Raw genomic sequence first — 144,179 nt, 5'->3', positions numbered from 1 at the left:
CAAACCCCTCTGCTTTCAGCAGACACCTGCATACGACTCAACTTACTCCAGATCACCAGCAACCACGTCATACACAGCATCGATGCAGGACAAGCAGACAGCGCCACCATACCAAAGACAACAGAGGAGCTTATAGCCTCACATGAAGACGTGTTCGATGGCCTAGGATGCCTCCCTGGTAAGCTCCATCTGAAGGTGGACCCTGCCATAAAACCTATACAGCAGCTCCCTCGCAGGGTTCCAATCCCCATCAAAGACAAAGTTACAAAGGCCATAGAAGACATGGAAACAAGGGGCATCATTGCCAAAGTCACAGACCCGACTCCATGGATCAGCAATATGGTGGTGGTAGAAAAAAAGGACAAGCTCCGCATTTGCATTGACCCTACAGTACTGAACAAAGCTTTACTCCGATCACATTATCAGATGCCGACAATAGAGGAGATTCTGCCGGAAATAGCCAAGGCAAAGACATTTTCTGTCTTAGATGCAAAAGATGGCTACTGGCAAATACAGCTGGATGAAGCAAGCAGCTATCTCACTACATTCTGGACACCTCTAGGGCGCTACAGGTGGCTCAGGATGCCTTTTGGGATCAAGCCAGCAGCTGAAGAGTATCAGAGAAGACAACATGAAGTGTTGCAGGGACTCAAAGGTGTGGCAGTAATAGCGGATGACATTCTTGTTTATGGATGCGGTGACACCAATGAAGAAGCAATGAGGGATCATGATAACAATCTCACAGCACTCCTCCAACGAGCCAGGGCAGTAAACCTAAAACTAAACAAAAGAAAACTCAGACTAAAGCTCCCCAGTGTGACATACATGGGGCACCTACTCACCACTGAAGGATTATGCCCAGACCCAGACAAAGTAGCTGCTGTTGAGAGCATGCAAACGCCACATGATGTAAAGTCTCTTCAACGGCTGCTTGGATTTGTCAACTACCTATCCAAGTTTTTGCCCCACTTGTCAGAAGTCTGTGAACCCCTAAGGCGTCTGACTGACAAGGATGTCGAGTGGGCCTGGCTCTCACAGCATGAAGAAGCATTACGCTGTATCAAACAGCTAGTCACACAACACCCTGTCCTAAAATACTATGACCTTAATGAAGAAGTCACCCTGCAATGTGATGCAAGTGAAACAGGCCTGGGAGCGGCACTCCTTCAAAATGGACAGCCTGTAGCCTTTGCCTCAAGGACGCTGACGCCAACTGAACAAAGGTACGCGCAAATTGAAAAAGAATGCCTCGCCATTGTCTTTGCGTGTGACAAATTTGATCAGTACCTTCATGGCAGGGATCACATCACTGTTCACAGTGATCACAAGCCCCTCGAAGCGATTTTTAAAAAATCATTGCTCATGGCACCGAAGAGACTGCAGAGGATGTTGCTCAGATTGCAGAGGTACCAGATACACCTGCTGTACAGACCAGGAAAAGAACTCCATTTAGCTGACTTCTTGTCCAGAACCCCACAGCCTAATGTGGAACACCCACAAATGCAGACGCCATCCTCGGTGTACGCTATGGGACTGGCATCAGCAGACCTTGAACATGTTAGGCACAGCCGCAACACCAACATCACCACAAAAACGCTGGAGACCATCAAGACACACTCTGCTCAAGATCCAGTGGCCAAGTTGCTGAACAGGCACATCAGCAAGGGCTGGCCAGAGCACAGGCAAGCTGTAGACCCTTCACTTCATCCATTCTGGACATACAGAGAAGAACTTACAACAGAAGAAGGTCTGATTTTCAAAGGACAGCGGGTCTTTATCCCTAACACATTACGCAATAGCTTCCTGCAGAAGATTCACATTGGGCACTCTGGTATTGAGGCCAGTCAGAGGAAGGCCCGCGAGGCCATTTTCTGGCCAGGAATTGCTGATGACATTAAGAACTTCACAAATGCCTGTGCCATCTGTAATGCCACTCAAGGGAAACAACAAAAAGAAACACTCACTTCACACCGCATTCCGGACATCCCGTGGTCCAAAGTCGGAATAGACCTTTTCAGCATCAAGAGCTTCACGTATCTCATCATGGTGGATTACTATTCTGACTATTGGGAGATTGATGATCTTTCAGACTACACTGCGTCCACTGTCATTGAAGCGTGCAAGAAACAATTTTGCAGACATGGCACGCCTCACACTGTCTTCTCAGATAATGGCCCCCCCTTCAACAGCATGGAATTCCAACAATTTGCAGATGATTGGGACTTTCAACATGCAACCTCATCACCATATCATAGCCAAAGCAATGGCAAAGTGGAGTCAGCAGTGAAAATAGCCAAAATGTTACTGAAACGCTGCACAATGGCTGGAGAAGACCCATGGAAAGCAGTGCTAGAATGGAGAAACACTCCGACCGAAGGTCTTGACAGCTCACCGGTTCAAAGACTCATGTCAAGGCGGACCCGATCACTCCTGCCCAGAAGGAGTGTGCTTCTAAACCCTATAGTGACGAACGATGTGGTCGCAAAGAAAAAAGTCAAAGGGGCAGCGGTCAAACACAGATACGACCTTCATGCTCGTGACCTCCGACCCATCACACAAGGACAGACGGTACGAGTCCTTCTCCACCCCAACCATCCAGATGGCACCTGGGCGTTGGGCTTATGCATTGACCAACTCTGTGATCGCTCATATGTGATTCTGGTGAAAGGGAAGAAATACCGTCGAAATCGCAGAGACATTCGTCCAGTGCAGGAACAACTTACCATCACTCCACACCACATCAGCCCATTGCTCGACGACGACAGCTGGAACACTAGAGGCGGCATGGAGAGCCTGACAGACATACAAGATACAGCAGCTGAGGATGCACCCATCAGCCAACCTCCATCCCCCAACCTTCCCCCTCCCCCTCCCCTACAGCACACCAGAACCAGGAGCAACATTCAACGACCTGCAAGATTCACCACTGATTTTGTTATCTAAAAAAAAAAAAAAAAAAAAAAAAAAGAAATAGTTCACACAGGACAGTTATAGTACAGTTATAGTACCTGCAGAAACTTGTCACTTGAAATTCAAAACTAATGTATCCATGTTTTGTTGATTTTGTTTATATTAATTATGTTCTTTCAGAGCCAGTGCTTTAACACAGGAGCCGCACTGGGGTTATAGCCCAGTTATATGTAAAGGGAGATGTTACAGTGTTCTAGTGCCACTAGGTGGCACTCTAAGAAAGAATCTTAATACACAGCCTAATACTACTACAGAGGGAGAGAGCCTAAGGCAGGGCAGTAGGAGAAGCAAGCTGTAAGTGTGTGTGCTGCAAGTTGCTTGAATAAAGCCTACGGAATTCTTCTATATCTGCATCTTGACTGATATCTTTCAACACTCATCTGAGTTTAATTCTGAGTCATTTCTAGTTCTCATCATATCAACACCTGGTTTGGTAAATTCAGTCGGCAAATGTGGTAAATCAGGTGAGCTGCTGACGGAACTGAACATAATATACACATGCTGGCTCCTCAGCATCCAGGAGAAATCTGGAACTACACTTTATTCTTCAGCTTGGCTCACAGGATATAACACACTTAGTTAAAATGAGAAATTTGTGTTACTTTTTACTGTATTTATGTTTATTTGTATTTGCATCTGTTCAAATCCTATGTGGTTCTTTTTTCAGGTAAAACACTCATATTGCTGAGATAAATTAATTAGTGCAATTTGCTTTGGTGCCTAAAACTCTTGCACAGTACTGTATATAAGTAGATAAATTATGACCCAATATACTGTTTTAATGTTCTAATGAAGAAGCTGCTGAACTGAAATAGTAATTTACTGACTGTATACAACAATCAGCCATAACATTAACACTACTGTCAACTGAAGAATGTAAGATGATGAGGGGATGTTTGGTGTTGAAGCAGGAAAAATGGGAAACAAGTGTAGGAATCTAAGACACTTTAACAAGAAACAAACTGTGGTAATCTAAATAATAACTGGGTCAAACATCTCCAGAACGTTAAGCAGGTCTTGTGGGTGGGGTGTTCCTGGTATACAATGGTTTAAAGTTCTCCTGATGGTATTTGGGATTTTTAGAAAGGCTCTTCTTCATGCTTCAATCTAACTTTCGTGGACTTTAGTGTGTGATTTATCTGATGGGTTTTGTAGGATGACTTTCCCAAAAAGAAATTAAGCCTACTCCTATACAAAAAATGGAATATCCCTGAAAAGTTACTTTATTTCAGTAATTCAGCTGAAAATCCCACCCAGCGCTAGCATTGGTGCTAATGCTAAAAAGGCTCTGTGTGAACTCTATCGGTCTATCAGCGATCTGCAGAACAAACACCCAGACGGACTGTTTATTATCGCCGGAGATTTCAACCACACAAATCTCAAGTCAGTGCTCCCTAAATTCCATCAACATGTGGACTTTGCAACCAGAGGAGCGAGCGCGCTGGATCTTGTTTACACAAACATCCCCAGCGCGTCCTGGGCGGAGCCCCGCCCCCACCTCGCTTTCTCGGACCACATGTGTGTTTGGCTGACTCCAACATACACACCACTCATCAGACGCTCCAGACCAGTTCAGAAGCAGGTGAAAACCTGGCCGGCAGGCTCCATCTCTGCCCTTCAGGACTGTTTTGAGTGCACTGCATGGGACATGTTTAGGGAGGCTGCTACTGAAGGCGATTCTGTTGATTTGGAGGAGTATGCAGCATCAGTCACTGGCTACATCAGCAAGTGTATTGATGATGTCACTGTCTCCAAGACCATCACTACACGCCCAAACCAGAAGCCTTGGATGACTGCTGAGGTACGTGCGCTGCTGAGGACCCGCGACTCCGCCTTCAGAGTGGGTGACAAGGTGGCCCTGAGGAAAGCGACATCCGACCTGTCAAGAGCCATCAGAGAGGCAAAGCGCGCACACGGCCAGAGAATCCACAGCCACTTCAAGGACACGGGTTACGCGCGGCGTATGTGGCAGGGCATCCAGGCAATCATCAACTACAGGACAATGCCACCGTCCTGTGAACGTGATGCCTCCCTCCCTGATGCCCTGAACAACTTTTATGCACGGTTTGAGGCACAAAACAACACGATGGCGAGAAAGACCATGCCCAAGCCGGACGAGCAGGTGTTGTGCCTGACTGCAGTGGATGTGAGGAACACTCTGCGCAGAGTCAACCCACGAAAAGCTGCAGGACCAGACAACATCCCCAGCAGAGTGCTCAGGGAGTGCGCATACCAGCTGACAGATGTTCTCACGGACATCTTCAACATCTCCCTGTGCAGCGCCACTGTCCCAGTGTGCCTCAAGTCCACCACCATCGTTCCCGTGCCGAAGAAGTCCACAGTGTCCTGCCTCAATGACTACCGTCCCGTTGCATTTACACCCATCATCATGAAGTGCTTCGAGAGGCTAGTCATGAGGAACATCAAGACACGACTGCCCTCTTCACTGGACCCCCTGCAGTTTGCGTATCGTCCCAATCGCTCCACAGACGATGCCATCACCACCACCCTTCATCTCTCCCTCACCCACCTGGAGAAGAAGGACACTTACGTCAGAATGCTGTTTATAGACTTCAGTTCAGCATTCAACACCATCATCCCACAGCACCTCATCAGGAAGCTAAGCTCGCTCGGCCTCAACACCCCCCTCTGCAACTGGATCCTGGACTTTCTGACGGGGAGACCCCAGTCAGTCCGGTTCGGGGGCAGCACCTCCAGCACCATCACACTGAACACTGGGGCCCCCCAGGGCAGTGTCCTGAGTCCTCTGCTGTTCACCCTGCTGACTCATGGCTGTGCTGCAAAACACAGTTCTAACAGCTTTATCAAGTTCGCCGATGATACAACCGTGCTGGGTCTCATCACCAAAGGCGACGAGTCAGCATACAGAGAGGAGGTGCAGCGGCTGACAGACTGGTGTACAGTCAACAACCTTCACCTGAATGTGGACAAGACAAAGGAAATGGTTGTTGACTTCAGGAGAGCACAACACACCCACTCTCCACTCAACATCGACGGGTCCTCTGTGGAGATTGTTAAGAGCACCAAGTTCCTTGGTGTCCACTTAGCAGATAACCTCACCTGGACCCTGAACACCAGCTCTACAGCCAAGAAAGCCCAGCAGCGTCTCTACTTCCTCCGGAAGCTGAGAAAGGCCCGTCTCCCTCCACCCATCCTCACACTCTTCTATAGAGGGACCATTGAGAGCATCCTGAGAAGCTGCATCACTGCCTGGTTTGGGACCTGCACCGTCTCTGACCGCAAGACCCTCCAGCGTATTGTGAGGACAGCTGACAGGATCATCGGCGTCTCTCCCCTCCATCACGGACATTTACACCACCCGCAGCATCCGCAAAGCAACCAGCATTGTGAATGACCCCACCCATCCCTCACACAAACTGTTCTCCCTCCTGCCTTCGGGAAGAAGGTACCGCAGCATCCGGTCCAGCACGACCAGATTCTGCAACAGCTTCTACCCCCAAGCCATCAGACTCCTCAACTGCAGAGACTGAACTGATGGTTTTTCTGTACATGCACACACACTCTTACCCCACTTACCCCAGAAAATGGAAAGCACTAAAAACCCTACTACCTCACTGGACTCTATTGCACACTGTGTAATAGAGGTAATTACTACCTCACTGGTCTTTTTTGCACACTTTTTGCACACTGTCTTGTTATTTATTATTCTTTGTCTGTATTGTGTTGTATTGTCTGTCTGCACTTTTGTACTGTTGCATTTATTGTTCTGTCTACACTGTGTTTATGTGCACCATGGTCCCTGGAGGAACGTTGTTTCGTTTCACTGTGTACTCTGTATATAGCTGAAATGACAATAAAAACCACTTTGACTTTGACTTTGAATGTGAAACTCATATATTATATAGATCTATTACACACAGAGTGATCTATTTTTATCATTTATTTATTTTATTCTTGATGATTATGGATTACAGCCAATGAAACCAAAGAATCTGTGTCTCGGAAAATTTAGAGAATATTTTATAACACCTATTGGTACTTTTGGTAGTGTGGGCAGTGTGCCAAGTGCTGCTGGAAAATGAAATCTGCATCTCCAAACCATCACAGATTGGTGAAAACTTCACACTACACCTCGAGCAGTTTTGACTGTGTGTGTTTGGACTCCACTCTTCCACCAGACTCTGCTCCCTTGATTTACAAATGAAATGTAAAATTTACTGATGATCAGTGATGGTTTGTTTGGAGAGCCATGTCATATGCTGGTGTTGATCCACTGTGTTTTATTATCAAGTCTAAAGTCAGTGCACTTTTGTTTTCCCACAAAATCTTACAGCACTTCATGCTTCCCTCTGCTACTGACAACTTTTATGGAGATGCAGTTTTTTTTTCCCAGCAGGACTGCTCCAAAAGTACCAATTGTTCTTAAACAGTATTCCAATATTCCTGTACCCCTTTCATCATTATCTCAACCATTGTCCATTCTTTAGCTGCATCTCCAGATGTCTGCAGCATCTTCTTCTCTTTCTGCTGCATCTCCTCTTTCAGCAGCCGCATCTCCTTCTCTTTCTGCTGCATCTTCTCTTTCAGCAGCCGCATCTCCTTCTCTTTCTGCAGCATCTGAAGCTCCAGCTCCTTCTCTTTCTGCTGCATCTCCTTCTCTTTCTGCTGGACCTGCAGCTCCATCTCCTTCTCTTTCTGCTGCACCTGCAGCTTCATCTCCTTCTCTTTCTGCTGCACCTGCAGCTTCATCTCCTTCTCTTTCTGCTGCATCTCCTTCTCTTTCTGCTGGACCTGCAGCTCCATCTCCTTCTCTTTCTGCTGCACCTGCAGCTTCATCTCCTTCTCTTTCTGCTGCACCTGCAGCTTCATCTCCTTCTCTTTCTGTTGCATCTGCAGTTTCATCTCCTTCTCTTTCTGCTGCATCTCCTTCTCTTTCTGCTGCACCAGCAGCTCCATCTCCTTCTCTTTCTGTTGCATCTGCAGCTCCATCTCCTTCTCTTTCTGCTGGACCTGCAGCTTCATCTCCTTCTCTTTCTGCAGCATCTGAAGCTCCAGCTCCTTCTCTTTCTGCTGCATCTCCTTCTCTTTCTGCTGGACCTGCAGCTCCATCTCCTTCTCTTTCTGCTGCACCTGCAGCTTCATCTCCTTCTCTTTCTGCTGCACCTGCAGCTTCATCTCCTTCTCTTTCTGCTGCATCTCCTTCTCTTTCTGCTGGACCTGCAGCTCCATCTCCTTCTCTTTCTGCTGCACCTGCAGCTTCATCTCCTTCTCTTTCTGCTGCACCTGCAGCTTCATCTCCTTCTCTTTCTGCTGCATCTCCTTCTCTTTCTGCTGGACCTGCAGCTCCATCTCCTTCTCTTTCTGCTGCACCTGCAGTTTCATCTCCTTCTCTTTCTGCTGCATCTCCTTCTCTTTCTGCTGCACCAGCAGCTCCATCTCCTTCTCTTTCTGTTGCATCTGCAGCTCCATCTCCTTCTCTTTCTGCTGCATCTGCAGCTCCATCTCCTTCACTTTCAGCTGCAGCTCCAGCTGTTTTCGCTGCATCTCCTCCTTCCTGCGGGACTTTTTCCCCACGATAAGTTTTTTCAACCACTTGAACATCATTGCGAGATTTGTGAGCTCAGTAATGTCACGCTCCCGAATTCGCGGGTCTAAATTTTATACCTGTCGGGGCTATGACGTCATTCACTCTAGTGGTATGACGTCACGCGCCTTATTGCGCGGGCCTATTCACAGCTGCGGCGACAAGCTGTTCTCTTGACCAATCAAAAGTGCTGTCAGCGTTGCTAGGATACGGGGCTTTTTTTAAGATGAGATTTGGAGACACACAATAATAATGCAAAAAAAAAAAAAACAATCTCTGAAGGATTTTATAATTGTAATTATATTTCATGGTAACGTTTTTATTGTTAGAAAGTGAGGAACAGGTAACAAATGCAATTTGTTTCAGTGTTCTAAATATGTTTGTTAATGTTTTTATTTTATTTATTTATTACATATCTTACTTTTGCAATTACGTTAATGTACAAGACAGCATGCTAAATAATAAAATTATTAATTATTATTATTATTATTATTATTAACCCCACACACTCTCCCACTTACTGAATAAACATAATTAATGGCGTAAGTATGTGAATAAATATGTGGCATGCATCTCGTCACCAGGATATTTAAAAAGATAACCTTTTTCAGTTTTCGGGAGGGAGATAACACATAGGAATTTATATAATTAAAATGTTTGTTTTGTCTAAAATAATGTTTCTGTCTAATAGTTTACCCCCAAAAAAGATTAATAAAATATGCTGTAATTTTTCGGGAACACAAATAGAGAAGTAGCAAAAAGAGTTTTTTTTATTTAAAAGAAGGGAATTGGGAGGCCTTGGTGCCATTGATTGTTCAAGGCATAACAATTACAAGGCATTAACAGACAAGCAAAGTGGATCGGTTAATATATAATATTAATATATATTTAATATAGTGATTCTGTGAAAAAAAGATAAATATATATATATATATTATAAAATAGCAAATTAACTATGTGGTAAAAGTGTTGAATTCAACATGTTAAGTGTAAATTAAAATAAAGAATGTATTAGTAATTTATTTTATAAACATTTTCAGAAAAAAGTAAGAGATATCTCTTGGCTGACTGCAATCCGTAGCTTGCCAGTTAGAGTTATAGTTGGATCTGTTTTGTTAAAACTATAACATGCCCTATGCCTAACTGTAATAGTCACAAATCTCTAAAACATTTCGTATTAGAATGCAAACGTTCCAAAAAGGTATGGGAACTTTTAATAAATGAATTAGGATTTAAAATTGACATAAACATGAACTCTGCATTTGCATGGTATATATTTGAGTAATTTACAAAAAGAACATGATTTTTTCTGGTTCATCATTTGCACGGTAAAATCCAAACTTTGGAAATCAAGAAGCAGAATGACTGTGGACCATCCTTTTATAACGGGTGAGAACAGGTGTTTTTTAAAAGTATTACTGTTGAACTAAAAAGACAAAGGACTCTAAACCAGAGATTTAAAAACTCAAAATTATGGACCTTATTGAACTTATAACACATACATTTTGTAATTTTGTGAATATTGATTGATGAACATCTTGTGCTAAAAAAAGGGAAAAAATGTATTGATGTCTTTTTTTCTATGTAATGTAATATTTTGAAACGCTAAAAAAGTATATAAAAAAGATAACATGTAACACAGATAACGCGGCTCTATTAGCTCAATTAGGTGCTAAAGATCTTAAAATGCTTGACTGCATTTTATAAATTACACATTAAACTAATGGATAATGCACGTTAGCCGCGTTAATCCACTTTACGTGTAAATTAACTTTAACTCCAGCACGAACGAGTAATGGATTAGTAAACACACAGAGAAGCAGCGCTTTCCGTCTCTTTTTCGTCCTAACCCTCACTGAATGATACAATGAATAATAATGAACTAAGAACATAAGAACAAAATATAAAACACTTAAATAAAAAAAGTAATAAATAAATTAAAATAATGAAAAAAACTCATTTAAAACAGTCACAGGCTTTCTGTGGTGATTAGAAACTGAAAGTTTAAAATGGTTCAGTGATCCAGTGAGCTAAGCGTCAGCGTTTCCTGTAGTGAATTCCAGCTCACTGGTGCTAAAAGCTAAAAAGCATATTTTCCCAGTTCACTAAAAACTAAACACGGATGCTTTTTTTTATAACTTACATCACCATAGTGATGGTATGGTTCCTCCACGATTCTTTTTCTAGTGTTCACGTGTAAACAGGATTTATTCCCATAAAGGAATCCCAGCTTTTGTCTGCACTTAATAGCAAGTTTATTAATATGTGATTTAAGAGCCAGATGCCGAGATATTAATATTCGCTTGTTCGATGTTGGATCCTGTCAGGGCAGTAATAGTTATGGAATTTAAAACACTATTTGAAAATCTGGAAAACAGCATGATTTGTTTTATTTAGCATTTAAAACCAACTTGAATTTATATACACACACCGTAAAAAATAATAGTGAAACGTAATAAAACTGAAGTAATCGACCGCACAAAATATTTGTTGTTGGCTCAATATATAAAAAAATATTTTTTTTTCTCCGTGCAAACTATTGTTTTAGATTGTGACAAATCTAATAAAAATATAAATTGTCTTCATTTATGTAACGCAAATAGTCAATTTGGTGTAATGCAAAATCTTGACCTTAATGTGACTAATTTTAAATATTAGAGCAACTGATTATTTTAGGTTGTCTCAACAAACAAACAAACTTACAAAAAAAAAAACATTAGCTGTCACTAGTTAAATTTTTTTTTTTTTAATGCTTTACATTAACATTGACTAATGACCACTAAGTACACATAGCTTTAGAACACATAGTTTTGTTTTGCACTAAACTTCTAATAAGCTTTAACAGCAATGTTGAGAAACAAATACAGGAGCTTCTAGATATTAAATCTAAAGTATTGGCAATTATAAAAATAACAAATATACAAAACTCCAATTGTAACTGTTTACTTTTTTCCTGTTTTTTAGCAACAAAAAATCACACTGTTCTCATTTCCCATTATATATCTAACTAGAGACAGATTATATCTGTCCAGTAGAATTTATTTTACTTTAATCCTGGATATATGGAGATATTTGGAGTGCATTATTATTAGTATCATGACATTCTGGATCAGTTACTTTTGTTACAAATCTGATAATCATAATCGTATTGTATTTATCGTGTCCTAATCGTACTGTATGCAATAATAGAATTCAATGTTCATTTTGTTAAATATATATTTTTTTAATTCAGTGTTTTGTCATATTGCCAAGAGTACAGTTATCGTGAAAATACCATGAAATATAATGATATTATTTTAGGACCATATCTATGCTTATCTATTTCATATAAAACACAAAACTTTAAACCCTGGTTGAACATTACACTCTAAAAAACAGAGGTACGATATGAGTACTTTTTTGTACTCGAAGGTACATTCTTTATAATTGTACCCTCAAAGGTACAATATTGGTCTTTACAGGGTCAGATTTGTTCCCTCTGAAGTACAATGTCTTTCCTGACAGCAATAAGTACAAATTTGTACCATTTAACCAGCCAAAAGGTACATTCAGTATTCTGCATCACTGTACTAATGAACAGTATATATTTAAATTGCACATTTTTTATTTGAAAGCCAGACAATTTTGTATCATCAAGTTTTTGAGCCATTTTTAGTTGATGACAATGTTTATAATCTTTATAATCTATACTGGCACAAAAACCATGGGTACAAAAAAGTACTTTCACTGAAAGGTACTTTTTTGAACCTTAATAAAAGGTACAGCCCCAGCGACAAGCTTTGTACTCTTTTAAGTACAAATCTGTACTTATATTTCTTAGAGTGTATGGTAACTCATTTTCACTTGTCTAGAAAATCAAAATAGCATTTAAAATAGATTGTTTGTTTTTTTTAACACACTCCACTTTAGCATCTTAAAACAATAGTCTTGGAAACTTGTCAGACTTGCCAGGAAATTTAAGCATCACAGTGAACAGGCAGGCATTTTGTGTAACATGCAACAATAGTATATATTTGCGGAACCGGAGACTAGATATAAAAAACAGATTCTTTTACAATTTTGGCGCCAAGTACACCATTCGCTAACACCCGGTAACTTAGCCACCTGTACCAGTGCAGCTAAGTTAATAATAACCATTGGAAAAAATGTTTGAGATGATAGTTGCGGACACTATCGTCGACTACAAGATTGGTTCATCCCAAATGTATTGGATGGAGCTCCATCATTCCAGATCATTCTCTGGAAAGATCCATCCAGCACTTCTGGGATGAGTTGGGGTGGTGATCATTCAGTATTTATCACTATTTATCAGTTGAAATTATTACAAATGTTATGACTTAGTTGACTTTAATATTTTATTGTTTATGTATGAGGCTCATAAAAATACATTACCTTCAAACATCCAATTAAAGTTTGTTAAGAGAAAGAGTTGTTATAATCTTAAGGGGATAGAGATGTTTGTAAAGCTGAATTTTTTAAACTAGTTTGAAGGAGCGGTGTAATTTAAGGAATAAGATTATGGAATAATTTGGAAAGCGATATTAAAAATGCTGTATCAATGTGTGTGTTTAAAAAATGATAAAAGTTGGTTTGTTTCAAAAATATAAAAAAGTAGATTTGTGTAACTATATAAACTGTTGTTCAAGAAATGATTTGATGTTGATTGTTTTAAATTATTCTTGGGATAAAAGGGGCAGATAGTATACGATTTGTTTTCTTTCTGCTGCCTTTAATTATATTTTTTTCTTTTGTAAACAATTTTTTTTTGTTTATAATGAAATTAATAAATCTATTAAATTTAAATCTAAGTTTCAGGGGAAAAAAACAATGTATGAACAGGTTCCCCAATATGTTTGTCTGTAAAGTGTAACTTGTGTAAATTTGCTTTAATTAAATGTCTTGTGTTATTAAAGCGGTGTGTTTTGTAGGAGTCAGAGGTGGAAACTATTGCAACAGCTGACAATGCTGGCAGCTAGAATTGGATGAGGATGAACAAAGGAGACACAAGGAGGGCAGCACACGGGAAAAACAGCTTTTCCTAAGATCTGTAATTTGGTGCTTGTGTAATTGTGAGTAGGAGAGGGGAGATAAAATAATATATATATAGTTAGTGACACCCAGCCCCGGTTAGCTTAGCGCTCAGCGACGGGTAGTTAGTGACAGCCAGCCCCGGTTAGCGAGCGCTTAGCCTCGGGTAGTAATGACAGCCTGCGCCGTTTAGCGAGAAGTTAATTACAGCCAGTCCCGGTTAGGGAGCGCTTATCCACGGGAAGTAGAGACAGCCAGGACCCGTTAGAGAGCGTTTTACCCTCGAGTAGTTAATTACAGCCAGCCCCGGTTAGCGAGCGCTTAGCCTCGGGTAGTTAGTAACAGCCAGGCCCGTTAGCGAGCACTTTACCCTCGGGTAGATAATTCAGCCAGCCCCGGATAGCGAGCGCTTATCCACGGGTAGTAGTGACCAGTGTTGGGCACGTTACCTAACTATCGCGTTACTTTTTGAAAATCAATTATGTATTTACTACTATTATTAGAAAAATAACAAACGAAAATAAACCCAAAATGTTGACAAGAATATAATCTAACGAATTTCAAAAAAAAAAAAAAAAAAAAAATTCTCCACACAGCCAAAGAAAATTACTAAAACCGTGAAAAAAAAAACGGAAAAACGCGTCTGGGGCCACACTCAAAGTAAATATGTATATATAAACAAAACAAAAGAATGGACAAAAACAACAATCTAATGACGTCGCAGTTTAACAGCTGGATCAAACAGCTTTACCAAAAGAGAAAGCAGCAGCACCCCAAAAACCGGAGCAGCTAAAAAGAGCTTAAAGTTCTTAAATCGGAACTTGGCCTGTCCACGGCCAGTGTTGTGCGTGAACGAGTTTAAAAGCAGGCGTATATTGTATGGAATCAGATTTGTGCCAAAATTATCAAACAAAACTTTTTAAATCGTAAATCAAAAACGAGAATATATATGAGAATAAAACACAATGAAGCAAAAAAAATGTCATCTCAAAAGTAAAACTTAGTATCTGTAAGAAAGTAAACCTTACTGAAGCAAAAAAATTCATCTCAAAAGAAAAAAATTATTACTTGCAAAACAATTATTTGCTTACGGGTCTCTCGGATTGTATCTCGCTGATCAGGTTTTTGCTCTCAGATTCAGTTTTGCAGTTACGCTTCCAGCTCTCTCCTTTGCGCTGACTGACTTTTTGTTTGCGATTCTGGCACAAACGTTTCGCGTGGGCGGGGTTTTCTAGGGGCTGTCCCCATTGGCTAATTGGGTATTGAGCGGCAGCTCTGTGCTCCGGAAGTTGTTCTGTAAAACGGGCGCGCAATTTTCAGTGTGGGGGACGCTCTGACCGGCGGCGGCAGCAGCGGCGGAGGCGGACATCAGAGCACAACAGATCGATAAAAACGTGTAAGTATTGGCTTTATACTGTTCTCTGTGCTGTACTGGCATTTTTCTGTTAAGTCTGAAGTAAATAGGAGCTCGGCTACATATGTTTTTGTTTGAACTTATCTACAGCCGGATACCTGCATTGTTAACACGATTGATAAAGCTAGCTAACTTACTGACCTTACCGGGGAGTTAGTTAAGCTGCCGGGGAGAGAGCTGAGGTTAGGGGAGAGCTAGCTAACTTACTGACCTTACCGGGGAGTTAGCTAAGCTGCCGGGGAGAGAGCTGAGGTTAGGGGAGAGCTAGCTAACTTTAGCAGTGGGCTAGCTAACATGCTAACATACAATAGCGGCGAGCTAGCTACCTGGAAGGTCTAAATCAGGGGTCTCAAAGTACCGGCCCGCGACGCGGTTTCATACGGCCCCTCACGGGTTAACAAAATAAACAAATGGCCCGCAATCCAATTTAATTATTTATGCTTTATTATGTTCGTTTTCATATTTTATCTTAACTTGTATTTTGGTGTGTGTGTGTGTGTGTGGTTTTTGTTTTTTTGCTTACGCTGCGTTGCCTGCTTTAATAGTCTCCAGTAGCCTTCAACAGTCTAACCTTGCAGCCGTGGTGTGTCCACTAAACTCCGTAGTTATAAACATCCTGAGGTTAGCAGCGCGTTTATAATGTAATCCGAGCAGTGACTCCGTGACGCTGCTCTAAACTGCTGCTGTTAGCTGCTTGGGCTGAAAGATGAACTGTAGAGAGCTGTATTATCCGGTTAGTGGGGTTATTTTGTTTCATACACAGAAGAACTTAAAAATTTTAAAAACGCTCCAGACTGGCTCAGCTGAGCCCTGTAGCCCGTGGCTGGGCTGCAGCTCTGACTATGCAAAGACTGCGGGCTTGTGGTGCTGCTGCTGCAGCTCCGACTAGTGGTTGGATGAGGAACTGCTAAATCTGAGGAAATGCTAAATCTGTCACAGCTCACAATTTTTGATTTTATATTTATTAAGCCTTATTTCAGTATCAAACGTTTTGATCAAAGTTAATATAACTTGTATTTTATGTCATTTCTATTCACTTGACTAGTTTGGTTCTTGATTGATGGAGTTTTTGGATTTCATAACATGACAAATTAAAAGGATTTATGTTAATAGAGCAACAAGCAACCATTTTTCCATGCAACTGTAATATTTGATTGAATAAATAGTATATTGAGAGTTATTTAACATTAAGGAGTAATTACATTCATTTTATATTACATCTGGTTACATTTTCTTATATTTATAAGTTACATCTGGCCCTCAGAGGACAGCCAATATGCCAATGTGGCCCTTGGCAAAAATGAGTTTGAGACCCCTGGTCTAAATAAATTATATTATAATATTATATATATCATATTATAATATAATAATATTATTATATATAATATTATAATTAATAAATAATTTTAGTCTGCATTTTGCAACTGCGGTTCTGGAACGGTTCAGTTGGAGAATCTGTACACTTATAGTTTTGTTTTTGTGGGTTTTTTTTATTATCAGGCACCACTTTTAAAGATGTAAGGTTAGCCAAATCAGATAATGATGAATGGACATTGAAAATAATTTATAGAGAATATAATATTATCAATAATAATAATAATAATAATATTATTATTAATATTATTATAATTATTAGTAGTAGTATTATCAGTAGTAGTAGTAGTAGTAGTAGTAGTAGTAACAGCAGCAGTGGTGTTAGTGGTAGGATTGGTATTATAAACATCGTCACTACAATTTAATTTATCATTTCTCTTTTTTTCCATATGTCCAGGAAGCAGTAAATGAGCGTACACAAATTACATTTTATGTTTAATCTGTTCTGCATCACAATGGCACAAAAATAAATTGAAACTAAATTATTTTCTTTAATAGAAATGATGACTACATGTTGGGGTCTTAAATTATATTTATTGAGGTCTTAAAAAGCATTAAATTTGACTTTTAAAATGCTACAAGATCCCTGTGGAGGCTGAGCGAGATGTTGCTTAATGCGTTGCATTAATATCTTAACTGCTATCATCTTCTCTCTATAGAACAACTGGGAGATCTGAGTAGGACCCGAGACTACCATGCAGTCCCAGGTATGTCTGTTATAAAAAATTAACTCCGTTAACACTCATGAATTCACTGTGTAATACTTGAATGGTATTCTTTGCGGCATTGGTTTGTCCAATATACTAAATTTCAATTGCAGTTGGTTAGCTACTTAGACAATGCAAAGTTGGATAATGGTGCCAAAAAAAGTTCTTGATAAGTTTTTGTTATAGACTGTTGTCATTGCTCATTTTAACTGAAGTATAATCTGTGATCGAACTAGCGTTTTAGGACAATTTAATGAAAGGTGTTCAGTTGTGAATATACTTTAAGGTTATGGTGTTCTGACTGGCTAAATGTGTACTTGCAGGAACATGTACTTGATGAAATCTTGCAAAGGGTTCAAAGAAGATTCTCCTTGCTTCTTAGAAATGAAACGCTTGATTTGGATTACCTCAAGACTGTTGCTCAGCAGGAACTTTCCTTGGCAACAGTGGCATCACATCACCTGAACGTTCCAGCAGAACTCATAAACAGTCTACAGGAGTTGATCAACATCCTTAGTTTTCCTGTTGATGCTACTGATGAAGTATCAGTAGTAAATGAGTTAGATGTTTTTACTGCCACTGTGGGCAAGCTGGGACGGCCACGCCTAGAAATTGATAGTGGGGATCTTCAAAGCCTCCTTTCCACTGAACTTCCTTTAGAATATTTAGGCAGGATGTATGGTGTTTCACGAAGAACATTAAACAGGCGGATGAAAGAACATGGCCTCTCTGTTCGTGGATACTATTCAAAAATGTCTGATGATGAACTTGATCATGTTGTGAGATCAATAAAATCAAGAATGCCCCATGCTGGGTATAGACTGGTGAAAGGTGAGCTATTGGCTAGAGGACATCGTGTACAGTGGCATAGGGTGAAGGCTACAATGCACCGTGTGGACGGAGCAGGAGTTTTAGCCAGGATGATACAACTTGGATTTGTAGCCCGCAGAAGCTACTGTGTTCCTGCACCTTTGTCTTTGGTTCATGTAGACACCAACCATAAATTAATCAGGTGGGAATTTCTTTTTATGGTCTCTTCTTTATTTTATGTGATCTTTATGGCCTGTGTGAACAATCTTTATTTTTTTGTGGACCAGTCACGCTAAAAGTACTTTCGTCTCTTTAGATTCAATATTGTAATATTTGGTGGGATTGATGGTTTCTCAAGAAAGGTATGTCAAATATGTATAATGAGAGAATCCTAAAAGATTGTGTCACAATGGTGAGAGTGGATGATCTAGAATTCCCCCAACCCCTTTTTTTTTTTTTTTTTTTTGTTTTTTTGTTTTTTTACTTAGATCCTATATCTTGATGCTGCTGCCAACAACAAAGCCTCAACCGCATTCTCCTTCTTCTTGGATGGTGTCTGCAAACATGGATGGCCCTCAAGGTAGGATGCACTGCAAACATCCCATTATTCTTTGTTCAATTGGACAGCCTATTTCTGTATTTAAACATCTGGATCTGAAATTCTGAAATATGAAGATAATCTAAGTTATATGTATAAATGTATAGAAATTAAATTTCTTTTAAAATGCATTTTTTCTTTAAATCTTCTTCATCCAACACAGATAAATACATGACTGCTTACTTTTATTATTATTATAATTTTTTTTTTTTTTTTTTTTTTTTTTTTTTTAGAGTATGTGGTGACCAGGGGGTGGAAAATGTTGACATTGCTCGTTGCATGTTCTCTGTCAGGGGAACTGGACGTGGTAGCTTCATTGCTGGTAAAAGTGTCCACAATCAAAGGTAAAAAGCATCTTTGTCTGTTATATAGCAGACCCTGACGTGTATTTGCATTAAAATGTTGCATGCTTGGACATGTGATTGTATATACTAAATGTATTTTAATTAATGCTTATAATTAGGATTGAGAGGCTGTGGCGTGATGTGTGGTCAGCTGTCACCTGTAACTACTATGATGTGCTTCACACAATGGAAGACGAGCAATTGATTGACCTGTCTGATGAAATGCACCTTTTTTGTGTGCATTACGTGTTTCTCCCACGGTTGAAGTCTGACCTGAAGTGCTTCCTGGGTAGCTGGAACAAGCACCCTATCAGAACCGAAGGAAACTTGTCTCCAGAGCAGCTGTGGTGTATTGGTATGCTCCAAACACCAGTGGATGAGCCAGATGTAGAGGTACACTTGACTCACATTCTCTTTCCTAAATGTTTTATTTATATATTAGTCTAGATGGACAGAGGGGTTTACGAGCACATAGTGGATTTTTTTTTCGCCACCTGTTTTTTCTTAATCTTTGAAGTGTCTATTTTAAGATTCTGACAGGTAACAGGATGAAATATTGTCCCATGACATTTATTTTTAACCCTTTAATGCATCTATGCCAATTCTGAAATGGAAAAAAAAATATGAAGAAATTGGCATAGCTCCTTGAGTTAACAACATATACAGACAAATGAGCACACTTTTCCATACAATTCTGGGCCAAGGAATTTAATGGAATGGTTATTTTATGTTTTTACACATTTTGACTTAATTCTGGGACAAAAACAAAAAAATAGCAAAAAATGTTAATTTGCCTGTATGTTTTCACATTATACTAAAAGCCTGTGCGTTAAATAAAAACAACTTGGGATTTTTCTTAATCCATTAAGTGTCTACTTTAAGATTCTGACAGGTAACAGGACAAAAAAATGTCCTGTGGGGCTTATTTTTAACCCTTTACTACATCTATCCCAATTTCGAACCTGAAAAAATAATGAAGAAATTGGCATAGCTCCTTCAGTTAAAAACCTATACAGACAAATGAGCACACTTTTCCATACAATTCTGGGCCAAGGAATTCAATAGAATGGTTATTTTTTTGACACATTTTGACTGTTCTGGGACAAAAAGTTAAAATAAAATAGCAGAAAATGTTAAGGTCGCCTGTAAGTTTTCACATTATACATTATATTCACATTATGAAAAGTCCTTAGATCCTGACAGGTGCCAGGATGAAAAGTGTAATTAGCTGCAGAACTAATTGATGATGAAATCCAACAATGTACTAAATATAAAGTACTAGTGTAGTGGGGTACTAATCATTTTAATCCTCATTATCACCACTGAAGAGATCATCAAGGTCTATCTTTTCAATCTCTGTCCCTTCCTCCTGATCACCTGTCCCCTCTCCAATCAATTCTGTCTGTTCTACTCCTGCAAAAATGTCAACAAGAGAAGGAGGGAAGACTGGCAAGACCGGCTCCAACACCACTTCTTCCATTGTCTTCTCCCAACCCATGCCCTAATCGTAAGGGTTTGGCCTTTCAGATTTCGGCTGATCTGTCCTTTTTTTTTAGCAGTAGTTTAGCACCCTGTAGTTTACTCTGTCTACTTTGAAACTTGCATCCAGGGCTCTGTTAACACCCACCATCTTTTGCAGCATCTTAGTTCTCACAGCATCAATGGAGGTCAGTTGATGTATGGACATACATAACATTATCTCCTGTTGGAGCTCATTGCTGACCTGCCACAATGTACCAAGCTGGCTTAGGGCATGGGTTGGGAGAAGACAATGGAAGAGGGGTGTTGGAGCCGGTCTGGTCAGTTTGCCCCATCTTCCCTCCTTCTCTTGTTGACATTTTTGCAGGAGCAGAAGAGACAGAATTGATTGGAGAGGGGACAGATGATCAGGAGGAAGGGACAGAGATTGAAAAGATAGACCTTGATGATCTCTTCAGTGGTGATAATGAGGATTAAAATGATTAGTACCCCACTACACTAGTACTTTATATTTAGTACATTGTTGGAATTTATCATCAATTAGTTCTGCAGCTAATTACACTTCATCCTGGCACCTGTCAGGATCTAAGGACTTTTCATAATGTGAATATAATGTGAAAACTTACAGGCTACCTTAACATTTTCTGTTATTTTATTTTGATTTTTGTCCCAGAATTGAGTCAAAATGTGTCAAACTTAAAAATAACCATTCTATTGAATTCCTTGGCCCAGAATTGTATGGAAAAGTGTGCTCATTTGTCTGTATAGGTTTTTAACTGAAGGAGCTATGCCAATTTCTTCATCCTTTTATAGGTTTGGATTTGAGATAGGTGTAGTAAAGGGTTAAAAATAAGCCCCACAGGACATTTTTTTGTCCTGTTACCTGTCAGAATCTTAAAGTAGACACTTTAAGGATTAAGAAAAATCTCAAGATGTTTTTATTTAGTGCACAGGATTTTAGTATAATGTGAAAACATACAGGCAAAATTTATTTATTCTGTTATTTATTTTTTGTTGTATCAGAATTGAGACAAAATGTGTCAAACTTAAAAATAACCATTTTATGGAATTCCTTAGTCCATAATTGTATGGAAAAGTGTGCTCATTTGTCTGTATAGGTTTTTAACTGAAGGAGCTATGCCAATTTCTTCATAATTTTTTCAGGTTTGAAATTGGGATAGATGTAGTAAAGGGTTAAAAATAAGCCCCACAGGACATTTTTTGTCCTGTTACCTGTCATAATCTCAAAGTAGACACTTCTTGGGAGTTTTCTTAATCCATGATGTTTTTATTTAACGCACAGGCTTTTAGTATAATGTGAAAACATACAAGCAAATTAACATTTTTTGCTATTTTTTTATGTTTTTGTCCCAGAATTAAGTCAAAATGTGTAAAAAAAAACATAAAAATAACCATTCCATTAAATTCCTTGGCCCAGAATTGTATGGAAAAGTGTGCTCATTTGTCTGTATATGTTGTTAACTCAAGGAGCTATGCCAATTTCTTCATATTTTTTTTTCCATTTCAGAATTGGCATAGATGCATTAAAGGGTTAAAAATAAATGTCATGGGACAATATTTCATCCTGTTACCTGTCAGAATCTTAAAATAGACACTTCAAAGATTAAGAAAAAACAGGTGGCGAAAAAAAAATCCACTATGTGCTCGTAAACCCCTCTGTCCATCTAGACTATATCTATATATAGGTCTTTGTGTAACTGTCAAATACAGTTCATTGTTATATATGTGAACAAACACAAAGGAAAATATCACAATTATCAAATATTTTGTTCATGTACATGAATTGTACAAGAAATGTATTTTATTATTGTGAAGTTTTGCTGCAAGTTGTCTTCAAAAGGAACAAGGGTAGATACTGTACATTTTATTTTAACTTTTAGTTGCACATTTAATTTGTATTTAGAAAAAATGTCTAAGCTTCATGAAGTTGCAGTAGCATAATATTTAACTTAACATGAATTCATTAGCAGAGGATTTCCAATAGAAAATGGTGGGAAAAGTATCAAATTATAATGTGGGTTGATTCTGGCTCCCATCTTTGGTTTGTCTGACCAGTATTAGTTTAAGTTACCAATTCTATCTTTTAGCCAATGGAGAATCCTGTGGAGTCCTGCACCGACGCTGAAGTGGATGGTGGAGTGGTGGTGTCCGAGATCCCTTGCCCACTGTCAGACCAGAAACATGCTGTCCTTCAGGGATTAATAAATCCATTGACCTCAACCTTGTCTCATAAGGAGCTCTATATTCAGACTCATAATCTGGTACAATTACTTTTATAAGACAAAAGGAGAGCAACAAACATGACAGAGTGGTGCTTGAAAGTTTGTGTAAATGTTATTTGTATAGACATTAAAGAATCTGTTCTGCTTGACATGTTTAGCTGCAAGCGTGTGATGAAAGTTTGCAAATGATTGAAACCAATCAGCTTGAATTTTTAGTTATGCCCTTGAACTTGTACAAATGCTAAAAGAAATGGCAAAAGTAATAAATATACTTCTTTTTATTTGAGTGGAAGTAAGATGTTCATTAATAATGTATTACAAAACACTAACAGCTTGAAAAAGTTCACATTTAAGTAAACACAACACCTGTAGACACCCCTTGTTATGAATACATTTAGATAATTTAAGTGGCACCCATTGCTGACAGTGGTATAAATACATAAAAGGTTGTCTGTCCTAGAATAGAACTCTGGAATAGGACAAACTTTTTGGCATCATGGCTATAGGGGTATAAAGTCCACAAGTGTGGAATGATGGTGCTCCACCCACTACTTTTGAAATGATGTAGTGCCACACAACATCCTAAGCTTATAAGAAAGAAAAACAATGAACAAGCACATGTTTCAATCCCTTTGTCTATATTGTGTACTAAAACTAACACTGAGTAATAATGCTAAAATGGTGTAATTTAAAAAGGTGTAAGGAAAGAATTCATAACTATAAAACAGTTTGAATAATGAAAATACTCATTACAGAACTGAGATTAGATCCTATAAAACCCTGCACCACATTTGATTGCTGCGGTCATATTTTCTTTAAATTCAGAGTAATGCACACAATGTGCCGTGGGAAAAGTGATTGATTGTGCACATGCACTAACAAGTGGAAAACAAATGGTGTGGTTTGGTATCCGTTCCATACAAGTGTGGTCAAAGTGGACTTTGATCTTGAAGTTTTCTCTTTCTGAAAGTAGTAGATGCCTGTGTGACTGTCCAGTTAACCACTGCAGCACACGTGGGACAGAAAGCGCATCAGCAGCATCATCTTCAGTTGTTCCATCTATGCAAATTCAAAATGAGACACTGTCAAAATAGCTGAATACAACAGGCCACACAAAAAAAATAATTACTTTGCAAAATCCAGGCTACAAAATTAAATAAGATCTTGCTCACAGTAACTGGAAGAAATATGTATACAGTTACAAATGGAAACTATCAGCAAATCAATACACAAGTTTTGCAGTAAACAAAAAGTTTATTTTCTGTCCTATGGCCACATGTTGGCATTTTCTCAGTCAGATTTATGAGGTGGAGTCACCTGAAACGGCTTTCAGTTAACAGCTGTGCTGAACTAATCAAGAGTTAATTACTTGAATGTCTTGCCTCTTAAAGTGTTTGAGAGCATCAGTTGTAAAGAGGTAGAGTTGGTATACAGTAAATAGCTCTATTTGAGTAATGTTCTAATCCATATTACGGAAAGAACTACTCACCTAAGTAAAGAAAAACAACACTACCGTATTACTTTAAGAATTGAAGGTCAGGAATTTTAAGAACTTTGAAAGTATCCTTAAGTGCAGTCGCAAACACCATTAAAAATGTTATGATGAAACTGGCTCATCAGGACTGCTCCAGGAGGGGAAACCAAGAGTTTTCTCTGTTGTGCAGGTTAAGTTCATCAGAGTTACCAGCCTCAGAAATCGCAAGTTAACAGCTCCCCAGATAAGAACAAAAAAAAGCCCTAAAACATATTTTGCTTTGTTTAATACTTTTAAAGTTACTACTTAATTCTCTGTGTTGCTTCATAGTGTGGATCACTTCAGTATTTATTTACAAATGTACATAGTTCAAATTTTAAGGCCTGCTAAGGACCAGATGTTTATAATGTTCTGATGCATGAAATTTAATTTAAAAAGGTGTCTTTTTTCCTTATGCCTTCAAGTACTGTCTTCAACAGCCTTACCCTCAAGCTCTTGCAGGAAATCCTGAAAGTTATTTAGAATTTGTGTCTCTCTTGCATGCTTCTGTGAACCGCTTTCGCTCATAGTTGGGGCCAAATTCGACACAATGTAGTTAGAGTCCACCTGAGAAACACATCAAGAAAAAAATAGAAAATAATTGTCCAAAATAATAACAAACTAATTTTTACCCCTAATTCAAGAGATCACGGTAGATTACCTTATCATCATCACCAGCTACAAAGAAGCCACGGCAAAGCTCTCTGTTCCTTTCCATCACCCCAATAAAGCCATAGAGTTGTAGTCCTTCACGAAGTTGCCTAAGCATGGTTGTTCGTCTTACAGCCGAGTGCAGGAGAATTGCTCTTCATCAAATTAAAACAAAAATATACATCATGCACAGGGTCCCTATATAAATGGCAAGTAAACTCTAGAGCAAGTTACATATGAAAGCTAAAAAAACAACTGATTTTTTTTACCTACATTACATTTACTTTTGTAACATTAGATAGATACTTTATTTATCTCAAAGGAAATTTACATTACATTACTTTAATAATTTAATACAAGTTTCTGATCCCAAACCACAATTTAAAAGTTCATTGAATTTCATTAAAAACATTATGGCACAATAAAAACTATAAGCTACTTTTAACTGTATTCACAAAATTCATACCTTGTTATACTGTCTCTGCTGCCCTCGTTTATAGGTCCAGTGTAGCCACAGTTGAGAATTTGTTCTGTGCATGATGACAAGTCTGATGTTTCTTCAACCTGAACAAAATTATGACCATAATTAATGACCAATAATCAAAGCCCAAATCAAAGTTTAAGGGACAGAGTCACATGCAGATGTAGTAATTAATACACCATAAATTAACCGAACCACAACCAGAACAAAGCAGACATGCTATGCTGAGGCAAAACAGTGAAACACACCATCTTGATGAGTGATGAGAGCTCCAGGTCATGTATATGGTCTCTGGAAACATTTTCTAGGTTTCCAGTCAAAAGGAAATTGTAGCACCATTCTTGTAAAAACTTTGGTGCTGGGCCACCCTGTGCGAGGCTTACTGCAAATATTTCCCCAGCAACTCTGGAATGACAGCAAAAAAACAATACAATCTATGTGTGCATGTAGTACAGATTAAAATGGTAATTACCGGGGTCAAACTTTTCAGTTATCAGTGTTTTTGTGGTATTCTTATAATGTACTGAAGAGTACATACTGTTGAATTGATACTGAAACACAAACTAAATTTACTTTACACTGAATGACATGTTTGAAAATTTGTGTCTAAAACTGCATGTGTTTATGCAAAACTTTCAGGACTAAAAAGTGTAGTGTCTTGCATGGCTGTGTTCGAGAGACTACTGTTAACGGGCAATAATCAAAAACAGTTTTAATGATTACAGTAATACTACAGTCATGAATTTGACCAGGATCTGCAGCATGCATAATCATGTAACTGAAAGGCTATTAAGTGAGAAACGCACCGAAAGAGGCCATTGTCCAGGTCATTTAGAGAGTACTTGGGCATTTTTCCCTTGCCATCCTCTCCCTCAAACAGACGCATTTCTATGCCGGCAATCATCTCTAAGAAAATGATAGAATTAAAATATATCAAATAATGATATTGCTACAACGTATTTGATGACAAACACTGAGGAAACTTTTTACATTTATCTGTGAGGAATGACAAACGTAATTATCCTGACCTGTCAGAAATTCTTTCCGCAAAGCACCACTGTCAACCCCAGGTTCTCCTATGAATGTCACCTTCAAGGGGTTGACTGGCGAGCTGTACTTCTGGCGCTGCCACAGCATCAGACCACGTTCCAGTAGATTCATTCTAGACACACAGATGGCGAACTCTTTGCTGGGGTCAACCTGAGTTGCCAGCCATCGCAGGACATCCTCCTCACTGTTAAAATTATTACATTTATCATAAGTGAAATAATGAATGCATATAAAAAAAAACAGACAACAGGAAAAGCACTTCATTCCAGATAACATAGATATAAATATATGAACAAATGTACCTTAAAAATGTATTTTGTGGTTCCTTCAATTCAGTAGGACTGCCATCCAGAAAAGGCACAGGACTGGGGAGAGAAAAAAAAAAAAAAAAAAAAAACATTAACATGCACATTAAAAGACTGTCAATGACCCATTTAAAAGCAAGTGATTATATTAATGTTATTTAAAATTGTTAATTTTAAATTAAAATCTATACATAAATTACATTTATTTAAATTGTATTGATAGTCAGCAGATTTTCGCTTGATCAATTAAACAAATTAACACTGACCATGATGCCATTATAGATTTTGCCAAAAAAAGATAATAAAAATCCAAAATATAAAGCGTAAAACATAAGACTTTGTTGGCTGTGAATTTAATTTGTCTCAACAATTCATTTACCCTCCACTTATATGCATCTGCATTTATGTACAATTAACCAACACTGACAATTGATAAATAGATGGATTCTCTATAATGCTGCACATGAAGCAAAATATGTTTTAATCCACCTCCATCCCAACATATCATAACACTTAAAATGCACAATGATACCTGTCCATGTTCCTCTCCCAGTCCCCACAGACACTGGCATGTACAGGTGCTGGTCAACGAATTAGAATAATTTGAAATAGTGCAATCATGAAATTCTTTTAATGCATTTTTTGTGCAGAAAGCAAATCAGGTGTTCACCGCACCTGTCCTACTCGTTAGACTAATCACAGAACTCGTTACCTGGAAAAAAATTGGCTCAGCTGAGCTTTCCAAAAGGCCCATTTAGGCCATTTAACTGTGACACTGTTGTTTTATTGAATTAGAATAATGGAGAAACCGTTTCATTGAATTGGAATAATTTTTATTATAATTACAATCATCACTTTCTCAGTATTTTGTGGCTGCCCCCTTGGCTTGTATGACTGCCTGAAGTCTCCGCGGCATCGATTTGACCAGCTTGTCGCAAGTTTCCGCACTCAAGGCTTCCCAGGCAGTGGCGATGTTCTGCTTCAGTTGGTCCAGCGTAGTAGGCTTTCTGTCGCGAATTTTCCGCTTGACGATGGCCCAAAGGTTTTCAATGACATTGAGGTCAGGCGAGTTGGCCGGCCATGCCAAAACTTCAAGCTGTTTTTCAGTGAACCAATCTTTGGTCGACTTTGCCGCATGAGCCGGTGCAAGATCCTGTTGAAATATGAAGTCTTCTTCGCCGAACTGTTCCTCAACAGTCGGAATCAGGAACGTTTCCAGAACATCTTGATATACGGCAGCATTGACAGTCTTCTTGAGGAAGCAGAGTTTCCCTGCACCTCGAGCGGACATGCATCCCCAGTCCATAATGCTCTGGGTAAACTTGACGGATCTTTTCACGCACTCGTGGTTGTAGGTTTCACCACCACGACGCCAGACACGAGGACCTTGGTCACCGAAGGAGATGCAGAAGCGTGATTCGTCACTGAAGACCACTTTCTGCCAGTCTTCAGCAGTCCACTCGCCGTGTTCTTTGGCCCACTTCAGCCGTTTCTCCATTTGTTTCTTGTTCAGCATCGGTTTTACTGCTGGAACGCGAGATTTGAAGCCGAGTTCTCGCAGACGACGGTAAGTGGTTTATCTGGAGACGTCAGCGCCGGTCTGCTTGTTCCACAAGTCGGTGAGTTCGGAAGTGGACTTGAACCGGTTGCTGACTGCGATCTTTCTCAGCTGCTTGTTGTCGCGAGCAGAAGTTTTTCGGACGCCGGAACAGTTGGTGCGCTTGCTGCAGTTTTTCTTGCGAGCTTTGCAGACGGAAGACTGGCTGATGCCGAGCTGCTCAGCAATTTTAGTTTGGGTCAAGCCTTGGTGGCGAAGGGCTTGAATTTGAGCCACTATTCCGGTTGAGAGGTCGCGCTGCTTACCCATGATTGATTTTACAACTTAGAAATTCTACTCAACCCTGACTTTATACTGCACAGTGAACACTCTTCACAGAAAACAAAAATTCTACACCTGTAGTTCAAGATCTTCTGCTGGATAGTGTTTCTGGCATATGGGGCAGGAATTATCTGATGGCTAAAACAAAAAGACAGAATTAATTATAGAATACGGAAAACATTCTAAATAAGCTTTGTTTAGTGTTTAGACCCTATAGGAAAAGGAACTTACATTCTTTTCAGAAGTGGGCACCTCAGTTATCTAAACAAACACAAGAACATTTTTTATGTAACTTTCCATTTCCATAGAGTTATTCACATGCAACATTAACATTATTATATACACTTTTTACCTCTGGTTCAGAATCTGAAAGTGTGTCATATTCCAGTGCTTTACACTGCTTCACATGGAGTGCAAGGAGCTGCAAAGGCAAAATTTTAAGACACATTTTGCATTCAGCCTTTGGCATGCGTGAAAATTCCTGAGAATCACAGGGAAGAGGCCGTAAATCAAATTCCTCTTGTAATGGGACAATGTACAGCATGGTTTTCCCCCCTCCAGAGGCACTTTTAATTATGCTTCCTGTGTAACCCTCAGATTCAGGAGGTACTACAGATAGAGGTCGTTTTCCATTTCCACCTGTTGATAAATTGCAAGAAATACAGGAAATGTTTTAATTAGAACTATTAACCTATAATTCTATTACAATATGCAAAAAGCAAACAAACAAAAAACATTTACCAGCTGCTTTGTACAACAGCCACCCTCCAGTGATTTTTTCCATTTTTGGATATGTCATTTTAAACAAGTCAGAGACCTAAAATTAATAATAAAAAAAAAATGTAAACAATTTCCTACATTTTTGGGAGAGTTGTTTGTGAGTTGTTTGTTAAGAGGGAAAGTCTGAAAAATAAAGACAAATCACCTCTGAATGAATCATGTCTTTAGGCATGAAAAGGGTTCTTTTCCCCATCCCAGCCTGCATGTGCTCCAGGTCCTGAACTGGTGAGGGTGTTGTCTCACAGCTTTTGTGAACAAGGAAAACTGTAAAATTAAATGGCTTCCATTCTTTGGCCACCTTTGATGGTTTATTCAAGCTTACTGCACATCGCTTTGACCCCCGTCTAAAAAATCCAGGAAAACACCTAAAATAAATAAATAGTACTTATTTTACTAATAACATCAAACAAGTTGTGTATAGCGTGTTACAATAATAAACAATAATTATACATACGTTTATAATTACTTAAAGTTCAATGGTCAATGGGGTTATATGTGTTTATTACTCAAAATTTCTAAACCTGGCCATTTCCTGATCCATGCTTGGATGCTTCCCGGAATTCTGTTCCTTGTTGTTATCTGTGCTGGCCTTGCCCAGTGACTGGTTCAAAATTGAAAGTATGTTCTGTACAGATGCTGCAGCAGCCTCAGTAACAGGTGTAGAACCTTGCTGCAAAGTCAAGATGAATAAGTTTAGCAGAACATTACATTTTATGTGTATATACACTAGTGTCATCAACAACTTAGCAGTGCCACAAGTTGATGCCACCATGCTACACTGCACTCAAAGTAATTCATGATAAAGGAGGCTTGTATTTATATATAAAAACTTAAGTACATTTCTGTATTTTACATCCCAAAACATTACTTCACATGTTAAATTAAATTGAGTTTCTTGTTGTGAAAAATTACGTTATGTACAAAAATAAATTTACTCAATTCTGAACAGTGTTTGTAGCTGCACAAGTTCGCCAGTATCCTTAAAATTATATACAATCATCTAATTCTCAGCAGATATCTAGATAGTTAGTTGTTTCTTGAATGGTGCAGTAGTTTCGTAGGCTGCTGCCACATTTAAGGCAGAATGGAAGAATGAAATGATAAAACTGTTATTATAAAATATGTTTCAGAATCAGTAAACCAATTAAGAGTGTTATGGTCTTTCTGCATTTAATGCATTTGTTACATAAAAAAAAAAAAAAAAAAAAAAAAAAAAAAAAAAAAAAAAAGTAATGTACTGTGCTACTAAAACCATGGCTCAGAAACACTATTCGAGGGATAAGGAAACTTATCAAGAACTTTTTTTGGCACCATTATCCAACTTTGCATTGTCTAAGTAGCTAACCAACTGCAATTGAAATTTAGTATATTGGACAAACCAATGCCGCAAAGAACACCATTCAAGTATTACACAGTGAATTCATGAGTGTTAACGGAGTTAATTTTTTATAACAGACATACCTGGGACTGCATGGTAGTCTCGGGTCCTACTCAGATCTCCCAGTTGTTCTATAGAGAGAAGATGATAGCAGTTAAGATATTAATGCAACGCATTAAGCAACATCTCGCTCAGCCTCCACAGGGATCTTGTAGCATTTTAAAAGTCAAATTTAATGCTTTTTAAGACCTCAATAAATATAATTTAAGACCCCAACATGTAGTCATCATTTCTATTAAAGAAAATAATTTAGTTTCAATTTATTTTTGTGCCATTGTGATGCAGAACAGATTAAACATAAAATGTAATTTGTGTACGCTCATTTACTGCTTCCTGGACATATGGAAAAAAAGAGAAATGATAAATTAAATTGTAGTGACGATGTTTATAATACCAATCCTACCACTAACACCACTGCTGCTGTTACTACTACTACTACTACTACTACTGATAATACTACTACTAATAATTATAATAATATTAATATTATTATTATTATTATTATTATTATTGATAATATTATATTCTCTATAAATTATTTTCAATGTCCATTCATCATTATCTGATTTGGCTAACCTTACATCTTTAAAAGTGGTGCCTGATAATAAAAAAACCCACAAAAACAAAACTATAAGTGTACAGATTCTCCAACTGAACCGTTCCAGAACCGCAGTTGCAAAATGCAGACTAAAATTATTTATTAATTATAATATTATATATAATAATATTATTATATTATAATATGATATATATAATATTATAATATTATTTATTTAGACCAGGGGTCTCAAACTCATTTTTGCCAAGGGCCACATTGGCATATTGGCTGTCCTCTGAGGGCCAGATGTAACTTATAAATATAAGAAAATGTAACCAGATGTAATATAAAATGAATGTAATTACTCCTTAATGTTAAATAACTCTCAATATACTATTTATTCAATCAAATATTACAGTTGCATGGAAAAATGGTTGCTTGTTGCTCTATTAACATAAATCCTTTTAATTTGTCATGTTATGAAATCCAAAAACTCCATCAATCAAGAACCAAACTAGTCAAGTGAATAGAAATTACATCAAGTACAAGTTATATTAACTTTGATCAAAACGTTTGATACTGAAATAAGGCTTTATAAATATAAAATCAAAAATTGTGAGCTGTGACAGATTTAGCATTTCCTCAGATTTAGCAGTTCCTCATCCAACCACTAGTCGGAGCTGCAGCAGCAGCACCACAAGCCCGCAGTCTTTGCATAGTCAGAGCTGCAGCCCAGCCACGGGCTACAGGGCTCAGCTGAGCCAGTCTGGAGCGTTTTTAAAATTTTTAAGTTCTTCTGTGTATGAAATAAAATAACCCCACTAACCGGATAATACAGCTCTCTACAGTTCATCTTTCAGCCCAAGCAGCTAACAGCAGCAGTTTAGAGCAGCGTCACGGAGTCACTGCTCGGATTACATTATAAACGCGCTGCTAACCTCAGGATGTTTATAACTACGGAGTTTAGTGGACACACCACGGCTGCAAGGTTAGACTGTTGAAGGCTACTGGAGACTATTAAAGCAGGCAACGCAGCGTAAGCAAAAAAACAAAAACCACACACACACACACACACCAAAATACAAGTTAAGATAAAATATGAAAACGAACATAATAAAGCATAAATAATTAAATTGGATTGCGGGCCATTTGTTTATTTTGTTAACCCGTGAGGGGCCGTATGAAACCGCGTCGCGGGCCGGTACTTTGAGACCCCTGATTTAGACCTTCCAGGTAGCTAGCTCGCCGCTATTGTATGTTAGCATGTTAGCTAGCCCACTGCTAAAGTTAGCTAGCTCTCCCCTAACCTCAGCTCTCTCCCCGGCAGCTTAGCTAACTCCCCGGTAAGGTCAGTAAGTTAGCTAGCTCTCCCCTAACCTCAGCTCTCTCCCCGGCAGCTTAACTAACTCCCCGGTAAGGTCAGTAAGTTAGCTAGCTTTATCAATCGTGTTAACAATGCAGGTATCCGGCTGTAGATAAGTTCAAACAAAAACATATGTAGCCGAGCTCCTATTTACTTCAGACTTAACAGAAAAATGCCAGTACAGCACAGAGAACAGTATAAAGCCAATACTTACACGTTTTTATCGATCTGTTGTGCTCTGATGTCCGCCTCCGCCGCTGCTGCCGCCGCCGGTCAGAGCGTCCCCCACACTGAAAATTGCGCGCCCGTTTTACAGAACAACTTCCGGAGCACAGAGCTGCCGCTCAATACCCAATTAGCCAATGGGGACAGCCCCTAGAAAACCCCGCCCACGCGAAACGTTTGTGCCAGAATCGCAAACAAAAAGTCAGTCAGCGCAAAGGAGAGAGCTGGAAGCGTAACTGCAAAACTGAATCTGAGAGCAAAAACCTGATCAGCGAGATACAATCCGAGAGACCCGTAAGCAAATAATTGTTTTGCAAGTAATAATTTTTTTCTTTTGAGATGAATTTTTTTGCTTCAGTAAGGTTTACTTTCTTACAGATACTAAGTTTTACTTTTGAGATGACATTTTTTTTGCTTCATTGTGTTTTATTCTCATATATATTCTCGTTTTTGATTTACGATTTAAAAAGTTTTGTTTGATAATTTTGGCACAAATCTGATTCCATAATATTGAACACGCTCATTTTTTCGTGAAAGTTGAACTGAACGCAACACATTTTTAATAAAGAACTTGAATGTGAATTAGTTCACAGCATGTCATGAACGGCAGACATCCCTGTAAATGAACGTTGGCTAGTTAATAACATACTGGCAACGACGCGGAGAGCGCGGAGCAACGACGCGGAGAGCGAGAGAAGTGTGCGAGAAAGCGCTGCAATTAAAAAAAATGCTAGTGGAGGTGATGGCACGGAGACAGACACCGATTCTCCTTATGAACATTTTCATCACCTGGTATGAAACTCACAATTGCAGTGTCATGAGCAAATATCTACGATGAGCAGTTTCAAAGAACGTATTGTGATTTCTAGCTTGTAGTGTGAAAAAAAGTATTTATTTGAATATCTCACGAAAAAAGTAAAATGAACTGAACTTTGAACTAGTTCAGAATTAAAACTGAGAACTTTAAACGTGAGCTGTTCACTTTGAGCATGTATGAACTGAACTTGAACTAGTTCAGAAAAGCTGTGAACTGGCACAACACTGTCCACAGCAATCACTGAATTGATTAGAGCACGCAAATCGTCACAATTGTGCCTCACTTCACCACGCCAAACCACGTAAACCTACAGGCACAGCAGCCAGAAGCTCAAGTTCACCGAGGGGTTATCCAGGGCTAGAGCCGTAGAAGGAGTGAGCCCATGATGCCACTCTTCAGAGGAGATTTAAATAGGAGAACAACTTGCAATTGGCCTCCTTAAATAACTTTTCTCATGATTGGATACACCTGGCTATGAAGTTCAAAGCTCAATGAGGTTACCAACCCAACTTTGTGCTTCAGTAAGTCCGTGAAAAGTAGTTAGGAGTATTCAAATCAATAAAATGATAAGGGTGCCCATACTTTTGCACCGGTCAAATTTTGGTTTAATGCATATTGCACATTTTCTGTTAGTACAATAAACCTTCTTTGCAATCCTATAATATTACTGTGTCCATCAGTTATTAGATATATCAAACTGAAATGGCTGTTGCAAACACCCAAATATTTAGAACTAAAAATGGTTAAGATTAATAGGGGTGCCCAAACTTTTTCATATGCCTGTACCTTTTGGCTGGTTAAATGGTACAAATCTGTACTTATTGCTGTTAGGAATTACTTTGTACTTCAAAGGGAACAAATCTGACCCTGTAAAGACCAATATTGTACAATTATGAAGAGTGTACAAAAAATACTTATATCGTACCTCTGTTTTTTAGAGTGTACCTATCTGCCCTCCCCCTCTCCATCTACCTATCTACCCCTCTTTCAATCTATCTTCCTCTTTCTATTTATCTATCTGCACCCTTACTATCTACCCATCTGCTCTCCCACTTTCTATCTACCTGTCTGCCCTCCCCTCTCTATCTACCTATATGCCCTCCCCCTCTCTATCTACCTATCTACCCCTCTTTCAATCTATCCTCCCTCTTTCTATTTATCTATCCTCGCCCTTGCTATCTACCTATCTGCCCTCCCCCTCTCCATCTACCTATCTACCCCTCTTTCAATCTATCCTCCATCTTTCTATTCATCTATCCGCACCCTTACTATCTACCTATCTGCCCCCCCCTTTCTATCTACCCATCTGCCCTCCCCCTCTCTATCTACCTATCTACCCTCCCCCTTTCTATCTACCTATCTGCCCTCCCCCTCTCCATCTACCTATCTACCCCTCTTTCAATCTATCCTCCATCTTTCTATTCATCTATCCGCACCCTTACTATCTACCTATCTACCCTCCCCTTTCTATCTATCTGCCCTCCCCCTCTCTATCTACCTATCTACCCTCCCCTTACTATCTACCTATCTACCCTCCCCCTTTCCATCTACCTATCTGCCCTCCCCTTTTCTATCTACCCTCCCCCTTTCTATCTACCTATCTGCCCTCCCCCTCTCTATCTACCCATCTGCCCTCCCCCTCTATATCTACCTATCTACCCTCCCTTACTATCTACCTATCTACCCTCCCCTTTCTATCTATCTGCCCTCCCCCTCTCTATCTACCTATCTACCCTCCCCTTACTATCTACCTATCTACCCTCCCCCTTTCCATCTACCTATCTGCCCTCCCCTTTTCTATCTACCCTCCCCCTTTCTATCTACCTATCTGCCCTCCCCCTCTCTACCTACCTATCTGCCCTCCCCTTACTATCTACCTATCTACCCTCCCCCTTTCCATCTACCTATCTGCCCTCCCCTTTTCTATCTACCCTCCCCCTTTCTATCTACCTATCTGCCCTCCCCCTCTCTATCTACCCATCTGCCCTCCCCCTCTATATCTACCTATCTACCCTCCCCTTTCTATCTACCTATCTGCCATCCCCTTTTCTATTTATCTACCCCAACCTTTTAATTTATCCTCCCTCTTTCTATTTATCTATCCTCCCCCTACTTATCTGCCCTCCCCCTCTCTATCTACCCATCTGGCCTCCCCATTTCCATCTACCTATCTACCCTCCCCTCTCTACCTACCCTCCCCTATTCTATCTACCTTCCCCCTTTCTATCTACCTATCTGCCCTCCCCCTTTCTATCTATCCTCCCCCTCTCTATCTACCTATCTGCCCTCCCCCTCTCTATCTACCCTCCCCCTTTCTATTTACATATCTGTCCTCCCCCTCTCTATCTACCTATCTGCCCTCCCCCTCTCTAACTACCCTCCCCCTCTCTATCTACCTATCTGCCCTCCCCCTCTCTATCTACCCATCTGGACTCCCCATTTCAATCTACCTATCTACCCTCCCCCTCTCTATCTACCCTCCCCTATTCTATCTACCTATCTACCTTCCCCCTTTCTATCTACCTATCTGCCCTCCCCCTTTTTATCTATCCTCCCCCTCTCTATCTACCTATCTGTCCTCCCCCTCTCTATCTACCTATCTGCCCTCCCCCTCTCTATCTACCTATCTGCCCTCCCCCTCTCTATCTACCTATCTGCCCTCCCCCTTTCTATTTACATATCTGTCCTCCCCCTCTCTATCTACCTATCTGCCCTTCCCCTCTCTATCTACCCTCCCCCTCTCTATCTACCTATCTGCACTCCCCCTCTCTATCTACCCTCCCCCTTTCTATTTACATATCTGTCCTCCCCCTCTCTATCTACCTATCTGCCCTTCCCCTCTCTATCTACCCTCCCCCTCTCTATCTACCTATCTGCCCTTCCCCTCTCTATCTACCCTCCCCCTCTCTATCTACCTATCTGCCCTCCCCCTCTCTATCTACCCTCCCCCTTTCTATTTACATATCTGTCCTCCCCCTCTCTATCTACCTATCTGCCCTCCCCCTCTCTATCTACCTATCTACCCTCCCCCTTTCTATCTACCTATCTGCCCTCACCCTCTCTAATTAACCTATCTACCCTCCCCCTTTCTATCCCCCATCTACACCTCTTTCAATCTATCCTCCCTCTTTCTATTTATCTATCCTCCCCTTTCTATCTACCTATCTGCCCTCCCCTTTTCTATCTACCCATCTACTCCCCTTTTAATCTATCCTCCCTCTTTCCATTTATCTATCCTCCGCCTACCGATCTGCCCTCCCCCTCTCTATCTACCCTCCCCCTTTCTATTTACCTATCTGTCCTCCCACTTTCTATCTACCTATCTGCCCTCCCCCTCTCTATCTACCTATCTACCCTCCCCCTTTCTATCTACCTATCTGCCCTCCCCCTCTCTATGTACCTATCTGCCCTCCCCCTTACTATCTACCCTCCCCCTTTCTATCTCCCATCTACACCTCTTTCAATCTATCCTCCCTCTTTCTATTTATCTATCCGCACCATTACTATCTACCTATCTGCCCTCCCCCTTTCTATCTACCCATCTGCCCTCCCCCTCTCTATCTACCTACCTATCTACCCCTCTTTCAATCTATCCTCCTCCTTCTATTTATCTATCCGCACCCTTACTATCTACCTATCTACCCTCCCCCTTTCTATCTACCTATCTACCCTCCTCCTTTCTATCTCCCATCTACCCCTCTTTCAATCTATTCTCCCTTTTTCTATTTATCTATCCTCCCCTTTCTATCTACCTATCTGCCCTCCCCTTTTCTATCTACCCATCTACCCCCCTTTTAATCTATCTACCTATATACCCCCCTTTCAATCTATCCTCCCCTTTCTATTTATCTATCCTCCCCCTCTCTATCTACCTATCTGCCCTTCCCCTTTCTATCTACTTATCTGCCCTCCTCCTTACTATCTACCCATCTACCCCCCTTTTAATCTATCCTCCCTCTTTTTATTTAGCTATTTTCCCCCTACCGATCTGCCCTCCCACTCTCTATCTACCCATCTACCCTCCACCTTTCTATCTACCTATCTGCCCTTTCCCTTTCTATCTACCTATCTGCCCTCCCCCTCACTGTCTACCTGCCCTTCCCCTCTCTATCTACCTATCTGCCCTCTCCCATTCTACCTACCTATCTACCCCCCTTTCTATCTACCTATCTGCCCTGCCCCTTTCTATTTATCTGCCCTCCCCTTTCTATTGATTTATTGATCTGCCCTCCCCCTTTTTATTGATCTGCCCTCCCACTTTCTATTGATCTTCCCTCCCCCTTTCTATTGATTTATTTATCTTCCCTCCCCCTTTCTAATTATCTGCCCTCCCCCTTTCTATTGATTTATTGATCTGCCATCCCTCTTTCTACTGAGCTGCCCTCCCCCTTTTTATTGATCTTCCCTCCCCCTTTCTATTGATCTTTTGATCTGCCCTTCCCCTTTCTGTTGATTTATTGATCTGCCCTCCCCCTTTCTATTGATTTACTGATCTGCTCTCCCCCTTTCTATTGATCTGCCCCCCTTTCTATTGATCTGCCCTCCCCCTTACTATTGATCTGCCCATCTACCCATCTGCCCTATCTACCCATCTGGCCTCCCCATTTCCATCTACCTATCTACCCTCGCCCTCTCTATCTACCCTCCCCCTTTCTATCTACCTTCCCCCTTTCTATCTACCTATCTGCCCTCCCCCTTTCTATCTGCCCTCCCCTCTCTATCTACCCTCCCCCTTTCTATGTACATATATGTCCTCCCCCTCTCTATCTACCTATCTGCCCTCCCCCTCTCTATCTACCCTCCCCCTTTCTATTTACATATCTGTCCTCCCCCTCTCTATCTACCTATCTGCCCTCCCCCTCTCTATCTGCCCTCCCCCTCTCTATCTACCTATCTGCCCTCCCCCTCTCTATCTACCCTCCCCCTCTCTATGTACCTATCTGCCCTCCCCCTTTCTATTTACACATCTGTCCTCCCCCTCTCTATCTACCTATCTGCCCTTCCCCTCTCTATCTACCCTCCCCCTCTCTATCTACCTATCTGCAATCCCCCTCTCTATCTACCCTCCCCCTCTCTATCTACCTATCTACCCTCCCCCTCTCTATCTACCTATCTGCCCTCCCCCTTTCTATTTACACATCTGTCCTCCCCCTCTCTATCTACCTATCTGCCCTTCCCCTCTCTATCTACCCTCCCCCTCTCTATCTACCTATCTGCCCTCCCCCTCTCTATCTACCCTCCCCGTTTCTATTTACATATCTGTCCTCCCCCTCTCTATCTACCTATCTGCCCTCCCCCTCTCTATCTACCCTCCCCCTCTCTATCTACCTATCTGCCCTCCCCCTCTCTATCTAACCTCCCCCTCTCTATCTACCTATCTGTCCTCCCCCTCTCTATCTACCCTCCCCCTCTCTATCTACCTATCTGCCCTCCCCCTCTCTATCTACCCTCCCCGTTTCTATTTACATATCTGTCCTCCCCCTCTCTATCTACCTATCTGCCCTCCCCCTCTCTATCTACCCTCCCCCTCTCTATCTACCTATCTGCCCTCCCCCTCTCTATCTAACCTCCCCCTCTCTATCTACCTATCTGTCCTCCCCCTCTCTATCTACCCATCTACCCTCCCCCTCTCTGTCTACCTATCTGCCCTCCCCCTCTCTATCTACCTATCTGTCCTCCCCCTCTCTATCTACCTATCTGCCCTTCCCCTCTCTATCTACCTATCTACCCTCCCCCTCTCTATCTACCTATCTACCCTCCCCCTCTCTATCTACCTATCTGTCCTCCCCCTCTCTATCTACCTATCTGCCCTTCCCCTCTCTATCTACCCTCCTCCTCTCTATCTACCTATCTGCCCTCCCCCTCTCTATCTACCCTCCCCCTTTCTATCTACATATCTGTCCTCCCCCTCTCTATCTACCTATCTGCCCTCCCCCTCTCTATCTACCTATCTGCCCTCCCCCTCTCTATCTACCTATCTGCCCTCCCCCTCTCTATCTACCTATCTGCCCTCCCCCTCTCTATCTACCTATCTACCCTCCCCCTTTCTATCTACCTATCTGCCCTCACCCTCTCTAATTAACCTATCTGCCCTCCCCTTACTATCTACCCTCCCCCTTTCTATCCCCCATCTACACCTCTTTCAATCTATCCTCCCTCTTTCTATTTATCTATCCGCACCCTTACTATCTACCTATCTGCCCTCCCCCTTTCAATCTACCCATCTGCCCTCCCCCTCTCTATCTACCTACCTGCCCTCCCCCTTTCTATTTACACATCTGTCCTCCCCCTCTCTATCTACCTATCTGCCCTCCCCCTCTCTATCTACCCTCCCCCTTTCTATTTACATATCTGTCCTCCCCCTCTCTATCTACCTATCTGCCCTCCCCCTCTCTATCTACCTATCTGCCCTCCCCCTCTCTATCTACCTATCTACCCTCCCCCTTTCTATCTACCTATCTGCCCTCACCCTCTCTAATTAACCTATCTGCCCTCCCCTTACTATCTACCCTCCCCCTTTCTATCCCCCATCTACACCTCTTTCAATCTATCCTCCCTCTTTCTATTTATCTATCCGCACCCTTACTATCTACCTATCTGCCCTCCCCCTTTCAATCTACCCATCTGCCCTCCCCCTCTCTATCTACCTACCTATCTACCCCTCTTTCAATCTATCCTCCTCCTTCTATTTATCTAACCGCACCCTTACTATCTACCTATCTACCCTCCCCCTTTCTATCTACCTATCTGCCCTCCCCCTTTCTATCTACCTATCTACCCTCCTCCTTTCTATCTCCCATCTACCCCTCTTTCAATCTATTCTCCCTATTTCTATTTATCTATCCTCCCCTTTCTATCTACCTTCTGCCCTCCCCTTTTCTATCTACCCATCTGCCCTCCCCCTTACTATTTACCCTCCCCCTTTCTATCTCCCATCTACACCTCTTTCAATCTATCCTCCCTCTTTCTATTTATCTATCTGCCCTCCCCCTCTCCATCTACCTATCTGCCCTCCCCCTCTCCATCTACCTATCTGCCCTCCCCCTCTCTATCTACCTATCTACCCTCCCCCTTTCTATCTACCTATCTGCCCTCCCCCTTTCTATCTACCTATCTACCCTCCTCCTTTCTATCTCCCATCTACCCCTCTTTCAATCTATTCTCCCTATTTCTATTTATCTATCCTCCCCTTTCTATCTACCTTCTGCCCTCCCCTTTTCTATCTACCCATCTGCCCTCCCCCTTACTATTTACCCTCCCCCTTTCTATCTCCCATCTACACCTCTTTCAATCTATCCTCCCTCTTTCTATTTATCTATCTGCCCTCCCCCTCTCCATCTACCTATCTGCCCTCCCCCTCTCCATCTACCTATCTGCCCTCCCCCTCTCTATCTACCTATCTACCCTCCCCCTTTCTATCTACCTATCTGCCCTCACCCTCTCTAATGAACCTATCTGCCCTCCCCTTACTATCTACCCTCCCCCTTTCTATCCCCCATCTACACCTCTTTCAATCTATCCTCCCTCTTTCTATTTATCTATCCACACCCTTACTATCTACCTATCTGCCCTCCCCCTTTCTATCTACCCATCTGCCCTCCCCCTTTCTATCTACCATCTGCCCTGCCCCTTTCTATCTACCCATCTGCCCTCCCCCTCTCTATCTACCTACCTATCTACCCCTCTTTCAATCTATCCTCCTCCTTCTATTTATCTATCCGCACCCTTACTATCTACCTATCTACCCTCCCCCTTTCTATCTACCTATCTGCCCTCCCCCTTTCTATCTACCTATCTACCCTCCTCCTTTCTATCTCCCATCTACCCCTCTTTCAATCTATTCTCCCTATTTCTATTTATCTATCCTCCCCTTTCTATCTACCTATCTGCCCTCCCCTTTTCTATCTACCCATCTACCCCCCTTTTAATCTATCTACCTATATACCCCCCTTTCAATCTATCCTCCCCTTTCTATTTATCTATCCTCCCCCTATCTACCTATCTGCCCTTCCCCTTTCTATCTACTTATCTGCCCTTCCCCTCTCTATCTACCTATCTGCCCTCTCCCATTCTACCTACCTATCTACCCCCCCTTTCTATCTACCTATCTGCCCTCCCCCTTTCTATTTATCTGCCCTCCCCCTTTCTTTTGATTTATTGATCTGCCCTCCCCCTTTCTATTGATTTATTGATCTGCCCTCCCACTTTCTATTGATCTTCCCTCCCCCTTTCTAATTATCTGCCCTCCCCCTTTCTATTGATTTATTGATCTGCCACCCCTCTTTCTACTGAGCTGCCCTCCCCCTTTTTATTGATCTTCCCTCCCCCTTTCTATTGATTTATTGATCTGCCACCTCTCTTTCTACTGAGCTGCCCTCCCCCTTTTTATTGATCTTCCCTCCCCCTTTCTATTGATTTATTGATCTGCCATCCCTCTTTCTACTGAGCTGCCCTCCCCCTTTTTATTGATCTTCCCTCTTCCTTTCTATTGATCTTTTGATCTGCCCTTCCCCTTTCTGTTGATTTATTGATCTGCCCTCCCTCTTTCTATTGATTTACTGATCTGCTCTCCCCCTTTCTATTGATCTGCCCCCCCCTTTCTATTGATCTGCCCTCCCCCTTCCTATTGATTTTTTGATCTGCCCTTCCCGTTTCTATTGATCTGTCCTCCCCCTTTCTTTTGATGTCCTCCCCATTTCTATTGATCTGCCCTCCCCCTTTCTATTGATTTACTGATCTGCTCTCCCCCTTTCTATTGATCTGCCCTCCCCCTTTCTATTGATTTACTGATCTGCTCTCCCCCTTTCTATTGATCTGCCCCCCTTTCTATTGATCTGCCCTCCCCCTTCCTATTGATTTATTGATCTGCCCTTCCCCTTTCTATTGATCTGTCCTCCCCCTTTCTTTTGATGTCCTCCCCCTTTCTATTGATCTGCCCTCCCCCTTTCTATTGATTTGTTGATCTGCCCCTCCCCCCCCCTTTCTATTGATCTGCCCTCCCCCTTTCTGTTGATTTATTGATCTGTCCCCTTTTCTATTGATCTGCCCTCCTCTTTTTATTGATCTGATCTCCCCCTTTCTACTGATCTGCCCCCCCCCTATTGATCTGCCCCCCCCCCTATTGATCTGCCCTCCCCCTTTCTATTTTTTTTTTTATTTAAACCCGGCAAATCATTAAGAACAACTTTCTATTTACAATGGCAGCCTGATCTGCCCTCCTCCTTTCTATTGATCTGCCCTCCTCCTTTCTACTGATCTGTCCTCCCCCTTTCTACTGATCTGTCCCCCCCTTTATATTGATCTGTCCATCTATCTATCTATCTATCTATCTATCTATCTATCTATCTATCTATCTATCTATCTATCTATCTATCTATCTATCTATCTATCCTCTCCATTTTTTGCTATTTCTATTTACCCTGTAAGGACAGCAGGAAAGTAAGGTAGAGGCTGTGCTCCTCCAGAGTCTCAGACAGCGCTGTAGCCATCCTCTCTGCAGGGAAACATCAATACACAATAACATAAGACATGGTGTAAAACCCTCTGATATACATCCCATACACATGCAATAAAACAGTAGACATACAAGACATACAATAGAATTGCTATAATATCCTGTTAATACGCCTACAATGTAAAAAAATGTTTCTCAGACCTAAAATGATATTAAACTCATTTCTGATGGAATACAGATGGATTTCTAATGTTTTGTTGTACATACAAATATACACGTGTTTTATGGTTCTGTGCTGAACGCTTTTTTAAAGAGTGAACTCGTTTTGTTTGCTGCTTTAGGTAAAACTAAACTCTGACCTTGTTTTTGGGAGCTGTTTCTATGCTCTCCGCCATGACCTCCACGCTGCTCTCCAGATCCCCCTCAGCCTATAAGAGACAGAGTCAAAAAAATAGAGGGGTTTACCAAAGAACTGTAGACCTATAACTGTTTAAAGACAAAGTGAAATAAAAAACACCTTACTAATAATTTAACTGCAAAAATGTGTTAAAGTTTAATACTTTAAAGTGAAACAGAATAAAATGGTGTTTAAAACCTCTTCTTAAGAATTGCTGTATTGTTATATCACGAAATAAAAAGTGTTATTACTAAATGAGATACAGTAATGGGTCAAACATGGAAAATATCTAAACAAGCTGATACTGCAGGTACCTCTTCTATAGCTGACTGCAAGATTAATTCCCAACTCTTACCTTTGCAACTGGCACTGGCTCAGACTCAGGCTCGGTGCTGTTGGTGTCCAGCCTGTGAGAGGAATCCGCCTCTGCATCCAGCACCAGGACATCGATACCTGACCTGAAACGAGAGAAAATTGAGGTCTTAATGTTGGTGGCGAGGTGTTAAGAAATAATGTGCGTGTTAATGATGGGCGATAGTGCAGTGACTTACTGGCTGGATGTCTCCGAGTGGAAGGTGGTGGTAAGGGACGCTACCTCTGCTTCCTCCCACTGTCCAAAAATAGATAAAACAAGATAAGATAATTGCTTATGAATCCAACAGTGGGAAAATTGACAGTATTACAGCAGCAAGAGAACAGCAAGGCATTCCTAAGCAGAAAGACGTAACAATGTAAGACAATTACAGACTGACCTGTGTTATAGGAGATTGCTCCAGGAACTCCTCCTCTCCACTGTCGTCCTCCAAGTCAGCCACAGCCTAGAAGAAGGGGAAGAGGTGAAAAACTGAATGGGTTTCCTAAAACCTTTAGATATTCAATCGTTTGAAGATAGTAAAGAGAGGATATAGAACTAATTGCACACTCTTACCTGTGCAGCTGGACCTGGGATAATCCTAGGCACTGGTCAAGTGGTGTCGAGCCTGTAAGAGGGATCCGCCTCTGCCACCAGCATCGGGCCATCTGACCTGAAATGAGAAAAAACAGAGGTCCTACTGTTGGTGGTGAGGTGTTTAAGAGACTATTTGAGTGTTGATGGTGAGTGAAAGTGCAGTCAGTGTCTTACTGGCTGAATGTCTCCGGGGGGTAGGTGGTGGTGAGGGACGGGATCCAGGCTTCCTCACACTGTCCAAAAACAGTGGGGAAGTTAACAGTATTACAGCAGTAAAGGGATAGCAAGACACACAGAAGCAGAAAGCTGGATACTTAAGTGTATAGTGTGTATGTGTGTGTAAGGGTATACTGTATGTGTGTCCTAAAACCTAAATCTCCAATTGTTGGAAGATGGTAGAGAGGATACAGAATAAACCAGAAACTCTTACCTGTGCAACTGTACCAGTAGTGTCCAGCCTGTTCCAGGGTTCTGCCTCCGCAATCGCCACCAGAGTCTTGCAGCCATACCTGAAAGAGGGAATGGGAGGTGTCAGGGGGGTAAATCAGAATCAGAAAGAGTAAATGGGAGGTGTCAGGGTGGTACAGGGGCAGGTAAGGAGGCTGTGATACCTTGCAGGTGTGGTTGAAAGCATAGGCGACTCTGGGTGGGAGGTGGGCAGGAGTCCCTCCACTGTTAACAATAAAATTTCATGTTAATAGAAATTCAGTGAAAGCAGAGCTGTACGTATTAGTGATGCTGCTAAAACAGAGATGTATGACAATGATACTTGATTACACTTTAATTGTTTATTGTGCTTTTCTCACCATCTCAATGTGGGCCCTCCGCTTCATCTCGAGGGACCCGGGCTGACACGGCGGGGGCTCCTCCCAGAGCGGCTGGCTCTTCACCTTGCCACTGCAGACCAACGTATGTCAGTCAGCTTATCACTGCCCCTTTTTTTATTATTATTACCAAATTTCATATTGTATGTATAATATTTACCTAAAACTATAACCACATTTGTTATGAATCTCTCCTTGTGATCAAATAAAGGGTCATCAAAAACATATGCACATATTTTTAAGAGTAAATTCCTTCCCTTCAAATCTAAATCCAAAAAGAACAGGAAAATACACAATACAAATAAGTGTTAAATAATTTCACTAGCTCCTTTACAATATATGCTGGCTATCTAACCATATCTTAGCTAAACTAGGTTAGTAAATTCCACAGAGTGCACAGTGGATACTCAGAGAACCCTCTTCAGAAATGAGCGTTGACTCAAAAACCCCAGTCTAAAGCTGGTTTAATTAAATGTTGTGTATAACGTTATATCAGTAAATCTGAGGTTTTATAATAAGCGCTCTGAGCGGGTCTGAAAGTTAGTAGCTGCAGGTGTAACAGTTAGTGATAGAGACTCACCGGAGACACAGGACGAGTCCTGAAAGAAAAGTCTCCTGACTGCGCCTGAAAAACAAAACAAAGCCCTGATTTAAACTCCTGTCCTAATCCAGCTCTGGGTTTTTCTGAGTGTTACTGTGGGTGAATTTTGTGTAAAATGTGAGAAGTTTCCAGTTTACTCACCACTGTTGGAAGAGGTCTGCTCCTCCACTGGGGATCACCGCGGTCACGCCATCTGCACTTAGAAAACGCTCGGTCGCGCTATCCACACCGAAAACTGGAGTGCGCGTCTAAACCGTGTTTTACTGTAGCAGCGTGCACAGCGCACCCGGAGGAGCGGAGACTGGCGCTTCTCGTGCAGAGACTTAAAATGGAACAGAAACGAGTTTTACACCTAAATAAACATGATTTAACGAGGTCTAATCCACAAATATACACCAGAAAGACCACTTCTTATCTGTAGAACAGTGTAACGTTTGGAAAAGGTTTGGAGTGTTATTAAATAAGCAAATCAAATTGTTCTAAAATCACAGCCCTAAATTCTTAAAGATCTTATTCTCATGTATCCCAGATATATGTTTGAAGTGATATTACTGTATCATTTTTGAGTAATTGAATACCAAAACTATCTATTCGGTTTTGTATAAAAGGGATTTTGGAGTGCTATAAAACCAAAAAAATCTAATTCTTCTTAAATCAGAACATGAAATCCTTAAATAATACCTTCCATACTATTAATGTCATGCATGTATACTGATTGTACAGTATCATTTTGGAGTAAATGAATACCAAACTTAGGAAAAATGTATATTCGGTTGTGCATAAACCAGATTTCGGTGTCCTATAAAACCTTCAAATCAAATTGTTATCCAATGAAACCAAGAAAGTCTTGAAGAAAACAGTCCATTCTATTAATGACATGAGTAACAAGTGATATTACTGTATCATTTTGGATTAATTGGATACCAAACTTGGAAAAATGTCTATTCGGTTGTGCATAAACCACATTTCAGAGTCCTATAAAACCAGCAAATCAAATTGTTATCCAATGGCACTAACAAAGTCTTGAAGAACACATTCCATACCATTAGTGACATGAGTAACAAGTGATATAACTGTTTAATTTTGGAATAATTGAATACCGAACATAGGAAAAATGTCTATTCGTTTGTGCATAAACCAAATCCTATAAAACCAGCAAATCAAATTGTTGTCTAATAAAACCAAAACAGTCTTGAAGAAAATATTCCAATCTACCAAGAACATTAGTCGCAAGTGATATTACTATATTTGAGTAATTGGATAGCAAATTTAGAAAAAAAATGCCTGTTCAGTTGTGCATAAACCAGATTTTGGAGTCCTATAAACCATCAAATCAAATTGTTATCCAATGGAACCAAGTCCTTCTTGATAAACACATTCCATACTAGTTATATAGGACCCCGAAATCTGGTTTATTCACAACCGAATAGACATTTGGTATCCAATTAATCCAAAATTGTACAGTAATATCACTTGTTACTCATGTCAATAATAGTATGGAATGTGTTCTGCAAGACTGTCTCAGTGGAATTGGATAAAAATTTGATTTGCTGGTTTTATGGGACCTTAAAATCTGGTTTATGCACAACCGAATAGACATTTATTCTAAGTTTGGTATCCAATTAATCCAAAATGATACAGTAATATCACTTGATACTCATGTCAATAATAGTATAGAATGTGTTCTTCAAGACTGTCTCAACGGCATTGAATAACAATTTGATTTGCTGGTTTTATGGGACTCCCAAATCTGGTTTATGCACAACCAAATAGAATTTTTTTCTATGTTTGGTATCCAATTACTCCAAAATGATACAGTAATGTTCTTTGATACTCATGCCATTAATAACATGGAATGTGTTCTTTAAGGCTGTCTTGGTGGTATTGGATAACATTTGGATTTGCTGGTTTTATAGGACTCTGAAATCTGGTTTATGCACAACCGAATATACATTTTTCCTATGTTTGGTATCCAATTACTCCAAAATGATACAGTAAAATCACTTGATACTCATGGTATGCATAGTATGGAATGTCTCCTTTAAGGCTGTCTCAGTGGCATTGAATAACAATTTGACTTGCTGGTTTTATAGGACTCCGAAATCTGGTTTATGAACAACCAAATATACATTTTTCCTATGTTTGGTATCCAATTACTCCAAAATGATACAGTAATATTCTTTGTTACTCATGTCATTAATAACATGGAATGTGTTATTTAAGGCTGTATTGGTGGCATTGGATAACAATTTGATTTGCTGGTTTTATAGGACTCCGAAATCTGGTTTATGAACAACCAAATATACATTTTTCCTAGGTTTGGTATCCAATTACTCCAAAATGATACAGTAATATCCTTTGTTCCTGACGTCACTAATAGTATGAAATGTCTTCTTTAAGGCTATCTCAGTGGCATTGGATAACAATTTGATTTGCTGGTTTTATAGGACTCCCAAATCTAGTTTATGCACAACCAAATAGAATTTTTTCCTAAGTTTGGTATCCAATTACTCCAAAATGATACAGTAATATCCTTTGTTACTCACGTCACTAATAGTATGTAATGTGTTCTTCCAGAGTGTCTCAGTCACATTGGATAACAATTTGATTTACTGGTTTTATAGGACTCCGAAATCTGGATTATGAACAACCGAATATACATTTTTCCTAGGTTTGGTATCCAATTACTCTAAAATGATACAGTAATATTCTTTGTTACTCATGTCATGCATAGTATGAAATGTCTTCTTTAAGGCTGTCTCAGTGGCATTGGATAACAATTTGATTTGCTGGTTTTATAGGACTCCCAAATCTAGTTTATGCACAACCAAATAGATTTTTTTCCTAAGTTTGGTATCCAATTACTCCAAAATGATACAGTAACATCCTTTGTTACTCACGTCACTAATAGTATATAATGTGTTCTTCAAGAGTGTCTTAGTCGCATTGGATAACAATTTGATTTGCTGGTTTTATAGGACTCCGAAATCTGGATTATGAACAACCGAATATACATTTTTCCTAGGTTTGGTATCCAATTACTCTAAAATGATACAGTAATATTCTTTGTTACTCATGTCATGCATAGTATGAAATGTCTTCTTTAAGGCTGTCTCAGTGGCATTGGATAACAATTTGATTTGCTGGTTTTATAGGACTCTGAAATGTGGTTTATGCACAACCTAATAGACATTTTTTCCAAGTTTGGTATCCAATTACTCCAAAATGATACAGTAAAATCACTTGATACTCATGTCATGCATAGTATGGAATGTCTTCTTTAAGGCTGTCTCAGTGGCATTGGATAACAATTTGACTTGCTGGTTTTATAGGACTCTGAAATCTGGTTTATGCAAAAGTGAATTAACATTTTTCGTATGTTTGATATTTAATTACTCCAAAATGGTACAGTAAAATCACTTGATACATATGTTATTAATAGTATAGAATGTGTTTTCCAAGCCTTTGTTAGTGCCATTGGATAACAATTTGATTTGCTGGTTTTCTAGGACTCAGAAATCTGGTTTATGCACAATCGAATAAACATTTTTTCTAAGTTTGGTATTCAATTACTCCAAAATGATAAAGTAATATCACTTGATACTCATGTCAATAATAGTATAGAATGTGGTTTTCAAGACGTTATTAGTTGCATTGGATAACAATTTGATTTGCTGGTTTTATAGGACTCCAAAATGTGGTTTATCACAACTGAATAGACATTTTTCCTAAGTTTGGTATTCTATTACTCCAAAATAATACAGAAATATGACTTTTCACTCATGTCATTAATAGTATGACATGTGTTCTTCAAGACAGTCTCGGTGGCATTGGATAACAATTTGATTTGCTGGTTTTGTAGGACTCCGAAATCAGGTTTTTGCACAACCGAATAGACATTTATTCCTAAATTTGGTATCCAATTAATCCAAAATGATACAGTTATATCCTTTGTTACTCATGTCATTAATAGTAAGGAATGTGTTTCTTAAGGTAGTCTTGGTAGCATTGGATAACAATTTGATTTGCAGGTTTTATAGGACCTTAAAATCTGGTTTATGCAAAAGAAAATAGACATTTTTCCTAAGCTTGGTATTCAATTACTCCAGAATGATACAGTAATATCATTTGTTACTCATGTCAATGATAGTATGGAATGTGATTTTCAAGAATGTCTTGGTGGCATTGGATAACAATTTAATTTGCTGGTTTTATGGAACCTTAAAATCTGGTTTATGCACAACCGAATAGACATTTTTCGCATGTAAAATATTTTTTTAATATTTAACAAGTGATATTACTGTATAATTTTGGATTAATTGGAAACCAAATGTCTATTCGGTTGTGAATAAACCAGATTTCGGGGTCCTATAAAACTAGTATGGAATGTGTTTATCAAGAAGGACTTGGTTCCATTGGATAACAATTTGATTTGATGGTTTATAGGACTCCAAAATCTGGTTTATGCACAACTGAACAGGCATTTTTTTTCTAAATTTGCTATCCAATTACTCAAAAATGACACAGTAATATCACTTGTGACTAATGTTCTTGGTAGATTGGAATATTTTCTTCAAGACTGTTTTGGTTGTATTAGACAACAATTTGATTTGCTGGTTTTATAGGATTTGGTTTATGCACAAACGAATAGACATTTTTCCTATGTTTGGTATTCAATTATTCCAAACATTAATAGTATAGAATGTGTTTTTCAAGACCTTATTAGTGGCATTGGATAACAATTTGATTTACTGGTTCTATAGGACTCTGAAATCTGGTTTATGCACAACCGAATAGACATTTTTCCTCAGTTCGGTATTCAATTATTCCTAAATTATACAATAATATCATTTGTTACTCATGTCATTAATAGTATGCAATGTGATTGTCAAGACTTTCTTGGTTTCATTGGATAACAATTTGATTTGCTGGTTTTATAGGACTCTGAAATGTGGTTTATGCACAACCGAATAGACATTTTTCCAAGTTTGGTATCCAATTAATCCAAAATGATACAGTAATATCACTTGTTACTCATGTCATTAATAGAATGGACTGTTTTCTTCAAGACTTTCTTGGTTTCATTGGATAACAATTTGATTTGAAGGTTTTATAGGACACCGAAATCTGGTTTATGCACAACCGAATATACATTTTTCCTAAGTTTGGTATTCATTTACTCCAAAATGATACTGTACAATCAGTATACATGCATGACATTAATAGTATGGAAGGTATTATTTAAGGATTTCATGTTCTGATTTAAGAAGAATTAGATTTTTTTGGTTTTATAGCACTCCAAAATCCCTTTTATACAAAACCGAATAGATAGTTTTGGTATTCAATTACTCAAAAATGATACAGTAATATCACTTCAAACATATATCTGGGATACATGAGAATAAGATCTTTAAGAATTTAGGGCTGTGATTTTAGAACAATTTGATTTGCTTATTTAATAACACTCCAAACCTTTTCAAAACGTTACACTGTTCTACAGATAAGAAGTGGTCTTTCTGGTGTATATTTGTGGATTAGACCTCGTTAAATCATGTTTATTTAGGTGTAAAACTCGTTTCTGTTCCATTTTAAGTCTCTGCACGAGAAGCGCCAGTCTCCGCTCCTCCGGGTGCGCTGTGCACGCTGCTACAGTAAAACACGGTTTAGACGCGCACTCCAGTTTTCGGTGTGGATAGCGCGACCGAGCGTTTTCTAAGTGCAGATGGCGTGACCGCGGTCTGGGGATCGGTATGGGGGTGAGCTCCCTCAGCGGTTACAGTAACCTGAAAAACAAAATACAATTAATTAGTAAAAAGTGAAAAACAGTAAAGATAATACAATTATACAGTAATTAAAAGATAATACAGATATTAAAACAGTGAATATAAAACAGTAAACTGGTGTTTAAGAGTTGTAGGGGGTCCTTCCGTCGAAGAGTCGCCGCTGCTGCTGCCGCTGCCACTCACGAGCTCCGAAGAGTTCGAATAAAAACACAAATGGAATCTTCGTGCTGAAGGACGCCAGGCGCTTTTATTCTTCCTGCTTTTTTATTTAAACCTTTATTTTAATTTAGCACAACAAATTAATCTACCTTTGAAAAATGAATGGAAGTTCTGAAAAAGTCGATTTTAACTATTTTTAATTTGTTTGTTTTTTTAAGTCTAGCTCTATTCACCCCATTCATTTTGGACTGACTTGCGGGCTCCCTCTAGCGGTTATCAGTGTTTTTCTGATATAAAGTGAAGACAGAAATTGGGTAAGGAAAAGTTTTTTTAATATAAAAATATAATATAATATTACTATAATATAAATTATTATTATTTTTAAATATTTTATTTCCTGCTGTCCTGAAAATCTGCCCATGGAGCTCCATTTTTTGAGAATGTGAAAACAAAGCAAACATATGTACACACACACACACATAATATATAAAATACACAATACAATATACAATACAAATACACAATACACATATAAAAATATATAATATAAATATATTTTTTTCTGTGAAAGTTCAGTAGAACCACAGCTGGTATAGATAGAGCTAGACGGCTAAAAAAAATTCCATTTAATTTTCGAAAGTAGATTAATTTGTTGTGCTAAAAATAAAATAAAAGTTAAAAAAAAATCTAAAAATAAAATAATAAAATTAAAAGCAGGAAAAAAACACTTCCTTGCGTTATTTGCCCCGTAAAAAAATGAACAAAAGAAAATAAATGATGTTATTACTTTTATTATTAGAAAAATAACAAACGAAAACAAACCCAAAATGTTGACAAAAATATAATGTAACGAATTTAAAAAAAAAAGAAACAAAACACTCCACACGACCAAAGAAAATTACTAAGACTTGTAATACAAAAAAAATGGAAAAAATTGCATCTGGGGATAAAAATTAAACAAACCAAACCATACTCAAAGGAAGAATATTATATATGCAAAAGAATGGACAAAAACAACAACTCATTTAAAACAATCACAGGCTTTCTGCGCATAATAATAAAAGTTTTGGTTAGTTTCAGTTTCAAATCATGAAAACAGCTCACCAAAAGCTCAACCTATCTTTTATATTTGACAATATTTGATTAACTTACAGGTCCTTACTTATTTTTATTTAACTGAACTGAGTTTTATAATATTTATAGCCTCCCTGCAGCTCAGCACTGCGAAAGAGAGAGAGAGAGAGAGAGAGAGAGAGGCGCAGCGCATTTTGCCTGATTTCTCTTGATTAATTATCAGTACATTTGTTGGCTTTAGTGAATTTAATAACATGAATTTAACTACACTTGTCCGACCTTATTTATTAAAACGTTCTTTTTAGAAGAGAGATGTTATTCTGCGCCAAGCACCACTTTGCCTGCCTGCAACATTTAAGAGCGCTGGATGAGATTTTAATTAATGAATTAATATATTTAATATTTTAATAAATTTGCCCTGGTGATAAGAAACGAATTCTAACGTTTAGCTTTATATTTCTGTGTATTTCAAATGTTTTAAGCTTTATATAATTGATGGGCAGCACTAGACTCCGACAATGTGCTTTATTTTTCAGATATAAAAGTGAAATTCAGTTAAATAATAGCAAAGTTAAAAAAAAATATGTTTAGTCAAAGTTCTTTTCTCTTTTAATTTTCCATTTCAAAAACTCCAGCTTTTGAGTGAGAATAAACATCTGTTGAAATTCTTAAACAGCAAAATGCCTGTCTGCTATATTTTAAGTTACAGTTATTTAGTCTGTGTACTAAACATAAATATAAATCCTTATAACTAATAATAATTTATAGTTACTGTGCAGATTTTTAAGTACATTTATAGTTTATTATAGTTTTTATAGTTGATTGCTGAAGGCTCTGGGTGAGCTTTATTTTTCTGTGGTAAAGAAGGGGGATCAATCGCGCAAAGCTTTAAAATAGACTGTTGACGGGTGGCAACGTGCCACGCTACACGCCTTGCGGGGTGTACGATAGGGCCCTTTGTCTGTATGTGCGAAGTAAAAAAAAAAGTTAATTCAGCTGCTAAAGTAACGTGCAGTAACAGGGTGTCGGAAATAGTAACGGCGTTATAGTTACAGTCAGAGTAATTAGTTAGATTATTTGTTACTGAAAAAAGTAACGGCGTTACTACCATCACTGTCCATGTTAGAATAATAAGGATTTTCAGTAATGTCTCTTATCAAACATGAAACCTAGTCATCTAATACTTATACAGAAATCCTCAAGATGTAGGTATGTAATATCAGGCCTTATAGACAAAATGGTCTGGGTTAAAGGGGTTAAAATCAGATTAAATATCTGATGTGAAAATGTGAAGGAACAGCACACTTGATCAAATGATCAAATCTGTTTTTAAGTTTGGTTTCCAAAATGATACAGTAATATCAGTTAAATATATGTCTTAAATATTTGAGAAAGAGAACTTTTAGAATTTATATGATATGATAACCTATTTTTCTCTTAAAACAAACTCTTATTATTTTTCAGTATTATTACTGGAAACAGCCATAACGAATACAATTAATGTTCTTCGAGACTTTTGTGGTATCATTTGAAAACCGTTTGATTTGCTAATGTTATAGGATTCATTTTTAATTTATCTCATACTCCTATAAAATTTTTCTTTTTTCTTTCTAAAATGTTACACTGTTCTATAGATAGGTAGTTGTGTTTCTGGTGTGTATTTGTTTGTTACATTTGGTTAAATTATGTTTATTTAGCTGTAAAACTTTATTTTAAAAAATAATATGGAATATTACAATTTAATTTTGTTTTATATTCCTGTTAGGGTTGCCACCCCTTGAAATACACCCCCCCCCCCCCCCCCCAACGACAATGTAAATATTATATATGGCAATTTAAAGAACAAATCTAAATAAAGTATATATTATTATTTAATAGTTTTTCTAACATATATAAGGATTTAATATATACTTATTTATTTTGATTTGTTGATCCACAATGTCTCTGGGAGATCACTGGACTCGATATTCCTCACAAAAATATAAACATTTTAACACAAAATACATCTGTAAAAAAAATTATCTAGGATTCTTTTTCTCAGATTAAAACTATTTTCTGTGTATTTTGTATTAAAATGTTTATATTTTTGAGGAATACAGTGGTCCACTGATCATTACATGAAATATTATAATAAGTGGGGTTTATCTGTTTGGATAACCTGACTTCCTTTCAACTCATAAGAAAGGCACCAGCAAATACTGTTCAATTTAAGTAAAAATGACCCCATGGTTTAAAGAGTGTCCCAATAGTTAAACACATAAAAAGTTATGTTCTCAATTTATTTAGTTTATATTTTAAACGTTAGTAGTTGCACACAAACATTTAAATTAAGATTTAGATAACTCCAATTTATAAGAGAAAGTGTTCAATGCTAATAAAGCATTTCAAGCTTTAAGTTTGATTAATTAATTTTTTTGATTAACCCTTCAATACAAACACCAGCACAAATTAAAATATACCACTGCTGCGAGCGCCCCGTCCCACAGGTGTTGGGCCTGGGGTGGACATGGTCCAAAGGAGCGGTGGCTGGCGTCCCTTATTTTAAATTCTAAAAGGTGGCAACCTTAGCTGTGTTTGTATTTCAACATTAACAAAAAAAACAGAACACCCATTCCACACCAGGATGAAAAGCACATTACGAGTAAAATATGTTAGAACAAATAAAATAATTTAATTCAATGCTGTGGCTGATTTGACGTTTGCAAAGAAATGTAAACACATATGTTTCCTGCAATTTAGGGGGATTTCGGCAACTCAGGCAACCCCAGCTGGAGGAAGCACGTGGTCGCAGAGCAGGAAGAGGAGAGGAGCGCAGGACGAATGGGAAAGGTAGGAAAATAAAGATAAATCAGAAAATCTGACTTATTATTATTATTATTAATAATATTCCGCGCAGAGAGAGAGAGAGAGAGAGAGAGAGAGAGAGAGAAAGCTCTAATTAATATACAATAAACCCGCTTTTCTGAGAGAGAGATCCAGATCTTTGTGTAAATAAATAAACAGCTGACAGATACAGAAAAACTGATTATTATACATTCTTACTACAATTACATTTATAATTTCTCATTATATCACCAATTTACTAATTCATATCTCATATATAATAATAATTAGCCTACTCTGCACTGTATTATATAATGAGAGCAGTGATAGCAGGGAATTATAATAATTATAATATAAATACTTATAGCTTCTCATACTAACACTAAAAACATAATTATAAATTCCAGTTTAGATTAGCACAATCAACTTTAACGTCACTGCTGCAAACACATACATTCATCAGCATAAAAACATTACAGTAGAGTTTGATCATAATTAATACTTATATACAGCTCGGAAAAAATAAGAGACCACTTAAAAATGAGTTTCTTTGATTTTACCAAATTGAAAACCTCTGGAATATAATCAAAAGAGTGGCATAAAGTTATCCAAAAGCAGTGTGTAAGACTGGTGGAGGAGAACATGCCAAGATGCATGAAATCCGTGATTAAAAGCCAGGGTTATTCCACCACATATTGATTTCTGAACTATTAAAACTTTATGAATATTAACTTGTTTTGTTTGCTTTATTTGTGGTCTGAAAGCTCTGCATCTTTTTTGTTATTTCAGCCATTTCTCATTTTCTGCAAATAAATGATCTAAATGACAATATTTTTATTTGGAATTTGGGAGAAATATCAAACATATACCTGTAAATAGCAAAATCAGAGAAACTGATTCAGAAACTGAAGTGGTCTCTTTATGTTTTCCAGAGCTGTATGTGGACGTGGACAGAGTTATGGGTAAACCCTTTGTTAATGATAGAAAAACACAATTGTCACAAAAATAACTTGAATCTGTATTAAAAAAATTAAAATGTAAGGCAGACACTAAGCTTCAACAGAATTATTTTAAAATATAAACTCATGAAATAGGCCTGGACTGAAATGATGCTACCCTTAACTTAAAATTTTGTTGCACAACCTTTTGAGGCAATCACTGCAATCAAATGACTCCTGTAACTGTCAATGAGACTTCTGCATCTTTTAGCAGATATTTTGGCCCTCCTCATGAGCAAACTGCTCCAGTTATCTCATGCTTGGTGCCTTTTCATAGACGGAAAGCCACTTCAGAATAGTCCAATGATTTCCTCTTAGCCATTCTTGAGTGTTTTTAGCTGTGTTTTGGGTCATTATTCTGTTACAAGACCCATGACCCAAGACTGAGACCGAGCTTTCTGACACTGGGTAGCACATTTTTCTCTAGAATCCCTTGATAGTCTTGAGATTTTATTGTACCCTGCACAGATTCAAGACACCCTGTGCCAGATACAGCAAAAAGCAGCCCCAGAACCTAACAGAGCCTCCTTCATATTTCACATTAGGGACAGTGTTCTGTTCTTGATATGCTTCATTTTTTCATTTGTAATTGTAGAGCTGATGAGCCTTGGCAAAAAGTTCCATTTTTGTCTTGTCTGTCGATAGGACATTCTCCCAGTAGCCTTATGGCTTGTAGTCAACATGTAGTTTGACAAACTCCATTCTGGCTTATTTATGTTTTGGGTACCACTTTAAAATAAGGCTCCACTCATGTTGAGTGTGGTACACACCATGTCACCAGCACAGTGACAACCTGTAGGTCTATGTATACCTTGATTTAAAATGTCCCTTTGGTCACATTTTGTTCAGGGGTACCATCATTTTTGTCCAGGCCTGTTTAATTAGTTTACTTTTTAAAATAAGTCTGTTTAACCACAGTTTCAAATCATTGTCAGATTTTCACTTGTTTATTTTTTTTCATCATTTTATATAAAATAATTGGCATACAAAAATATTGAGCATTATTATTTTACTTTCTGTTGTTGTACAAAAAAAGTGTTTTCCTTATGTATTTGTAATTATTACAATGTGGGATGTGGGAATTTTGGCCAATATCCGATATTTGACTGGTACTGTATATATATACAGTACCAGTCAAAAGTATGAACTAGGGGTGGATGATCTATCCCTAAAATAATATCACAATATTTCTGGGTATTTTTGCGACAACAATATTGTTGGTGATATGACAGAACATTGAATTTACACATTTACACAATCAGTGATGGTTTGGAGAGACATGTCATGCTCTAGAGCACTTGCACTGTAATAAGTAATGAGTAAACAGCTAACACATAATTAAGAAATAGGAGAAATAGTAAAGAGACGTGTCCAAACTTTTGACTGGTATTGCATCTGCTGCTGCAGATGTAGATGCAAATATACACATGTATAATGTACATAGAGACTAGACACCATGGTTTAACCTTATTACTTATAACTAACGTAAATAACATATAATAAATACATCAAGTATCAGTTTGAAATATTTGGCTGACGTTTCTTTAAAAAAGTTGTTCTATGTTATCAATTAACTCAAAGACAACAACAATAAGGGACATACTACTACTAATAAATACAGTAGAATATAGTAATAAATACAATATAAAAGACAAGCAATTTGGGAAAATCTGTGAATAAGAATAATATTAGTTACTTACTGCATATTGGAGTTCTGGCCTCAATGTGGGCATCTTTGGATGTTTTCCCATATTGGAAATAACATCACTGTAATATATAGTATAAATCATAATATATAGTTTATAATACAGCTCAGACAGTTCAAACTAGTACAGAAAGACCAACTAATTCATCACTTATGGTAAATAATTCAGTATGTATGACAGCAGTATTGACACAATGGTTTTCAGTTGTTTTTTTTTTTTTGTTTTTTTGACAAATGCATATCAATCTGTTTTTGAACTGTTAAAGTGTTCCATCATTTATCCCACATACAGATCCTGTACCTTGAGAGAAGTCCAAATTGAAGATGACTCAAATGGACTTACTAGTCACTAACGTGGCTGAACTTCTGGCCACTGCAGTACATGAAGTTCTGCGTCTGATGGGCCAGGCCGTGTCCGAGTACCAGGAAGAGTCGGCCAAAATGCGGCAGGAGAACCAGAAACTACAGCAGAAACTGGAGGAACTGCGGAATAGGCTGGATATCTCAGGTGACAGCATTTAGTTGCGTTCCAGTGATATAACTTTTATATATAACTATAAACAATGAACCTATCAAATTGAAATATTTTTGTTAACTTCATCTTTCTCTCGAGCATGCAGAGTGAAGCAGCAGCAGCCATAACACCTTTAAATGTTTCCTGTATTACAGTCTTACTGTCAGTCAGAATGATCATAGGCATCAATATACAGTGTTATAGAGCACCTATATGTTTTTTGTATTGTATTAAAGTCTGTCAGTAACTGTGTCGCTCATATGAGCATTATAGAGCATTATAGATTGCCCCCACTCTTTAAGTGTTGTATTACAGTCCGTCAAATTGATCGTGTGGTGCATATGAACATTATAGATCATTATACCACAGTTCGTTATGACCCTGCAATGTGATTGTCTGAGAGGCGTTTTATAAGTGACATTATCAGCTGGTAATGCACTGTAACCGAAGCTCTCTATGTATTACTCCAACACATACAGGTAACCTAGCAATAATGCAGCACTTACAATCCAAATACAAACCAAATGTGATGTCATTATACACCACTGCGAGCCGCTGTATCCCATAGGTACAGTGCAGAAATGCCATGTCTCCAGTAGGCGGCGCAGGCAAAGATGCGGTCCCACAAATAAATAAGCTCAGCGATTTGAAAATACACATTATTACACACATTATCAGCCAACAATATCAGGTTAAGAGTTGTTATTATTAAAATAAAATAAAAAAATCAGTTAATATAGGATATTTTAAGCTGAATGTAAGGTGGCCGAAAATAGGGGACCCTTGTAATTCCACAGGTCTTGTCGCTGGGGGGCGCTGAAGTAAACAAAACTTTAATTCTTAAAAAAACATTTTCTTTTAAAGTCAAATGAGCACTGTATTTTAGTCTACACATATTTCTGTCCTGAAAACCGTTTATTTGGCTGAGTAAATCTCTAGATTTCCACAAATTTGGACTGAAATGGCTGAAAATAGAGGCCACCACTAACGCTAACCTAGCAACAATGCAGCGTTTACAGCGCAGCTACAAACAGAGCAGCAATGAAACTATTTTAACTCGCAGTGTTTTTATAACCAAACAGATCATATTTTTTTGTCCTCTTTAACTCGAAATCTTTTAATAAACAGCGAAAATTGAATTGTGGTATAATCACAATAATACACTCAAGGTTCGTGCTATAACTCGGCCTGGAGCCTCGTGCTACAACCGCAGCACAGCAGCGCCAATATTACACAATATAGCACTCCTTCTCATGTATTATTGCTTAATTATGGACCACCCCCTATGGTTTATGTTGTGTAATACAGTCTGTCAGAATGAGTGTGTGGATTATGTGAACAGTATAGAGCATTATACAGCTCCCCCTATGCTTCCTGTAGTGTATTACAGTCTGTCAGAATGAGTGTGTGGATCATGTGAATAGTAATAGATCATTATACAGCTCCCCCTATGCTTCCTGTAGTGTATTACAGTCTGTCAGAATGAGTGTGTGGATTATGTGAACAGTATAGAGCATTATACAGCTCCCCCTATGCTTCCTGTAGTGTATTACAATCAATCAGAATGAGTGTGTGGATTATGTGAACAGTATAGAGCATTATACAGCTCCCCCTATGCTTCCTGTAGTGTATTACAATCAATCAGAATGAGTGTGTGGATTATGTGAACAGTATAGAGCATTATACAGCTCCCCCTATGCTTCCTGTAGTGTATTACAATCTGTCAGAACAAGTGTGTGGATTATGTGAACAGTTTTAGAGCATTATACAGCTCCCCCTATGCTTCCTGTAGTGTATTACAATCTGTCAGAACGAGTGTGTGGATTATGTGAACAGTATAGAGCATTATACAGCTCCCCCTATGCTTCCTGTAGTGTATTACAGTCTGTCAGAATGAGTGTGTGGATTATGTGAACAGTATAGAGCATTATACAGCGCCCCCTAGGCTTCCTGTAGTCTATTACAGTCTATCAGAATGAGTGTGTGGATTATGTGAACAGTTTTAGAGCATTATACAGCTCCCCCTATGCTTCCTGTAGTGTATTACAATCTGTCAGAATGAGTGTGTGGATTATGTGAACAGTATAGAGCATTATACAGCTCCCCCTATGCTTCCTGTAGTGTATTACAGTCTGTCAGAATGAGTGTGTGGATTATGTGAACAGTATAGAGCATTATACAGCTCCCCCTATGCTTCCTGTAGTGTATTATAATCTGTCAGAACGAGTGTGTGGATTATGTGAACAGTATAGGGCATTATACAGCTCCCCCTATGCTTCCTGTAGTGTATTACAGTCTGTCAGAACGAGTGTGTGGATTATGTGAACAGTATAGAGCATTATACAGCTCCCCCTATGCTTCCTGTAGTGTATTACAGTCTGTCAGAATGAGTGTGTGGATTATGTGAACAGTATAGAGCATTATACAGCTCCCCCTATGCTTCCTGTAGTGTATTACAGTCTGTCAGAACGAGTGTGTGGATTATGCGAACAGTATTAGAGCATTATACAGCTCCCCCTATGGTTTATGTTGTGTAATACAGTCTATCAGAATGAGTGTGTGGATCATGTGAACAGTAATAGATCATTATACAGCTCCCCCTATGCTTCTTGTAGTGTATTACAATCTGTCAGAACAAGTGTGTGGATCAAATTAACTTTACTGTTCATATGCAAACGTTACTTTCTATAAAATAAATGACCAATGACTTTTATCTTTACAGATGCAGTGCAGCAGGTCTCATCCTCTGGAGCTGCTGAAGAGTCGAGCTTTGAGGTGCGTCATGAGCAGGTATTGGACTATAGACTGGAACAAGGGCCATTGGTGTCAGAAGAGGAGGAAGAGGGAAGTGGACCTCAAAACCTGTCATTCAAAGAGGAAAAACCCACCCAAATCCAGCTGGAACCAGAAGATCCACATAGGAACAGTCCGTTGCATTCTAAATCCAATTCTCCAACCTGTAACAAACCTCTGAAGAGAAGGAGGCCCTTCTCGAGGTTCAGGAAATCCTCCCCAACTTCACCAAACAATCATGCAGCACCAGAAAACAATGAGTTTGAAACAGCACACTGTGTGAATTTAAATAACATTAAATTAGAATCCGGTTCAGAGCCTCCTGAATGTGCCAGATCCAGCCAGTCTGACGATGTTGCTGAAATCAACAATGTTTTTAACACTTCGGACGACAACATGCCCCTAGAATATGGACAGAATCACCAGCTCTATAGCCCTGATCACAATGAGCCTGTCTATATCACACAAGACCAGTACGAACACATGCTCAGCTCTAGAGTGGAGAACATCCTGGACTTTCCCAACCAGTCCCACCTCAGCCTGAGGAGAGAGGGCTCACACGCCTGCCACATTTGCGGCAAAACCTTTGCAACATCTTCCAGCCTCGGAGCGCACTTCGTGTGCCACTCAAATGAGCGGCCGTTTGCGTGCAAATGCTGTAACTTCAGGTTCAGTCGTTTAGCAGATCTGAAGAAGCACGAGCGCATTCACACTGGAGAGCGGCCGTATAACTGCACTCTCTGTGGAAGGAGGTTTAATCGCACGGAGAACCTTCGGCGCCATCTGAGGAAGGTCCACCATGGAGCAATGATTTAGAAATGCTGTAGGATGTAGACGATTTCTTGATTTCTGATCTCAAATGGTTTTGTAGCAACAATTGTGAGGTTGGACTTCAACCCTAATGAGATATCACAATCACTATATGTTTCAAAACCTATATGTATGCCCAATTCCATTTTTTTAAACTCCTACCCCATGTTTTCAAATGTAACCCTTCCCCTTGGAACAGAGTTACAAAAAATGCAGTGAACTCCTTCAAGAACCTGTAGGCGACCCTGCCGGGCTGATGTGATAAAAGCAGAGGAGTGCTAAAGTTCAGTAACCTAGCTGTTGTAGTTAACTTGAGAGCATCGTATATCTTTAGAAAGGGGGCAGGTGGTCCAGCAATAAATTATTATTGTCCATTCCTTATTTCCTCTCTGATGGGAAGTTTTTATTAGCTTTTATTTTATTTTAAATTCCCGTTCCACCTCAAATGCTGCACCCTCTGTCTTCTGTTGTATGCATACCTGCCAAGTCTCCCGTTTTGGCCAGGAAACTACCGTATTTTACTCCTCTTTCCCGCCGTCCTCCCGTATTAGTATTTTCCCGTAAATTTCCCGTATTATATTAAGATTAAAAATATATATATTATTGAGGAGACAGGGCACTGACCGCTCTGTGTCTCTTAACCAATCGTGGAGCCGGTTCAAGGAGAAAGTCCCGCCTTTCAGGAGAAACAGCCAATCAGCTTGCAAGGAGGGTCAGTGTGGGGAAGCCCCGCCCTCCTCGCTGTGAGTTCAGGCAGCTAGTTGGAGCTGCTGATGTTAAAACATACATGCAGCGATTTTTCTAAAAGAAAGGTAACGGTAGTCTAATCATGGAAACTGTGATGAGATTTTTCTGATAGCTGCTTAAAAATACTCCGAAATAAAACACACAGATTAAACCTTTTAAAATAAAAAAAATTACAGCTTGTGACTCAGTTTAACTAGAAATGTGGAGAGGACCGACATTAACTGAACTGATCAGGGGTGGAGTGATCAAAAGAAAGAAGTATTAATTAAAAATTATTGTGTAGGCCCCTTAGGACTAATTTTTACTGATGGAATATATCTGGTCCATGTCCTTTTAGTAAAAGCTCATAATACTATTTTTAGGTCACCAACAGTCATTTTGCAGAATTTGTGCACTCTTTGTTCAATTTTAAACCCATTAAATAAATAAAAAATATATCATATAAAAGAGTGCATTTATTACAAAAAAGACATGAAATCTTAAATAAAAAAAGATATAGAAAAGGGTTTTTAATTTGGCTGTATTAAAAGAATGACATATGTAGGAATGTCCACAACATGTTCAGATTCTGATAATCTAATTGTAGTGTGTAAGTGGTTCACATGTGGTTATTTTAGATTTTTTGTAAACCTGTTTTAAAATGTAAGGGATACTGAACCTTCGTTGGGCTGGCTTTAAGCGGACAGAGGAAAATATCCCTTATTCTTAAATCTAAAACTTGACAGGTATGGTTGTATGGCGGATTGTAAGAGTTAGTTATCTAGCTAACTAGCTACTGAGACACACTACTAGGGATTTTTATGCTTTTTATGAAGAAAATGGCCATAAAACATCAAAACTACACATTAAGCTATGGTAATATAGTGGTTATAATATTTTTTACCATATTTTTGGGTTTCTTCGGTCAAGTGATTATGAGCCCTCTGTTTAAAGAAAAAAAAAAATCCCTGTTTGAAGAGTCATGTAGCCCAAACACTACTCCTACCCCTAGACATGCACACACAAAACAGAGGGATAGGGCTCAGTGGTAGTGTCAAGGGGTGAAATGGGATTTGACCTTAGATGGTTATTAATATTTAACCTAATGAAAGACTGTATATCACAACACCCACATTTTATTAGTAGAGTATTATTAATATCTACCCAATTGAGAGATTCTGTATGTCATAATACTCCCATTTAGAGTGTAATATTAATTAAACCATATCTACTAAATGTAGTTAAAATAATATACACTGAGGCAGCACCACAGTCTCTCATCAGAAAGTAGATTAATAACACTGTACCGTATTTTTCTCATTATAATTCGCACTTAAAATCCTCCAATTGTTCAAAAATCAATGTATAAATTTTAACAGTTCGGAGCAGTATAGCCCCTCCATTGAAGTCCAGTGTTAAAAAGGAGTTGCATTGAAGTTTCTCCAGCGCAGAGGCTGGAGCAGTATTAGCATTAGTCGCTAACTCAGAGCTAGCTCTTTCGCAGTTCAGAGGTGAGTATATAGGACTGTAGTCTGCGTGTTTACAGGTAAAACAAGCTACGTGGGACTAACTGCTAGCTGAAAGCGCCCTGGCTTACTGGAACACTCAGGGTTACTCAGTGTAGTGGCGTCAGGCAGAATGTTCTTGCGCTAAGCACTGCTGCTAACCACGGCTAGCGCTGCTGCTAACCAGACTAAAAAGCTTACTGTAAGTAAACTGAAGCGCTTTACTCACCCAAAAGTTTTCAGAAGAGAAATCTGAGTAAATTAACATCCTGTGCTCTTTTGCCCTCAGTTGCGAAACCTGCTGAATTAGAAGGGAAACATGACGACACCCCTGTTTCTTACTATTGTTGCTTAAAATGTACTTTATAATTATAGATATATATTTATATTCTGTGCACCTTATGTATGAAAATAAACCAGAAAATAGGCGTTCATTGATAGTGCACCTTACTGTAATCTATGGTAGGTATTGTGATATAGACTCTCATTTGGGGTGAATAAGATCTTTACCAGCTTGTTCAACCTTACACTTGTGGCTATAAAAGAATGCTTTTGTGGATGAAGCCTGGATTGGATATATCGATCAGAATGCAGTCAGTAATGCCCACAGGAAAAGATTTACCGTGTTTTTAAATGTGTGTAATGATGGTGTGAAGTTTCATTGTGTTTGTGTGAGAATAGAGAGACACATTTCTAAGACTTTTTTTTTTTCTTGTATTTAATAAAAACACAAAGCTGTTGTGCCGTTTTCTGTTTCTGGGTCATCCACTGCTGAAACACATGAAAGGATGGAATGTCCAGTTCCACGTTAGCGTGCCATCTCTGTTTCACTCTGCCTTTAGCTGCTCTTCTTCCTCCATTCCACTCTCCATTCATCCCAGTCCAGCAGCGTCCGGTCTGTTTGCCACTTTGCTTGTTCTAGACCTGAAAAGGTCAAAGCAGATTATAATCTAAACTACACACAGTAGTAGTGTGACTAGACACAAGGTTCATGAGAACAAGAGAAGACATCATCAATATATATATATATATATATATATATATATATATATATATATATATATATATATATATATATATATATATATATATATATATAACAAAAAATGTTTTTATTTGACTAAAACTTACAAAATTGCAGGTGATGTTTTAAATATATTTTGTTAGTAATCATCTTGTGATGGTCAGTCAGTTTTTACTCTGATTATGAACTATGTATGATCAATCATATGCAGTAAAATCTGAACATATGCAAGTCCTGCAGCTGCTTTTACCATAAACCATACAACCTTATCTCTTGTATGATTTATGATAACCACGCAATGATTTCCATACATAACGAACAGAAGGAAAACAACTAATCTATTAGTTTGATTTTAAATAATTATTACAACAACCATAATAGTAATGCATATATCAATCAATCCCTTCAACAGTGTATAGGCCTAAATCCACCTCAACTACGAGATTTCTGATCTGGCTGCAATCAATGCTTTAATCTTGATCAGTGCATTCAACATTGAGAAGAAAACAAAGAAATGTAATTTTAAAACAAACTTCATGAGTATAACAGACGCACGACTGGCGGTCATAGAAAAAAGGAACAGTTTCAAATTAATAGCCATTGCAATCAACCCTCAAGATAATACTGATACATGTCAAAGCCGGAGGGTGCGGCATGGGTTTGAACTGTGGTAAGAAATGGGACAGTTCTATCCAGCACTATATTGCTGTTTTACTAAATGCGGGCAGGAGCAGAAGAAATGTGTATGTGGCAGGTGGGCGCAGATTTTAAACAAGCGATTTCTGGTGGTAATGGGATTAAAACAAGCGAGATCAGGTTTAAAAAAGCAGTCCCACACAGACTTCTAGTTCATGTCATGCGTTTTTTTGCCACGGTAGCTTCAAGACGCGGTCAAAGCCAGAAAAAAAAAAAAAAAGTTAACCTTTGTCCGTGGTAAGTGCTTGCATGGCAGAGGCATGGTTAATGGTGAAAAAATGCAGCGCTTAGCGCTCTACAGCAGTGGCAAACTGCTCTGGCATTGAGAAAAGAATTCAACCTAATGGGGCTCAGCCTACAGCAGTGTGGTTACCAGTAACAATGTGAAAATGCTTTATAATGCGAAGGCGTAAGAATGAAGGTGTGTGGGCGGAAATAAAAGGCTCGATGATCCATATAATTAACTGAATAATGTGTTTAAAGTCAGCAGAAACAGAGACTCAGGTGTGTGTATGTGTACATAGCGTCTCACTCAAGCAGATCAGTGCTGCTGCTTGCTGTGTCTATTTCATTCCCAATATGGATTTTTTTTATTTTTTATAATTTTATTTCAAATTTTTCCCATTTTCTCACCAATTTACACGGCCAATTACCCAACCCACTCATTAGGACTCCCCCTATCAACTAGTGAGGCCCCAACACCAGGAGGGTGAAGACACATGCCTCCTCTGATACATGTAAAGCCAGCCACCACTTCTTTTTGAGCTGCGGCTGATGCAGTATTGCCGAGCAGCCAGAACGCTCCAAAGAAAGTGCTCACAGACGCCCTGTGCTGTGGACATCACCGTAGGAGTGATGTGGCATTTACCCATCTACCCACCCAGAGGGAGTAGGGCCAATTTTTGCTGCATGAGTGGGGGGTTCGAACCTGTGACCTCCCGCTCATAGTGGCAGCGCTTTTGACCGCTGGACCACTCGGCACCCCTCAATATGGAATTTTGATGAAGGTGCATCAGAACGTCCCCCAGAACTGCTAATAGCTGCAGTCATATTTGTGTAAACTCCTGTAATATTATTCTACCACCTCAGTCCACATGCTTCTTTTACTCCAGGTGCTGTTTCTGTAATGCAGATGTACAACTCTCCATGAGGGGGCGCTCAAAGAGTGATTTATATTTACTGCAGTGGTGTAAAAGTGAATTACACTCCTCTATCCCAGGAGCTAAAAATGATAATTCTTACTTCATGCACCTTTAAATTCAGTAAATTAATAGAATCTTGATCTAGAATATGCAGAATAAGAATAAGATTCTTGTAGAGGATTTGTGCACAAATTTACACTCACTGCACATTAACAACACATAACGTGTGTTTTGTAATTTTAGCATTTAACCAGTGTGGGACAGCACCAACAGATAAACAATTTCCTACCTGTAAGGAATGGCTGGAAAATCTGATCAATCAGCTTCTGACTTTCTGACACCAATTCCTGCGAGTCTGAAAACATCAAAACAATATTAACTATGTATGTTTCCCTGTTAAGAAAGACTTTTCTACATTACCTAATTTAATCAGACAAACTTATTCAGTTTTTTTACATAGTATTTACATCTTAAACATGTTCACTGTGAAGATGCACAGATATCAGGGACAGTAGAAGTTATGTTCTAGAGAATCTTACTCAGTCAGAATTCTTTACAGGTGTGGTGAATGGGACCAGATATTTAAAGCGCTAATAGCGTTGTTGCACATCTCAGCAAAGGATATGGACCTGTGCATTTACGCTGTGAAGGTACACCAGCAGCTCATTTAAATGAACAGCAATGTAATTTTATGCTTATTCTGGTTATTGTTGATGTAAAACCTGGATTTGCAGGCTGCAGTGCGTTTATTTTTGTGTGTGTAACGAGCTGGAGTGTACATATGCTGAGCACGCGCAATGCAACGGCGCTCCTACAAAATAGTAAGGTCAGCTAACTGTTGACTGTTGTCAGGGTTTTAAACAGTCAGTGGTGCATTTGTGTTTTCAGCTGCCAAGATAGAAACACGGCAGAAATTTGTCTGAACACACCTCACTTCCAGACCACCACACCAATAAGTGTAGATATATTCCTAAACTCTGATACTTTTTTAAGGGCGGGGATGCAAGGCATGAAAATAGATTGCTGATAGGGGCAAGATAGCAATGAGCATCTTGACGCGCCTAGGCTGGGGTTAAAATAGGATTTGTATTTTTAAACTCCAACTCAATTTTAACGGTAGGGGTGAAAGGCGTGGAAATAGACTGCTGACACCTGATTCTATTCACCACCACTTTAAAGAAATTTCAGCAACTTAATAAGTATTTAATCAGAATTACGCAGAGATTAGATTGCTACAATTCCCTGTCCAACAGTTTTGGGGGGAAAAGTGTCAGATCATTGATGAGGTATAAACTACTCTCTGTACTCAGGAAACACTTTGATGAAAATAATGGTGGAGTGTTAAAGACACTGAATACTGTTATCATCACTAAACCTGATCATGATGATGATAAACCCTGCTTACCTCTGGTCTTACACAGCTGTTTCAGTACACCGTCCTGTCGGGGTGTGTGTAACACTGCACTGATACACACAGCCTGACAGGCTGCCATGATCTCGTCACGAACCGATGCATCTGCTCCCAGACAGACACACACTCTTCCTGCAGAGGAAATTATTTGTTAATTAACACTCTGCAAACCCTTGCTTTCATTATAATCAGAGTCTAAATGAACGACTCAGATGTTTATACACTATATGGACAAAAGTATCAGGACATCTGCTCTTTCTTTGAAATCAAGGATAATAAAAAGGCTTTCTACAAGATTAGAGTAAATTAATGAGCTCGGATTTGACTGGCTGGTTTAGAGCACCGTATCAGCTCGCAGTTGTTATTTGTAATTACAACACTGGCTGTCGCTTTAAATAAATTGTTTTGTTTATTTGTTTATATAGACTATATTACTATATTAAAATATGTATGATGCTATATACAGAACCAGTCAAACGTTTGGACACACCTTCACATTCTATGTCTTTTTTTACATTATAAATGAATAATGAAGTCATCCAGACTATGGAGGAACACATACGTTCCTCATGTAGTAACTTAAGAGTGTTACACAAACCAAAATACTCTGTGAAGCTTTTATGTGCTCTTATCTTCTTTGTTAACTCGCGGTTTCTGAGGCTGATAACTCAGAATGATGAACTAATCCTGTGTGAAAGAGGTCATTCTTGCTCTTCCTTTCCTGGGGTGGTCCTGATGAGAGCCAGTTTCATCATAAAGTTTTTGAAGGTCTTTGCCACTACACTTGAGGATACTTTGACTTTTTTTTTTTTTCGGATTTACTGACATTCATTTCTTAAAGTATATTTTTTCTTTGCTTAGTTGAGTAGTTCTTGCCAAAAAATGGATTGAAACATTACTTTAATAGAGCTATTAACTGTATACAAACTCAACTTCCCTTCACAACTTTACAACCAATGCTCTCAAAATGTAAAAATAATCTAAAATATAAAACATTCATAGTTTGTATGACTTTAATATTAATCTACAATGCAGAACATTTTTAATAATGAAGAAACACAAAATTAAGACTGGTATATTTGTATATTTTAAAACTATATTTTTTATATATAAGTTCCCTAGGTTATATTATAATTTAGTAATATTATAATTAAACAGATATTTATAAAATATTTATAAAAGTGGCCCTGGTGTGTTATCTTAGGTTACGTTCACATTACCAGGCTGAAGTGACTAAAATCTGATTTAATTCTCAATGTGGCTCAGATATGATTTTTTATGGCTGTGTATACATGCCAAATATGATTTTTTTTTTATCAGATTTGAGACACTTTCATATGTGATCCTAAATTGAATACATATCCAATCCATTAACATGCTACATGAATGCTACGTAAATGGTTAAATCATAATGAATGCGTCTTTTTGCTTTAACGCATCAGCATTAGCACTTCTCTCTCGTACCTACAAACACATGTCTTGGTGCAGTTGTGCAGGTATAGCTGCAAAAACAGCAAAAGCAAACCGCCTGGCCTTTTTTCACCTCCTCGACCAGAGCATGTTCTTCAGACCAGCTGTTTACTCTCCACTCCAGCAAAAGATGATCCACAAATGAGCTGCTAACTCATCCATTTCCCTTTATAAAGCTACGAGTCGTCTCTCAAATATTTTTTTTTGTTGTTGGTGAAGACGGTGGCGTTTATACACGTATCAATGGGCAGCATGTGAGGCGTTTTAGGGACAGATTCGTTTATATCACACACAGATACAGGTTACTCACATTTGTGAATGTAAACTGTCAAGATCTCAGCAAAAAAAATCAAATTTGAGCAATGTGGATTGTAATGTGAACGTAGCCTTAGAAAATCAGTCTAAATAATTGCGAGGAGATTTGTGTCCGTACTGTTCTGAACGCCGATGAGGTAAGATTTGGTGTTGTTCTTCAAAGCCAGCTGCAGCTCCGCAGGACTACAAAACAAAAGAGAGAGAAAGACAGGCCACATTAATGAGAGGGGTTCAGCCACAAGAATGTGTTTGTGTTTATAAAGAGGAATATAAACACAAGTGGTCTTACTCTTTAATAAAGTCTCCCAGACGAGCTCCCAGCTTGATTGGTACTTTCCTTTTAAACTCTGAAAAGAAGCAGCACAGGGTGAAATGTATCAAGCAAAGGTACTACTTTACTCTTTTATATGTTTATAAACAGTATTATAAATACTATACATGGTTTTAAACTATACACTATCCATTCATCCATCCATCCATCCATTGTCAATACCCGCTTTATCGGTCACCTGCTTATTCATTGTTTTTTCTTAAATCAAGAGCATTAAAAGAGTTTATTCTGCTTTTGTTGGAGTAACTGTCTCTACTGCCTAGAGCTTTTTTACTAGATTTTGGAGCAGTGGTTTTAATTTTTTAATCTGTGTGCCACAGAGGGACTGAAGGGGGCCATATGCATTTTTTTCTATTTTGCAAAGTAAAAATTCTTTACTATATAGTATACATAGTACAGCAAATATAATGTGATTTTTCCCATTTTTCTCCCAATTTAACTGGCCCATTGTCCCACACCTTGACTGCTAGTTAGTCGTATATCCCCATCACCAGTAGGGCTGCCACTCAAGGAGTGTGCGGACAAGCACATGCCTCCTCCGACACATGAAATCAAGGGGTCTGTGCGCTCGGAGGAAAGCATAGCGACTCGGTTTCACAGACGCTTTGTGCCGACTGGCACCACCACCAAGCGTGATGAGGAGAGAGCACCATCTACCAACCCGTAGAGAGCAAGGCAAATTGTTCTCTCTCAGGGCTCCGGCAGCTGACGGCAAAGCTGCATGAATGGGACAGCAGAAATGTTTATTTATTTGCTAACAACACATGCCAAGGTCAAGCATATTGTGTATTATGTATAAATGGTTAAAAACCGGGTTTTTGACAACAAAATACCCTGAAGCTGCACCATCTATTAAAGAAGCTGTAACTATATGTCTGACCAAGAGAACAAGGAAAAAATAGTATAAATCAAAACAAAAAAAATACAGCACTAGACTTAATGTGCACAGGAATATAAAACGATGAAGTTGATGGTTGTGCTGTTTTTTGGTTTTAAACAGCAAATAAAATATTCCAGGGGGCCGTGGAAAGTTTTGTTATGTGTTAAGTGAGCCGTGAGTTGCAAAAAGTTGGGAACATTTAAAAACATTTTATATAAAAACATTTTAGTTCCGTTTTCAAGCGTCTGAAAGCCTGGAAGAGAAGTTTCAGGCTTCCCTGTTCTTTGTTAAATCCCTGCTGATTTGCAGGGTCTCTGTCAGCGAGGAGAAAGGCTGCAGAGATTGTTGGGTCTCTGGTGGGTTTTTAAAATATTAATATGTAATTTAATTGGAAAAGTTTGCTTTTGTTTGCTTATATTCTGCTCGCTAGACAGTGTAAAGAAGCTCAATCAAACATTTATATTTATAAATACACATTCCTATTTATTAATTTATAGGAAACAATAATAGCTTGTATAAAAGCATTTCCAATTTATTAAAACGATTTAATTGGACGACGCAGGGAACGCCTTTGTAACGCCCACATGCGACCAGTTGTAGGGGGGCAGTGCGATCATGTGCATTGACGCGACGGAGCAGTGTAAATGCACCATTAGTGATATTTATCTACAGGGACAAGACAACTGCGTCTGCAATTTGTGCAGCTCAAAGTAGATGAATGTATTTTTTAGACTGGGTGATGACAACAGTGTACAGTGTACACAAACAGTTCTGATGTGTAGAACTGTAACTAAATAAAAAAAACTGGATCATCATTATAGAGAAACTGAACATGTATTAGTACAGGATTCCCACTAAATACTGTTTCTGTTCCTCACATATATTTTTTATTGAAAAATCCTACTTTATGTTTTCACTTCATGGCCAGCTTATTCAAAACACTTTGTTACACTTTATTAGAGTTTGAGAGTAGAGCCGACACCCAAAATATCCAACCAGGGCAGCTCTGATCAGAAGCTGACCACCGAGGAAAGTCAAACTGTGCATAAATAGATGATCTACAGTCTATATACAATCTGATAACTGAACACCAGCAAGATGGAGCTACCAAAGAGGGATTTCTGATCATTTGTACAATATCTAGTACAGACATACCCACCCAGAAACACAGGCTCTCTCTGATTGGCTTCTGAAGGACTCAGAATCTGCCCGTCAAGTAGGTACTGCTGAAGAACGATTGACAGACGGGCTTCATTCAGCGTCTCCATTATAACAGACCTCACAGCCTTGTAGTTGGCAAACAGGTGGAGAGCAGTGAAGAGGAAGAAGAGGATGAAGGTCAACCTGAGATGGAAGGAGGAAGATGCATCATATTAATACTGCAGCTCATACCCAACCTGAAAAATACAAAACAAACATGAAGTGAGAGTCAGTTTAATAGCTTACATGGGGTTGTCAGTGACCAGTTGAATGAGCAGCAGGCTGACCAGCAGTCCGGCCAGATTCACCAGAGTCTCCTGATGGATACAAAGCAGATGATGACAAATTACTCCTAAAATCAAACTAATTGTTGCATTCAAAAGAAGCGTTGGATTGCTAGCAATTCTGAAGGAAGATAAAGGTTACCAGGAACAATACACTAAAAAACTGTGACCAGCCCAGTGAAATTACTCCAAAAGTGCATAGACAACTAATCCAGGAGGTCACACAAGAACTCAGAACAACATCTAAAGAACTGCAGGCCACACCCACCTCAGGTAAGGTCAATGTTAATGATTCAGTAATAGGAAAGAGACTGGGTGAAAACAGTCTCCATGGGAGAGTTCCAATGCAAAAACCACTGCTGACCAAAAAGAACACAAAGGTTCATCTCACATTTACTGATTAAGTGACTTCTAAAGGCAGTTGATTGCACTGGATTTTATTTAGGGGTTTTAAAGTAAAGGGGGCTGAGAACTTTTGCATGTCACACTTTTCAGATTTTTATTCGATAAAAATTTTGAAAACCACGTATCATTTTCGTTCCACTTTACACTTACTGTTTACTTTACAACACTTTCTGTTGGTCTATCACTTAAAATATCAATTAAATACATTTAAGATTGTGGTTGTAAGGTTTAGGGGCAAATACTTTTTCCACACAGGTCCAAGTTGGTTTGGACAGTTTTTTGTTTCCCTTAATAAATGTAATAATCATTTAAAAAGCTACTTTTACCTTTGTCTTATATTAAAATGTGTTTGTTAATCAGAAAAATGTGAGTACGATTTAAAAAAAACGAAAACAGAAATCTGTTAGGGGCAATTACTTTTTCACAGCACTGTATTTATTGAGCTACACCACGTTTGGATTTGCACAATTATTCTCTATCCACTAAAGTACCCACCTGACTCCCATCCTTGGCAGAAATGTCAGCCATGTTGTTTCTACGAGCTTGATGAACAGTTAAAGCAGCCCTCGTAGCTCCTCCAGCCACTCCTACAATAGACTAGAGAGAGATAAAAACAGGCTTTATTATATATAGTATTATTTCAAAATGAATGTTGCTTTTCTGCTACACAATACTGTATAAACTTTCGATTAAAAATATAAGTTTAGTTTCACCTTGAATATTCCAGCAATGCACACAATAAGTGTAAAGAAGGGAGGAAAATGAGGCGCCGCAATCTCCATAAACATCGCCAAGTCATTCAGAATGTCAGCAAAAAGCCTGAAACAGACAAAAAACCCTGATTCATGAAGTTCCTGTTTCTCCTAAAATGATTGAACTTCTAATACAGGGGTGTCCAAACTACTCCGCAAGGTATTTAAGAAATAGAATGAAAGTTGGCCCGCTCTTAAGCAGGTTTTTATAATGTGAGATACAAAGTTTTCCAGCGCAGAATAACAGGGCACAGAGTCTAAAAGCGGAGAGGGTGCACATTTCTAGCGCAAAAAAACGGGCTAAAGAGTCTAAAAGCGGAGAGGGTGCGCATTTCTAGCTCAAACAAACGGGGCCAAAGAGTTTAAAAGCGGAGAGGGTGCGCATTTCTAGCGCAGAAAAACGGGGCAAAAGAGTCTAAAAGCGGAGAGAGTGCGCATTTCTAGCGCAGAAAAACAGGCCAAAGAGTCTAAAAGTTTTCGTAATTGAGGAGTTTAATATTAAGAGACATCATGAAATTAAACATCAATTTGAAAAATCTTAGTTTACACTACACTGTCAAAGATAAAGATAGTTAGTCAAGTAAAATGGTGTGTAAATGAAAGTAATCAGGAAAAAAGTATTATTTAAAGTGGTATATTTCATTATTTGTTTTATTACAGTGTGTGGCCCGTCACTTCAAATATATTTCTCCTTCTGACCCCCAACAAAAAAAGTTTGGACACCCCTGTTCTAATCAATGAGAAACCTTGTAGGGATGAGCAAAATGAAAAAAAAAAAAAAACATTTCAAGATCAATTTTAGTATCAAGACACATAATATGATTTTGGATATCCTGTGCAGCATATTGTGGATATCTTCAATGCGTAAAGACCAACAGTATCACAGAGACTTGGCTTAGTCCTGCTAATTAATCCGGTTTAACTGGATATAGTGCAGTTCATTTTGATTATAAAACTACATTATTAATTATGGAATTGCATTCATTTGTGTTTTAGTGTGCCTATAACATATCCATATAAATATTGTGTGTTATAGGAAATGTCTTAAAATATTGAGATATAATAATATTTTTAGTCTTACCTCCACTTTTTGGCTTCAGAATCCAACTTGCTCCTGAGAAATACAGTAGATGCACAATAGATGTCGACATTAACAAACTACAGAAACAATATCAAAAATCACATCAGATCGTTGTAATATCAAAATCGCATCTCACCCTTTAAGCCAGGCAAAAAGAATTCGACCCAACATCCCAGTGCCATCTGAGAAATGAAATAAAACAACAGATTCACAAGGAATTCATATAAAAAAGTATAGTGACATTGACAGATGACTGCTTTAAAATGTTTAGGTGCTTGAGCAGCACCAGGGAAGGGCTTGGGGTTGGTGGTGCTGGTGCTGGTGCTAAAATATCTGCACCTTAATTATTATTTCTGTAAAGCTGATTGAGAAGGTTTCAGTCCCACTATTTTACTGTTCTGAAATGTTTAATGCCAGCCATAGACACAGACATATCCCAATTATCAGTCCACCATTCCCACAAGTGTGTAAATGCTAAAAATGTATGTATTTACACAGAACATCACCAACAAAAATCACACTGAACACACCTCTGAGTAACCAGGTGATTGTAGCTGCAGCAACCGTTGCTTCTTGATTTCCGACTCCAACACCCCTCAGTGAGGCCTGAGTAGCCAGAGTGCCAGAGAGGGAGCTGGAGAACGCCTTAACAAAATTAAATTGGAAACTGATTAAAAATGAATAAATCTGGCATATTATTGTTTTAGCAGGTAATACTCTCCCGATGCACACCAACCTGTAGTGTATCCCAAAACTGATACTGTAGGTAATCCTCACTCACACTCTCAGGATAACCCTGAGGCAGGAAAACACTCTACAGGGAAGAATGGGTGCTCATGTTAATGTGCATCACACTATACAGTGCACTAATAGTGACTAAATGCATTAATTAAATGTACAGTGGCTTGTAAAAATATTCATACTGCTTTTTTTTTTTTTACATTTTGTCATCGTACATCCACAAACTTAAATGTATTTCAATGAGATGAATTGATAGACCAATTAAAAAATGTAAAGTTTCACATAATTGTGAAGTGGAAAAATAAAAATCTGAAATGTGTGCTGTGCAAAAGTATTCAGCCTACACTTAAAGCCCCACTAGGTAGGATTGAGATTTTGTGCTCGTAGGCTCCCCCTACAGTTGTAGAGTGTAATAAATGTTTCAGGCGGATTAGTTTCTCTTTCTCGTTTTCGTGCTTTCACAGACATATTCAGTCTCTTTCCAGCTTCTGCCAAAGTCTCTGTATGTTACTTTGTAAAGAATGAACCAGTAGTCCTTGTAGAACTGTTAGAACTAAAGGCCGGAAAGCAGGTCGCAGTTCTTGCGAGCGTTGATCGCGGCCGCCTCGGAAAACTTACAGAGTCTGGTTTGAGCTCAGAGGAGCTCCGGCACAAACACGAGAGCACCGCTATTCCTCCTATTACACCTCAATGCAGCGCTGCAGTGAGTCTAACACTGTAATTTTACTTTTTTAAAAAGATAAAAAATCAAGGAAATCCCACCTAGTGGAGTCTTAATAGAGCACAGGCTTTTGCAGCCTTTAACTGTTTTTTTTTTTCTGAAATACCCTAAATTAAGCTGTGTCCATCTTCCAATTAACTCTGACCAGCTTACCTGATCCTGCTGAAGAAAAAAAATCGCCAAAGCATGATGCTGCCACCACCATGTTTCACAGTGTGGGTGGTGAGTTCAGTGCGATGGGCAGTTCCTCCCCCTTGTTTGCTGCGTCCCCTATATGGCTTATGATAAACTGAAAATGGCACTTCGTATGTCTTATATCAACAGTGGCTTTCTTCTGGCCCCTTAGGACAGTTAAAGTTCAGGATATGTTTTTTTTAACCTAACCCTGCTTTAAACTTCTCCACTACTTTATCTCTGAGCTGTCTGGTGAGTTCCCTGGTCTTCATGATGCTGTTTGTTACGGTGGCCGAGAAAGCCCAACGCAGTGCAAATTGAAAAGCGCTGCAAAAGCACAAAACACATCCATCAAAATTACAACACAGGCGCAGCATATAGAAAAACGCGCTGCAAATAGAACCACAACACAACGGAAGTGAGTCACAACACAACGGAATTTTCCAGGGGGACCTTAAAAGATACTGTACCAGCTAAGCTGCGTCTTCAGTAACGTCTCGGACTTCACTATGTGTACAAAGGACAATAAGTGGCAAACAAGGCGTTTTGTGAAGCAGAACTTTTAATAATATGCACACAACCGTGGTAATCACAGGTAATAAACATAACTTACTTTTCAGAAGCTTGTTTGCCACTTACTGTCCTTTGAATACAGCTGGTACAGCATCTTTTAAGGTCCCCCGGGAAAATTCCGTTGTGTTGGTGACTCACTTCCGTTGTGTTGTGGTTCTATTTGCAGCGCGTTTTTCTATTTGCAGCGCGTTTTTCTATTTGCTGCGCCTGTGTTGTAATTTTGATGGATGTGTTTTGTGCTTTTGCAGCGCTTTTCAATTTGCACTGCGCTGGGCTTTCTCGGCCACCGTAGTTTGTTCACTGGTGTTCTCTAATAAACCACTGAGGCCTTCACAGAACAGGTGTATTTATACTGAGACTAAATTACACACAGCTGGACTCTAATTAAGTGAATTCTGAAGGCAGTTCATTGTACTGAATTTAATTGAGGGGTTTCAGAGTAAAGGGGCTGAATACTTTTGGACATCACACTTTTTATACTGAGATTTTTATTCAAATTTGTATACCTTTTTGGAAACCATGAATCATTTTCGTTCCACTTCACAATCATGTGCTACTTTTTGTTGTGCAATAACGTAAAATCTCAATAAAATATATTTTGTGGTTGTAAGATGAAATGTGAAATGTAAATATGAAGAAGTTCAAGGGGTATGAATATCACTGTGTCTCTGCAGTAAATTACTGACTTTGAAAGCTGTTTTGATAGAACGTCCTGGACTCTCTCCATCCTTCCCCACTCGCTCTCTCTTCATCTCTCCATTCTTTACTCTGTACTGCCATGTCTCCTGAGAGTCAAGGTGGGCAAAACAAAAATCCGCACAATATTTATAGACATTTTTAGAATACACAATATATCATGTCCATATAAAAATTATTCACTATAACGTATTATGCTAAAAGTGCTTACTGTATACATCAACTATTCAATAATGAGCAGTGTGATGTAATCTATCATGATCACATATTGCCATGATACCCACTCCTACCTGTGAGCCAAACTTCTCTGTTAAAATCAGCCCTTCACTGCCCTCCATCTCCATCCACCTGCAGTAAAGATGTTAAAACAAATTGGCAAAAAATACTGTTAATCTGTATTAACGTAAAATCAGGATGTAAATGAGGTCATTTAGAGTGGGTTTTGTGAGAAACAATTAATTACAGAGAAATTTACAATGTGAGAATAGTTGTGGTAGTGTTGCTTAAGAGGTTTTAGAACCTCTAAAAGTTCCCTGGCAGAAAGTTATTACATTAAATGGTTGTAAATACACTGTCTGATGTCTGAGACACAGTTTTACCAGAGTTTTAATAAGATTTTAGGTCTAAAACTTTTACAGTATATCATGTGTGGAGGGATATGTGCTGCAATGTGTTTTACAAAACAACTAAAGAAAATGCTTAAAATATTTATAGATATGAAATGTTAGACTTTTCTTTTTTACCACCGTTAAACTCAGAAGACACATAGGTTCACTGGTTGGTTTAGACAGTAAATAAAATGGCCATATTTGTGCTGTAGTCACTGGTTTCGTTCACCATCACAGTGAAGATATCCAAGTTGGTAAGCTTCTCTATAATGAAGCACAATTCTAAATGTGTTCATCTCAAATGCCAAATTATGTAGTGATGTTTAATTGCTTTTAAATGAAACACTTTTCTGCACAGAGATTTACACAATGAATTTACACAGATTTACATAACTGCATGTTGCCAATGGCAAAACAATTAGGGCTATAGACAATAGACTTCAGTTTTAATTTGTATGTACAAAAAAACACTAATTGCATTTTTTGTCAGTGTAATGTTTATCAGTTCAATTATGAGTTTCTTTAATTTTACCAAATTGAAAACTTATATAGTATAGTATAATCAAGAGGAAGATGGATGTTCACAATCCATCAAACCAAAGTGAACTGCTTGAATTTTTGCACCAGAAGTGGCATAAAGCTATCCAAAGTCCAAAATCCAGTGTGTAAGACTGGTGGAGGAGAACATGCCAAGATGCATGAAAACTGTGTTTAAAAACCATGGTTATTCCACCAAATATTGCTTTCTGAACTCATAAACTTTATAGATATGAACTTGTTATCTTTGCATCATCTGAGGTCTGAAAGCTCTGCATCTTTTTTTGTTATTTCAGCCATTTCTCATTTTCTGCAAATAAATGCTCTAAATTACAATATTTTTGTTTGGAATTTGGAAGAAATGTTTCCCGTAGTTTATAAAATAAAACAACAATGTTCATTTTACACAACTATATACCTATAAATAGCAAAATCTGAAGAAACTGAAGGGGTCTCTTATTTTTTCCAGAGCTGTATGTAGGTTGGATTATATCTGATTGGGGAGAAATTAAGTAAAGATTCCTTTTGTATTTAGCTGGAATTCTGATTGTGAGAGGGAGAAATGTGAAAAGAACAAATCAAATGAAATATGAAAAAAAATAAATAAATAAAAAAATGAAAAAAAAAGTGTGAAAAAATAAATCAATTATGAAGTTAGACAGCTAATTTTCTATTTTAATTTAGCTACAAAGTCACCGTTACACCGATGCGATAGGTCCTTTATGTCCTAAAATAATGCTTTATGTTGTTAAGCCAGAGAGTGGTACACTAAATAATGAGCTAAATTTACCTTTACAAGCATTAATACACCAAAATGTGGTTAAAATCTAATAACTGTTTGGAAGTTCTCGTTTTTTGCTAACTGCTCAATCGAGCACTTTAAACACATGGCTGCTCTCATTCACCCCCGTTTAACCACAAAATTCCCATTAAACTCACTCAGTCACCGTAATTACCTCTGCAGAAATGTACTCAGCTTTTACATCTGCCGTATTTAAATGAGAAAAGCTGTACTTTATTATTTTATCTGCAGTTAAATCACTACAGACCCTTACTCACTCTCCTCCTCCTGGTACTGCTGCTGCTTCCTCCTCCAGTGTTTACCTCCACGTCATCAACACGTAGCGCTCTGATTGGTCTTTCTGGAGGGCTGGGTTTAGAGGATGAGGAGCCAATCACAGAGCAGGACAGTCCATCCACTGACAGGCTGTGTGTGAAGCAGTGAGTGCTGAGAAATAAAGACCTCTGTAAACCCAAGACGCAGCAATATGACCTGTCGGTGACCAGATATCGACAGATCACTTTTAGATATGAGCCTTTATCCACGACAGTGTTTTTTAAATCTTTCTGTTATGCCCCTTTAGATGAGGACATTTAAAATTCCCACTGTCCACAAAAACATTATATTTAGATTCTTCTGGGCTCCGAGTGGTCCAGCGGGCTAAGTGCTGCTACTTTGATCATGAGCTCGCTGGTTCGAATCCTGTTCATGTAGCATGCCGTCAGCTACCGGAGCCCTGAGAGAGCACAATTGGCCTTGCTCTCTTTGGGTAGGCAGATGGAGCTCTCTCCCCACATCACTCCAAAAGTTGATGTCCGCAGCGGCAGGTCTCTGTGAGCTGTTGAGTCGCTGCGCTTTCCTCCGAGTGCACTGTGATATTAAGGACCAAAACTGACAAAATTAAAAATAAATATAAATAAAAACGTAAGTAAATCACTCAGTAAAAGTAATATGGTGATTAAAATAGTTAAGAATAATTATAATTCATATAAAAACAAATATGCATAAAAAGAAATAACTTAACAATTATTTATGGATTTCTTTATTAAAATTATTTAATTTTTCTTTTGATTCATTTGTTAATTTATTTACATAACTATTTATTTCTGCATTCATTTATTTCCCAATGTATTTATTTCTGCATTCATTTATTTCCCAATGTATTTATTTCTGCATTCATTTATTTTTCAATTTACTTATTTCTGCATTCATTTATTTCCCAATTTATTTATTTCTGTTTTTCCTTGTCCTTATATTATAATGAAGGGGCTGTCCAACAATGATGTCACAGGGTTTTAGCATTCCTATTGGTTGATCGATGTCAGATACCCTAGATCGATTGTGCATGTCTTACTCCTTTGGCGGTGACTTTAGTAACGTGGAAGATTATTTAATAAAGATCACTTAGATCATAAAACACACTCTGATTTATTTCTTTAAGCAGGATAAGCAGCTGCCTCTCTGAGCAGATCCGATACCGAACTTCTCCCCGACATTTCAGCTTCTGGACTTTTCTACTCATATCAGCTCCTCTCTCTCTGGGCTTGATTGCTAAGCCTGTACGTAAAAATGAACACGCCCCTTCATTATCATATAGGGACAAGGAAAAACAGAAATAAATAAATTGGGAAATAAATAAATGCTGAAATAAATAAATCGGGGAAAAAAAATACAGAAATAAATACATCGGAAAATAAAGGAATGCAGAAATAAATAAATGATGGCAGTTTTGGTCATCCATACTGTGATGCTACTCAGCAATGCTGCATCATCAGCAGTTTGAAAAGAGGAAGTGCTTGAATTAACATGTATCGGAGGAGGCAAGTGCTAGTCTTTACCCTCCTGGTGTTAGAGAATTACTAGTAATAGGGGGAGTCATAATGAGTGGGTTGGGTAATTGGCTGTGTAAATGGGTGAGAAATTGGGAAAAGAATTAGAAATTAGAAATAAAAATTCTAACATTCAACTATACATTTCTATTCTTTGCTTACTACACCATCTGGATTCAACTAATGCAGATCTAATGTTTTTTTTAGATGACTTAGGTAAAGTGTATGTCTATAAAATGCAACTTAACACAAAGCTTTTTATATTCCTCTAACCCAAGTCTGCCTTTGGAGTCCATGTTTATCTGCTCCAAAGAGTCATTTTCTATTGCTTGTAAAAAATAGATATATTATAATGTGTATATACGCCTATACTTTATTATAATAAACCTTCAGAACTGATTATGCTATAGTAGAAAAGATTAAACTATATTGTTGTTATCCACAGGTGCACAGAGTACAAGTACAGAGCCAATACAATGCATTTAGCATGTAACCAGATGTGCATTATTCACATAATGTGCAGAAAATGACAGTGACAGGTGAATCTATAATTTACAATAAAGATGTGGTAAAAAAAAATATAGCTGTTATGAATATAATAGATATACAGACCATCCATCAAGAGGTGCATAGCCCAAATGTTGCCTCTGAGAGTCTTTTTATATGGGAGCGGGGGAGTCACTTTTACCCTTGCTTGTCCCAGAGTCTTACTATACCACACTTGTAATCATTTACATATCTGCCTGAGACTGATAACTATATATACTGTATGGTATAAGATACTACACAATCTAGACTACACTATACAGTACAGGCCAAAAGTTTGGACACACCTTCTCTTTTTCAGTACTTTTTGTTTATTCTTATGACTATTTACATTGTAGATCCTCACTGAAGGCATCAAAACTATGAATGAACACATGTGGAGTTGTGTACTTTACTTCTTCAAAATAGCCACCCTTTGCTCTGATTACTGCTTTTCACACTCTTGGCATCATTCTCTCAATGAGCTTCAAGAGGTGGTCACCAAAAATGGTTTTCCAACAGTCTTGAAGGAGTTCCCAGAGGTTTAGCACTTGTTGCTCCTTTGCCTTCACTCTGCGGTCCAGCTCACCCCAAACCATCTGGATTGGGTTCAATCCGGTGACTGTGGAGGCCAGGTCATTTTTTGTTATGCACAAAAAACTCCACATGTGTTCATTCATAGTTTTGATGCCTTCAGTGAGAATCTACAATGTAAATAGTCATGAAAATAAAGAAAATGCACTGAAAAAGAGGTGTGTCCAAACTTTTGGCCTGTACTGTACATACTGTAAGATGTGTGTCAGATGGAGTTGAAGGTGAATTAGGAAATAGGCCTGACGGGCAGGCTCATCATAATTACCCCTGCTGTCTGAGACACACCCTGTAATAACATATGAGTTATGAGTGTGTGTGCATCTATGTGTGTGTAGTATTATTATTGTTATTACTAGGTGATGTGTATGTGGGTGTGTGTGTGTGTGTGTGTGTGTGTTTTAGGAATCAGTGCTTCCTTACTCAGCCGTCAGGAATGTAGACAGTACAGAGAATAGATGAAGGTGTGGGAGGGGTAAAGGAGTGGGCTGGGAGAGAGAGAAAGAGACATATAGAGAAAGGGTGAGAGATAGAGAGAGAGAGAGATAGATAGAGAGAGAGAGAGAGAGAGAGAGAGAGAGAGAGAGAGAGAGAGAGAAAGAAAGAGAATAAGAGGTGTGTGTGTGTTTCACTCTGTCATAACTGTAGCTCCAGGTTCAGAGGTGTGTTTTCTTACACACACTCTCAGGTTGAACATTAGCAACGCCAACCCTGAGAGCAGGAAAGGAAGTGAAACAACCTCGAGCAGCAGATTCACACTGAAACAAGAAGAAAAGGGAACCGGAATCAAGCTTTGGACTTATTTCATTATTTATTTAATGCTTTATTTCACTTTAAACAACAGAAACCTCTTTCTTAAACAAGAGAAAACTGCCTATAGATTTGAATGAAAAGCATAACAGAACAACACTAATCTTGATCTGATCTGGATCTGGTTGCTGTATCCTCTCTGGCTGGAGGCAACTTAGAGCTGAGGAATTTGGGGCAGCTTTGCTTCACTCAAGCCTGGGCGAGTCCAGTAAGTACTGATATTATCTGATATTCTTTCTGTTACAGTGCCCGGATTTATCACACAGTTATACTTTAAACTAGACAACTATTATTATTGTAAAGTTACTAATCATGAAGCTTATCGTTTATTATCCAGTATGAATGATTCAGTATCTATTATGAATGAATCAGTGTGCAATATGCATTGTTCTACTAAAAATTGTTTAGTATCCATTATGATGATTTGATCAGTGTATACTTCGAATTGCTTATTATATACTATTAATTGTTTAGTGTTTCATTGTTTTGTATCCACTAAAAATGTTTAAATATCTACTATAAATTATTTATAACCTACTAAGATTTATTCAGTATCCACCAACTATGAATGGCTCAGCATCCACAATGAGTTATTCATTATCAGCTATGGATTACACAATATCCACTACGAATGAATTATTGTCCACTATGATGAACTTACAATGAATCGTTTGGTATCTATTGGAATTGTTCAGTATCTGGTTGTATTTCTCAGTATCTACTACAGTTTTCTTAGTTTCCAGCATGTATTGTTTATTTTCTAGTATAAATTATTATTTTTCCATTACGAATTGTTGAGTATCCACTTTGATTTATTCTGTAACTACTCAAACATCTTCCTTTCCATTAAATACACTGTAAAAACAGTGTAAAAAAAAACTCCATAAATAGCTTACAGGAACATAGAAAACATAGCAACCACATAGCATACATAAAGTACATAAAGCTGTATAATTCTATATACCTTACACTGTACAGGCTTTCAGTTAAGCAACATCACTGTATTGTAAATGACTTTTATGTATGCTATGTGTACTACACGAAAAAAGGTAGTACTGAATGATGTATTATTTGTTTACATTTACATTTAAGGTGTTTAGCAGAGCAACTTACAACAGTGCTTTGTTGTTACTTCAAAATATCCATAGCTAGCTATCCATAGTTTACTGTTTAGTGCCTAATTTGCGAATATTTGGTTTTGAATGGCCTCCACGTCTAAAATTAGTATAGACTACACTTTCAAACCAGTTTTAGGGTTTGGTGCTTACATATAAACTGCAAACAAAACAAATTACGACTGCAAAACAGCTAGATTCAGTGTCCTGAAGGCCCAAATACGGCCTTTGTCTAGTTAGAACTTATGTGAAGAAGGTCAAGGCTATTCTTGTAGAAACTCCTTCAAAAACTGATAAGATCTTTGTGACAAATACAGCTTATCAGAAGCATTGTGCATATGTGCAGGTACTCAGAGGTCCAGTCGGTGCTGTATAGCCAGTTTTTTGTGTAACAGTGTTAAACTTGGTCCTAAAACATAATCAGAGTGTGTTATCTGATTCTGGTTCTGCTACAGCTAAGCTTAGACTCAGACTGTGTCTCTAAACTGTCTATATGATTGGGATTGGTGAGCACAAGTGAATCTAGGTGTTAATAAAACACACTCCAAATGTAGGTGTAAATGTATTGTGATATACAGTGAGGCACAGCTACTATAGGTTTGAATAGGTCTGTTACTGGGGCTCTGTAAAGTTTGTCCAACCTCACAACTGTAACTGTAAAAAAAATATAAAAAATATATTTCTGGGCAGAGCTGACATACCAAAGACATACCATGAACAATAATGTCTCTGTATGGATGGTAAATTAAGTATTAAATGAGGGGAATTCTTATTGAATCAAAACGCACTTAACATACTGCAGCACTTGTCATTTGGCAGCCCTTTAAAGCAGAAAATAGGCCAGGTCTTACCAGCCTGTTGGAGCTTGTTCCCTCAGGCATGTGTTCTAGGGCATGAGTTTTTTGGCCTGCACAGATCCTATAGTTCCTCTGTTCAAGCAGTCAAATCATATTTAACACCTAGCTTATATTACCTATCTACCGTATCTATACATATCTAATAACTATACATACAGCACATTGTGAGCACTTACCCTTGTCTTTATATTTATTTGGGTTTATTCTAATGTTATATAAAGTTTTACAAGTAGTGACAACTTTGTACAGAACTGCTTTAATATAATTGAAAGAGAGAGAGACTGAAAGGAAGAGAAAGAGAAAGAGAGTGAAGAGTAAAAAAGGTCTGTGTGCTGCTGGTAACTGCAATCAGATGCTTTTGTATCATGGTGCCATTCCTTTGATCCCTCACACTCCATCGAACCATGACACTCTTCGGCCATTCCAGTCCATCTGGCTTTGCCTGAACACACAAATAGAGATAGAGAGAGAATAAGAGCTGCTCTTCTCTGGAAAACCCCTGGCATGTGGTAAAAAGAAAATCCACAGTATCATCACTCTGTACAACAAAGACAAGGAACAAGAACCAGCTTCTCATAACTACCAAAACTCAGCCGCCCACTGATAATTTTCCCAGTGATTTGTTCACCATCAGCCAGTTAAAATCTGAGATTTTGTTAAGACTTTGAAAGGTTGCATTACACTAGTATATATTTTAAACTTTTACAAATATATTTTTTTAATATTTTACATACACTTTCAATCTGTTAAATGGATAAAATCCAGGTTCTACACATTAAAGGTTCTCTGCTTTTATTTATAAATGTTTTATTTAAACAGAGGGGAGTCCAAATCCCAAGGTGGTTTGGTTGAGTTTGCTGGTCCCAAACATTACCTTTCTTAAGCTGCTACTTCCTTTTTAATTTAAAGCAACCATACATTAAAACAAGCTAGTGTGACGGGTGATTAGTGAAGCTGAGTGAATGGTTAACAGATCAGCTGAAGAGCAGTGTAGAGTATGGGTGGGTTTGTAATGAAGGAGGTCTGGCATGTTGGAGATCAGAACAGTAGTGATGTGGTTGTGACGAGTACGGGTGAGACGGCAAACAAGGGTTTTTGATCATCTGAAGCTTATGAAGAGAGGAAGAGCTGATGAGTGGATGAGCTCATAATAGTCCAAGTGACTAAAAACAAAAGTCTGAACAAGAGTTTCGAAATTTTAGCTAAACTGCAGGGGTAAAGTTTGTCTAATGGAGCTAACAAGAACATTAAATTAGGAGTCAGAGGGAAACATTATATTCAATAATTCATCTGTTTTAAATCTTTCAGTTCAATAATTAATCACAGGCTAACATGCTAACACCCAAACCAGGAGCTAACACATACTAACCACTCACACTTACCACAAACTAACACATAAACCACTCACCCTAACCATGAGCTAACACAGTAAGTGCAAGCTTGCACACTAATTGTGAGCTAAGACATTAACCAACACTAACCACTCACACTACCAACAAGCTAACACACTAATCACAAGCTTAACACACTAACCACTCACACTAACATTAAGCTAAAACACTAACCACAAGCTTAACACACTAACCTCTCACACTAACATTAAGCTAAAACACTAACCACAAGCTAACATAATAACACACACAAAATGAGCTAACATACAAATCACTAGCCAAATATGCTAACCACTCACACAACTAACATACTAAACAATCACACAAAATGAGCTGACATACTAATCACTAGCTTAACACACTAACCACTCACACTAACATTAAGGTAAAACACTAACCACAAGCTAACATAATAACCACTCAAACAAAACAAGCTAACATACTAATCACTAGCTAAATATGCTAACTGCTCACACAACTAACCTACTAAACACACACAAAATGAGCTAACATACAAATCACTAGCCAAATAAGCTAACCACTCACACAACTAACATACTAAACACTCACACAAAATGAGCTAACATACTAATCAATAGCTAAATATGCTAACCGCTCACACAACTAACATACTAAACACTCACACAAAATGAGCTAACATACTAATCACTAGCTAAATATGCTAACCGCTCACACAACTAACATACTAAACAATCACACAAAATGAGCTAACATACTAATCACTAGCTAAATATGCTAACCGCTCACACAACTAACATACTAAACACACACAAAATTATCTAACATACTAATCACTAGCCAAATATGCTAACCACTCACACAACTAACATACTAAACACACACACAAAATGAGCTAACATAATAATCATTAACTAAATATGCTTACCACTCACACAACTAACATATTTAACACACACACAAAATGAGCTAACATACTATTCATTAGCTAAATATGCTAACCGCTCACACAACTAACAACTAAACACTCACACAAAATGAGCTAACATACAAATCACTAGCTTACATACTAACCACACACTTAAAACACTACTCACACAAAACAAGCTAACATCCTAACCACAAGCTAATACACAAATCACTAGCTAACACACTAACCACTCACACAAAACAGGCTAACATACTAACCACTAGCTAACACACTAACCACTCACACAAAACAAGCTAACATACTAACCACTAGCTAACACACTAACCACTCACACAAAACAAGCTAACATACTAACCACAAGCTAACACACTAACCACTAGCTAACAAACTAACCACACACATAACACACTAACCATGAGCTAACACACACTAACCACTCACACAAAACAAGCTAACATACTAACCACAAGCCTAACACTCAAACCACTAGCTATTGCATTAATTACTTACACTTACCACAAGCTAACACACTTACTACTAACAATATCAAGGAGCAAACATACTTACCATACACTAAATAATAACACTCCTTCATCTCACTCCATTCAAACTGTACACATTCTGTATTTACACATGGAATTATGAATGTTGTGAATTGTTGCAACCATTATAAAAGCTTTGAGGGAAGTTGCTCAATACTCGGTTCACATGAGTACACTACACTGTGTTCTGACAGTGGAGGTGATATATGATGCTGATCACACCTCCACACAGTCTGAGCTGTCATTGTGTCATTGTGATGTGTTTTCTCTGTCTCTGCAGAAATGTCTGATTCACAGTCTGAGAAAACCTCTGATATCCTGCTCAAGCCGACTGAGGTGAAAAACGCACATGATGTTGAAAGTGGAAGTCATCCTTCAACTGCTGCTCAAAACTGCAAGAACCGAGACTACAGAGTTTTGGCCATCAGCAGCATCATCTGCGGCCTTTCCTGCATCGGAATTATGTCCATGATCTTCTCTGTGAAGGTAATTTAAACATTTGTACATGGAAACCAAGCTACAACTTGTATAATAACCACTGGCCACTTTATCAGAAACCCCTTGAGGAAACACAACGCTGGGGTTTCTAATAAAGTAAACAGTGAATGGCAGCAAAATGTTGGGTTTTCTAATAGTGGCCAGGATGGGAGCTAATAAAGTGGTCTAAGAGTAGAAATGCAAAGTTGGTGATAATAATAGCCAAAAATGTAGGTGTGTACAAGGTTCGTGTTACTAATAACTAATCATGTTCTCATTTGTCTTTTTTCCTGTCCCCTGTCAGACTCGTACAATGAACAAAAGGTGGCTTAACTCAGGAGAAGAAGGCATGCAGGAGAAGGCCAAGGAATATTCTAGAAAAACTCTGACTTACGGAATATTAGCCATCATAGTCTGGGTGGTGATTTTAATTTGCACCCCTCTTCTTGTTGGGTTGGTGTCATACCTCCTGACATTAAAGGATTGAGAGAAGCTGGACTCTGAACTGGGAGAATGGAAAATGGAACTGTTTCCAAAGAGATGTGCGGACACACACTGTGAACTTCACGGACATCATACAGCCTAAAAACCCCAAATAGAAGTCAACCATCTGTCTGGTTCAGGTCATACCAAAGCTTCCAGGAAACTGACACGGTGTTGCATTAAAGGCCAGGAATTCCATTACCAGTGGACATTCCTTAATGAGGGATTTACAGCACTTTTTTAGACTTTAGTAGTTTAAACATGGTGAAAATCACAGAAGTGTGTGAAAAACAAAACAAAATCTAATTTCTTCTTAATTACACAATCCTCATTTATATGAACTTCCCCGATCACTGGCAATGTACCCTAACCTAGAGCTAAAGGGAAATACTAAATATGATGCAGCATTACTGGTAGCCACTGCACTCGGAGGAAAGCGCCAGATCCTAAGCTTTGTTACATCAGCCAATAGAGACCTGTACTGACTACCAGCACACTAGGAGTGATGAGAAAAGCTAGATCAGTTACTGATGGCAAAGCATCATGGGACATGCTTTAGTCCAATGGACCTCTCGGTGGGCAATAATTTTTTATTTTTTTTTACACAGTTTACACCCTAAAAAGTAAAGGTCCCCCCAAAAGTCATAATTAAGTAATGCAATAGGTAGAAGATCCTTTTTGATCATATGAACAAAATATTTGGCTGCATAGTGATGCTGCATTGGTGACTTCACATGTATGGGAGGAAGCATGTCTATATCCTCCAAGTGTCAGGAGCATTGCAAGTAATAGGAGTTCTAGTGAACAATAAATAAATGTTTAATTTATGGAACCAAAATCGATTCTTCTATGGGATCGCTCAAAGATCCCTTTGTAGCACCTTATTGTTACACATGTTTTTTTTATACTATGGGTTGGTTTCCCAGGCCAAGATGAAGCCTAGTCTTGGACTACACAGCATTTTAAACAGATATCGTTCATAGCCCAAGATTAGGCCTAATCCCTATCTGGGAAATTAACACTATTTTCAAATGTTTGTGGACAACTATTCTAAGGAAAGCATTTATCTACTTTAAGTTACACCAATTGCTGCCATATATGTGGAAATACACACTCACTTTGAGGTGCTGGAGCTCCATGGAGTTATTTTAGGCTTCCCTGGTGATTTGGAGTGGCAGAAATAATCATTCTCCATCAGTACTTGTCCTCCATAATGAACCCACACTAATTCTTGTCTAATACACTTGAGTTCAAGAAAAATGCTGGGCAAAAAAGTGTCTACACACTTTTGACCATAGAGTATATCTTATTAACCACTTGATATTGGTGTGGGTTAAATGACACACTGCAAAAATGACAAATATGACTTAAGACAGATTAAAGCACATTGTTGTGAAATATTTATTTATATTCTGCTTTCTGGACAGTAAACACCAAAGATGCACAAACAAGATGGTGCTCAAAACACTTCTGCAAAATGTATGATAAAAAAATGCCGTCTTTAAAACAACACAAAAAAAAAACAAGGCTTTGTTACATTATTTTTGTACACTGTTTTTACGCTTCTTCAAAAATTGTATTCATGCTAAACTGTGCTTCTGTTTTTTTTAGGTTGGTAATAAAATACATAACAGTCAGCGCTTTCTGATGCATCTGTGATTTAATCTGTAAGATTTCCTTTAGATTAAGAAAATGTACACACAAATGTTTCAAACTGATTCCATATAAAACCAAATCCAAGTTACAGACACCAACATCCATTACAAACATCGCTTTTATAACTACAATAAATGTTTTATTTTTTTACTAAGAACAAAGATCCCGTAACAGCTGACATTGTCTGGGTTTAAATCTGAAGTTTTCCTGAGGGAAACCACACAACCTTTAACAATTACTCATCACTATACGAAACCTTTTCATGAAGAATGAATTACAAACAATACATTCCTCCATTAGAAAACTGGAACGTTATTGCTGCCTCATGCAGTTAAAACAAATCCAGCATAAACTGTATATCAGTTCCATCACTGCTCCCTAATTGTTTATGGCACATTTAACAAGAACATGGTCATATGAAAAAGAGTACCCTGAGAGAGTTAAGCTTTAAAGGCACTTCATGACCAGCATTCAAAAGGGTTCTCCACTTTTCCCAATGTTCAAAGCCTGGATACTTACAATACAATAAGTCTGAGAGTCCACACAATCGGTCAGAATATTATAATGAGGCTTAAGCACCTTTCATTTAATCCAAAACCCAAATTCTAGACATTCTGAACCTAAACATTTGAAATGAAGTGCTCTTTAAGGACAATCAAATAAGTTTGATTAAATATACATATATATTTATAACCTATAGCAGAGTCCATTAAAACAAACAGTGACACTGAAATGAAAGGCTGGTATTTATTAGGCTGTACAACACCTAGCGCTGAGTAATATGATTTTTTTTTAAATACTACTTACTATAATGAAAAAACTGCCAAAATAAGCTTTTCTATATAGTTTATGGATATAGAGAGTTTATTGTAGAGAGAGAGCAGAATTAATGTGGATCAGTTTAGTTTAGAGTAAAGTGTTCAATACAAATTGATTGAACATAATTTTTCTTACCACAACATGAAACTAAAAAAAACCCAGATACAAAAATAATAAACAGACAAAACGTCCTATTTCCCAAATTTTACAAGATCTACATAAAGGTTTATCCCATAAGGGATCAAAATATAAAACATAAAAACTGAGAAAACCTGAATTTTCAAATGTTTTTTTTTTTTTTGTTAATGTAGGTGTTACACAGCCTTATAAATACTTCAGATGTGTTAGAATGTGTAGCTGTCATAAGAAAACCTTGTATCCTCAAAGTTAACTTTTAGAACATTTAAAAGTAAAAAAAAAAAAAAAAAACTTAAGTTAATACATTAAATAGGATTTTATTTAAAGAAACTTTTTTAACTTTGGATCATTTAATACAGTTTTCTTTGGGGGAAGGAGACACTAGACTTTAATATGACAGCAATTATGTAATGTTTGGACAGCCCTGCTTAAAGTATGTGTTCTAAGAATATATAAATTAACTAAGCAAAATTTGAAAATGTGTAAAAAAGGATGTAAAATCTGCCATTATTTTTTTCACATGCCACATTTTATGTTTTTATACATGTTAAATTGCGCAAATAAACCATTTATGTTGGGTGCCCAAATATCTGCATATTAGTACATATATATCAGTATATATCACTTTATATCTCTTCAAATAAGCCATCACTGAAACTCTGTCATATGAAAAACCTTGCATCTCCAAAATGTTCTTAACTTAATGTATGTTAATGTAAAAGAAGTTTAAATAATTTTAGTTAATTTTATCAGTTCATGCTGAAGAAATGTTCACAATGTAAAGAATGGAAGCTGCTGTTTTAAATGGAATTAAAGTTTTCATATGACAGCAATAATATAAATCACAAACAGCAACAAAACAACCACAAGATACTTTTTACACAAATAATGCCAACTATTACAGACTATACAGAATATACAAAAAAAAAAAAAAAAAACAGTACATGTATACATACAGTACACAACTGTACATTTGTGGAGGGTTTTAATATTACTTGGACGTGCTGAACATGAGGGAGTGGTTGTACAATAAGGAGAAAACAACACAAAAAAAAAACAAAACAAAACCAATAGTACACAAAAAAGGCTTCAGTATGCCACCTGCTCTATCGCCATCCAGAGGTCCAGCTCGTTCAGTTTCGAGCACAGCAGTGAATCAAGGTCCTGCGGAGTGAGCGTCTCTTCTTCCTTGAAGGATGCACCAACACCCCGGCGTGTTCTGCCCACTCCACAATTCCCCGCTGCTTTCCTTTGAGCTGCACCTACCCCTGCTGCACCAACCAGAGGCTTTTTGGGTTTCCTGGCCACACCCAGTTCAGGGAATTCAACAAAGCGCTTCATCCGTTTCAGACCAATCAGCGACTCTGACCCATCCCGCCGGCTAAGGGGCATCTCAAATATGGTCTCCAAACGTCTGGAGGAAGAAACAACAGCAGCAACACATGGACTTAAAATTTATGATATATTTCCTAATTTCGGTTGAAACAACGCAATTACAAGATGAACATATGAACCGTATAAAAGCCACCGACTGTGATGTACATAATTATACATTCCAGGCAATTATCACCATTGGTGTTCAGTTTTTTTGTTCAGCTTGAATTCAGCAAACAGACGGCAACACCCTGTACTTAACATTAGTCAGTAATACAGTCATATGAAAAAGTTTGGGCACCCCTACTAATCTTAATCATTTTTAGTTCTAAATATTTGGGTGTTTGATTTCTGCAAGCACACCACAAACAGAGTCGCCTGAGGTGTGCTTTTGCTCTTTGACTCTGTTTGTGGCGTGCTCACAGAAATCAAACACCCAAATATTTAGAACTAAAAATGATTAAGATTAGTAGGGGTGCCCAAACTTTTTCATATGACTGTAGATGTCCGAAAATCTCTCATTTTAGATTAAAACCCAACTCTTAGCCATTTTTATAACTAAAAAGTCCAAAGATTTTGTTTAAAATGTTTAAAGAATGACTACACAACAACTATGGGAAAATAAGGGAGACAAGAGAGATCATTTACATCGAAAAATGACTAATGTAATGTATTTCAGTATTGCAGTGTCTAATGTCATGAAAACACTCGCACACACTCGCTAATTTCTATACATTTTTAAACCCTTTTTATAATGTTCTTTATTGATTTAATCCCCTCCCCGTAAAATAGAGGAAGTGATTTTAACCATTTTCATTTGAGTGTACATAGTCCATTAGACCTTAACATACAGTCCAAACATGATCACAATGTAATACAGTTTTCTAGATAGTAAAATAACTACCATTAATAATGTAGTTATTTTATAGCACTATACATGTATGTTTGAATGTACACAACTGCATACCCAAATCCTAATTTGTATAGTATATTTGCAAGTTATGCAAATAAGTGAGGCAAATGTTCATGTCAAGAACAGACATTGTACTTTCTTGATTTTCTAAGCAAACCCAAAAACTACCATTAATAAATACTGTACTGAAACCTTTGATCATAAAAGTTTGGACACACATTTTCTTTAATATTTGTTATTAATTTGTACACTACCTAGCCAAAAAAGTCACACTAATATTTTGTTGGACTGCCATCAGCTTTGATTGCGTCACACATTCACTGCGCCTAAATTTTAATCCAGTGTTGCATTAATTTTTCACTAAAATCTTTGCTGCGCAATGTCTTCTGCAGCACATCCCAAAGAATCTTAATGAGGTTAAGTTCTGGACTCTGTGGTGAACTATTAATCCATGTGTGAAAATGATGATCTCATGCTCCCTGAATCAATCTTTCACAATACCAGCCCAACGAATCCTGATATTGTCATCTTGGAATATGATCGTGTCATCAGGGAAGAAAAAATCCATTGATGGAATAACCTGGTCTATATTCAGTATATTCAGTTAGTCAGCTGACCACATTCTTTCAGCACATACTGTTGCTGAACCTAAACCTGCAGACCAACAGCAGCATCAACCACAGATCAATTACTTACTTAAATCCAGGTGGAGACTTTTTTGACCAGGATACTTCACACCATAACACATCACACCTAAAAACAGTTTTGTGTGTATGGAAAATAATACTTTTATTGTAAATCCTGCAATAAGACTTACATTTAAGTCACTGTTAGCATGTTAACCCTATAGCGATTTACACACTTGTTTTGGACTTAAGCAGAAATTAAAATAAAGAGTGCTAAGTGTGTTATTAGACTCACCCTTCAGGAGGTTTGCTGAAGTTCTTGTTTGTGTAGATTTCTTCCACACTAAAAACCTTTTTCTTTATCCTGAAGAAACAAAATAGTTATATCTGTATAAACACACAATGCACAAACAAACCCCATTTTTAACATCATACAGTCATATGAAAAAGTTTGGGCACCCCTATTAATCTTAATCATTTTTAGTTCTAAATATTTGGATGTTTGCAACAGCCATTTCAGTTTGATATATCTAATAACTGATGGACACAGTAATATTTCAGGATTGAAATGAGGTTTATTGTACTAACAGAAAATGTGCAATATGCACAGGTTAAATCTCTGAGACACCTTTGTATCATTCCCCTGAACAACTATGTTGAACAATCTTTGTTTTTAGATCATTTGAGAGTTGTTTTGATGAGCCCATGATGCCACTCTTCAGAGGAGATTCAAATAGAAGAACAACATGCAATTGGCCTCCTTAAATAACTTTTCTCATGATTGGATACAGCTGGCTATGAAGTTCAAAGCTCAATGAGGTTACCAAACCAATGTTGTGCTTCAGTAAGTCAGTAAAAAGTAGTTGGGAGAATAAAATGATAAGGGTGCCCATACTTTTGCACCGGTCAAATTTTGGTTTAATGCAACTGAAATGGCTGTAGCAAACACCCAAATATTTAGAACTAAAAATGATTAAGATTAATAGGGGTGCCCAAACTTTTTCATATGACTGTACATGAACACAGTGATTCTCAACTGGTGGGTTGTGACCCAAAAATGGATCGCAGACTGTAAAAAATGAATAGAAAATAGTTTGGTTTTGTACCTGTCTTTTATATTGGGGGGAAAATGTACTCTAATGTACTCTGAATGCAGTGAAGTGAAATTTTGTGGCCTCATTTATTTTGTACAGTTTTGATATTTATTTTATTGTAGTAATTTTATACATGTTGTCATGTTTTTCCTCAGTTTCTTAAAAAATGTTCTTAAATTCACTTTGCATACATATGTATGCTTAAATGGGTTTTTGAAAGCGATTTGTATTCTATAAGTGGGTCACGACTTGAGACCAGTTGAGAACCCCTGCATTAACATAATGTGTAGTAACAACATCCCGGCCGCTGCGCTCCTCCAATGAACGTCACCTCGCTTTGCCAAACACTCACACAAAGCAATCCAGACTGTTCTCATACAGAGTTCCCCAATGGTGGAACAAACTACCTTCCACTACCAGATCAGGAGAATCTCTATCTTTAAGAAACTCCTGAAGACAGAGCTCTTTAAAGGGCACTTACTCTCCTAACACCTCTAACACACAAACTATTTCTAACCTCATTTCCTGCTTCCCCTCCTTCACTTCTCTATCCTATTATTTCCCTTTGACCTCCTTTAAGCTCTATCTAAAAGATGTTTTATCTTAAACTTCTATTACTTTTGTACTTGACTATTGTAAGTCGCTTTGGACAAAAGTGTCTGCCAAACGTAATGTAATATAATGTAATGTAATGTAAAACAAACCTGATGGCCTTTGGGAGGCCCATTGGTGTGAGGTTGTACTGGGGTTTGGGAAGAGTTTTCCGGATTCGGATAGAGGACACTTTTCTTCGCTCCATTTGCTTGTCATCAGTCTGAAGAGAGTCACAGAAATAAGAACTGTAAGGGCATCATATTGCAATAATTACAAACATAATAACATAAAAAAAAAATCATATTTTACATAGCTTTCCCTTTTAGAAGAAAATCAGTGAATGGGTCAAGAAGTTTTCTTCTTTATGTTTACTGTGGAGGTATGGTAGTAAATGTACACTATAGAAGCAGTGTCCACAAACATTTAGGCCCAAATCAATGCCTTCAGCTATTTCATTTGCACCTATTGTCGACACTGATGTGGAGACATTTGCAGTCCCTGTAGAGAAGTAGTGGCAAAAAATAGACCCTCTGGAGCCTGGCATTAGACACAGTGCCAAGAGGTTCATGTTTTTCTGCTCCAGAGAGTCCTATTCCATTGGCAGCACGTCTCTACAGGGACTAGACAATCTGTGTGTAGACATTTTTTTTTGTGGAAACCAATTTTTAAATTACACACATGCAAGTGTTGTTCACAAATAGTTCGTCATAAACCGTATTGGATTTGTTACAGGCATGGGTTTGTCTCATATCGTTTCACTCAATCTTACACTATAAATAGCAGTTAAGTGAAGGTGGTTAAACATTTAAAGAAACCTGTACTGCATATGGGACTTGAGGGAAACACTGTGCTGTAGAAGATTAAATGCCTCAAATTAGCATGAAGGTAACTGCATGTCCAAATCACACAATTCTCTAAAAGGAGAGTGTTTAGAAATCTCCAGTACATCAGCATTATCTATGCAATTGGCGGGTTATAAACACATTTACATTAGATACCTCTGGAAAAAATTAAGAGACCACTATAGTTTCTAAATCAGTTTTTCTAATTTTGCTATTTGTATGTATATGTTTGAGTAAAATGATTATCACTATTTGGTGCAATAACCCTGGTTTTTAATCACAGTTTCATGCATCTTGGCTTGTTCTCCTCCACCAGTCTTACACACTGCTTTTGGACAACTTTATGCCATTCCTGGTGCGAAAATGTAAGCTTGGTTTGATGGGTTGTGATTATCCCTTTTCCTCTTGATTATACTCCAGAATTTTTCAATTTGGCAAAATTGAATTAACTCATAATTTTTAAGCGGTCTCTTATTTTTTCCAGAGCTGTACATTGTTGCTCCAGTGTAGCAATTATAGTAATAGTTTTTTGTAAACTATCAATTTTTGATATAATGGGAAATACCCATTTTTATTTAGATTCCAAAAGACAAGCACCTTGATCTCAGAATCCGATAAAGCTTTCTCCTCAGAATCGACTCTGGATGAAAGCTCAAGGCTGAAGTTGGATTGCTCATCTTCCTCACATTCCTCACATACTTGCTGGACCACATCAGCCTCCATGGGAACAGGCTCCAATACACTGGAGAAGAATGGAAACAGTATCACTTAGTTGATAATTGGCTGACAAAGAAAATTGGTACAACTTCCAAACTGACTGCAACTTCTATTACTATAGATTTTTTATATATATAAAAAGCATAACCCCTTCCTTGTTTCTACACACATTACATATTTATTCCAGCTCCACTAAGCATATGTAAGCTCTATAATTACAGACTGTCTCTCTGCATACTTTATTATCCCCATTTCACCCTGTTCTTGTGGAATTTTTAAACAGCTCAGTGTCACTGCTGAATTGTGGGCAGCACTCTGTATGCACTGCAGTGCTGAGAATGACCCAACATCCATATAAAACCTGCTCTACAGTGGTCCTGTGGGGTCCTGTCTATCGAAGAACACCGTAAAAGGAGAATAATAAAGTTTGCAGAGAAACAGAATATAACAGACTACTGTCTGTAATTATAAAGTGCTCCTGTTTGCTCAACAGAGCTGAAAAAAAACTACAGTTGAACAAACAAGGAGATAAATGTTATGCTTGATCGGTGCATGTGATAAACAAAAACAGTAAGAGTTCATCACGTTTTTAATCTGGACTATGTGTACATGCATTACATACATACGAAAAACAACCTATACACCTACACTAGCATTCAAATGTTTTTAATAATTTTATTTTTCAAATAAAAAAAGGTCTGAACACATTTGTGGATGATCCTAAAAGGACTGATTGAAATAATAAAATAAATCCAAATTATTACGGCATATTATTTAATCCATGCAAAAATACTAGTATTTAAATCTGCATTGCTATATATATGTATGTACATATTATATATATATATATATATATATATATATATATATATATATATATATATATATATATACACATACACACACACACACACACACACACACACACAAACACACACACACACACACACACACAGACACACACACACACAGACACACACACACACAGACACAAACACACACACACACAAACACAGACACACACACACATATATATATATATACACAGCTCTGGAAAAATGTAGGAGACCACTTCAGTTTCTGAATCAGTTTCTCTGATTTTGCTATTTATAGGGGTTTATTTATGCGTAAAATTAACATTGTTTTATTTATTCTATAAACTACAGACAACATTTCTCCCAAATGAAAATATTGTCATTTAGGGCATTTGTTTGCAGAAAATGCAAAATGGCTGAAATAACAAAAAAGAAAGATGCAGAGCTTTCAGACCTCAAATTACAAATATGAACTTGTTTTTTTTTGCATTAAGTTTTTAGGTGTTCATAAATTAATATTTGGTGGAATAACCCTGGTTTTTAATTACATTTTTCATGCATCTTGGCATGTTCTCCTCCACCGTTCTGCTTTTGGATAACTTTATGCCACTCCTGGTGCATAAATCCAAGAAGTTTAACTTGGTTTGATGGCTTGTGATCATCCATCTTCCTCTTAATTATATTCCAGAGATTTTCAATTTGGTAAAATCAAAGAAAATAATTTTAAAGTGGTCTCTCATTTTTTCCCCTATATATAGTGAATTTTTGTTCACTATATATCAAATGTGATTTCAAACTTTAAAATATACAGTACAATTAAAAGTTTGGCAACATCTACTCATGTAGCTTTTTCTTTAGTTTTTAGAACTGAAATTTAAAAAAAATCAGATAGAAAGTTAGGTTTTAGGCTTATTTAAATAATAGGTGTGTCCAAACTTTTGACTGGTACTGTATATACCTATACAGCTGGATGTGTGCCTTGGGAGAAGGATGTGGGAATGCGACAGATTACCTGCATGGAGATGATACAGAAGCAGAGGATTGCTCAGGTGTGTGAGGGACACTGGCGGAGAAAGCAGGATTGGCGGTGAGGGTTGGGGAAGTGGGGGATTTCAGGAAAAAGGGTGATGAGGACTTGAATCTACGTGGAGAAGTGCGGGCAAGGCCAAGGTAATCACCACTACATCCTTGGCTTGATTTCTTGGACAGGAAGGCTAGGGGACTGGACAAAAAGGTGGACGCGAGGGCTGTGAGGGAGCTGGAGTGTGAATACGGGCACACTTCCTTTCGAAGGCACAAGGGGGCGATCTCCCGCTCTATCTCCACGCTACACACGGTGTGCCTGCGGGCACGTTTGGACGGAGAGTGAGGATGCGGAGTATGTGGTGGTGCAGGGCAGGACTTTTTGGGTGGAGAAGGAGGAACTGGGTCATGCAGGGGTGGCAATGAGGCATAGTCACTGTGCAGGAAGGACGGGATGTCGGGACAGGAAAAGCTTCGCAGGAGGCGACTGGAGCCGCTACCTGACAACGACACAACAGGGACAGCCACTTCCTTGAGGTTTCCAGTCTGCACGCCATCGTCTTGAACATCAATCTTCTTTGCCAAGGACGTACACCTTCTTCTCTGCTTGTCTACTTTCAGTTTCCTCTCTTTTCTTGCAAACAACTCTGTCTTACTCAAATGTCCATCACCCTGGTCAAGTAAATCCTGATCATTTAAGTACATAGATGTTGACTTGGATGTAGAGGAGGTGCCATTTCTCTCCACAGCAGGAGTGCCCACTTTCCCCAATCTTCTTGTTGTTCTGCAGTGGACTTGTCTTGCTGTCTGCCATGGAGCTGTAGAATCAGAGTGCACAGGTGCTTCAGTGTCAACCTGCAAAGTCAATGACATCGATACCCTCTGTTCTTCAAGTTCATCAGTAGCTCTTTTAGCTGCTCTGTTTTCTGATTTGTTGGCACTGACAGTTGGCTTTTTAATCGCAGGCCAATTTGAAGAAACCACTGAAGCTGCACTGGAAGTCTCAAGTTTATGCTTAGCTTGACGACTGTGGTTCCTAAGTGTAATTTTTGAATGTTCATGATCAGAGGCATTGATCATTTCTTCACAATCTTGGTGCCTATTTTTGGCTAAAGGTTCTTTAGTCTTTCCAGCTAAAGAGTGGGTTTCTACACCTGTTTCCAAGTCCTCAGTTTTCCTTATTTTACACAGCATCACTTTGCACTGTCTCATCTTTCGAGATCTAGTAGACATCACTGAAGGCTCATCTTTAGCCATCTTCTGCGGGCTCACGGATCTTATTGATTGACGAGCTTCTACTGGGATGTCAGCCCCATAGTCACTCAGGTCTGTTTTTTTACCCTGCCAACTGTTATCCATCAAGGCACTTTTCATTGCGTCTGAGGAAGACGAGTGGTCGCTGACATTGTTCTTGCTTCCTAAGACTGCCGGTGTTCTACATTGTGCATCTCTCCTACTTTTACTCCTAGATGCTCTATTTTGGCCTATTTTCTGTTTTTCCACAGATGCTTCATTACCTGAACTCTCTGGAACAGATTCAATCATTTCTACAACAACGCTGGCGTTACAAATACGAAGTGCTGCGCTGTCTGTAACTTGGACCTTCTTCCGTTTACCAACTGATGTCACATTCCCATCGATTCTTGTTAGTGTGACCGTAGGTGATTCATCCATATGGTCAAATTTGCATTCCTTCCTTGTCCTTTTGGAACTATTCGTCACCTTCTTGACAGACTCTTCCTTCTCCAAACCTCTGACAGAGAATGTATTTGGAGTATCTTTCCTTTTCTTCTCTGTTTCACAGACAGGGGTCAAAACATCCTTATCCTTGGACAAATGCTGAACATGTGCTTTACTGTTCGACGCAGACCTTAATCCAGGTTTTACGTAGTCCAAGGCCTCAGATAATGTCGCAGAACCTTTTTTACCTGATTTTACAGACATTCCTTTATTTTTAGATGAAAGTTTCATTGTTTTTCTAGGGCTTGTCCTGATGGGAATCTTCAAACTTGGCTCCTTACAGTCGAAAAGGTCTTTTTTTTGTACATCTTCAGTCAAAGAGGATGAAAAAGATGAGGTATTTTGATGTGGAGCTTCATGAATTGGTGACCTTATACCAAGAGTATGTGCCATGTCTGTTAATTCAACGATCAGTTTAGGATTAGTACATCCAAATTTTTCCTGAGCTAAATTAGACATGTCAGTTTGTTCAGATGTTGAGGTAGCTGTATGGACTTCTTTTTTATATTCTGGTTTATCCTGCGATATCTGTTCCTGGACACTTGAAGACTCTATTGGTTCTTCAAACTGTGTGGACAAATCTCTGGGGTTTGAAGAATCATTTTCTGGAACAGACTGTGGCAAAGATAAGACACCACTGCTTTCATTTTCTGATTGCGGAACAGAGTCGCTTACATTACTTGAATGTGTGTTGAACCTAAGTCTCTGTACAACTGTAGACTGAGGAGTACATATTGTCTCTTCTTTTGAGAACACCTCATCTTTGTCATCTTTTTCAACATTCACTTGTTCCTCCTTAGCTCTGGATGAACATTCTTTCTTTATTTCTTTATTGAAATCAGTCAGCTGTTCACAATGGCTAGGGGAGGCATCTGAGAGTGAAGAGTCATTAGGTTTGAAAAGTCTAACGGGACTCATGACGATCTCAGTGAAGCTCGCCATCTTGGACTTCAATGACTGGAAAAGCGGACCGATCACCCATCTCTTTGCTGGTGGAGGGCTTCCTGTGCATTTTGACTCAAACTCCACCGAACTGCAGCTGTGCTTCTCAACAATGGTTGAAGCCGAAGAGATGTGTGACGGCATGGTTAACTCCAACTTCCGCTTACAGCTCCTTAAAGTCTTATCTCTGCAATCAAAGTAGGGAATAGTGCACGTTAAAAACACCTCAAAGACCATTACTTCAATACAAATATAATATAAATACAGAATTCCCAGAATGCCAGTTTATCATGCGTGTTAAAAACTCACCCAGGCCACTGAATTTCATCAGTATTTTCACAGCATTTCTGTCATTTAAAAAAAAAACAGACAGAGAGAACTTTATTTATTTAAGTGACTTAACATTGATGTCATTTAAAATGTATCATTACCCCTGTAATTCTTATGTAAACCAACTTTTACAGTATGTCTATTGGAATCCAAAACACAAAATGCCCTGCTAAAAAAAAAAAAAAGCCTTGCAATATGACTTAAAATAAATAAATTGTTTGGCCTATTTATCAGTATCAGTTATCATATTAATATTAGAACAAACACAAAAACATTAGTGAGCTTTACATTATTTACAGTCTTTACATCAACAGCTGCTTTGGTAAAACAGTGCTCAATTATGGGGGTCTTGGAGAATTGTGGAACAAAGCTTTGTTCTACAAATTAGATTACCAAGATCTCAACTATCTAATCCAACATGAGGAATTCTTGTTTCTTTTTACTGTATTTATGTTTACCTGTACCTGTTCTAATGTGACCTGGAACTGTTACACGGAAACTTTTACTGCTAGGAGAAATTATTTTAAATAATGTCCTAAAATAAAACCAGTTTACTGAATGTACAAGTGTATGAATCGTCCTATAACTGAAGCCATGCATGAACGCAGCAAAAACGGTCATCTGTGTTTATGCGTCTGAACCTATGAATCTGTGCACTGAACCATGAAGATTGATTAAGATCACTCAATTAAACCCAGACAAGTGATCATAAACTACAGCTCAAGGCCATATTTTCAAGATACGTAATTCAGACTCTACAGACCAGAAAAACCTGGGTGGGTAAGATTTGCTGCATTCTTCAGCAAGTACCTGTGTACCTGAACAGAAACGGAGCTGTGTACCTGTACCTGAACAGAAATGGATGAACATCCACCGGTTTTGTTTTGTTGTCCAGGCACATTAGACCAGGTGTCAGCTATGCTAAATCTGAGCCACTTCCAATATTATGTTTATGGACTTAGCCTGAAGCAACAAGAATAATTTTCATAATCCAAAATAGTGCCTTAAAGCTATTATTATTATTATTTATGTAATACACAGATACTTTCTGCCTACTTGTAACTGTACATGGTCAATGAAATTATTAAAAAGTACTATTGTTGGGTTTTATACTGTGGTATTCTACATACAAAAACAAACACAATCCTTGATTCTAAATGAGGTTAATAAACATAACAGACCCTGCTGGATTTCTCTTTCTGGACGAGGGATGTGCTGAGTCGCTGAGCTGGTGCTCCAGCACTGTTCTCAGGCCGGGCTTTTTCCTCAGGCTGATCTTTGCTCCTGAGAAGCCGATCGCTTCTTCTGCGTGGAGACGACCCTCTGACTTCATCACGGCTGCAGAGAAAGCAATAACGATGTGGATCAATCTCTCTATTTATCATTCCCACTCTAATGGTGGTTGTTGTACATTCTGTATAATTTAATGTAAAGAATGTAACTTATGTAAAAACTAAATTAGACACAGCTATGATCAGCACCTGTGCAAAACAGAAGAGTGACAGACGATTTGTGGTTTAGCATGACGGACGGCACAAAGCACATCCTCCTCCATTGGTGTAACTTTGAGAGGGATGTGCTCCTGGGAAGAGGTCAACATGAACCCCACAGTATCCCTCGGTACACCTCAACCTGCAAAAACAACAGAACACAGCCAAATAATAATAATAAAAAAAATACAGAATAATCTACACCAAATAATTATGTTTTTGAAACCAGCTGGGATGTTTAATTGCAGCACAAAAATAAATGCAGGCAATGGAGAAAGTATTGGCTAACTAATTAGAGTGTCTGAATGTCCTGTTTCAGCCAATAAATAAAATTCAGTGCATCTCTATGACCTGAAGAAATTATTACAATTTATCACTTCTAGATAAAAATTAACACCGTGTCCATTAAAACGGTTGGTACCAACAGCAATTGTAAGAGTAAAGGATGGTGCCTTTTAAACAATTGGTTTATGTGACAGTTTACGTAATACTGATGCTGTAATGAGAGTTTGGTGTCTGCTTTCTTTGCAATTTTACACCAAAATAAATGATGGACATTTTTACTGCATGCAAATGCTATGTTCTGTACATATTTACAGACACAAGGATATTACCATTTCTCAGCATCTGATGACACCCATCCTCCCTCCACATACATACATAGGTATGAAAAAGTTTAGGCACCACTGATCATTTTCACGATTTTCCATTATAAATAATTGGTTGTTTGAATCAGCAATTTTTGTTAAATATATCATACAGCAGAAGAATACAGTGATATTTGAGAAGTGAAATGAAGTTAATAGGATTTACAAAAAAAGTGTGCAATAATTCTTTAAACAAAATTAGGCAGGTGCATAAATTTGGGCACCCCAACAGAAAAATTTAATTCAAATTCAATATTTAGTAGATCCTCCTTTTGCAGAACAAAACAGACTCTAAACGCTTCCTATAGCTTCCAACGAGAGTCTGGCTTCTGGTTAAAGGTATTTTGGATCATTCTTCTTTACAAAACATCTCCAGTTCAGCCAGGTTTGATGGTTTCCGTGCATGAACAACCCGCTTTAAATCACACCACAGATCTTCAATAATATTCAGGTCTGGGGACTGAGATGATCATTCTAGAACGTTGCACTTGTTCCTCTGCATGAATGCTTTAGTAGATTTTGAGCAGTGTTTAGGGTCGTTGTCTTGTTGAAGTATCCAGCCCTGGCGTCCATGGTCACTGATTCTTAAATCTTGTTCTCAAGAAGCTGCTGATATTGACTGAAATCCATGTGCCCCTCAACTTTAACAAGATTCTCAGTACCTGCACTGACCACAAAGCCCCACAGCATGATGAACCAACCATCCAATTTTACTGTGGGTAGCGAGTGTTTGTCTTAGAATCAGTGTTCTTTTTCAGCCATGCATAGCATCCTCCAAATAACTAAATTTTAGTTTCTTTAGTCCACAGCACCTTATTCCAAAATGAAGCTGGCTTATCCAAATGTGCTTTAGCATACCTCAAGTCACTCTGTTTGTGGCATTTATGCAGAAAATGCTTCTTCTGCATTACTCTCCCATACAGCCGGCCACTGTGGGTTGACTATAACTGTTTTCACCATCTTTCTCCTCTGCTTATCTGAAATTTTGTTCTTGGCCTGTCACTTCTGTGCCTTTGATTTTCCCAGTGATCTTCCCATGTTCCTCACAGAGGAATCTGACAACTGAAATCTCTGAGATAGCTTTTTGTATCCTTCCTTTAAACCAAAATGTTGAACAATTTTTGTTTTCAGGTCATTTGAGAGTTGGTTTGAGGCTCCTATGTTGCCACTCTTCAGAGAAAATGCAAAGAGAAGAAAACGTGGCCACCTTAGCCCTTTCTCATAATTTGATTCAACTGTGTATGTTGGTCAAGGGTCAATGAGTTTACCAAACAAATTCTGTGTTCTATTAAATAGCGCTAAAGGTATTCAAAATTAATAAAAGAACAAGGGTGCTCTAATTTAGTTTAAAGAATTATTGCACATCTCCTCATCATCTCATTTCACTTTTTTAAATATCACTGTGTTCATCTGTTAAACTACATATAGTTAACTGAAATTACTGATTTGAAAAAACAATGATTTATAAAGGAAAATCATGCAAATTTTCAGGGGTGTCCCAACTTTTTCAAACCACTGTACACAGTCATAACTTACATTGAGACTAGACACAGTAAAACTTTAATAATAATACAAATAATTCAAAATTAGCCTAAAATCAATTAATAGTATAGTAGCACAGCCAGTGTTGGCTAATTGTACAAGTACACCCAGCATCACTTGGCCCTTTACAGCAGGCCATAAATATCTCAGCAAGTATCAGTTTAAAATATTGGCCAAAGTGCCTGCTGCCAATGTTGTTGTTTTTTTATTGAATATTTTTCAGCTGATAAAAATACAAATTCCAATATCAGCGTGCATCCCTTTCAAGTTAAATTATCTGCTGGAGAAAGTCTGATTCTTTTTGATAAACCTCTCTACAATTGTGTATTTGTGCACATCTGTGTCAGCAATGGGTGCAACCTAAAGTATGTAAAGTTAAATGCATTCATTACAATACAAACATTTGGACATACAGCTAATGTAACTAGTATACGAATGTCTCTGGAAGAAATAGCAGAGTGCCCAGTTCATACAGGTGAAACAAATTGCCACAGGTAACCTACCATGAAGAAATTAAGCTTTTGGCTACTTGTCAATATACCACGAATATAAAATATTATTTTTATATTATTATTATTAGAAATAGAGAAAAATCATTTCGAAAACTTGACAATTCTCCTACATACCGACTTCAGAACTGACTTATATAAAATGAATTAGTAATTTCGCTATAAGTATCATGTTTGTGATAATTCACATAATTCATAAATAATGAATAATAATTAAGTTTTTTTTTGGAGGCTCCCTCAACTGAAAACGTTGACATTCGCTAATGCTAATGCTAATAGCTAGCATCTGCTGAGAAACAAACGAGTTTATTCAGGTAGAGGGAGCCGTAGACAGATATACCGCGATAAATTAGATGCATGATAATTATATATGTGAATAATATCGGTGTTTTTAAATAAACGGACGAATAAAGTGGTGTTGCCGATGATTAGTTAAGTTAGCTGGCAACATTAGCATTGGCAGCTAGCTAAGCTAACGCCAGTGTTTTTAGTGCCTGAGGCTGGGTCGCCGAAAGCCGGGTGTCCTGTCTAGTTGTGCTACCCTGTCAAACCGTGCTACCCTAGTGTGCATTTAAACCTAAAATGCCTCAAAAAGCACCATAACATAAAAATTCTTACGACAAGGCTCGGTGTGATTTTTGGAAAGCCTGAATCAGTATATCGGGTACAGTTATGGAAAAATTAGTAATTAGAACCCGTTTTTTTGTATTTTCCATGGTCTTACTATTACTTTTAGTATTAAGAGCCATTTACACATTTGCAATTGCGTGGCCCGGCTGTTTAATGCACCCAATTAAAACAGAATTACCTTAAAAACATCTAAAAAAATTGAATATAACAGCAAATCCGCGCTTGCGCACTGGTGGTAAGAAGCACATTTCGACGGGTAGCACAACTCGACAGCGGATGTTCTGCAGTTAAACCGCGGAGTTAGTTAGCTTGGTTAGGTTAGTAAAGATACAGTATTTGTATTTGTACGGATTTAGTTAGAGTGCTAGTTAAAATAGCTAGGTTAAAGCACACATGCAGATTTTTAATGTGTTTTTAGAAGTAAAAAGGCATTTTTTAGGTTCTGACCAAGGTGTTAATGTTAACCTAACTAACGCAGATATTTCAATTTTCTTACTCGCATTAGTATTACGAGGCTGTGTAGTGTGGATGCTATAAAACATCGTTTATTTATTGCCTTGAGTAAGTTAAAAATGTAAACATGTTTCTTTGTTGTGTCAGTGCGTTAACTAGCTAAAGCTACCTAACGCTGGCTATGTGGATATTACTCTCATCAAATACAATAATATGATGGAAACCTTTGATGCCACCTTTGAGTGAGTAAAGGCAACCAAAGCAGCAGCAGAAAGAGAGAGAGAGAGAGAGACAGACAGACCGCAGCTCGCTCCAGAATAGTAACATAACTAGCTGGTTATAGGGACTCCATTAGAGAGGAAAAAAGCGGATTTTTAATATGGAATAATACTATAATGATGACCTCTGCACGCATCACGTTTAATTTAAATTTATTTCAAAATAACCCCCATTGCTAAAACAAAAGGTCTCATAATTAAATTAACACAGGGTTAAATAAAAAATCTTCCTGAGTTTAAACGGTGTAGAATTGATGCTGCAGTCTAGGTTAGCGAGGTTAGGTTTACTACGTTATTGTGTGACTTAAACCGGAGCAGCCGGTGAGCTCACACCAACCGTGATGCTGTCTCTATATGCTAGCTAAATAAGCGAATTTCACACATACCCGCAGCCTAAAGAGAGTATCCAGCTTCACTAGGCCCGGTTTCTGTGTTTATATTCTCAAAGGCTCCGACTGGATGTTTGTATGACATTTCCACGCCGCCCAAGTTTCGCCATTTCAACCCGCTCCGTCGAGTACAGAGCGCCGACCGCGCCGACCAATCAGAGCCTCGCTCAAAAAAACGTACTCTAAAACAGCCCGCCTTCCGTTCATCTGAACCAATAGAAATATAGGCGCCCACAAGAGCTGGCCGATAATGTTTCAGTATGCAGATTGATTTGGGCACGCAGCCAATAGCTACGCAGATAGCAGCCCCCCCGCACTTGTCCCTGTGTGAACTTCGAGCACTAAAACAAAATATTTACGCTCCAGCCCAGTTTATCACCGGCCAGTCCGACAGACTGCACACCGTATAAGAGCACTGTTATTACTGACACTGTTACAGCCGGGCAATTACAGACCACTGCAGCTCCATCCCTCTCCCTCCACCTCTCTATACTGGGGCTGCATGGGAGGGGTTTCCGATAAACTGGCCAGGAAGGGTATGTGAGTCATGTGGTCCACGTTTATCTTGGGTGATTCTGCAATTTGTCTAAAAATTCATGTTAAAAATACTTTCCTACAAAAGGCTATAAATTACAGGCACAAGCTTTTGGACCCAGGCCTAAGTAACAGTGTGTACTATTACTAAAACATTTTTATAAAAGTCAGTGTAAAAAGTGTTTGTTCCTAGGTTTGTCATGTCTTTTTGACACAGTGTTATTTGAACACCTGCCAGATTCAAATTATGTAAAAATTAAAGACAAACAAAATTGAGATACAAGAATTCTGCTTATTGGGGACATTGTTGGCAAGTTTTAAAACTGCATTTCATTTTCACATTTTTGTTTATGTGTACAGTGGTATAAAAAGTTTGCCCACATTTTTTAAACCACTGTATATAAGACTAATTGGCAATTTTGGCAGTGTGCCAAGTCCTGCTGGAAAATGAAATTTACTTCTGGGTAAAAGTTATTAGCAGAGGGAAGCATGAAGTGCAGTGTTTTCCTGACTTTTGACTTGATATAACACAGTGGACCAACACCAGCAGATGACCTGGATCTCCAAACCATCACTGATTGTGAAAACTTGACACTAGACCTCGACTCTTCCTCTAGACTTAGGTTCCTTGATTTCCAAATGCTGCTGGTGTTGGTCCACTGTGTTATATCAAGTCTACTGTCAGTGCAATGTTTTCCTGCAAAATCTTACATCGCTTCAAGGTTCCCTCTACTGACAACTTTTATGGAGATGCGGATTTCATTTTCCAGCAGGACTTGGCACACTGCCCACATTGCAGAAACCAATTGGTCTTATATAATAATCTAATTTTCTGAGACACTGTTTGTTTTGGTTTTCATTGGCTGTAAGCCATAATCATCAGCAACAACAACAAAAAAAAAATGCTTAAAATTGATCACTAGTGTAGTACATTTATATAATATGAGTTTCAAATTTTGAACTGAATTACTGAAATAAAGTAGCATTTCAATGATATTCTATTCGTTTAGAGATGCACTAGTATTTAAATTCAATATAAGTCTAAAGTAAAGTAATTGTAGAGTCTTTACTGTTAAACATGTAAACATTGTCTTGATATAATTTTAAACAAAGTCTTGATCATTTTATTTTTCAGCCTCTCATACAGTCAAATCCATAAATATTTGTACAGCAACAAAACTTGTACAATTTACAATGACACAAATTCACTGTTTACCTCTGTACACCTCCTTAATAGGTTTAAAAAGGACAAATGTGATATTAAAAGATGCAGATTTTTTTTTAAGTTTATGCAAAGTAGTTTAACCAAAATACAGCATCGTCACTTTTTTGTATTGGACCAATTCAACAAATAAGCAGTTTAATGGTCAGGTGTGGTCTGATCCCTCCAGGATAAGATTCCATGATAAATAAAGTATATAGAAGTGTGTTTTGCATTTACAGTAATGCTGTTCACAGAGCTCTCTATATGTGGCTCAAACGGTGTAGATACAAATGAAGGTAATTATCACTTGACTTCCTCTATCAGAGAGAGAAATTAATGTTAGGAGTTGCCAAATTAACAATTAGGTACAGGAATGTACCTGGAAGATCACAGAAGATAACCACAGTACACTGCACATGGACAAATATATTGGGACACCTAAGCTTTATGCCTACGGTAGCTTTTATGAAATACCATTCTAAATGTATATAGGTATAAAGGATGTACAAAATTCAGAACTGAATTAATTTTTTGAATTTGAACTGAGATTGCAAACAAGAAGCAGAATTTTAAATTCAAATTCGAATTGAAATTCCAATGTATTTAGTGTTGCAGGCAAGATATTTAGACCAGATAGTTTCCACCTGAATGACAAACCACTTAAGAAATGTCAACCGTTAGATACAACAACATTAGTCTGTATAGTAATAAAATAATAATAAATGATATTTGTATTTACCAAATATGGTTTCATTTAATAAATTCCTAAATTCTGGATTTTGCACATCCCATCGCTGTGAAACACCTTTATTCATTAATTAAGATTGGTTTATATAGCGTAGATGATTGCTGAATTCTTTGCTTGGTGAAGAACAAACTAGAAAATATCCAATCAAGCCTTGAAGACTTTGAAAGAGGGAGATGTGTCGCTGTAAAAGTCATCATGTGAACGTAACTACAGTGTTTCCTTCAAAACAGTCAAGACCAGAAATTTTATAAAGGATGTAAAACATCTACAAGTCTACCCAGGCCTGGAACAAGAGTTTTTGGAAATATAATATCAATATTAAATTGCCTTGAGTTTATGTGATAGACCAACATATAGCAAGTAATTCCGAAGTGAAATAAAACCCACTGTAAATAATTGCTTTCAGAAGTCACCTAATTAGTAAATAAAGACCACCTGTGTGCAATTTATTCTCAGTATAACTACAGCTGTGCAGGCTGTGGGAAATGACCCTACACTACCAAAACATGACCACCTAAACCAACAGCCTAGTTAAGAAAAACACTAATAAGCAGCCAAATGTCCCATGGTCGCTTAAGTGGAGCTGCAGAAATCCACAACTTAGGTTGGATAATCTGTTCACAGGGCAACTAAAAGTTGGGCACTTCACCAATCTGGCCTTTATAGAAGAGTGGCAAGAAGAAAGCCATTTTTGAAAGTAAGCCATAAGATGTCCTATTTGCAGTTTACCATGTAAGGGACACAACAAACATGTGGAAGAAGGTGCTTGATCAGATGAGACCAAATGTTAACTTTTTGGCCTAAATGCAAAGTGCTATGTGTGAAAGAAAACTAACATCATGCATCACCCTGAACACAACATCTCCACTGTGAAACATGGTGGTAGCTGTGGAGATGCTTTTCTTCAGCAGGGACAGGGAAGCTTGTGAGTTTATGGGAAAAGAAGAATGGGCAAACATTTCAGCCTCACATGTGCAAAGCTGGCAGTGACATACCCAAAAAGACTTGCAGCTGTAACTGCAGCAAAAGATGGTCTTAAAAAGTATTGACCCAGAGGAGCTGAATACAAATGCAGACCTTCCACTTTGACTTTTAAAAACCATACATAATTTTTTTTTTACAATTAGATGCTACATTTTGTTGGTCTATCACACACAACCCCAATATAATACATTTTGTTGGTATAATGTGAAATGATGTGGAGAGTACAAGGGGATATATACTTTAAGGCACTGTATGGCTGGGCATTATTCATTGTATTCATAAGGGTTTGGTGTAATAAAGCACTGTAAGGTAAATTTTATAAGCATTTCTTACAAGAACTACCTGTCATTTTAGTGTGGGAGGTTTCATGGCTAAATTGGAGCAGCCTGGAGGCCAATCTTCATTAATTGCACATTGCACCAGTAAGAGCAGAGTGTGAAGGTTCAGTTAGCAGGAGAAGAGCACAGTTGTGCTCAAAATATTGCAATGCACACAACATTATGGGCGACATACCAGAGTTCAAAAGTGGACAAATTGTTGGTGCACGTCTTGCTGGCACATCTGTGACCAAGACAGCAAGTCTTTGTGATGTATCAAGAGTCACAGTATCCAGGGTAATGTCAGCATACCACCAAGAAGGACCAACCACATCCAACAGGTTTAACTGTGGATGCAAGAGCAAGCTGTCTGAAAGGGATGTTCGGGGGCTAACCCGGATTGTATCCAAATAACATAAAACCACGGCTGCCCAAATCACGGCAGAATTCAATGTGCACCTCAATTCTCCTGTTTCCACCAGAACTGTCCGTAGGGACAATACATTTTTGTGGTCTAAAACCAGGTGTTTCAGTTTTATTCCAACCCCTGTACATGTATAAGTATAACGTATAAAGAAAAATGAAAAAGAAAAAAAAAAGATTTTTTTTGAGTCCCCCAAATCTTTATTTTAAAACAAATGTTCATGATCAGGTATCAAACAGATAGAGACACATTTAATCAGGGTTTCAGAGGAACACTGAACAAACGCTGATTCAGAAAAGCTCTTTCAAAGAAGACAAATGTGGAAAATGTGGAAGTAGGGTTTAAAATATGTTCTTAAATCACGTATAGAGTTCAAAGTCCAGTCTTTTGGAGTTGTAGAACTGTGCACCCTCCTGGTCGATCCGCCTGCAGTAAACGCCATCCTTAAAGTATCCCTGATCCACCCAGTCCTGGAGAAAAGAGGAAAAAAGAGAACCAAACATGAATAACATTTATTATTTTTATATGGTAGGGGTACATGATGAAATTGGCTATAGTGTCTCCTACACCTATAGAAATATGATTTTTTTTTATTCTTACATAACAATGGAAAAAAGAGAGCTTTATTCAGTTTTTGTTTATTTGTAGATTTGCCAAAATATTAACAAACAGCACTATTTATAGTTAAAGTTTTTTTTTAATTTATTTTCAAGGAAGCTGAAACAGTGAAAACACAATAAAACTTGTATTAAACCAATATCAAACAAGTTTTTAATTTAGGTAATTTTTAAAGAATAGCAAGCTTCTACTTCCAACCTCACAAGCAGCTTTTACATTCAACAAATACCTATATTTTAGTTAAGGAAATGACTGCCACAGCATTTTTTACAAGTTCACGTGAAGTGAAGTGCACGTTTTAGGTTTTATATGTAAGGATGTAATCCTGTATGTCTCGATTATCCCATTTTGAAAACCGCATTAAAACAGTAATTCAATTAATCGAATTAACTTGAAAAAAAAAAAAAAAACTCCAATCTTTACAAAGAACATTTAAATGGTTCTTTATACACAAAGGAAATCAATTATTATGAGTTAAGATATCATTTTCTGTGTCAGTATGAACCCCTTGTTTCTTAAGAGTGTAGCACACAACTGGTCAACCTTTATTTATTGTAGCTAATCATTTATATATTTTTTGTTCATTCCCAGTTTTTGTCTCATTTAACCTTTTTAATCTATTTGTTTGATTTATTCCTGAACAATGATATTTGTATTGTGTGTGGGTGTATACCGCTATCCCTACTGCTATCTAAATTGTGAAGTTTTATCTCAGGGGAAGACTTGGGATTCTTTAATCACCATTCTTTAGTCTCCATAGACATGGTAAAAGGGATGGGACACAATACTAGTTCCTGTGCCATGACATTTGACATGTAAATGCTTTTCACCGTGAAGCATTCTGAGCTGTGCCTTAATAAATACATATATTTATATGAGTCTGTGTTCTGTTGGGACCAAAGGGTTAAAGTAAGTTTGAGCTGTTATTTTGGGCGGGGTGTATTTTGGTGCATCTAGAAGATTCTGACCTGCATCTGCTGGCTGCTGAACGGTCCGTACAGTTCAGAGTTTTCTTGGTTCTCCCATTTATACTCCCACATCACCTCGTCACTCACTGTAAAGAAAACGCAACATTAGAAACAGCCTCACAAAACAAAATCCACATTTATATTCATTAACAAAATTCAAAATTGTTTTAAGCCAATTTAAATGGTTTTGCATGCTTTCGCCAAAAGTTTTGTTTTAAACCAATCATTATGAACACAATTTAACCACTTAAACAATAACTTAGAGCAGCTACAGACACAGTAAAGCAATATTAACTCTGTCTGGAATAACCACCAATATCTAACCTCATTCAGACCTTGAATAATGCAAAGAAAACAATTTTTATAATAATTTTGAAACAACAATGCTCTTCAGACGCAAACCCCATTAAAAATATTTGGAATGTTATCAAGAGGAAGATGGATAGTCACAAGCCAAAAAACAAAGTTAACCTGCAGGCATTTTTACACAAGGAGCAGATTAAGGTCACCCAAAAGCAGTGTGTAAGACTGCTGGAGAGCATGCTAAGACACATGAAAACTGTGGTTAAAAACCAGTGTTATTCCACCAAATATTTATTTCTGAACTCTTAAAACATTAGCATTGTTGTTTCTAAATGAATTATGAACTGGTTTTCTTTGCATTATTTGAGGTCTGAAAGTACTACTATCTTTTTCGTCATTTCGCCCGTTTCTCATTTTCTGCAAATAAATGCTCTAAATAACAATATTTTTATTTGGAATTTGGGAGAAATGTCAGTAATTTATAGAATAAAAAACTATATTATTTTTTTATTAATAGTAAAATCTTAATAACTAGTCATTTTGACATGGTCTCATTTTTTCCAGACTGAATTATTAAAATGTTTCTTTTTGTCCAAATATACACTGCTTCTTTACTCTGGAATAGATAACACATTCACACTAGTTCTTGTATTCCTGCATATTCAGATTATTTATCAGTTTTAGAGCTCTCTGTCTCTGCATCCTGTCTCTATCTCAGTACCCGTTCCCTGCAATGAGCAGAGAACACATAACAGGTTAAAGTCCACGAATGTGACTCATGCCAAGAAACTAATGCAAATATGATTGACACTGATGACCTAAATCTAACTAAACAAACTCCAAGCTATAATGAAATAAGATTTAAGATTAAGATAAATATTAAACGTTACTGTCCCCACACCTTTGTCATCATCCGCTTCGTTCTCCGTCTTCTCTTTTTCTGCTCCATGCTTCTCATCAAACTCATCACCGAACATATCCAGCTCATCCTCCTCCTCCTTGTTGTTCTCACGCCGTTTTGGAGCCGCTCCTTTCTGCATGTTCTTTATCTTGTAGGCCAGTTTTTCATACGTCTGCTGATAGATTTCATATTCCCCCACACCCACCAGTCTGTCTGCCAGAGCCGTCAGCTTCTCCAGCTTTTCAGTGTCTCTGTTTGTCGTCTCTTCTTCCTCCTCTTTCACTCCGTCCCTCAGTCGTCCTTTCTTTTTCCGCCCACCCAGTCCCCCTAGCCTGCGCAGGGCTGCTGAAACAGTTTCTCCAGGCTGCAGAAGGTCAACCACAGCTTCGGTCAGCTGATAGTGACTGTATTTAGCTAACGGATCTTCCTCTGGCTCTTTTTCTTCCTCCTCCTCTTCTTCTTCCTTCCCCTGCTGTTCTTCCCTCTGTCTCTCCTCCTCCGCCTCGTCCTCATCTCCAGCTCTTCGTCTCCTTTTGGCAGAAAGACCCTTCTTTTTCTTCTTCACTGGCTGCTCTTTGATTTTCACCTGCACAGAAACATAAACCGGTGAAAAAGACAAATTATTGAATATAAGTGCTATAATATAGAATATAGAACTAATATAGAATAATATAAAACTAACATAAAATATAATACAGAATTGGCAGTTCTCGTAAGAAATATTACGATAAGAAATATTTGCCCTTTTTAATTATATCTAAACATATGGCTATTTAAGCTTTATTTAAATAATACTGAGAGATAGTAATATAAATAAAATAGGGCTTATAAAAGTAAACGTTAAAGCATTAATGCTTGTTATTAATTTGGAATCAGTAATATGTAATTTTTTTAACGCAATTAATTACACTACCAAGTTTGTCCCTAATTAAGTATTTACTATTATTTTATTTGACACCACTAATATGAACATAATTGTAATTTACATTTCTTACATTCCTTCTTTTATTTACATTAAAATGTCGACTATAAAAACTTGCATCTTAAAAAGAACAAGTGCAATTAATCGCAGTTAATAACAGGACATTGTCGTGATTAACCTGATATATTTTTTACTTATTGACACTACTAAAATAAAAACAAAAAATATTTTAAACATTAAGTTGTAAAATGTAAATAACACAAATTCATTTTTTGGGGGAAAAAAAGTATTTTGTTGGAGTTTACAGAATAGGGTTAAGCCTCGTCCTAGATTATATTTTCCTTTCAATGGTAAAAGTCCAAGACTAGGCTTAATCCCTGTAAGGAATTGTACCTTAGTGTAGGGGTTTAGTTATATTACTACCATCTCTTAATATTGTTATTATTGTATAAGATTTAATTGGACAGAACATGTAGATTTTATTTTTATATTTAAAAATGTAAAGAACATAAGCATGATAAAAAGGTTCTATACCCATTACGGAATGCTTTGTAGAACTGTGTGAGCCAACATCCAGAAGCTAATACTTCTTTATTACAAATTACATATCAGTCTAAAATTGTGAGTGAAAAGTGGTATATATATTTTGACCATGAATTTTAGTATTTAGAATATTTGATGTCCCACTTTGCTATAAATACATCACCAACTCATGCTATATGAACTCTGAAAGCTTACCCAGTCAATATTGTCCAGCCAGTTGTCCCGGATGTCATTTTCCTTTTTGATAAAGTAATTCCCTTCCGAGTCAAAGTGCCCCTCCTGCATTTCCTCATGCAGATTAAAGGGAGTGATGGGAACTCCCTCATCACAGTCAATCGTTGACATTTCCTGACCTAAAACCACACAGAAACATCATTAATCATCAATCAATGCAGAGTCATCCCTTAGGGCCATTTCGATTATTTCATACACTTTGCACATTTATAATATCAAGGAAATTATTAGTACTCATATACTGACCAACTACAAATAGAAATAGTACTGTTTAAATAGAAGTAATTCTAAATAAAATCACTATATTAACATTTTAGTAGTATTTTTCCTCTATCAACTGTGGCACTTCTGGAACGTCTTTGTCTGTTCACAACTTGGGGTAGTCAATAGAGCATAAGATTATACACTACATGAACACAAGTATCAAAACACCTCCTAATTTATTGCTTCTTCTATATTTTAAGCATTGCAGTTAAGATATGATTCATATATGCACTTAGAATCAAGAGAATTATTGATCTCCCATTATAAAGTTACTTTTTTATTATTACAGTTAGTAGTAGTAGAGGAAGTAATTAGAATCTGTACAACACCCAACAAGTGTCTGAATAGAATTATGACAGTATGTCCTCAGCTCACTTCCCACACTGACACACCAGTAAACACACGTGAAAAAGAGAACATATTAAGAGAGAGAGTGGACACACCCTGACAGGCACAACACCTACCTTCAACATCATCACTGGCGAGAATATTATATTTGTCGCCATTTTCTGCCTCATCACCCTCGTCTTCCTCATCACTGTCCAGAGAGTGTTTCTCCTTGAACCTGGAGCCTGGACCACTCACCTCATCATACATCTGCACAAAAACAGACAGAGTATCAATTAGATTATATGTACACTTTGTGGCTGTTAAATGTGACTTCTACCCCTACAGACTACTACTGTCCACACACTCAATAAATCAGTCAGATTCTAACCTCTACAACATGAGCAAGACCAAAGAGCTTCCTAAGGATGTCAGGGACAAGATCATAGCCCTGCACATGGCTGGAATGAGCTACAATACCTTAAGTAAGATGATGGGTGAGAACGAGACAGCTATTGGTGCAATAGTCAATCGACATTGTTCGGGGCTCCAAGCAAAATCTCACCTTGTGTGGTATTCAGGAGGATGGTGAAAAATCAGCCTAAAACTACACGGGGGAACTTGTTAATGATTTCAAGGCAGCAGGGATCACAGTCACCAACAATACCATTGGTAAAACATTATGCTGTAATGTTGCAGTGCCCGAAAAGTCCCACTGGTCAAGAAGGCACCTGTGGATGATTCATAGGCCATGGCTGGGTCTTGCAGCCCAACAATGACCCAAAACATACAGCCAAGGCAACAAGGTCATGGAGTGCCCTAGCCAATTCCAAAGAAAACTTATGGAGGGAGCTGAAGCTCCAATTTGCCAAGCAACAGCATCAAAATCTTAATAATTTAGAGATGATCCGCAAAGAGGACGGGACTAAAATTCCTCCTGACATGTGTGCAAACTTCATCAATAACTACAAAAAATGTCTGACTGCTGTGCTTGCCAACAAGTGTTTTGCCACCAAGTATTAAGTCTTGTTTGCCAGAGGGATCAAATACTTATTTCTCTCTGCAAAATGCAAATACATTTGTATAATGTGATTTCTGGATTTTATTTTTTATTTATATTCTATCTTTTACTGTTAAAATTATAGACCGTTCATGTATTTATCAGTGGGCTTACGAACTTACGAAATCAGCAATTGATCAAATAATTATTTCCTTCACTGTATTCACATATACTGTGTATCTGCCTACTAAGCCTACAACATTTAGCCCTGCCTTCTTTTTACACAAGTCTATCCCAACCATTCTTTATCCCATAAATAAATGCATACAGATGGCAAAAGACGATCAGCAACTACAAACAGACCTCAATATACAACTTAAAGAGGGTGATGATTTGCTTAGATGATTCGTCTGATTTACTTGTCGAACTGTTGCCATTTCATACAGGATTGATGGACAAGTATAAACATACCTTCTTCTTTGGAACTTCATCATCCAAACTGAACTCTCCATCTCCATCCTCAAATGTGACTTTTCTTTTTGACATTCTGGAATAAAGTTTAAGAGAGATTTCAAGAGTATGTTATACACATAATACAGTAACATTAGACAAAATACATTAATAATCAATACAAAGATTGCTGTATTCCCAGTTTCTATCCAACCCCTTGTTTATCTAACTAGTCCTTCATTAAAGTAAATCAGATGAGTTGCTGGAGAAACTCCATACAAGTCCATACAGTGTCTGATCACTGACTTTATGTTTCTTAGGTTGACTCTAATACTATATAGATTTAATTACAGGTAGATATTCTAATGAACACTGACTATGTTTATTGAGTTTACTCTAATACTATATATAGAGTTAATTACAGGTCACTGTTCACAGACTTTATGTTTATCTGAGTTTATTCTATTGTTATATAGTTTTATTTACAGGTAGACACTCTCACTGACCACTGACTTTATGTTTATTTGAGTTTTTTTAATGTTATATAATTTTATTTACAGGTAGACACTCACTAAATACTGACTGTTTATTTAGGTATATTCTAATGTTATATATAGATAATTATAGATAGAAACTTATAATGACCACTGCCTTTGTTTATTTGGGTTTATTCTTATGTTATATAGAGTTTTACAGGTAGACACACTCACTGACTTTATGTTTATTTGGGTTTAGTATTCTAATATTATACAGAGTTTTACATGTAGACTCTCTTACTGTTCACTTGCTTTATGTTTATTTGGGTTTATTCTAATGTTTTAATGAGTTTATTACAGAAAGACATTGTCACAATCAACTAACTTTATATGTATTGGGTTTATTAGATATATGGATTATATATCTAGCTGTATTGTTACAGGTAGACACTCTCTCTGTACGCTGTAACAGTTTGCAGTAACGTCATTGTTTTCAGTGCTGATATTAATAAGATCAGTAATGAGAGTGTAGGTAAGTGTGTGAGTGATTAGCAGCCTATGCTAAGCTACAGTCACTGAGTGGCCTGTGTTTGCAGGATTAGAGGATATTTAGACTTTTTAGAAGTCACAATTTAGAAGTTGTGGTCTGCGGACAGTAAACACATTTCAGCAGTGTGCAGGTCCCTCGTTTGTTAAAGCGGAGGGTAAATCTGATGTTTATAGTGGAGAAATCGAGCTGTTTACCTTTATGCTGTGGCTGATTTTCCCTCTGCGCCATTCAACTGCAGGACGGAAACACCGCCTCCTTCAGCTGAGAGCCGTTTATCACAGCGCCGCCTGCTGGAGACACCGCGCAACCACCACTTACACTGTTATACAGCTCTGAAACTTCTGAATCAGTTTCTATGATTTTGCTAGGTATATAGATTTGAGTAAAATGAACATTGTGGTTTAATTTTATAAACCACGGACAACATTTCTCCCAAATTCCAAATGAAAATATTGTCATTTTGAGCATTTTTTCTTCGCAGAAAATCACATTTTTCGTGCATCATGTCATGTTCTTCTTCACCAGTCTTAAACACTGCTTTTGGATAACTTTATGTCACTCCTGGTGCAAAAATTCAAGCAGTTCAGCTTGTTTTGATGGCTTGTGATCATCCATCTTCCTCTTGATTATATTCCAGAGGTTTTCAATTTGGTAAAATCAAAGAAAAACATCATCATTAGGTGGTCTCTTATTTTTTTTCCAGAGCTGTATAGGGTTTAGATTACAGTTTACAGCTTTTTGATGCAGTTCTTCAGAATTAATATTTGCACCACAGTGTGGCCATTTCTCAAAACAGTTTGTACAAACAGTCACACATAATAGATAAGCAGCTAATGATTTAATTTCACTCAGTTCATGACCCAGAGGTAAGTATTTATATCAGTGAGCATGTTAGAGACAGAATGAACATTTCTTTAGTCATTGATTACAAACAAGACAGTCTAAATGATTAGATCTTTCAGTTTACTCTGTAAGGGTTTACTCAATGCTAATGTTTTGGTGTCAGATTGAAAAATTATTTAAAAATTCTGCACTTTTTCCTGTGAATCGTAAATCAGTTTTAGCAGTACAACATACACTACTGTTTAAGAGAGCCTTACTGCAAGAAATTGGACATTTTTTCACCTTTATTATTTTACTGTTTACTCAGTTATTTATTGATAGATCATCTTGTTGTTCCACAGAACAGACAGACAAGACTGTCAGTACATTGTGTTTAATCAGGTTAAATCCTGCTTCATCCATTTGTTTTGAATGTTGAATGTTTTGCTTCATTCCAGTTTCGTTATGTTGCATTCCAGAATTTACAACATGACATGAATTATATTTTAAATTTTATATTTTGGGAAAATCACTAGAATGTGCTTAGTGTCCAAATGCTATTAGCATAGCCGCCATTTAGCTATTTTTCATGTTTTTGCTAATTCTATGCCAAAAACTCAGTCCTTTTACTTTCATTCCTGTTACTTTTTATGTTTTGAGTGACAGGAATGAAAGTAACAGGAGCGAGTTCCAGTAACAGGAATGAGTGCCATTAACAGGAGTGATTTTTTTGTCTATTATATTAAAAATTCAATTATTTACTACAGAATTTGATAGAGAGGAGTTTTTGAAAAGCTCATTCTTATTTCTCATAGGCAAAAACCCTTTAGACACAGAACCCCGAATCTGGGCATACGAGGATTACAGTACAGAATGACACAGGACTGCAGTGGTCTAATGGACTGGAGCTATTTCACAAAGCTGCAGTACACGCCAGCCACCACTGGGCGGAAGCATTTTACCTCAGATCACTTTTAAAATCGCGAAGTCTAGAGGTCAGTTTGTATAAATTATACACGGTGTTATTTGATGTAGAAACAGTAAGTGCTTCTGTAGAAAAGCTATTTATATTTTAACATAATTAAAACGTTATTTTAAGAATAACCACTTATTGAGCCACACATTTAATCAATTATATAATATTCTCCTCCACAGCAGTGCTCTCTCCCACAGACAGTGATGTGAGAAGGCTGAGTGTCATATTCTGAGGTAAATAACACGTTTCTCTACAAATAAAACTGCAATATTCTACAGTGATTATGGTTTATGATATTAAAATACAAATGCCAAATAAGTAATACAAAATTAAAAGACACTTGCAGTTCCAGGGGCAGTCTCAGTCTGGTGTTACTGCATAGATATGCTGCATAGTTACATCTTTTATTTTGAAATAAAAATCACACTAATGGCATTACTAACTGGCATTTTTTTCCTAATATTTCACTGTTTCTTTTAGCTATAATTCTTTTTTTTTTTCATTTAACTCATTATTACTCATATTAAGAGTTTAGGAGGAGTCTCTGTAACTTACTTTATTCTTAATAAAATGTGAAAAATAGAATACAACTAGAATAAATAATATTTAGATAAGGTCTGCAGTTCTTTGGATGTTGTTGTGGGGTCTTTATGTGACCTCTTGCATGAGTTGTCGCTGCACTCTTGCAGTAATTTTGGCTGGCTGGCACTTGTGGAAAGGTTCACCACTGTTCCACGTTTTTGCCATTTGTGGATAACGGTTCCCACTGTGGTTCACTGGAGTCCCAAAACTTTGAAAATGGCTTTATGAACTTTTACAGACTGATAGATCTCAATTACTTTCTCAATTGTTCCTGAATTTATTTGGATCACGGCATGATGTGTAGCTTTTGAGTATATTTTGGTCTACTTCACTTTGTCAGACAGGTTCTATTTAAGTGATTTCTTAATTGAGAATGGTGAGTATGGTGGTAATCAAGCCTGGGTGTGGCTAGAGAAACTACTAACAATATGGAAAAATTTAAAGAAACATTCCTAAAACTAAAAATGCTGACACAAGTTTGCAGCGATGTTACCAGAACATTTAAATAAAAAAAAATGTTCTAAGAACATTCTGAAAACTTGACAGATTGAACGTTCTAAGAACATTAACTATAACCATTTTTTTGAGCTGCGATGGACCATAGACTTATATGCGGTCTGTATGAACACATAACTTTTTCACTTGGGAGTCAAACAAACCTGTTACAGTGGGTATTTTGCGCTCTGAAATTCTCTGATATGACTCTATGGATCTGCCATAAAATGTAAAAACTGTGATTACTGCCAATTTGACAAGCAAAGTCTCTGAGCTCTGTGGGCCACACCCTCACTACTAAGATCTTGTGACAAATTGTATTCAAAGGGGCTTGACTTATATGTCTCAGACTTAAAGGAGAAATCTGGTGTAAAATTGACTAGGGGTGTAATGAAACATGATAACAAGTACAAACTTTTTTGTTGAATATTCCACCTCCATTCTCTCCAGCATTTCGAAATACAGCACTTTTAGGCTTACAATGTTAGCAATAGGGTAACAGTGTTGGCCAGATAAAGAAATCGCTATTTTTGCACCATTAACAAGCTCAAATTAGCTCAAAACTTGATTAATAAAATTCTGATGGCCCTGTTATTTAAAAGTAAGCATTGAGACTTCAAAAAAAGGGCACTGATTGTTTAATAAAAAAAAACACTGTTTGTACACACAGTACAGTGATGTAGTTTTCTGGGCGTTGCCATCTTAAAATGAAGTCATGCAACATGTTGCAAAATTAATTCTGTGGAAATGCATGAATTTTAGCTGTTGCTGGAAATATTTCTATATAATATCCACTGACTTTATTTTGCAGTCTGTTGCAATGTGTTACTTTTGTTACAATTGACTAAAGTTAATGGTCTGATCTGTTACTCCAAATGACCAGAGTTTTATTGTAAATAAAAGAAGTGTTTCCGGAATCCTTGCTCAGCTTGTTTCAGGGTGGTATGTTCTCACTTTGTTTCTGTTTCACCAGGTTTATTGTACTTTCGCTGCACCTCTCCCAGAAACACCATGCTACAAATGCAGACCTGCATTTGCTGGTAGCTGGTTTCAGATGGTCTGAGATGGTGTTTGAAAGCTGTTCCTCCAGGGGAAACATACCCTAAATTAACCAGCTTGTGAGTGGCATAGTGAATGATGCATTCAATTATGGTCATGCTTGGTTCTGCTTGTCATGATGGTTGATCAACTTCAGTCATACTGGTCAAGTTATTGGCCATTAACCAGCTAAACCATCAAACCCAAACAAAAAAATACTCTGTGCTGGTCAAGAACTAAATTGGTCAATCAGCTTGACCAGCTTGAGCTGGCATTTTTGGATTTGTAAAGTCTGGAAATGTCTATAAACGTGGATGGAGATACTGCAGTTGTTCTTCAGATCTCCTCACCCAATACTTCATACCTAATCAACAGACCTCAGCCGCTACTCCCTGTAAATTAGCCAGTATGGACAGACGCAGAGGTACGAAAGATAAGATTGCTTTATTCACAGATTCTCTCTTTTTATTGGTTACAGAAGAGTTGGTGACAGAGCAAAGCGAAGCCCAGGTGAGGACAGCACAAAATACATGGGGAACAGAGGAGTGGAGAGGGGGAGAGAAGACGGAAATGGGTTCTTTCTGTCGCCGCTCTCCATTCCTCTTCAGGGTTTTCATCTTTCTCTCTTTCTCCCTCAGTGAAAAGTCTGCCATCACTTTTAGGAGGCGGAGCTTTCTCATGGTGCCATTCCTTTTCTTATCCTCATGCGTTTTGATGTTTTAGATTTGTTTTCTACTGCTGAAGGAAGAGCACCAGGGTCTGGAGCACAACACGGGGGTCTCTGGATTCCTCTATTGTAGAAAGAGATCCCTCCATTTGGTTTTGCATTCCCCAGAGCGAGAACATAAGAATACGAGCACAACAAACTCTTTCAGATCTACCTAATTAGCTGTTGCAGCCTAGGCTGGAAAGAGACACCTAACAGTGAGTGTAGAGGTATGAAGGTAGAAAAGGTTGGAAAGAGGAGAAATGAGTGGTGAGCAAGAGAGAGAGACAGAGAGAGAGCTAGAAGGAGAAATGGAGATGATGTTAAAAGATTGTAACATTTTATTGAAAACAACCCCGTTTTCCCCACTGACGGACACCACAGACATTAGCCTCTCCGCTCTTCTTCTTGGAGTCTCTAGGAGACGAGTCTTTTCTGGAGGAGTGTGTGAAGAGGAGACACAGAGGGAACAAGTGCTGGTGATTAACAAAAGAAAGGAAAGGAAAGAAAAGAGGGACAGAGGACAGACTGGCAGGACAGAGCAGTGAGGGACGGCGGGTCATCGCTTCATCTTCCTGTTCTCCGCGCTGTTCCTTTCATCCCGTCTTTACTCCTCCTTCTCCTCTCCGTGTGTGATGACGTAGCAGATGTTCTTGTAGTCCACGTTGCCAGCCACATCTGGGGGGAAGGCGGTCCACAGGTTCTTAATCTGAGAGGTGAAGAGGAAGCACAAATGAGTTAAAGTGAATTTACAAAACCGAGCTCTTAAATACGTTAGCCTTTAAACTAGCAAATGCATCTGGTTGGCTCTTTTAGCAGTGGTTAGCCTGGTAAGTCAAGTTGTTTTGCAATTGTTACACAAGATGCTTATCCCCAAAATATTACTTTTTTTATTGCAATAAAAAATAAGCAGGAATAATCTGCAAATGTTTACCTTACCAATTACATTACAGTAGCCATATCTAGTTAAGTGGGGTAGATGAAGAGGGAGCACACATGCATTAAAAATGGTAGTTTGATAGAAAATTGAGTCTACGTAACATTTTACTTATAATATAGGATTGTTCAAAGGTTCTTTAGCAAAGACAAATGCTCTATATAGCAGTATTACAACTCTAGGAACCATTTGAATGTTTAACTGTTTATTGATTTGTTCTTTATTGGAAAATGGCTTATGTTATGCCATAAGAAAGATCCCCTTTCATAGTTGATCAGCCAAGATTCTTAAATGTTGGACATATAGGACACCGCTTCTAAAGAATGCATTGAATTCATACTTTAGAAATTTTGGAACTTATTTCTCTAGGGCGATTGACAGAGAGTTGGGCATAAAGTGGGGTAGTGATCGATTATCCAATATCCTGAACTCTTTTTTTTAATATCCTTGATTTTGAATCGTCTAGATGTCCCAAAACGTTTGTTCATATAGTAAACTTTAGCCCTGAAACTGCAGTGCAAAACTAAAATTCAAGACACACATTTACTAATGTTATCTTATTTAGTATGAAGGTCAATATGATGAGCTCACCTCCTCAGGGGTGAACCTGTCGCACTGGGTGGACAAGAGCTCCTCCAGGCTGTAGAGGAATAAAAGAGGGGTTACAATTGTCACAGAACCAGAATGGAAAAAAGAGAGAAACAAAGTAAATAGTATACTCACAAAGTCTTCTTAATGCTGCCTGTTCCCTCTGGGTCCAGCACCTTGAAAGCGGTCAGGATGACGTCCTCGGGATCAGCACCTGAGCGAGACAGGGAGATGCCGAATTACACAAAAACCTGTAAAACTGTACAGCAGTATTATTGCTAGAGAGATTTATGGGAAGATTTGTGAACAAAAAGCTGCTGTCTTACCCTTCAGCTTCTCTCCGAACATGGTGAGGAAGACGGTGAAGTTGATTGGGCCGCTAGCCTCCTTGACCATGGCCTCCAGCTCCTCATTCTTCACATTCAGCTGACCTAAATACAGAGGGAGTGTCACAATCAGTAAAGGTAGGAGTTAATGTTTCTAATGAAGTGGCCAGTAAGTGGAAACCAAAGTATAAATGTTTCTAATGAAGTTCCCAGTGAGTGGAGCTTTCATAAAAAATATTAATAAAGTAAGTAAAATATGTAATAACAAACATATCATACCCATTGAGGCCAATACGTCCCTCAGGTCGTCCTTGCTGATGATACCGTCTCTGTTCTGGTCAATGATTGTGAAAGCCTGAAAGTTTAAAAGATAAAGATATTGATTTAATATTCTGACAGACTGTAATACACTATAGAAAGTGAACAGGGATCTCTAGCTCTATAACGCTCTATAGTGTTCATAAGATCCACACACCCATCGTGACAGACTGTAATACACTACAGGAAGCATAGAGGGTGCTATTGCTGCACAGTAATGCAAGGAATTAGCTGTTATGTTGCACAAATAGATTTCAAAGGATGGTGGCCTCAAAGACTAGGATGTTATATAAAATTAGAAGCAATAGATTTAAAGCAAACAATGGATCTGATTGGGTGTTATTGGTTTAAGCACTATAGAATGATTAGTTTTATTGTTATTATAGAATAACACAGAATAAAAACTTTGATTTGTTGTATTATATGCATGTAGTGTATGTGTTAAAACATGTACCAAATTTGTTTTAGTTTAAAATATTATATTACAATATTATACATAATATATATGTATAATATTATTACAATACAATATTAGTTAAAAAAACAACCTTGTGGTTCCCTCTGAGGCCTTTTTTCCAGCTGTAATTAAACTCTAGGTGACCTGCCGCACTTGAACTTATGCCAACAGCTGCGCCCCCTTCCTTCATCTCCTTTACACTCAAACACCCCGTCCCCTGTATCTGTCAGTCAGCGCAGTGTGTCAGATCAGTCCAGACTGTCACACTGCATCTCCTTAACGTCAGTATCGCTTACACACATGCTCCTTAGGACGTCTCAGAGTCTCTCCGAACTTAGCTCACACACACACACTTACACTCTGGCCTTGGCTCACCATAAGAGATTCCACAGCTAGATTACTCCTTAACCCCCAGCACTCTCACTCTCGCTAACACACACACACACACACACACACACACACACTTTATCTTATTATCCTTCATCTGTTTCTCTGTCCCTGCTAAACAGATCTACTGAAATCGCACTGAAAACTAACATCCACCATCTAAACATCTAATAGACATCTTACTGTCTGCTTAAACCTCTATTCATAACCAGTACAAGCCAGACTGGAGGGGTGTTGAGAAAATGCAGGGGTTAATTCAGAATATTTGTGGATAAAAAAAACAGGGCAATATAACATCACTGTAAAATCAAGAGCATATTTTTAATAAACTCATATCCAACCATTATTTTTTTACTTGTTAAAGCTTTGAGCTCACTTAACCCTCTATTGCATGGATTATTTCGGAAGGACAATAATAACCATCTCTGCTTTATCACTATTCTCCCACAAAAGAGGCAACAAATGAAAAAAAAAACACTGTTTAGTAAACAAAAAAGTAGTGTTTTGTGATATTTTGTGGCAAAAAAGATATAAGAAAGTATAATAATAATATAAATAATATAAAGTGGTTTGTTGCCTAAGGGCAGTAAATTTCAACGGATATTTAGCAGTCAAGTTTATTTAGAGCACAAAGCTAAAAAAGGTAAAAAAAAAAGTTTATCATAAACTTTTTTACCGTAATAAAAGTCAGCTGAAGTCAGCTTTACGTTTGCATTGTAGTCACTGTATTTGGGATGGGATACTAAGCTTTAAAGTCTAATATAGCTGTGTAAAAAGAAATAAATGAAAAAAATGATAAATATAAAACATAGTGTATATTCAGCTATCAGTTTGGCACTGTACAGTTAATGTAGTTACTCCACTTCTTACTCTCTTTTGTATTCTGTGCTTTAAAGTTTATTAAAAGCCTTAGGTATTCCATCACACACACTAACAGAAAGGTATTGTGATGTAATTCTGTACAATAATGATAATATATCATCTACTGTAGCTTTCTTTACTGTTGTCTGTGACATTAATATGTTTAAATTAACGTTAAAACCTTCTTTAAATAGATAACCAGATCAGGCCTCTCCTCTTTCATTGTCCTTTAATCTCTCTTTAGCTGTGTGTCACTCGTTTAGTCTGCCTCTCCTCTCTCGCCCTTCTTTGTCTCCTCATTTCCTATCCAGGCATCACTAATTTGTCTCCCTCTTTCTCTCAGTCATGCACTAAAGCCCCTCAGCTGCTGCCCTGGGGGATTTGGAAGGGATGGAGAGGAGGAGTGAAGGAACAGATGAGAGCTGGAGAGGGTGAGGGACATTTCAGGAGGCTCAGCTAATGACATTCCTGTTTTTATTAACGAAAGAGAGAGAGAGAGAGAGAGAGTGAGAGGGATCAAGTCATTCCTGTTGATTCAGCTGTGTGTGTGTGTGTGTGTGTGTGAGCAAGCGAGCACTGCCATAATTCCATCTGCTTTAATGATGTACCAAATCAGCTAAAAATAGATGTGGTCTTTCTTTCCTTTTGGAGGGAAGCTCATTCTGACGCCTGGATGAGCGACAAAGAACCTGTCCAAGCTTCGCCCAGCTGTTGCTAGGATAAATAAACTGAATGTTTATAGAAACTTAACCCTATATTCATAATTCCATGAAGTCCAAGACTAAACTTAACATAGCCATCTGCAAAACTTGCTCTAAAGGTCTATATGTTGCATAGATACTGAATAATTCATAGTGGATAGTGAAAAAATACGTAGTATATCATCACTGTCCAATAAAACAAGATTTCTTATTTTAGTCGATTTTTAGTTCACTACATAATTTGAACACACAAACTTTTTCTTACATTTTGTCATCATTTCTTGATGAATTGACCAATAGAAATTCAACAAATTCATTTAATTTATAGAATTTAGTGAATCATTCCCTATAGATACTGAATAATTAACGGTGCATAGTAAACAATTCATAGTAGATATTGAATAATTAATGGTGGATACAGAATAATTTAAAGAAGATATGAAATATTTTACAACTCATGCTGAATAATTAATTGACCAAACTGATTACTTCATAGTAGATACTAAACATTGCATAGTAGTTACTAAATAATATATGGTAGGTTCTAAATACTGAATAATTTATAGCGAATATAGAAACATTAATAAAAATATACAATCTAACTTATAGCAGATGCTAAATGATTCATAGTAGATGCTGAATAATTTATTGTGGATATTAAATAATCTGTAGTAGGTATGGAATAGTCCATGGTAGATACTGGACAATTCATAAGGGATACTGGGTATATTGTAGTGAATACCAAGAATTTCATAATAGATGCTAAATAATTTACTGTGGATATAAAAAAATCCATAGTAGACATGCAATGGTCCATAGTTGATACTGAACAATTCATACTAGATACTGGGTAAATTGTCGTGGATACCAAGAATTTCAGAGTATATACTGAACAACTCATAGTAAAAACTAAATAATTAATAGTAAAGACTAATTACATATTTTTTGTATATTCTCATGATACGTATTAAATAATGAATGATATATCTGCAGTTTCACAGATTAAATTGGATCAAAGATTGGTTTGCGGTTTGTCATACTCATCTTTTTGAAAACTGACTAAACACTGAACTCCTAATCACATCTTTTTTTTATTGTCAGACAGTATCTGTCTCTCTGTGTATGTTGTATTTATGTTCTGTGCTGTTTCTCAGATAAAACACAGCGAGTTTTTCATCTGCTGAGCTGCATGATCATAACTAACTGCTGTAAATTGCGAGGCTGCCTGAAGCCCCCGTGTGTTGATGTGTGGCGGCGGGTTGGCGTCTGGTGTTAAACTGATGTATGGGCTGTAATCATCATCACCTCTTTGTACTCCTGGATCTGGCTCTGCTCGAACATGGAGAAGACGTTGGAGGAACCCTCTCCTCCTCCTGCCCTCCTCTTGGCCTTCTTGGGTGCCTAAAGGTGAGCACAGACAGCATTTAGCACAACACATACGTGTTCTCTGTACAACACACACTCAGTAGATGGTTCATACAGAACAGCATCCAATAGATGACTTAAAGTGTGGAATAATGTATGTGAAATATTACTTTTTGATTCAAACACAATTATGTGCAAAAGACGTATACATACACATACAATAAAAAGTATGTTTTTAGCAGTAAAATATTAAATTACTTATTTAAATTAATAACATCAGCTAAAAACAATCAATTTGTACAGATGTTCCAAGGCTTTGTTAATCTTATTTACTTTTTAAATTTTTAAGGACAGAAACTGAATTTATTATGTACTAAAAAATATATATATATTATTTGAATAGATTTTCTGCCCATATAAACAATTTTTTTACTACAATTCTCAACATTTGTTCAGTGCTGCTGAACAATTCCCCAATTTACTCAAATTTGATCCGATTCATCTAAACGGAGTCAACATCCCTCCCACAGGAAAGTTCCTAGAGGACACTCCATCGCATCCAAGTTACGGAGCTGTAGGTCCATAGATACGAACAACCCATCCAAGAAGCTGTAACCCATTAGGTAAGCACCACTGTCCAATCAGGTGGAGCTCCAGGTGCACTCCTGCTGTGTTCAGTGCTCAGGTGTGTGTTCAAGGCCCGGTCAGGTACGGTTGCTACTTACCATTATGAGACGGTATGTGTGAAGTGTAAGAGCCTCGAAGAAGAGAAGAGTGTGTGAAGCCGCAGTTTGGTTTCTTCACTGGGGGCTTATATACCTCCCACCCGCCACTAATTATAGCAGCAGCCTTAAGTTTGGCGTGGGAGAAATGATGGACACTCAGAAGCAGAAAGATGGAAGGAGTGATTTTTTTTAGGGGGGGTCTGGGATGTGTATGTGTATGCATGTGTGTATGTGTGTGTTGGGGGGGGGGTGATGAAGAGACAGACAGAGGGATGCTATCACCTTACGGCCACTCCGAAATAGCCGTGTGTCTTGGAATGGGGTGAATCTGATACTCCAGAGATGTAGTAGCCGTCCCACATGGACTAATATGGACATAACAAGTTGGGTAACTGTCCACACAATCCACTTACTGACCCCTACTGACCCCCCACTCGGTCCATCCATCTCTCCATCGCTTTGCTGTAGGCCAAATTGGTCTAGCCTGTATTTTAAGGATGCAATGTGTGCTTTTCCTTTTAATGACACTACGTTTAATGTCCTCGGCTTTGCAGACTAATATGAGTTCGTATTTTTACCCTGAAAGGCCAACATACCGAATCTAACTGCCCAAATGTATATCCTGACATTCATACACTCACCTCAGAGCACTGCCTGAAATAGAGTTTAATATGAGCATTAGAAGATAGTTGTGTATTGGAAGTATCTACTGTAGTTCAATATGTTGTGTTTTTATTGAGAAATATGCTGGTAACATATATCAGTGTTTCATCAGAAAAAGGGGAATCTGATCGGTAAGCAGCAGGTCTCAGTCTGTACGAATATATAAAGGCTTAAACTGGTTTATATAGATGATATAGATCATTTTTATAGTAACAATACAACTATTTAGTTCCTGGTCTCTACATCTTATGCATTGTCAATGAACTGGTCAGTGTACAAGGACTAGTCAGTGTACTGGTCAGTGTACAGAGACATGTCAGTGTACAGGCCAGTGTACTACGTAATGTGCTTAGTTTAAAAAGAAAGCTATTTAAAACTGAAAGAATTTTTAAGCAGAGTATGATCTAAGTTGTTAAATTGTTTGTATACACTGGGCTCTATCTTACACCCTGCGCAAGACGCATCATGATGTTCATTGCTTTCTTAAACCCTGGCAATAGTCTATTGTCACACCTTGCATCTGCGCCCTTAAATAGCGATGGATCTTATGTATAAATCGTAAAAAGTAGTGGAAATGAGGTGTGTTTAGGTAGATTTCTTGCATGTTGCTATCTTGGCAATGGAAAACACAGGTGAGTCCTGACTGATTAAAACCCTGACAACAGTCATGTGTTTGACATTCATTCCTTTCTTGCCAACGCAGGTGCAGGGTCACCCCCGCTCATTACACATACACAAGGACACTTAGCAGTGCACAAACCCAGCAAAAATAAAGAGAATACAATAAAATATTGTTGCTGTTTTAATTACAGCATGAAATGAGCAGGTCAGTTTCCTTGGATGAGAAGCACAGAAGCGCTGCACCATAAACATTCCAATACGCCAAAGTCGCGAAATGGCAAGTGCTGAATGATTTATTTAACATTATGTCAAAAACACACCCATGATTAATAAGGAGAATTAGTACATACCTTTGGTGCGCAATGTGTACTTTTCCCACCGTTATGATAGCAAAGACACACTGACACACAACTAAATCGAACTATGCCGTTGATGTCTTGCCTAAAGATAAGGAAGCTAGAATAGGACCCATTAGTGTTTTTATATTTACTGTATATTTTTGGTTTGTGAACATTTGTACACTTGTTTATGTATAGTAAGTTTTGTCATAATTGTTTGTTGTTTCCTGTGTCTGTCATTCTTTGTGTTTTGTCTATGTTGTACTATCTTATCTTTGCTTGCTTTCTTTGTGTCTAAGTGATTTTTCATCACTTCTAATAAATACATTCAGCTACATTAGGTTGCACCTTTAGCTTACACAGATTGTCTAGCCTCTGTAGAGAATTGTTTTTATTTCCAATCGAATGGGAATCTCTTGAGCCAATAAATGCAAATCTTTTGTCTAGACAGGTAAATCCCCCCAGCACTGAGCTGCGGAGCAGTGGACCTGTGTTCTCTGGAATGATGTTGCTTCTTCCAGTACTTTTTGGATGAGGTGGGGTGGGAATCATCCAAAGCTGTGACCTCACTAATTCTCTTGTTGCTGAATGCAATCGAATCCTCACAGCAATGCTCTTAAATCTAGTAGAAATTCCTCTCTGGAGAGTAGGGACAATTATAACAACAGAAGCCTTATAAACTCTTTTTAATGCCCTTAATTTTGGGAAAAACAATGAATGAACAGGCGTCCCAATACTTTTTCATATAGTGTATATATTTCATGAGGTTAATCTGCTGTGATTGAGGAGAGAAATCGGTAAATCTTTCTAAATAGAGAGTCTGCAAGAGCCTTCTGCACCAGAGCTTTTAGTTCTGCTGTCGGCTCCAATCAAAAATAGGTTTTAATACCCTTCCCAGTATAGAGATGACCAATGATCCCCCCACAGTCCCACTCCTTATCCAGAGACTGTCTCTCTGCCTCTCTCTCAAAGTGTCTCTCACTCTTTCTATCTATCTTGCTCAGTCTCTCTTTCTCTCTCTCTCTCTCTCTCTCTCTCTCAATATCGCTCAGTCTCTCTTTCTCTCTCTCTATCTCAATATCTCTCAGTCTCTCTCTCACTATCTCTCTCAGTCTCTCTTTCTTAACCTCTCTCTCTCTCACTATTTCTTTCTCTTAACATCTCTCTCTCACTTTCTCTCTCTTAACCTCTCTCTCTCTCACTATATCTTTCGTAACCTCTCTCTCTCACTGTCTCTTTCTTAAGCTCTGTCTCTCACTATGTCTTTCTCTTAACCTCTCTCTCTTACGGATTATCTTTCACCCTCTTTCAGTGTCTCTCTCCCTCCCTATCCCTCCTCTCTTTCTGTCTCTCCGTCTCGCTATCAGTGTCTCTCTCTCCAACCCTCTCTTTCTCTCGCCTCTCTATTCTGTCTATCTCTCACTGTCTCTCTTAGTGTCTCTTTCTCGCCCTCTCTAACCACTTCTCTCTCTTCTACTTTCTCTCTTTATGTCTCTCACTCTCTCCCACTCTCTCTTTCTCTCTATTGGAGTGTGAGGGAGAGGCCCATATGTACTTGGGTTCTGTTAGTGGGAAACTTGGCGCAGGCTGGAGGGAAGGGTGGTTTAGTATAGCTATACTTTAATTTGAACTGTTTTAAACCCTAAAGTCTCACACAAGCATAATTTTTGTCCTCAAAGAGAAACAGTTTTCCATGCTTTTATGTACTGTTTTAGATTACACCCTCTTTTTACACATTTTCAAGCTGTTTTCTGTTACTTTTACACCCCAGATTTTTTCCTTGGTTTTAGATACGCCACGAGCCAATGGTACAAGTGTCAGCCTTTTTTTTGTTTTCCTTGGTCAAGTAAAGATATCTAGTTACTTGAGCAGGAAGAGCAAAATAGAGCATGTTGCAGACTGTGATGCTGTGCCAATCTTTCTCAGAATAGGTAGGGCTAGGATACAGCTAGATTTTAACTATTATAAAAGCATGAATAATTGAGATGTTTTTATGCTGATATGGGGTTTTGGGAGGCAGTTTGTCTGGTTGAAGGTGTGAGCTCTTTTTTTGAATCAGAGCTAGAGTAAGCATTGTTTTTTTTATAAAATGTATTGTATGAATTACTTTTAGTACATTCTTTCTAGTCAGGATTGAGTTTTATCTGTCACATTGACATTTTTGACTGGGTTCTAACAAAGGACATGAAAATTATCTCAGTGTCTTTCTATATCCCATCCTTTTTCTCTTTCCCACTCTTCCTCTTTCTGTCTCTCCTTCTCTCACGTGCACGCTCTCTCTCTCTTTCTCCCACTCCCTCTCTGTCTCTCTCTTTTTCACTAACTCTCAGGCTCTCCCCCTCCCTATTACTCTCTCTCTCTGTCTGTCTCTCTTACTCTCTCTTACTTTTTAACTCTCTCTCTCAGTTGTGAGTGCTGCTCTCTCTCTCTTCTTCCTCTCCTGCTGGAGGGATTAAGTGGCCCACTGCTGTAGGGGACATGGCGAAGTGTGTGAAGGAGAAGTGTGTGTGTGTGTGTGTGTGTGTGTGAGTGTGTGTGACTGGAGAAGTTCCTGAGGGGCAGAGGAGGTGCTGCGTGTTTGGGGGGACAGCTGAGAGTAACAGAAATAGCAGATGGTCCTGCTCTTTTCTTCTCGTCCTTCTCTGGCTGGGATCTGCTGCTTTGTTTGCATTCCTCTCTCACTGCAGCTTCATCTGATCTCCTGCTGCTCTCCCCGTCTCCTGAGTTCTGGTTTCAGGAGTGCGGGACATGATGAAGCTTATTACTGATCTGTCACTACAGAGCTGGAGGAGTAATGAAGGGCTTCTAATCAGATCTTTCACAGCTCTTTTATTTGTTTTCTGCTCCAGAGTTATACCATTTCAAACAGAAGAGCAGTTAGATAGTAAGAGGGTGTGTCTTGAGCAGTTTAATTGAGAGTTTGCAGTGATGGAACATTCCTGCTAGAACACGCCTTCTTAGTGGCAAAACTTTCTGTAACATGGGTGTGTTTCAAACCTACAATGTTAAAGGGTTATGAAACAAGCAGTTATGAACCAAGTGGATATATGCTCAGATTAAAAGCATTTGAATTTGACAGCGATCCATCAAAATCACCAAAGAACCATTAGTCTGTGGACATCAGTATATTGCCAGAAATGGTCTTTTCGGACTGTTTTATGTACCAGATTTTCGCACTGTAAGGTACACCATATTATAAGGCACACTATCAATGAATGTCTATTTTTTGGTCTATTTTTATACATAAGGCACACCGGATTTTAAGGCGCATTATTAAGAACATGTATTTTCGGGGCGCTGAGTGGTCCAGCGGTCTGAGGCACTGCCACTATGAGCTGGAGGTCGCAGGTTCGAACCCCAGCTCATGCAGCTTTGCCATCAAGCTGCCGGCGTCAGAGGGAGCAAAATTGGCCCTGCTCCCTCTGGGTGGGTAGATGGCGCTCTCTCCCCACATCACACTCCTAGGGTAATGTCTGCAGCACAGGGCGTCTGTGAGCTGATGTACCGGAGCCGAGCCGCTGTGCTTTCCTCCAAGCGCGCTGGCTGCTCGGCAATGCTGCATCAGCAGCAGCTCGAAAAGAAGCGGTGGCTGGCTTCACATGTATCAGAGAAAACATGTGCTAGTCTTCACCCTCCTGGTGTGTTGTGGCATTACTAGTGATAGGGGGAGTCCTAATGAGTGGGTTGGGTAATTGGCTGTGTAAATTGGGGAGAAAAATGGGAAAAATTAGAAATAAAAAAATTATAAAAGAACATCTATTTTCATATATAAGGCACACTGGATTGTAAGGTGCACTTTTAGAGACACTATAAGGAACTTCTAATTCAGCAGGTTTCTCCATTGAAAGGTGGTGTGTGTGTGTGTGTGTGTGTGTGTGTGTGTGTGTGTGTGTGTGTGTTGTAACAGTTTATTACAAAACTGTAATAAAAAAGACTCATATTGACATCCATCCAAGTCAAATGAGCGCTGGATATTAATCTACACAAAATGTTCTACTGAAAATGTTTATTTGGGTGAATAAAGCGCTTCTGTTTATTTACAGTCTGCTTAGATTCCCGAATTTCTCCAGCACTAAGGCTGGAGCATTAGCATTAGTGGCTAACCGTTAGCAGGTAATGCTAATGCCGCTCCAGCAGTGCTAGCCAGGGTAAGTAGCAGGTTACAGGCCGATAATCCTCACCTCTGAATGGGGCAGTAGCAGTTAGCAAATATTGCTAATACTGCTCCAGCAGTGCTAGCCGGAGTTAGCAGCAGCCGACAGGCTGATAATACTCTGAACCTCTGAACGGGGAAATAGTGTTTGAAGGCTAATGTATTATGAGCTTTGCAAATGGTGCATCTTAACAGTGAAAGTGGTGTAATCAAAAATAGACATTGGTGTAGAGCAATCATGTAAACAGGTGTAGTTTATAATTTGACATTGGTGTAGAGCAGTGATTCTCAATTGTTGGTTCTGGGGTACAACTGCCGGGCTTGTTTTATAGATGCTGGTGATCTTTGGGCCCTCAGGCCGCACTACATTGAAAACAGGAATGGTTCTGTATTGGAAATCAATGTATGGGCTCAAGTTAATGTTGTATCATGCAAAGAAGAAGCCATAAACGACACTGTCTTCTCTGGGCCAAAGGTTATTTAAAATGGACTGAAGCAAAATCAAACAATGTTTTGTGGTCTGATAAATCCAAATTTTATATTTTAAAGTAGCTTTGGCCCGGAAAAAATGATGGATCATGTTGACATGAGGCTTTATCTTTGATTGCTCTTTGCAAATTATTGCATTTTGTGTTCAGTTAAAAAGTTAAGTGTCATTGCTGCTGCTCTCTGCTATTTCACTGCTCTCTTTAGGTGTGTTTTGTGGTTTTGAATCTTTTGGCATCTTTTTCACACTGTTTTGACTTTTAGCCTCTGCAGTTAACCTTTGACCCCTTAATCTATTGTAAATCTACTGCACTGTACTAGGGGTCCTAGCTGGACAGAGAGGTTTCTCTTGTTTTGAGGCTGTTCAGTTTTAGTATTCTGAGAAATATTCTTCTAAAAAGTCCTTGTAGGGTTCTAATCCTAATCCTCACAACGTTAAATAAGAATTCTGGCCAATGAATAAAGACGTTGAATATAATTATTCAATAATAATGACATTTGCAGTATAGAGTGTTTTTTAATTGTATTTTAAATGTGTTATTTTAAATGTAATTAATGTGTAAAAATCAAATGTTCATTATATTTCAGGTTCTGAGTGAAAGTTGAAACCTGTGTAGGGGGGTATATATTTAACCCCCATCTCTCTGCCTTATATGATGCCGGAGGAGTCATGTGATCATGTGCTGTGGGGGGTGTGGTGATGGTGGCTGTTCAGTTTAGCTCACTGAGGAGAATTTGTGTGTGAGAATAATGTTTATTAAATGTGAAACACAATAAGAACAGCAAAAAAAAGCTTTACAGATCATACAGATTATATGAACTATTCAGCAATAACAATAACAATATTTATTTGGTGAATTAAAAAACATTAAACATCTGATTTATTAGCCAGGGACTAATTAGCTTTTTTATCAAACTTCTTTTAAGTTTTCAACAAAACAAAAACATTGATAGGAAATATGAATTTAGGAATATTTTGTAGGTTACATGTTTTATGATAAAATTTAATACATTTGTTAAATATTTTATCAATTTGTTATAATTAATTAATTTACTTACAAACAGGAAGACAGCTGTTGTCCTGAGTAAACTTAAATGAAATGAAAGTAAAATATAAATGAAATTAACTAGCAGCAGCGACACTTTCACCCTGTTTCACTCTGAGCTATTTAACCTGACCTGCATGTCATCAGGCCGCGCTTCTGTTTATCTAACTCTGCAGGTGTTAACATACAGATCAGCGTGTGTGTGTGGGAGTGTATACGTTCGACGGATGTTGGGTGTAAAGTGACCCTGTGTGTCAGATCACCGGAACGACCATCTATCATTTCAGAGATGACTGGTATGCACACATTCGGACATGGCGGACGTCCTCACCAGGCCTTCACAGGTGCATCCTGGGAAAGCTGACGGATAAAATAAGGAGCTCCGGGGTGAATCCGGATATTTAAGACATGCAGAGACAGTCTTTCTCTTATTACAGCTGTGATATAGGTTGCTGTCAGACCATTAATCTGCACAGTTTACCCTGGAGCTCTGCCCAGCTTAACGTTATGGCCTTATTGTTAAAAAAAGATTGTCCATTTATCAGAGTGAAAAAGTAAAAAAAAAAAAGAAATTTTCTATTTAAGAATAGAAAACAATTGACAAATATCAACCAGAAGAGTCTGGAGGCAAGCATCTAACATGAAAAAGTTTAATTTTGAAACAAAATCTTAATGTGATAGGAAACAATATCTACATTAAAGGTCATAGGTTTTAAGTAAATGTATTTGACCCTTGCAGATCCTGTCATACATATAAGATAACATTGCATAAGAGTCTCCTGGTTGATTGAACTATTGATGCAATACACCTGGCATAAAAAGTGTGGTGGAAGCTTGTAGAAGTTGGATGATGCAACAGGACAATGACCCGAAACACTGGTGAAAGCTAACGGAATAGCTTAAGTTTCGGGAGCATTGCAAGTGTTAGGGGGAGATCTAATTTTTAGGTGAGTGAAGTACGGGCAACTAGGAAGGACCAACCTGGTGGTGATGGGGAGGATGGTGTGGAAAGACAAGACAAGACAGCATCTAAAAGCAGAAAGGCAGGCACATAACTACAAATCTTTTATAGACAGATAGAAGCTAATATTTGGGAAGGTGAAGATAAAATTACAGTACAATAAGACTTCTGGTAGAACCGTGGTAAAAATGGAAATTATTGGATATACTGGTGAATATTTGCATATAAAGTGATTTTAATGGGAATAATGATATGTGCATGTAAACAGTTTGGGAAACAGATGGTAATGGATCTGGATAAGTATGGACAATTATGGATATGGAGGTATTTGAGTGAGAATGAATATAGATTGGTGGATTAGGATGAGTGTAGGCATGGCTGGTATATGGATATGGATGGGTGTCAATATGAGTATATATATATATATATATATATATATATATATATATATATATATATATATATATATATGAGTATATATGTATATAAACGGGATAGACTGGACCAAAGTGTCTTAGCAGACTAAGACACTGCCACTATGGCCTAAAAAACAGTTCTGAGTTCGGCCTGAGTTTGAATCCCGGTGCATTCTGCTTCACTATCAGCAGCCTGAGCCTGAGAAAGCGCCTGTTGGCAGACATATCAGAGCTGGGGATCCAGTGCTTTTCTTTGAAAACTTTGGCTGTCTAGTGATGCTGCTGAAGCTGGAACTTGGTATTAAGGCCTTGAAGAGTAGGCCTTTAATATGAACATAGGAGTCTTTCAGATCATCGCGCAGTGCAGTGTGATTGATTGTGACCTGCTGCTCCTCTGCTGGTAATATGGGATGTGTTGTAGTCTTTAATTCATGTGTCAGGACACTGTGGAGGGGTGTGGGTGTAATGGACTTAAATTCACTCTCTTCACCTTTCTTCAAGTTAATGGCTGACCACCTGTCCGACCTGTCTGTCCTGGCACTGACGTAAGTTTTTAGACCATTGGACTCTACTGTCACCTGCTAAAGAGCAGCTTATGCCTTGGATTAATTGCTCACCTTCCACTACAGACTATAATGAAGTTTACATGGACTATTAGCAATATAAAAACATTTTATTATATAATTTACCACCAGTGTTAGGATTATATCAGTATCAGAATATCTGAACTGAAAAAACAATGTGGCTGTATAGTGATTAACCCTCCTTCTTCCAGGTTTAAGGGAGTTATTTTTTTTTTTACCACTGAAGGATCTATGTTATGTATCTGATGTTTTGTCTAACCAGATTTCTGCAAAGCTGCTTACCTATGACATCAGTTGTAAATAAATCTGATTTTATGTCATCTGGTGTAGAATAATTGTCAAGTTGGAGACTGTGTGGCCGATCAATGTGCAAACCACAAACTCGGTTGCCCCTATAAACACTCCAAGAACAAGTGCTGTTTGGATAATTATGGTGTCACATCAAGATCAAAAGTCAGGCGTGCAAAAATACCACGTGAAAAAAAAATTCACCAGCGTGTTTTAACAGTTTACGAGTGTAAATTAACTTCTTATTAACACAAATGTGAAACTAGCGAGCCAAAAAAAGTGAATTGTGTGCGCCCTGAAGAAAATGTTGCTCTCGAGCTTCATTTTTCTCCTCTTGGGTGCTTTTTTCCTCGTACGCTGTGTGAATTACTTGCAGCAGCAGCTTGTGCTCGACTGAGTGTTTTGCGCTCAAGTTTTGAAAGGGGTGGTTTTGACAGTTTCGGGGCGGGGTCAGGGTCACCTCCCTCAGCGAATGCTATTGGCTGATATCTCCACATACCACCAGAGCCCCTCCCACACAGCAGGATTAGCGAACAGACTTTGTCTTTGAGGGAGGAATCTTTACCTACTGTCTGTGGCAAGTCAGCAGACAAGGATGATGTACGTAGGTACTTTCAAATAATGAGTTTGGTGTTTCTATTGCAGTTAAGCATGAGCAAGCTTTTTTGTGTTTTGCCATTTAGCACAAGCGAACACTAATGTGTAGTAAATGGCCAGCAACAGTTTATTTGCATAAAATATCCCTTAAAAGGCTTATTTTGAAGTAGAGCATAACTGGCAGGTATAGAGCTGGTAATATCTTATTATGTGAAAATTATTTAGTTAAAGAAATTCATACACATGTATTGTATATACCATAGACCTATTTTGACCTGTGTAAAATGCATATTATGTCCCCTTTAATGATGGACTGCTGGCCTACCTTCTTAAAAATGCTCACACAAACACACAATGGACACAATGGAATGCTTATGTGTAATGTTAAATAAGATTGTTGTGGATGAAGTGGAGTTCTACTGATTTTAAATCGACAAGCTATTTTATAAAGAACAGTTTTACAAATAATTTCCTCAGATCCCTCAGACCCTCAGCACAGCTCTGCATTTAGAATATACACATTTAAAATCTGCTGCATTTCTTTCACAGCTGCAGTGCCCCCTAGTGGCTGTGCTTAACAAAAACAATGGTTCTTAACAGATTGGTTACTTCATAATTCATGAGAAATATTTAGTCAGTTATACTTAAATATTTAACTGTATTGAATTCATAAACAGTATTTGTAACAACTTTTTAATTCTTTACCAGCAGACTTGTCTATGTTTTAATCTTCCTTTGTCACAGTAATGGGCTCTCCTTGCTAAGAAAAGCATTATCAATATTGAGTTTAGCAAAAATGATTTAGTTCATAGCCATAAACTGTATAATAGTTATGGTTAATATAATAATAATATACTACAATGGTTATAAGACGTTTTATTCAAGAAAGACTTAATTTTACCCTGAACTGAAACTGAATGTGTAGAGGTGCGAGAGTGATCTGTGTCAGTGTGACCTGTGGGTCTATGGTAAGAGGAAGGTGAACTGAAGAGGGAAGTTGAGAATGGGTTTGTGAAAGTGTGTGAGGTATTCTGACTGCAGTAACCTGGAGGTGCTGCTGGAGTGTGTGAGTACACACAGACTCTCCTCACACTTCTACATAAAAGCAGTTCCCTCAGTTTAACCTTTGCTAAATGAATAGAGCTCTGCTGAGCTGAGTTCACTCTTATTCTACTTATTAACTCATTTAATGCTGTCACTATCTCCTCTGTGTTCTTTCCCAGTCTATAGCCTTCACCTGTGTCTCCTTTGTTACTCCGCCCCTCTTGTTACTTGCGCCCCAGGTGTTTCCCATTTCCTAGTTTTTGTCTTGTTTTAATCGATAAAAACTAAAAACATTTTAGTCTAGTTTAGTCAATTACATTTCTAAAATGT

General features: G+C 38.1%; 9 protein-coding genes and 1 long non-coding RNA gene across 13 annotated transcripts; 2 read left to right on the top strand and 8 right to left on the bottom strand.

Moving 5' to 3' along the window:
• Positions 1 to 6,874: 6,874 nt before the first annotated feature.
• On the bottom strand, positions 6,875 to 8,633 carry LOC125784333 (golgin subfamily A member 6-like protein 2). Of its 2 annotated transcripts, none has more exons than XM_049467606.1 (2): positions 7,963 to 8,633; positions 6,875 to 7,743 (listed from the first exon to the last, which is right to left on the bottom strand). In XM_049467606.1, exons 1-2 carry the CDS (start codon positions 8,554 to 8,556, stop codon positions 7,375 to 7,377), a joined length of 963 nt encoding a protein of 320 aa, XP_049323563.1. In that variant the 5' UTR covers positions 8,557 to 8,633; the 3' UTR covers positions 6,875 to 7,374. The 2 variants fall into 2 exon arrangements, with proteins under 2 accessions (XP_049323563.1, XP_049323564.1); XM_049467607.1 differs by having other exon boundaries at positions 6,875 to 7,623.
• A 6,116-nt stretch (positions 8,634 to 14,749) lies between these two features.
• On the top strand, positions 14,750 to 18,528 carry LOC111189183 (uncharacterized). Its single transcript, XM_049467608.1, has 5 exons — positions 14,750 to 14,960; positions 17,012 to 17,059; positions 17,383 to 18,071; positions 18,186 to 18,231; positions 18,358 to 18,528. Exons 2-5 carry the CDS (start codon positions 17,048 to 17,050, stop codon positions 18,451 to 18,453), a joined length of 843 nt encoding a protein of 280 aa, XP_049323565.1. The 5' UTR covers positions 14,750 to 14,960; positions 17,012 to 17,047; the 3' UTR covers positions 18,454 to 18,528.
• A 4,378-nt stretch (positions 18,529 to 22,906) lies between these two features.
• Positions 22,907 to 27,102, bottom strand: LOC125784332 (uncharacterized). The gene is made up of 9 exons (XM_049467603.1): positions 27,066 to 27,102; positions 26,531 to 26,593; positions 26,207 to 26,412; positions 25,985 to 26,084; positions 25,427 to 25,583; positions 25,164 to 25,261; positions 24,708 to 24,852; positions 24,493 to 24,613; positions 22,907 to 23,592 (listed from the first exon to the last, which is right to left on the bottom strand). Exons 1-9 carry the CDS (start codon positions 27,071 to 27,073, stop codon positions 23,297 to 23,299), a joined length of 1,194 nt encoding a protein of 397 aa, XP_049323560.1. The 5' UTR covers positions 27,074 to 27,102; the 3' UTR covers positions 22,907 to 23,296.
• A 1,379-nt stretch (positions 27,103 to 28,481) lies between these two features.
• On the bottom strand, positions 28,482 to 32,956 carry LOC125784527 (uncharacterized). Its single transcript, XM_049468275.1, has 8 exons — positions 32,746 to 32,956; positions 30,654 to 30,701; positions 29,714 to 29,862; positions 29,338 to 29,557; positions 29,154 to 29,229; positions 28,765 to 29,051; positions 28,644 to 28,673; positions 28,482 to 28,550 (listed from the first exon to the last, which is right to left on the bottom strand). The coding sequence occupies exons 2-8, from the start codon at positions 30,663 to 30,665 to the stop codon at positions 28,482 to 28,484; spliced, it is 843 nt and encodes a 280-aa protein (XP_049324232.1). The 5' UTR covers positions 30,666 to 30,701; positions 32,746 to 32,956.
• Positions 32,957 to 42,948: 9,992 nt separating this feature from the next.
• On the bottom strand, positions 42,949 to 45,080 carry LOC125784335 (uncharacterized). The gene is made up of 9 exons (XR_007427061.1): positions 44,985 to 45,080; positions 44,804 to 44,882; positions 44,548 to 44,606; positions 44,353 to 44,449; positions 44,177 to 44,242; positions 43,976 to 44,034; positions 43,780 to 43,882; positions 43,387 to 43,455; positions 42,949 to 43,066 (listed from the first exon to the last, which is right to left on the bottom strand). It is a non-coding gene; the product is annotated as an uncharacterized LOC125784335 (long non-coding RNA).
• A 10,478-nt stretch (positions 45,081 to 55,558) lies between these two features.
• zgc:113090 (uncharacterized protein LOC553741 homolog) lies at positions 55,559 to 65,428 on the top strand. The gene is made up of 3 exons (XM_049467604.1): positions 55,559 to 55,643; positions 58,633 to 58,848; positions 61,577 to 65,428. Exons 2-3 carry the CDS (start codon positions 58,665 to 58,667, stop codon positions 62,461 to 62,463), a joined length of 1,071 nt encoding a protein of 356 aa, XP_049323561.1. The 5' UTR covers positions 55,559 to 55,643; positions 58,633 to 58,664; the 3' UTR covers positions 62,464 to 65,428.
• rusf1 (RUS family member 1) lies at positions 65,411 to 80,858 on the bottom strand. Of its 3 annotated transcripts, none has more exons than XM_022665888.2 (16): positions 80,789 to 80,858; positions 78,875 to 78,932; positions 78,575 to 78,673; positions 76,416 to 76,493; positions 76,210 to 76,324; positions 75,816 to 75,861; positions 75,680 to 75,712; positions 74,560 to 74,665; positions 74,342 to 74,443; positions 73,404 to 73,474; positions 73,117 to 73,301; positions 71,036 to 71,093; positions 70,865 to 70,929; positions 68,956 to 69,093; positions 67,840 to 67,905; positions 65,411 to 65,612 (listed from the first exon to the last, which is right to left on the bottom strand). In XM_022665888.2, exons 2-16 carry the CDS (start codon positions 78,926 to 78,928, stop codon positions 65,527 to 65,529), a joined length of 1,302 nt encoding a protein of 433 aa, XP_022521609.2. In that variant the 5' UTR covers positions 78,929 to 78,932; positions 80,789 to 80,858; the 3' UTR covers positions 65,411 to 65,526. The 3 variants fall into 3 exon arrangements, with proteins under 3 accessions (XP_022521609.2, XP_022521608.2, XP_049323559.1); XM_022665887.2 differs by having other exon boundaries at positions 80,686 to 80,812; XM_049467602.1 differs by having other exon boundaries at positions 80,779 to 80,807.
• A 10,559-nt stretch (positions 80,859 to 91,417) lies between these two features.
• On the bottom strand, positions 91,418 to 109,738 carry prr14 (proline rich 14). The gene is made up of 9 exons (XM_022665896.2): positions 109,599 to 109,738; positions 105,145 to 105,295; positions 104,845 to 105,001; positions 103,643 to 103,680; positions 100,641 to 103,520; positions 98,694 to 98,838; positions 97,365 to 97,474; positions 95,862 to 95,930; positions 91,418 to 94,067 (listed from the first exon to the last, which is right to left on the bottom strand). The coding sequence occupies exons 2-9, from the start codon at positions 105,261 to 105,263 to the stop codon at positions 93,743 to 93,745; spliced, it is 3,843 nt and encodes a 1,280-aa protein (XP_022521617.2). The 5' UTR covers positions 105,264 to 105,295; positions 109,599 to 109,738; the 3' UTR covers positions 91,418 to 93,742.
• Positions 109,739 to 113,989: 4,251 nt separating this feature from the next.
• Positions 113,990 to 121,644, bottom strand: cd2bp2 (CD2 (cytoplasmic tail) binding protein 2). Its single transcript, XM_007235350.3, has 7 exons — positions 121,563 to 121,644; positions 120,364 to 120,439; positions 119,030 to 119,162; positions 118,263 to 118,420; positions 116,603 to 117,188; positions 115,399 to 115,484; positions 113,990 to 114,282 (listed from the first exon to the last, which is right to left on the bottom strand). Exons 2-7 carry the CDS (start codon positions 120,436 to 120,438, stop codon positions 114,172 to 114,174), a joined length of 1,149 nt encoding a protein of 382 aa, XP_007235412.2. The 5' UTR covers position 120,439; positions 121,563 to 121,644; the 3' UTR covers positions 113,990 to 114,171.
• Positions 121,645 to 125,706: 4,062 nt separating this feature from the next.
• Positions 125,707 to 132,801, bottom strand: mylpfa (myosin light chain, phosphorylatable, fast skeletal muscle a). Its single transcript, XM_007235349.4, has 7 exons — positions 132,653 to 132,801; positions 131,868 to 131,963; positions 128,118 to 128,193; positions 127,839 to 127,943; positions 127,648 to 127,726; positions 127,516 to 127,564; positions 125,707 to 126,696 (listed from the first exon to the last, which is right to left on the bottom strand). Exons 1-7 carry the CDS (start codon positions 132,653 to 132,655, stop codon positions 126,595 to 126,597), a joined length of 510 nt encoding a protein of 169 aa, XP_007235411.1. The 5' UTR covers positions 132,656 to 132,801; the 3' UTR covers positions 125,707 to 126,594.
• Positions 132,802 to 144,179: the final 11,378 nt, after the last annotated feature.

The sequence above is a fragment of the Astyanax mexicanus genome, chromosome 19 (genome assembly GCF_023375975.1).
Source record: "Astyanax mexicanus isolate ESR-SI-001 chromosome 19, AstMex3_surface, whole genome shotgun sequence".
NCBI classification, from domain to species: domain Eukaryota; kingdom Metazoa; phylum Chordata; class Actinopteri; order Characiformes; family Acestrorhamphidae; genus Astyanax; species Astyanax mexicanus.
This window is presented reverse-complemented; position numbering and strand designations above follow the sequence as displayed.

Bases quoted from the DNA above. Each gene is read 5' to 3' on its own strand.
- rusf1 (XM_022665888.2), bottom strand. From the start codon at position 78,928: ATGGAGATGGAGGGCAGTGAAGGGCTGATTTTAACAGAGAAGTTTGGC. The intron at 73,302-73,403 runs GTAAGCTATTAA...CTTCCATCTCAG, and splicing joins CTGGTCACTGACAACCCCAT to GTTGACCTTCATCCTCTTCT. The intron at 70,930-71,035 runs GTAAGACCACTT...TTTGTTTTGTAG, and splicing joins CTGGGAGACTTTATTAAAGA to TCCTGCGGAGCTGCAGCTGG.
- prr14 (XM_022665896.2), bottom strand. From the start codon at position 105,263: ATGTTGACCTCTTCCCAGGAGCACATCCCTCTCAAAGTTACACCAATG. The intron at 97,475-98,693 runs GTGCTTGTCTTT...GACTCTCTTCAG, and splicing joins TATCGGATTCTGAGATCAAG to ACTGATGACAAGCAAATGGA. The intron at 95,931-97,364 runs GTTTGTTTTACA...TTGTTTCTTCAG, and splicing joins GGCCTCCCAAAGGCCATCAG to GATAAAGAAAAAGGTTTTTA.
- LOC111189183 (XM_049467608.1), top strand. The intron at 18,072-18,185 runs GTGGGAATTTCT...TCGTCTCTTTAG, and splicing joins ACCAACCATAAATTAATCAG to ATTCAATATTGTAATATTTG. The intron at 18,232-18,357 runs GTATGTCAAATA...TTTTTTACTTAG, and splicing joins TTGATGGTTTCTCAAGAAAG to ATCCTATATCTTGATGCTGC.
- LOC125784333 (XM_049467606.1), bottom strand. From the start codon at position 8,556: ATGATGTTCAAGTGGTTGAAAAAACTTATCGTGGGGAAAAAGTCCCGC. The intron at 7,744-7,962 runs GTCCAGCAGAAA...ATGGAGCTGCAG, and splicing joins AGAAGGAGATGAAGCTGCAG to GTCCAGCAGAAAGAGAAGGA.
- cd2bp2 (XM_007235350.3), bottom strand. From the start codon at position 120,438: ATGTCAAAAAGAAAAGTCACATTTGAGGATGGAGATGGAGAGTTCAGT. The intron at 117,189-118,262 runs GTAAGCTTTCAG...GTTTCTGTGCAG, and splicing joins GGCTGGACAATATTGACTGG to GTGAAAATCAAAGAGCAGCC. The intron at 114,283-115,398 runs GTCAGAATCTTC...TCTTTTCTCCAG, and splicing joins TCAGCAGCCAGCAGATGCAG to GACTGGGTGGATCAGGGATA.
- mylpfa (XM_007235349.4), bottom strand. The intron at 128,194-131,867 runs GTGATGATGATT...TTAAACTTTCAG, and splicing joins AGATCCAGGAGTACAAAGAG to GCTTTCACAATCATTGACCA. The intron at 127,565-127,647 runs GTGAGTATACTA...ATTCCTCTACAG, and splicing joins GGCAGCATTAAGAAGACTTT to CCTGGAGGAGCTCTTGTCCA.
- zgc:113090 (XM_049467604.1), top strand. From the start codon at position 58,665: ATGACTCAAATGGACTTACTAGTCACTAACGTGGCTGAACTTCTGGCC. The intron at 58,849-61,576 runs GTGACAGCATTT...TTATCTTTACAG, and splicing joins GAATAGGCTGGATATCTCAG to ATGCAGTGCAGCAGGTCTCA.
- LOC125784527 (XM_049468275.1), bottom strand. The intron at 29,052-29,153 runs GTAAATGTTTTT...ATTTATCAACAG, and splicing joins GCTGTTGTACAAAGCAGCTG to GTGGAAATGGAAAACGACCT. The intron at 28,551-28,643 runs GTAAGTTCCTTT...TTTTTGTTTTAG, and splicing joins TGCCCACTTCTGAAAAGAAT to CCATCAGATAATTCCTGCCC.
- LOC125784332 (XM_049467603.1), bottom strand. The intron at 25,262-25,426 runs GTGTGTTTCACT...AATTTTGTTCAG, and splicing joins TCTCATCACTCATCAAGATG to GTTGAAGAAACATCAGACTT. The intron at 23,593-24,492 runs GTAAGGCTGTTG...GAATTTGCATAG, and splicing joins TTTCCTGCAAGAGCTTGAGG to ATGGAACAACTGAAGATGAT.